At 41.0% G+C, this 144179-nt stretch overlaps 2 protein-coding genes across 2 annotated transcripts; both read left to right on the top strand.

Moving 5' to 3' along the window:
- Positions 1–8461: 8461 nt before the first annotated feature.
- Positions 8462–44129, top strand: TBX20 (T-box transcription factor 20; the record flags this gene model as incomplete). Its single annotated transcript, XM_082014775.1, has 8 exons — positions 8462–9668; positions 11590–11824; positions 13068–13232; positions 18485–18593; positions 24281–24439; positions 27982–28058; positions 39752–39861; positions 43789–44129. The coding sequence occupies exons 1-8, from the start codon at positions 9542–9544 to the stop codon at positions 44127–44129; spliced, it is 1323 nt and encodes a 440-aa protein (XP_081870901.1). The 5' UTR covers positions 8462–9541.
- Positions 44130–72230: 28101 nt separating this feature from the next.
- Positions 72231–127348, top strand: DPY19L1 (dpy-19 like C-mannosyltransferase 1; the record flags this gene model as incomplete). The annotated part of the gene is made up of 23 exons (XM_081996652.1): positions 72231–72779; positions 73774–73842; positions 78716–78740; positions 80032–80119; positions 80756–80893; positions 85836–85956; positions 87635–87728; positions 93483–93540; positions 97068–97159; positions 99225–99324; positions 100546–100623; positions 102563–102649; positions 104167–104223; positions 106752–106832; positions 107591–107692; positions 108427–108498; positions 111162–111211; positions 113434–113458; positions 114592–114711; positions 122128–122302; positions 123025–123124; positions 126045–126170; positions 127192–127348. Exons 1-23 carry the CDS (start codon positions 72485–72487, stop codon positions 127346–127348), a joined length of 2310 nt encoding a protein of 769 aa, XP_081852778.1. The 5' UTR covers positions 72231–72484.
- Positions 127349–144179: the final 16831 nt, after the last annotated feature.

The raw sequence follows: 144179 nt of genomic DNA, 5'->3' as shown, positions 1-144179 counted from the left end.
ATTGGGGGAAAAAAAAATACATGGTAGGTAGTAAGTGGTCTCCCTTTTTTAGTGGAAAGGAGCTTTTTACTTTTTAATTCCCATTGGTTTTATCCTTGAGACATCCAATTTACATGACTTATACGCATTTATAAACTATATCTGCAATTATATTTATTGATTATTTACTCAGCTAGTACAGTGAGATATTCTGTTGATTGGGTTGTTTGCTTCATTTGCGTTTCACAGTAACAGTCACAATTTTGTAAAGTTTTGTAAACCTTTCCTGCATCTCAACAAAAACAGCCCAACTCTGTGTCCTGCAAGAACACTTGAGGCTCACACCTTATTTACTCTCATTTAGCCATATTTTAAATTAACAGATGCAGGTAGTACGAGATTGTAAATGTTCTTCATTAGCAAAAACTAAGCCTTCGTTTGTACGAACCGTCATCATTGCACGTCTGTCGTAGGGAAACGCTGTGTTAGTTTCTATGGCATTATTTCTATCCCTGAGAGGTTTGGTAAGGTTGAACCGAAATATTGGTTCGACTTCTTCTCTGATCCACACGAAATGAACTGTTAACTTTAAAGGGGCCAGATTTTCACCTCTGATCGCCTGAAAGCTGGTGGCAACCTACCTGGCTTGTAGCCACGTTTTATGGTGCAAATTCCAGGTTGATTGGTTTCTTCGCTTTGATATAACTAATGGAAGCAAGCTGGCCGCCGCTGGGAACGCGCGGCGCGGGCAGGGCAGGAAGCGCGCAGCTCGTACGCTTGTCTTCACGCCGCTGAAATGAAAACCCTTTCGGTGCCAGCCTTCCAGCAAAGCGTATGCCGAGCGTTACACGAACTTGAGAATTGCTTTCCCCTAACGTTATTTACGACCACATTGTTTCACATAAGCTTAGTTTCCCTCGGCAACCTTAGCCATTGCCAGATAAATCAGCAGTATGTTATGGGTACTGAAATATGTTTTCCAAGCCCTAATCCTGAATACTTTGGAAATTGCAGGTTTAAAAAGAAACAAAAAAAAAATCCTTTTCGTGCCAGAACCGTCCCCCAGTCCTGTTCCCCATGCTGTTAAAATAAGCAAAAGCGACGCCTTTCGCTGCATCGTGGTGTGGGAATTCTTCTCCCTCTGTCCTTACAGCGTGGAAATAAGCCAGAAATATCTGGCAGCCCCGTATGCGGTGCCTGATGGGTCCGGTAGCGTGGCCCGATCTGTGCGCGCTAGGTTTCTGCGACCGTGGCTGTAAGGCTTCAGAGAGCAGGAGGCTGCTAGAGCACTTTCTTGGTGACAGCAGTGCTTCTCCCAGGCCGCGTAACATGTTTTATTACAAGCTGCTCTGTATGATCTGGGAGAGTTGTACATCACGACGCTGCTTCTCACCTTCCGAGCTCACTAGGCCAGAAATGAAATCTGCTTTGTTCTGCGTTCACCTTATACCTCCTTGTTTTCTAACTTTTTTCTTTTTTCTCTTTTTTTTTTTTTTTAAACTACCGTTTTCTTTTACGTCTAACCAGGACAGACATGGGACACAAAATGTAGAAGCATCACTGAGCAAAAATGGAAAAGCATCCACTAGTGAAGTTTTGGGAAAATGGCTGATAGTCTTTTTTTAATTCTTTCTGCCGCCGGCCCTCAAAGCAAAACTCGTTGTCTTTGGGCGTATTCCTACTGCTGTATGTTCACTGAGGGAAAATATGCAGAGGTCAGCAGTTTCAAAGGCAGTCTCTAATTTTAGGTTCTTAGCTTGGATATTTTGGGACAAAACTTTGGACACAACAAAAGAAGTGTCAAGGAACTATAAATCTAGATGAAGTAAGTAACACCCAAGACCTCTCGAACCGGAGACCCAAAACCAGAGACTCTTCTATTTAAAAAAAAAAAAAAAGTTTTCGTATTTGCCAGAAAATGTTTTTTCTTAGTTCTTTGAGGTTTCTATCCTTCCCCACACTTCCCGCTATTCCTATTTTCATATCGCCATTACAGGCAACTCTGAAATTCTCCTACCAATCCAAGGCCTTCAACAATCGAGAGGGAAAAATTGCCCTTTCTCATCTTAAGATTGAGTGCTGTGTAAAGCGTGATTTATTTTTTTAAACCAAAAAGTGCTCCTTGAGACTTTTTTGTTTAGTGGAATTTGTTCTAAATACTTTTAATTGGCAATGTATTGTTTATTAATATCTTTTAAGTATGCGATTTTCAAAAAATTTTAAATGGCTAACAAAAGATCTATTTAAATTCCAATTGTTCAATAAAACTCAAAATTGCTCATTTAATAAATAATTTTTCTCAAATTTAAATATGAAATATGGAAAAAGTCAAGAAGGCCTCAAAGAAAAATAAATTAAAACAGGTTCACTTAAAAATACATCACAGATAGAAAAACAAAAAGAAATTAATATTGTTTTAGGAATTCTAGTACATTTTCCAAGCAGTCCCACTGCAGAATCACATCACTCAGTAGCCAGAAATTTGCTTTAACCAACAAATAATTGTAGGGACAGCTCTCCCAGAAACTGAGAGCCCAAAATTTCGTAGGGACCGCCGTACCTGATCAAAGGAGAGGGAACCATTGCCATCTTGCAGTCTGCCAGGAACTGCATTTTGACTTCCCTCTTCAAGTTGAAAGTCAAGGACGAGCTTGGTCCTATCTCTAGGACAGACAAATAGACGTACATATGCCTGGCAGGACATGGTAACTTCAGTGAGACTTCAGAAGTCATGAACTAGAAAAGATTTTTCAGATGCTCCAGCAAACAGCTTCCCCATCACTGACATACATTTTTACATCTTTAAAATGAGCGCTGAAATACAGAAGTCTTGTTTTCCACAAAAATTTTGGTCCAAAGCAGTGGTTTCTGCTTACAGTAAATCTTGTGCTGTGGCAGATTGCAGGTTGCTTCTATTGATTCATGGAAGGCAACTAAGAAAAGCACCACTGGTCAAGTTTAAATGTATGGTACTGCAGATGTATGTGTACAGATATATATACCTACACACACATATTTTTCATGTTGAATAATATTCCCATCCACTAAGTAAACAAGTCGAATTTTATGATTCATAAAATTTTGAAGAGTAGTTCTGAAACGCTTTGTGTATAAAAAAATTAAAAATGGCTTTTGTGTAAAGAAACCAGGCAAACAGATCCTTTTGCAAGCTGTTGAAATTCAGTCCCCTCTGACAAAGCAGCTGGACTGTAAATAGAAAATTTTGTATTCTCTGGTTTTTCTGGTTTTTTTTAAGACCTGTGAAAGAGCTTTTCTGGACCTTCCAATGTGCCAACCTTTCTGCTTAGTTCTGCCTGTTAATTCAATGCATATTTCCTCTAACCCTGCAGAACAGGTGGGAGGACTCTTAAGGACCTTGGTTCGAAATTGAGCGTAAAATGAATGTATAAAAACAGAGTGTTAAAGATCATGTGGCTTTTTGTAATACCGCTGAGTGTTGCTTTAAATCCGCAAATCCCAAGCGGGCGCTTGGGCACTGCGGACGTGTGGTGTGTTGCACAGGTCTCGGCTGTTCTGGGTGCTGGTGAGGATGACTTCTTTTGCTTTGTTTTTTCAATTAAATGATGTTAGGAAAGCTGAGCAAGACAAACTTGCATGTTAATTTTTTTTTAAAAGCCAAAGGAAAAAAAAAAAGACTCATGACTTCTGGTACATGTGCTGTGAAAGAGGGCAGAGGTTCCTGACTGCATGGAGGTGGGAAGGCCCTGCTGTTTCTCCCTACCTCATTTCGCCATGGGAAGCCCAACTTTGCCCTGGATCCCCCTCTGGCCCAGGGCAGAGCCCCCCCAACTCACCCATTGGGGTGGGGTGAAATGCTGGCCGGCCACCGTGGAGCATCCCCTTCCCGGCTGGAAAAAAACATCCCGGCCGAACTAAAACGTGCTTCCCTGCCACAGGGAGAAGTTAATTGCCTTGGCTAATGACCTTCAGTCGGCTTGCTAATAAGTTCAGGCCAGAAGAAAAATAACGTTTCGTGCGTTCACTGCAGCTTCCTAGGTGGTTGATGTTAAAACGTAAAGAGATTTCGCGGTGTTTGAATTCGATAATCGCGTCCGGAGTCTTGCACTACTTGGTGGTGCTTCACATTACAGCTACAGAGTGTTAGGAGTACAAACCCTCAGTGAAAATTTCGTCAGCTTTTAGTGACGGTTTTAAACCGGGAAAAAAAAAAAATCTGTGGAGTACTCAAACTCGAATTACTTTTAAATAAAAATGTCATCGCTTCCATTAAGCGTAAACGTTAGGTTTATAGGGAAAACACAGTGTATTTTCTGCGCATGGGAGGGGCGTTGAAGTCTAATCGTACCCAGCTGAGGAGCCGGTGTGTGTAGACGCAGCATCGCCCGTTGCAATAGGTGTCTATACCTCTATGGATGCACTTATACTCGCACGTGTGTGCACGCGCTCGTAAGCTTTGCACCAGAAGCAGGTCTGCTATATGGCTTTGAGTCAGGATGGATGTATTTAATGATCCTCCTGGCCGTGTGTCCGTGTGCGTGTTGAGCTATGCCCGGCCGTTCGCGCTCTCCGTGGACAAAGACGTCTCCCGTTCAGGAGTGCAGCAGCCTGCAAAGTGTGAATAATTTTCAGTGAGGAGTTACACTAAGTGGGAAAGCTTTTAGCACATTATCCACTGGCAATTGGACTATAATCTAATTGCCAGCCCTCGGGTCTTAATAGAGCCTTTCTCTTCCCACCATCGGATTTGCATCTGGGAGATGCCTAATGGGTTTAAAATGCCCCGCATTTTGCTCCAATAAAGCCACCTTCTCGGTGTAGGTGACATTGAGATGTTTTTGTTGTGAAATTAGATCTCGGGTACCTGGGCTTCTGCCTTGCTGGCGCGGCTCTTTGCGCTGAAGGGAAGAAGGTGAAGCGGCGGCCAGGGGGGAGATGCCCCCGCCGCAAAAACAGCGCCGGGAAATGGGGACTGCTCCGAAATCGGGGAGCGGAAAGAGAGGGTGAATCCGGCGGAGAGAGCAATACAATTATGTGCGGCAGGGGAGGGGGGGGAAGAAAAGAAAAGAAAAAAAGGCCTGAAAGCAGAGATGATGGAGGCGTGAGGGTGTGGAGGGGCAGAGCGGGGGGTCCTGTAGCCGTCGCTCTGTAAAGTAGCGATGCGCTCGCAGGGCATGAACGGAAGCTCTTGCCACCCTGCCCGAGCGAATAAACGCGATTCTGTTTACATAGGACAAGCCGTTTTCATCTTCAAGGGGGGGGGGAGGGAAATAAGCAGGAAAATATATTTAACCCCTCCTCTGCCGAGGGGGGATGCGTTGGAGCGGATAGCAGCACGGCTGGTGGCCTGGCAGCGGGCGAAGGCCCGGGCACCAGCTCCGGGCAGCGCCGGGCGAGAAGCGATTGGGATGGGAAGGCGGCGGTGAGGGTCTCGGCAGCGGCACCCCGTACCCGTGGGCTCCCAATTAAACGAGGGGTGCTGGGGGGTCTCGCCCTCCGCACCAGCGACGGCTCCGGAGGGGAAATGGGGAAGTAGCGGAGGAGGGAGGGATGGGGCGCAAATGCCGGGTGCATCCCCAGATCCCCAGGGGCGAGGAGCGGTTGTCAGCTCAGCTCGGTTGCTCGGCGGGGAAATAGAGCAGCCGGGGCCAGTTTGAGGCATAGTCCCACGGGTGTAGCGGCGGGGTTGCGTACAGATTTGTCCCTGCGGCGTGGGGGCTTCTGCGAGAGAAAGAAGGAAAGAAAGAAAGAAACAAGCAAGCAAAAAAGAGCCGTGGTCCCCTCTCATCACCGCGCGAAACAGTTGCTTAAAAACTGAGCGTGGACCCCCGCCCGGTCTGCGCTCCTTTCCGCGCAAAAAGCGCGCAGGGTCGGAGCTCATGTCACCCCAGCGGAAAGCGCACCTGAAATCATCCCTTCCGCTCGTCAGGACGCTAATCTTCCCGGCGGGTGTCTGCAGGTTTCTATCCCTCGTGTCTTGTTCCCGTGGTGATTTTGGCTAGGTGAGCAAAGCGCCGGGAAGAAGCGGCGTCCGTCCTTCCCCCGGGATCAGGTTTTCGCCTTTGCTTTTCAGGGATCAGAGGGACATTTTGGAGGCGGGCTGCAAGCTCCTTCTTTGAAACGCGACAGTGAAACTGACATCTAAACCTGGTTAAAGCTGGTAACTGAACGAGCGCAAAGAGGTATGCAGCGACTACCCTCACGCAAAAAAACCACTCTTTTTTTTTTTTTGCCAAGGCACAAACCAGCAAGGACCTCTTCACGCAAAGGAGAGAGGAGAAGGGTACTTTTGAAAGCAATAACGAAGCGTCATGGAGCGGCTCTGCCATGCCAGGCTGACACTGGTGACAAACACCTGGATGTGCTAGGTAGAAAACAAACTCTTGTGGTGTAGATGGCGTGTTCTTTATATGCGAATAAAGAAATAACGAAAGGTTTAATTGAAACGCGTTCATACAAGGCAACCGCTCTGCTCGGGTGCAGCGGGGACGAGCGCTGAGGAGGGAGCGGGGACACTGACCCGGGAAGAGCGCGCTGGGATTTATTAATTAAATACGCTTAGTTGGGGAAGCAGAGGGGGATCAAGAGCACTGGGGTAGTGGTGTGTGTGTCCCCTTCCTTGTCTGAAAGCCCCCCCCCGCCCCCAGCCCCGGAGAGGGTCATGGGCAGGGGCGGCAGAGCAGACCAGAGGAGCTGGGCTCTCTCGCTTTCCCCACTCGGGTCCCCGAATCCGCGTGTCTCCACGGCTTGTCCCCTGCGGGGGAGGGAGCCGCAGCGAGGATGAGGCGGCTGGAGCCAAGGCCCATTCATTGCCCACGGGGGACGAAGGGGGGGCTCTGGACGTCTAGACAAGGCTCCTTTCCTTATCGGAGGCGGAGCAAGGAAAAAATACTAAGAAAATAAAGATTCTCGTGGGACAGAGCGAAAGCCCGCATGGCTTAATTCAGCCAAGAAAAGCCGTCCCATGTGGATAGACCCCGTTTTAAAATAAAACAAAACGAAGCCCCCGTTTTCTTTCCGCGCTCGGTTTTGATCTCCAAGAGGCGAGCAGGGACGTCCCCGAGGCCGGTCCCTCTCCCCGGGGAGCAACCCCCTACCCGGAGGCGATCGCCAGCCCCGTCGCCTCTCCGCGGCCTCGGTCTCCCCCACGCCCGCCGCGCCGTGCCCCGCTCCCTCTCCCCACGCAGCGCTTCCCCCAGCCGGGGCCGAGTCCTTCCTCCCCGGCCAAAAGCAGTGACGGGTCACTCCGTGGGGATGGAAATCCCACGGCGAGGAAAAGAAGGGGTCTGGGCTTTGCTACTGGGGCTGAGCCGATCCCCGCACCTCAGTGTTTTCCAGGCAGGCGCGGTCAGCACCGAAATATTCACCACCCCCCTTCCCCTCAGCACTGACGGGACAGGCGCACCGGGGGCAACTCCTGCTAGGGACAGGTATGTCGCGACCTGGCTGCTGGGGACGGCGATAAGCAGGGGGAAGGGGAGGACTTTTTTTTTTTTCTGGCAAGATTTGCGCTGTTACTTTGGCGGGAGCTTGGCTTTTTCCTTACCCTTTTTTGCGCGGCGCACAGGGGAGGTAGGAAACCAAAAGGGGAATTGGGCACCTCCACCACCACCGGGGGGTTGAAGTGAATAATTCCCCAGGCTGTTTGTACCCTCCCTCCTCTTTCTTTTCAGGCAGGCCGGACCCCGCTTTTCAGGCAGGGAGAGCAGGGCCGGGACCTCGGGACCCCCGCCCCCCCGCCCGCCCCAGGAGCGGGGATGGCCCGCAGGGACACCGCACTGTTAAAAGGAGGGATGTTCCTCTGAGTAAAGCGGTTTGGGAACTTTTGGTTTGCTTGTTTTCTTGGGATTGATGTCGGGAGAATCGCTCGTCCTGTCTTCTTTGTGGCAAGAGGCGATGCTTGGTGAGCTTGACCTTGCGGCTTGCGGGGGTGGCCGGGGTCTTCCCCTGCGTCCCTCTCCCCCAGCTTATGCCTCAGGCAGGACCGGGCCCCCAGCCCACCGTGGGTCACACTGAAATTCTCAGCCCTCTGCCAAACGCTTCAGGCGCTTCTAAATCCGCGTCCTGTTTCCGGTAGAATATATATATATATTCCATTCTATCTGTGTCTTCTATCTACTCGCAAATTCAGGTAACAAAAGGGCAAAGCGCCGTTGGTTCCCGCTCATTTCCAAGCGATAAGGCACTATTTTGTGTCGCCTGCTTCACTGGCTGTGAAGGCTGACCCGAATAATTGTTTCTCCGAATTAATTAATTAAGTTTAGCGGGAACAGGAGCAGCACAGATCTGTACCTGGCCGGGGTATTCCTTCCAGCAGCACGTCTCTTGGCGCAAGCCTATTAAAAGCTTCTCGGCGTCTGTTCTAGCTTTAGAAGTTGGCACTTTAGTGACAAATTTGCGCGTCCTCTTGAGTCGTTTTAGCGAGGAAATATTTTCACTCCTCTTTTTATTTAAAGGACTTCGGTTAAATGCCCCGCTTTTTTATTTACGGGAGGATGCTCACATGATGTGTTTAAAAGAGCACTGGTGAGCAACTTAAATCACTGTCTTGGGATAATCTGCTCGCTGGCACCATCAGCCCGTCCTGTTTTTTTCTCTGTTTTACGTGCTTGATCAATACCATCTAGCTTGGTGGAGACGATGAGACGGAGTTGAAGAAAAACTGTGCGACCAGTGGCTCAGACACGGGCTTGGCTGGGACGGAAACCCAGCAAGGGGCTCACCTGGAGTCGGTCGGGGCGAGTACATATGATTGGGATGACAATATTTGGGATCCGGTGCAAGGAAAACCAAGTGCAAGATCAGCCTTAAGGAACCTTCTGTACCAGCAGAAGGCACACAACGACGAAAACGGCTGCTTTAAAAGTTGTGGGTTTTTAAAACTTGAATTTAAAATAGAAAATTGACACACGCATGAGGGAAAAAAAAAAAAGAAAAAAAACCGCACAACAATTTCTTTTCCTCCTTTCAACCATCTCTCCACTGATTCTTCCCTCCACAAAGCGAACAGCCTAGAGACCTCGGGAGCACCCCCGGCAGTGTGGCTTGCCCCTCCCCCCCCCGCCCGGGACTCAGAGGGGTGAGGGGCGCACCCCGAACCTGGGCCTCGGCGGGGAGCGGGGCTGGGTTGCCCGAAGCGGGAGCGGCGGCAGCGGGGAGCCCGCCCGAGGGCCGGCCGGCCGCCCCCTGCCCACCCCGCAGGCGGGCAGAGCCCAGCCCTCCTTTGCCCTCCCTTCCCCTCCCCTGCGCTCCTCTCCTCTCCTCTCCTCTCCCCTCCCTCTCCCTCCTCCTCCTCCTCCTCCTCCTCCTCCTCCTCCTCCTCCTCCTCTTCTTCTTCTTCTTCTTCTTCTTCTTCTTCCTCCTCCTCCTCCCCGCCTCCGCGGCCGGGCCGGGGCCCTTGACGTGTCCCGCCGCCGATTGGCCGCCGGCCGATAGGATCTCCGCGGCCCCGCGTTAAGGCGGGGGAGCGCGGAGCGCCGGGCGCAGAGCGCCGTTCTCCCGCCCGGTAACCCCCTGCTCTGCCACCGCCGCTCCCCGGTGCTCCCGTCCGGGCCGCGCCGCGCCGCCTCTCTGCCGGGTGGCCATGGAGTACACGCCGCCCCCCAAGCCTCAGCTCTCCTCCCGGGCCAACGCCTTCTCCATCGCCGCCCTCATGTCGAGCGGCAGCTCCAAGGAGAAGGAATCCCCCGAGAGTACCATCAAGCCGCTGGGTGAGTGGGGAGGCGGGTGGCCGCCGGTGTCCGTGGGGCGCGGAGCTCCCGTCTGTCTGTCCGTCCCCGGCGGAGCCGACTTTCCGCTCCGGCTCACCCTCCACAAAGCTGCGGCAGCGGCGTGTTTCTCCCTGCCCACGGGTTTTCACCGCCAAAGCCAGTGAGGTCTCCTTGTTACCCACCGTCGCTTTCAGGCGGGGCTGCTGGTAGCACAAACCGTTTGCTGAGATTTCTTCCTCCAGCTTAAATCACGCCGTCCGTTTGTCCAGCCTCGCCGTTCGTAGAATAGCCTCACCCCCTAAGGTAGTTAACGTTTCTCTTCGCTTCCTACATATTTATTGCAAATCATCTATGGCTTTGAAGTCCAATAAAAGAATCTCTGCTATCGTGCCTGGGCTTACAAGGGGTAGAAAAATTTGTACGTAGACCTGAAAACCCCTTCGCTCCACAGCTACTCGGTGTAGGCTCGCACAGACTTGTTTTACTCCACATGGACCGGGAGGATTTTTTTACAGTAATTTCTCGCGATTTTCGGGTAAGCGATTTCGCTTCTATTCGGTCGCCTCGATTCAGAGTCCCGAAGGCTTTTAAAAAGCATTAGCATCTTCTCCTCTCCTCTCCCCCGCCTCCCAACTTTTGCGGCTTGTGGTTCTTGCATGTACCGAAAAGTACGCAAAAAAAACTTAAAAAAAAAAAAAGTATTAACGTTTCAGGGCGCCAGTGAACAAGATTACATGCAAACTTGTAAGAATTTAGAAAAGGTAGAGCTGTCGGCGTCTGCTCCATCTAACCAACGGACTTAAAAAATTTCACATAGTCCAGGGATTCATTGTAAACTTTATTTTTTAGTCTAGGCGATAACGTAGGCCGGGAATGTTCGTAGTATTCTCGTTTGACATGTTTACACGTTCTCGTGTTAAACGTAGGTATTTTTCTTCTTCTTTTTTTTTTTTTCGTGAAAACGCTCGTTCAATTAATTTCACTACCCTCCCCCCTTGCCCCCATGCCATTCAATTAGAAATCGGAGGGAAAATGACTACCTGTACCTCGGCCTTTACTAACCGGAGGTGTGGGGTGTAGGGGCAGAGGCCCCGCAGCCCCGCTCCCCCCTTCTCCTCTCCTTCGGCTGAAACCCCCAGAGGAGCTGCTGAAGCCCTCAAAACCTCCCGGCGCGCGCGCACGTGTGTGTGGAGGGAATGCGGCGGCTACCGCACCCGCGCAGGTTGCGCGGCTGCGCCGCGGCTCCTCCGCAGCCTTTTTCTCCAAGGGAGCGTGTTCAACCTCGGCAAACCGGCCAGGAGCCCGGGCAGACCCGGCGTTAGCCTCAGGAGCTCGCTTCCCCGCGGAAGAAGCGCGGAGCCTGCGCGGCCGCGCTCGGGTCTCTTCTGCTTTACGCGCTCTACCAGCGGCGCGATTTAGGAGAAGACACCCCCACCTCTCCGGCTCTCAGCAGCTCCCCCACCCCCCCCGCCCCGGAGCCCGGCGCCCGGCGCTCCCGTTTTAATGAGAATTAGTGACCTTTCCACGGGAACCCAGGGTTAGCAGGGGCTGCCCCTGCCCCTCCGCGCCCCGCGGAGCGGGTAATTGCGGCCGGGAGGCGATGCGGACTCCCGGGCATCTCCCCCCACCCCCTGCGCCTTCGGCTCCGGGCTCTTCCCGCAGCTCATCTCCGAAAATCAGCACCCCTGCCCTCAAGCGAGGAGGGGATGCCTAAGAAACAGCGCGGATGTGGGGGTGCGCTGGACTAGAGCGGGGGCAGCTGAACGATAAATGCCTTTTTTAATTTTATTTTTTTTAAACCGTTTTTCTCGGCGGTCGCCTCATCCTGGCTCAAACCCCCTTCTCTCTTTTTTTTTTTTCTTTTTTTTAATTCCCCTTCTCCCCCTCCCCTCCCCCCCCCCCCCCCCCCCCAATCCTGCAGAACAATTCGTTGAGAAATCCTCGTGTGCCCAGCCTTTGAGTGACTTGTCCAGCCTGGACCCTCACGGGGATTTTAGCACCAGCCCTTCATCCCTGTGCACCGAACCCCTCATCCCCACCACCCCCATCATTCCCAGCGAGGAGATGGCCAAAATCTCCTGCAGCCTGGAGACCAAAGAGCTGTGGGACAAGTTTCACGAACTGGGTACCGAGATGATCATCACCAAATCCGGGAGGTAAGGCTGGGCAGCCCCGGGCTGCCGCTTTCTAAAAGTGTTTTTTCTTTGGGGAGGGGAGCAAAACAACCCCCCTTTAACTTTTATTTGGGGAGAGCAGCACGGGTGGGCTAAGGGGAGGAGGCGGGTGAAGCCGCGGTGCGCGGAGCCACGCGGGGGCAGGGGGAGAGGCGGCAGCGGGGGGGGGGTGCGCCCGAAATCCAAACCCGGGGGGTCCCGGCGGCTGGATTAGAAATGTTGTTTCCCCAATAATTTGGTCTGAGGGTAACTGCTGCTCCGTGGAGCGCAGTGATTTGCGGGGCAGGGTGGGTACGGACACAGGGAAACGCGAGGTCGTGGGGAAGTAACTCGCTCAGGGCTGGGTTTGGTTTGGGTGTTTTTGTTTTTGGGGTTTTTTTCCCTCTCGTTGCAAATAATGTGCAAAAGAATCCCAGGCTTCCTCCTCACCTCAAACCGCGCCGCTTCTTCAGTAAGGGTTTGGGGTTTGGGCCAGTCAAACGCAGTCCGCAGGAGCCAAATGGCTTGTCGCGTTTTGTAATCCTCAGAATCACTTGTTATTAATGTAGGTAGGTCCCTGATGATTTATTTTTCTAACTAGTGAGCTCTACCAGCATGTGGGTTTTTGTTTAAAAAAAAGTACGTATAAAATCGGCAATTTGAAGTTCAATTTTTAAAAACGGTTTCAAGTTATTTAACTTTATTTCTGGTCTACGGCAAAACCTTGCACTTTGAAGTTGCGTTTTGTCAAAATTTAAGTGAAGAAAGGAAAGTTGAATTTTGAAAATTCCTCTCGGAAATACCATGAGCAGGTTTAAAAGAACGTGCATCTAAAATATGAGAGAATATTAACGGAAATAATTTCTGCAATATTTCCCCAACACTAGGAATGATCCTATTAAAAAAAAAAATAAGTCCATCTTCCTTAGGACCTATGTACCTTAGGTACAACTACTTTGTGAAATCGTTGTGTACTTTTAACTAACAGGCAAAAGTACACTTCTTTTTCATTTTAGTCTTTTTTCTTTGCTTCCAAAAAATCGCTCTGACTTCAAGTTGCACTTTCTGTGCATATCAGAGATACACAGCATTTAACTTCTATCATGCTGCAGCAGAATCAACTGAAAAAAAAAAATTGAACCATCTGGTGATTCAAATATAATACTTAATTTTAGCAGCTTTTCAGAAGCTTTCGTATTTCTGTTCTCAATTCATGTATTTATTTTCTGATTTGCCTTTATTTCAGGAGAATGTTTCCTACGATCAGGGTTTCCTTCTCGGGAGTGGATCCTGAAGCCAAGTACATTGTGTTAATGGATATAGTTCCTGTGGACAATAAAAGATACAGATATGCCTACCACAGGTCTTCCTGGTTAGTGGCTGGAAAAGCTGACCCTCCGCTCCCTGCAAGGTTTGTAGATTTTACTGCTGGTCTATCTTTGATTTTCTTTACTTTTTATTTCCTTTTCCTTCAAGAAATACCTGCTATTAATCTTTTCACGCTGTTTGCAAACAGTGCTGTGAGACTTTGTTGAGCATTCGCTCAAAGTTGATTGTAAAACTCTGGTTTTCTGTGGTGCAGAATCGGGCCTCAAATCTCTGCTTGAGGCTTCATTTATATTGTATATTCCAAGGCATGCAGGATTTGGCTAAAGGTTCTTTTATATATATATATAAAAAATTTTTTTTTTTCAAGTGAAGTTTGCCTCAATTCAGATAAGAAAGCTTAAAAAAAAAAAAAGATATTAATTTGTCTCTTGGGTTTGCCCTGCCCCAGTATTTGACCTCGTAATTTAAAGCAGTCCAAGCACCACCCAGCCAAGTCCAAGCAGAAATATTACATTACAGTTCAGTGCTGTTCATGCTTGAAATGATATTATTTGTTGGTAACATATCCAGCATTGTCTAGCTGATAATTTTATGCTTGCTTTTAGTCATCTTTTAGACAGCAGGCAAATTATGGATCAGTTCTACAGCACAGATTGTTGTTGTTGTTAAGAAGTCATGATACCTTTGGAGACGTTAGGAAAAAATCAAGTAAATTTGTCCCCTTTTCTATACCGAAACAAAATGCTGTTTAGAAATTCATTTAGAAATGAATCTCTAAAATAGTTTGGTTAACGTAATTAATGACTGACTCCTTCCAGCATCGGGAAGCCGAGGCTGCAGCACTAGGCTGTACGGTAGGAGGGCACTTCGGCTGAGACCCACACTTCATCGTGTTCAGCCCAGCACTTCAGTGCCTACTTAAGTCCCTGGGTCCGGTAAGGCTGGAGCACATGTCGAACGGCTTTGCTGAGTCAGAGCCGGAGATATGGAAATAACGTGGATGCCTCTCTAGCTTCAAAGAAACTTTTTGTGGAGGGCTCTGCGCAGGCACACAGATCCGCTCCAGGTGGCTTAGCCCGGGGTTAAGAACTTGCTTATTACAGAGAGAGAAATTAGAAGTGAAACGCAAGAAATGGAAGCACTTTTTTTCGTGCGTGTGTGTGTGAATACAGGGACCAAATCCTGCATGCTTTCCTCATATAAATAGTTCGACTGAAATCTTGCTGACTGCTGATCTCTGGAAGGCGGCTCAGGGAAGTAAACAAACAAAAAACGCATGCAGAGAAGCTGTGATTAAAGACAGCAACCCAGGAGTTATGTCGGCTTTGTTTTCATGGCCAAAAACTCCTTCTTGCAATGTGGTTAACGTCTGAGGGCTTCATTTGACGTATTGTAATGGGCACTGATCAAAACCCAAAGAAAAAACACGGATCCTGCTCCAAAAGAGTCAGCATCAAAAGAAGAAATAAGGGAAGGACAGAAATAATTTTAAGGCAGGGTTCTCCCCTTCTTATTTTTCTGTTCAAATGTCTTTGGGATACCTTTAAATAGACGGCTAATTCACACTCTCTGGCGTTAGACTAGGTCCGTGGGGAAACACGAGAGTATAAGACAAGAGACTGATCCTTGGAATAATTAGCAACTGACTGTTTTAGAGCTGGGGTCAAACCTTCCTGGCGTTTAATATTAATTATCATTGTACTGTTGTAGCTCTTTAAGGTCCTTGTCGAGCCAGTGCCTCTATGTGCAAATGTGTACTTGTACTCTTTCGTTTACAGGATGTTTTCAGGGTGGTTTGCCCCCATATGCAAACATGTACCTTTCCTGTTTCGTTTTCAGGATGCTCAGCCAAAAGCCCATTGATCATAGCACAGATTACTACTTCTTTGTACGGACAGTACTTGCATATACATTTATGCGCTTTCTCCCTCTTTTGCTTCCGTTTGGTGAGAAAAAAAGATGTCAAGAGGTTCAGCGTGCCGATGTTTGCGTTACTAGTGCTTTTACTGGAGTGTTAATGCATCTTTTGAGGGGGCAAGCCTCCCTCCGTCTTGCTCGAACAGATTAAAAGTAGTACTCCTCCCATTGCGAAATGGGTTTAGTCCTGCTCTAGTAACAGGAGCCCTTAATGATGTTATCACTCGTGACTTCTTGTCCTCCAAACACACGGTTTTAGCTCTCCTTGCTTGAGGAGCGTCGGCGTGCTTCGCGCCTGGGCGCTAGAACCCAGGTGCTGACTCCCCACGCGCATCGCTGCCCGCATCCCCATAGGCGCAACCGCGTCAGGGGAATTACTCGGCAGTTGCGTTATGCATGGGTGTATGACTTTGCAGGATCAGAACTGTTGGGTGTTTTGCTCTTTCTGTCATAAAAATAAGTTTCAATGCTAAGACAGCTTTTTTTTTTAAAAAAAAAAAAAAAAAAAGGAAGTATTCTGTGATTCTGTTTGAAAGATTAGCCCTTCAGGGAACTTTCTACAAAAAACAGTTTTATCCCTGTCTTCCTGCTGTCAATGTTTAAGACAGGTTTATGTTGCAATGAACACTTAAATAAAGATACTTTTCAGTGAGTCTTTTGTAAATCTTCTGAAGTGCTATCTGGGGATAGAATTCCTATGTGATATCTTATGTTTGTTCTTCCAAATTGCTAAGACTGTAAAACATCAGTTTAATAAGTTTCAGCACGTACCTTTGTTCGCTCTTCTTCATTTTTCACCTCCTTTCTTTCACTCAGAAGTCTGGGACTTTTTAATTTTTTTTTTTACTGTATTTGGCTACAATCATTTGTTTAATGAAGTTACAGTGTTTACACACTTACAGGGAACTCCAGGTAGGAAACCTTTAAAAGGTATTATATTTTGCAAATTATTTGAGACGATAAGGTAATTAAAAGCAGCATGCACGGGGCTTGTAGGACCAGACGAACTGTTAAACTAAATAGAAGGAGAGTAGTGTCGCATTCCAAAATATGCAAGAAGGAAGCAGTACTCAAATCTTGAATATATCATGAAACATTATATACTGTGGAGCAAATTCACATCCAAATATGGCTCTTAAAGCCTTTGTGAATTGAAGCGAGCAGCCCCTCGCATCTGGCTGGCCTTAGGCAGCAGAGCCTGCGGGAACTTCTGCGAGAACCTCATGCGCCGCGCTGGAATGCGTGCGTTCATTTCTGAAACCCGCTTGCCCGCGCACGCTCGCGGTCTCATCGATTTCTTCTACTTCAGAGGGTGATGTGTCTACTTTTCAACCCTCTTTTCCAGGGCGTACAAGCGCAGGCTGTCGAAGGGTGTCGGTAGGTGTAGTTCACCAGGTGGAACCACGTGTTGCAGTGGGATCGACGGCGTGCAGCAGATCAGTAAAGAAAAGCAAGGTCTATTAATACATTTATGCGACCGATACTCAGGTGCCCATCCTTCAGTGACTTCCCGTTAGCGCTCTGCTAACGTCCGGGCACTTGGTAGTTTGAAAGCAGTGCCAAGCATTAACTGCCTACGGTGTAAAGCGGTTGTGCTCAGCTTTTAGACACGTGAAGATCTGTACTCATTCCCCAGCACATATTTGAAATAGTTTGGCTTTTCGGTCCCAGTTAGCCAAACCTTGCTGAGCCTGACACTCTGTGATCACAGTAAACAGTATTAGCTATCCAGACATGCAAAATTAGCAGTCAGGTTCAAAAAAAAAAAAAAAAAAAGACTCACTGAAAAGTAGCAGGACATGTTTGGGACTCTTCTTGTTTTGCCTTCTCTAATTCAGGGCTCTAAAGATTGAAAAATTTTCACAATTTATTTTTTTACAGGAAGGAAAAGTTAATTTTAATGAGAGGTAAAATTCTTTTGACATAACAGTGTTCCAGGTCTTGGGTTTTCAGAGATATCAACATTTTTCATGAGCCTTGCAGCGCAATCAGCGGAGTCGATAGCAGTGAGGGTGTGTGTCTGCTAGGAATATTTTATTGTGACAAGAACCCTGGCTCAGCATCCCTCCCGTGGGCATAGCTATACCAGCCAAGCTGTGCTTTGGATCAATGTAAGGAAAACATCCTGCATACCTGAAGCGAGCTGTGCTGGTAAAACTTCAGTTCGCTGCGTCTTGGGGATTCTGCTGGCAAAAACGGAGAGTACGGGATCAACTCTCCTTCCTCTTTGAGCAACAGAGCCGTGCTCCCCGGCGTCTTTAGTACGTGCGTTCCTTGATTAGGGATCAGCGCAGTCTGTCAGAGAGTTACGCCCCATCGTTTAGTGGTTTTTCCATTCTCCTCTTGCCTAACCAAAATCGTAGCTCACCAACAAACAAAAACTGTTTATCTTTCTAACCCGGCATCTCAGCGCTGCCCCACCCGCCTAATGGAAGAAATCCCTCCGTGTGGCCCAAGGCATCACCCAAAATGAAAGTCAGGCCCTCAGCCAGTGATAACCAACACCGACAGAAGCAGAACAGGTCTGCTTTGCGCTAGCAGAAGGTCTAGTTCAGCTCTTAACCCACCATCACAAAAAAATGTTCAAGTTAAAAAATTTTCAGCAATACATTACTCCTACAAAATCATTGTTTTAAAATAGCCTGGCACTTGTAATTTGTCTAGTCATAATGTATATAACACTGTATCTACATGTCTTCTGTGCTTCCTTTTCTTCTGCTTAATTTCCCGAGTGGTGGATTGTTAATTACAGAGCTGCAATTAATTTTTTCATGTCAGACCACTGTGCTGGACTGCAGCCTTCAACCTCTTATAAACAGACGTCACCACAGCTAACGTGTGATCAAGCGCAGGTTAAAATCATTATCACGGCTTAATGTTACATATAAAGAAAAACGCATTTTTATCTACATTCCCCCATTATCTCTCTAATGACACCATGTTTTTTCTCTCAGAGCTGTAGTCATTGTTATTTTAAGTGCTTGTTAGTACAGCTGTGGGGAAAGACATGATCAATTTTTCATTTGGGAAAAGACACAACAGTGAATGTTAGTTAATGTCTCCATTTTAGATAACTAGATAAAATAATAGTCATGGTTAGAGAGCAATCTAGCACTTGGACATGGGATTCTTCATTACGTTCCAGTGAATTAAATAACTTGTTTGCTTTACTGTCTTTCATTAATGGTCCCATTTCAGGCATTCATTAATTTGGGGGAGATTGTGTGTGTCTCGTTTGAACAGCAGCTCTGTATTACCCTAAGCTCTCAGGAAATCCAATTCCATGAAACCACTGCCTATCCCGAAAGCAAGGAATTACGGGCTTTTAAATTTGTATGGAGGTGGTGCCCATGCACAAGCCAAGAGGCGAGATTCTTTTTTTTTTAATGAACAGATCTTTTTCCCTGTGTTTTTTAGGTTGTATGTGCACCCTGACTCCCCGTTCACAGGAGAGCAGCTGCTGAAGCAGATGGTGTCCTTCGAAAAAGTCAAACTCACCAACAACGAGCTGGACCAGCACGGCCACGTGAGTAGCCCTCCTGGTGGGAAAGGGTAAAGGAACCGCCGTGGGGGAATCGCTCGCCTCTGCCACAGGGCTAAGCTTGCGGGAGAGAGACGTGAACGGGGAAAGGCTGCCGTGGCCCCAGCCTTGCAGCTCTCTTGCCCAGCCCTTCGTACCACGTGAAGCTTAAACATGTAGGATTTTAAGCTCTGGTGTGAAAGAGCAGGTGACTTCACAAATCAGGTCTTCTACCTTTTATTAGGTAGAGCCCAGGTCAGCGCAAGCGTTCAAATTGTGCTTCTATCGCCATCAGAGGCAGAGCATCCGCTGGGGACCAGTTCGGGGTGGAGCTGGGCATCAAAGCAAGGGAGATAAGGGAGGCAGGTGAGCTTTTTGTTGTGCTTCTGCCTGCATTTTGCTGTGACTTGGCAATACGCTCTGCCACGTGCGCTGGCTAGCAAGCTCATATGCTTCTCCATGTGTGCTTGGAAGCTCCCTCTTGTTACAGGCAACCTGTTAGGCTTGGGTCCATCAACAAGAGCTCTTGTTCTTCCAGACTCAACGCAGCACGGGCACAGAGTCAGCAGAAAATACCGATGTGATACCAAAGCAAGGGATATCGAATTGTAAAAATAAGTGTGCCTCAGTTGCCCTTGAAATAACTGTAGGCTACCTGCATGTCAAGGTGCCACAAGGTGGTCCTGGGCCTCTAAAGGAAACCGGTCCCAGTTCTGATTGGTACCAGTTTCTTGTCACAAGCCCTGAGGCTGGAAGCTGGTAAATAGGATGCGAGGCTGCTGGCCATGGGCTCCTGCTATGCCCCATCAGCGGGGGCAACTCCTTTAGCTACTGGACTGTCTAACGGTGGTAAGAAAAAGTGTTGTCCATCCTGTCTCTTCCCCAAAAGTGTCTGTAAAAGTGCAAGAATGGCTTGGTAGGGCCTCCAAATTGCAAAGGAAGAGACAAGTGTTGCCTCTGGGCACTTCCCAGGGGAAGGCTGAAGGAGCGAGGGGGATGGATTTGAAAGGATTGTTGGCCGAGAACGGGGCAGTTAAGAAGAGCAAGCGTAAAGGCAGCATTAGTAAACCAGGTGTCAGGAAGAGAGAAGTGATTTTGAGCTCTGAAGCATGTGTAGGCATAACTAACCTGTAAAGCTGAATAATTGTGGCATATACAGTACCAGAAATCCCTCCCCTTCTGTGGTATTTACTGCCTTTTTGGACTGTGTGAAACAGTGGCTGTTTGTCTGAGCTGTGTTCTGTGCAAATGCTTCTCATTCAAAAGACAATTTTTACTCATTTCAAGACCTCAAAATTGAACCACGGCCATGAGCATCTAAAATATATCCTGGAAACACAACAACAAAAGTAATTTTTTTTTTTTTTTTTTAAAAAAAGCACGATTAGATGCCTCTGTCCTGTTCTTTTGTAAAGATCCATCTGTGGGTATATTTTTCTTGAATCCAGTTCCCACCTTTGCTCCCTTCCTGACTAGCAGAGAATGTCTTTCCCCCCGCCCCTCTTTTTATTTCATAATCTGTAGAAGGGCAAAGCTGAAGATTTGTGGGCTCTATCACCAAGTGATGATAGAGCAGTATACGTGCGCATTTAAAAAGAAGCATTTTTCATCATAACAGGGGCCATGTGTGCCTCTAATAAAGGGCTCGCAGCAGTATATTGCAAACTAGTTAGGAGTGGTGCAGTTCCCAGAAGCCCCGATGCGTATAAAAAAGAAGTAGGTCTGAGAAGCTGTCGGGAACAGAGACATGTGACAGAGCAAGAAGACGTAATCGTCTGAAATACAGGCAGTGGGAGAAAAGGATCTGTAGCGTTTGAGATGCAGCTTCCTGATTAACTTTCCAAGATGCGGCAGAGGTGGATCCCGTTCTTTACATGAAGTCTTTAAGACAGCCGAAGTCGGCAGAAAGTTTTGCGTGTTCGGTTAAGAATAAGCCCCGAAAGCTTGATACCGTGTTGAGGTTTGCGTGAAAGGTGTCAACGCCATCGTGGAGCATTCCTTTTTTAATATTTTGTGGTTTTTTTATGTTCCAAATTAGGGTGTCAGGTTTTATGTGCTGCTTTACTGAAGCTATGTAAATACCATCATTGGATGCTCGGTAGAATTAAGGATGAAATTCATTCTCTGAAGCCTTTAAGGAGGGCTCACTGTGCCATGGCCAGTGGCATTTCTGAGCTCCTGTGTACTAAGAGAAGGGGAGAATTGAAGTGCCTTCTGAAACCTCTCCCTTCAGTTTGAAAGAGCTCTTCTTTACTGACAAGATCTTTTTAATTGACCTGCTAAAATCTTAATTATGTTTGATAAGGCGTGTTCGTTGCTGAGGAAGTTTTAATGACCCGAAAGATGCCTTCGAATACTAGTTATAGGTAGAGAAGTTGCATCCAACCTGATTCCAGTTTGTTCTAGTTACTTGCTTTCTCAATCCTCCAGAAGAGAGTTTTGGTTGTTAAGGTAATTGTGGTGTTTTATACGTAGGGTGGTTCATTTCCCAAAAAGGAATCTGAAGAGAAGAGAGGCATTTGTTTGTTCTGGCATTTGTTTGTTTTCTCTTATTCCGAGACTTTTGGAGTTGGCATGCATCTCTGCTTGTGTATCTTCAGCAGCAAGCATAACCCCATAGCTATGTACATATTCTCCCTAAGCATCAGGCAGAAGTCTTATCTCTGTGTGCATGACATACAGCTTGCTCCATGGAAACACTTTCAGATATCCTTACCAGCGGAAGGAAATAGCTCCTGTCTCCGGACTTTTACAGCCAAGCGAGTAATTCCCATTTTTCTGGTTGTGGAACATTTATGAAGGCAAATTTTTTTTTTTTTCTTTAGAGTTCTGGTGATATTTTTCACAGAGACTGCTTCTTTTAGGACTTTTGACTGCACTTAGTTGGGGTGGCATTGTTTCTGCTTTATGGTGAGGTGAACCATGAGTGTACACGTTATCGTAACTGCTTTTCTGGCATTTATGAAAGCAAAACTCAAACACATGAACATTTGCAAAAGCAAACACAAAGGTGTGAACATGGCCAACAAGGAACTGTGAAAGCAGGGGTTTCAGAATAGCCAGAGTGAGCTATGCCCAGTTTTTTGGGGGTTTTTTTGGGTATTTTTTTTTTTTTTTAAGACAACCTAGCAGAAGTTAGGAACCTCCATGCTTTTGGAAAGCAAATTTTGCCTGGTAACACTCTTCCTTGGTGGAGGTGGAAGCTGCATTCACAGCATAGTTCCTGAATTCAAAGCTACCTCAGGGATTTCGCAGCTGGCATCCAGATTGCCGCTGGCCAGTGGGAGCCAGATGCCTACAAACCTGCCTGACCTTATGGCAAGCAGGACCCTGTCAGGATGAATCCTGGTCATCTCCCCTGCCACAGGCTGTCGGCACGAAGGCAGATGGGATGGCTGGGGACCCGTGACCACGCTGTACCATCGGGAAGCGTGTGTGGGGGGCTGCTGTAAGTATACCTGCACCTGACGTTCCCCTCCGGGCACACCAGCGTGGGTGTGCGGAGCTGGCATCCGGGGTTTTCCGATAGCTACGCCACGCAGGCCGGGGACAAGTGTTCAAAAAACGTGTGGATGTGGCGCTTCAGGACATGGTTTAGGGGACATGGTGGCGCTGGATTAATGGTTGGACTTGACAATCTTGAAGGTCCTTTCCAACCTTAGTGATTCTGTGATTCTGTGACTGCTGGGACTTTGAGGCCACCCTTGGATGCACCCTGCGCATCTAACTCCCTTAAGCTGTTTTGATGGTCCTAACATAAGAAGATGCGTGGATTTTTAAGGGGCATCTTTGTGCAGTACCCTGCTGACTTTCGTATCGGTGAGTGGATGCAGGTGGAGCACAGCCTACACAGACCCTCATGATAAGGGAATAGTGACCTCAGCCTTGACCACGGGTCTTTTGTGACCTCCTGGCTGCATTTGGTGCTTGTTTTGTACCTGAATGGCCCGACTTGCCTCTGGTGGGAACGCACAGGGTAGAGCATAGTGGCGGGGGTTGTTATCCACACATATTTTTGGTTTCGGAAAACTTACATAAGGAATTACGTGGTCTTGTTTGAGAAATGGAATTTCTTTATCACAATTTGCATTCACAGACGAGTGAAAGGAAAGGGCATGTGTGGGAGCTGCTCTGTCACAGCCTTTTCCTCCTTCTGCTCGGCTGCTGCTCAGATGTAAAGCCTTGGCATGGATGATGCATCCATGAAAGGCAACGGGAAGTGCCAAGCTCTGTGAACCAACCCCTCAGTAAGCTCACCACCATCCATGTATCATCCTTTAAAATGTCTTTTCCAGCTGCTTAGAGCAGCCCCAAGTGACTAGGCTGGTACAACAAAATTTTACAAGGAGAGAGAAAAATGCTGAGGATGTTAACGGCAAAGTCAATGGCCGTTGTGTGGGTGCACATATAAAATGCTGAAGTGATTTGAGAAAGGACCCAAGTTGGTAAAAGCAGACACGCAACACTTTCAGGACGATGGCTCCTCATCGCTGTAATGACTTTCTTGTCGCCGTGTGCACCCCCCAAAGTCACAGTGTGAATCATAGCGATACTTGGCCAAGAAGGAGCAGTGGAGAAAACACTGATGGAAATTTTAGCCGTGACAAAGCTGTGCCTGAACTCTCCACTCCAATGCAACGTGCAACCTTTCGCACCGAGTTAGCATGAAACACTGCAGCACTTCTGCTGTGTTTCAGCTGAAGTTAACGCTTCCCAAGGAATGCACATTAGCTATTCCAGATGTACAGAGCTGGCTGTAACATCATTATGGCCCCTGCAAAATAGAACCACCCACACCATTGCCAATTTCGTCTTGTGACTGTGATTATATCCAAAACAAGGACTGGTGCGAGCCGAGCTCTGTATTTAATTCTTATATTGTAATACTGTGGTTAGAGGCAGCCAAACAGGCCTCCAGCCAGTGGTAGCTGAAGCAAGTGGGACTCTTGGTTTGACTCCAGTGAACGCTGAAATTGGTTAGTTGGTACATTAGGTTTAGAATTATTTTGGGAGCTCGTAAACAATTATTAATGGGGTTAAAATGGCAAAACCTGGTCATTTTGGGGTTCTGTACTTGGTTTCCCTTCCTTGCTCTCATTTTTGGCAGTCTGCGGTGAAGAGCATCTACGAAGTAGTTTGCTTTAAAGGTTTACCACAGTAAAAGGATCTGGGGAGCTTTATTTTTGGTCAGCCGGTTTGTGTTGCTGCTGGTGGTGGTTTTTTGGTTGGGTTTTATTTTCTTCCTGTTTTTTTGAGGCGTTGCCAGTTGTTTTCCTTCTGCACCTGCATATTTTTGCAAGTGTAGATTCCTGGTCACGAGCATTCAAGAGTTACATACTTATGCTTCCAGCTGACACCCGAAAACTGGGGCACACGCTAGCAATAACAAACTCTGTATGTAAACCACCTCACCTGTATGAACAGGTAGTTATACTTCAAAAAACGTACGCTCACCAGCGGCGTAGGAGTGAGAGGAAACCAGCTCCTCGGGTGCCTGCTTTTCCACCTTCATTTTCTGGAACTGCCCGCAGGAGCTGGAGACGTTGCTCTGAAAATCAAGCCCTGGCTAGTTAGATTTCAGATGTCCCCCCTGCAGTGTTAATTGGATCTTTTTTCTCCCCTACGGTTTTATGGCCTTTGAGGGTCCTGTTAACCTTCCTCTCGGGACAGTGCCTTCTCGCTCTTTCTTGCAGATCATTTTGAACTCCATGCACAAGTACCAGCCAAGGGTCCACATTATTAAGAAGAAGGATCACACGGCTTCTTTGCTAAATCTGAAATCAGAAGAGTTTAGGACATTTATCTTTCCAGAGACAGTTTTTACAGCTGTTACTGCCTACCAGAACCAATTGGTGAGTACGGTTGCTAATTTCCATGGATTTAACTGAATCCCACCCTGTGAAAAACTCCTTTTTCCTAGTTTAGATTGGGGAAACTTTCTGATATAACCTACCTCTCCATGCCAACGTCTGTAGTGACCTTGCCCAACCTAATTAATACTCAGGAGTAACTCTTACATATACAGGTAGTCCTACTAACTTCAAAGGGCCATAAGGATTATTCATGGGAGTAAAGATGACATGAAAGAGGCTTTCATTTGTCTTCCCTTCTGTCCTTACAAAGCTGTTTGCATATTATCATTTAGTCCTTTCCTAATTATAGCTCATTAAGGAACTGTTCTTATTTGCAGTGATCTTTCACGCCACAAGCTATTAGCTGAGAGATATTCTGGTTTGCACATGATGATTTCATGGGCTTAAAAAGTTGACTAATTAAGCTGTAAGGCTCAAATGTAAGGGAAATCACTCATGCTTTTCAGAGGTTGCCCAGATTACATCCAGATGTTTGAATTTAAATTTGCATGCCAGTGAATAATATATACAAAATGGAGGAGATCATAACAATGGATTGCTAATGAGTAATTTTAGGAAGTATATAAACAATCAGAGAGCAGAGGCTCTGCTTGACAGTGGACAGGGCTTTAATATTTAAGTCAGTGGAAATATGTTGTTGGCTTCAGTGCAATTCAGAGCGTGCTTTAAGGGCTTAATGACTACGGCACTTCAAAAAAATACCTCCTTCCCCTCTCCAATTCCCCCAAGTTAAGAAAGATGTAAGCACTGTCCAAACATGTGGGCAGGCAGCATCACAGAGTCAATGTACCTGCTGGATTATTTAAAAAAGTCTGCATTTCTTAATATGAAGCAAAAGTAATTAATTTCTAAATGCTATGAATAAAATGAAACTACTGCATAGGCGGCCAAAGAAGCTCTGAAGAGAACAGTAGTAGTATTAAGTTGGTCCGTATGACAAGACCCCACATCCCACTTTTAAGGCTTTAATATCAGAATGTATTGATTTTAAACTCAGGTTTGTATCTGAATGCTGCAGAAAATGCATTCAGCACCTGGCAATCTCAAGAATATAATGTTTGGACAGGCAGTTAGATTTTTCCACTTAACTTTCTATAGAAACCAGCAAAACAGTAACAGGCACAAAACCAGCTAAACCTGGAATTTATTTCTGTAGGATGGATTTGTGTTTACCGACAATATTTACATCAGAGATGTTTTTAAACTAACCTTCCCAAAGCACATACATTGAGTCCTGGAAAATTTCTCAATGGAACATCTCCGGAACCCCTAGAGGTTGATGCTGTCATTTTATTTATGACTAATGAAAATGGAGCCTTTTTTCATTTTTGCCATTTCTTTCAGAACTGTTTTAAGGAGGGGTTGATTACATTTCTGGAGGTTATTAGATAAAAGCTAAATACATTACACTTTCAACAAACTATCTCATAATTTAAGATTTAAAGGGCATGCATTTATTTAAACAGTCAAACCACTGCCACAGAGTTGAATTGTAGGTCAGATTTCATTTTAAAATGCTTTCTAGCAGATGTTCTCTGATTGTTTGTGAGACAGTCTCTCAGGAAAAATACGGCCATAAATGATTGTGAGTCTCATCTGGCTTCAGTGGATACAAAAAGTTTCTCTTGTGATGTCATACCAAATCTTTAATATTAGGAAAATGGAAGTTTGATTGGTGAAAATATGCTCAAGAGATGAATAGGTGTCCTTATTATTCTGCAGTGCAGTTGGCTTGGTGTGTTGGTGATGTAAGTCAATGGAACTAGTTAGAGCTTGTCTTTTTTCAAGGTAGTTTTCAAAATGCTGCCATAAAAATGTTCGCTGGACGTGAGGCACTAACCCGCCGCTTTCTACATCACCATGAGTCAAGGGCTTATGGGTATCTTGGGAGTAGGATGAGACTATAACGAACTTGCTGAGCTGTTGCAAGGTCCTGTGAGAAGGCTGGTGTCCGGGGTAGCTTCCACCAGTTGCACCTGTGTGATGAGACACCTCAAACCCTCAGCCAGCACTGAGGTCCCATGCTGTTTGACCAGTCCGTAGGAACAACCGATGAGCCGCAGCACCTCCTGCGTAGTGCCTCAAAGCAAGGACCTTCCCCAGATCTTGCCCCTGTATGGACCCAAAATGCCGGGCAGGGAAGGCAGCAGCCCAGTGCTGTGAGTTTTCCGGGGTGGCAGCCGCAGCAGCAGCCGCTCAGCACATCGTTCATATAATGCACACCAGTAATTAAATACTCAGGTTTTGTCTTTGTAAGCCTGTTCCTCCCTCTCTGTGTTTCCCTCCCAGAAGACCTCTTTCTCAGAATGAAAAGTTGTGTTCAGTTGACCTCTTTTTTTTTTTTTTTTCTTTTTTTTAATTTTATTTTGGAGGAGAAGCCACCCTATTTTGAAATACCTTTGTTTGATGAGAGCATTTGATTGTTTGAGGATTTGGAAAAGATCCCTTTTCTTTCTGAGTCTCGAGGGCCAGCTTTTACAAATGAGGTTGTTGTCTCTGAAATACAGGATTTTTCTGAGGAAAGCCAGGCTGACATAGCCACTCAGTATGAAATGCTGAGAGCTGTTGATTTTCATGGGCTTCAGCTAGAGTTGGTGGCATTCACTGCCTTGCAGGACAGGTCCTGTGTTGTCCTTTGTCAACTCCAACTCCCACTCACAGTTTTATTTTTATTTCTTGGAAGAAGTATGGCTGGAAAATCTGAATATGCTGTCTCAGGTTTTATTCATCAAATCTCATTTGGCTGGACAGCTAGAAAATTTCACGAGGGCAATGGTGTATTTTTTTCCTGCTCCCAAAAAACCACAGTGGAAGCCATGACCTATGCCTGAAAAGTTTCACTGTAAAGTTAAGGGGAGCTCTGACACTTCGGGGCAGAGCGACTCCTAATCAGTGGGTTACCCCGGCTGAACGCAAGGTTGACAGGATGCACTGGGCAGGTTTGTAACTGCATCCCTTTCTCAGCCCCTTTCGATGCAAAAACAGTTAAACTGCCCCATATGATGACTGGTAGGCCTGGCTGAGAACATTTGCATTGCAGTTGCGGGGGGGAACCAAAAAAACAAACAAAACCCCAAAAAACCAAAAAAACCCAAAAAGGTGGGGCTGCACTGAAGCAGGCAGTGGCTCCTAGTTTGGGCTGATGCTAACTGACGTGCAGCTCCACCAGTGAGGCTCAGATGTTAGCAGGGTGCTGTGCATTGCTCATGGAAGAGACAACCTGGATGATGCTGCCGAAGTATTTGGAAAGAGTTGTGGTGTACGGGGGTGGGTTCCTCCCGCTCTGGGTAACGTGAAGGCTGAGCCTACCGTGTCCTTCTTCCTTCCACGGCCACAGATGTAATGCACCCTGGTTTGCCTCCGCCGCTTTGCAGCAGCATCTCGAGAGTAGCGTGCGCAGGCGCACGAGGAGCGTGGATAAAATTAGCAGTGAAGTCGGGAGGGTGGACTGGTTAACACTTTGCACGTTGCAATACCTTAACACTATATTCATGTTGCGTTGCTCTTTTCTGTCTTTCCAGATAACCAAGTTGAAAATTGACAGCAACCCTTTTGCTAAAGGATTTCGGGACTCTTCCAGACTCACTGATATCGAGAGGTAATGGGGACTTTCTGTTTACTTTCCATGCAGATAAGATAAAGAGAAGAGAGAGTTTGTAGGAAAAGCATCCTTTCAACTCCTGAGAAGCTGTGCATTTTAATGTTATCTTGTTGCATATAGTAAGCCTCCTCCACCTCCTTTAAAAATACTTCTCAACTTTATGAAGAAAGAGCTGTTCTGAGTTTTGACATCTGTTCCAGTTGGGGCCAATATATTCATCTTCCTGAGGGGGCTTCTTGAAGAGGGGAGAAGGTCAGTTTTACAACTTCAGAATGAAAAGCTTTTTTCTTATCATGCCATTTAATCCTGTTGAGGGCTGTGAATTGGGTCACTGGGAAACAAGGGCAGTGGTCCTGTGAAAAACATCTTTATAGCTCCCCACTGCTCCACACAGTGGAAAAGAGAGAGGGGAGCTTCCCAAAATACACTTCAGCAGTCCCAGACACTGAAGTCAGCAATTATTGCCATCAGGACAAATCCCATAACTCCCACTCTGACGACAAAGATGCCATTTTTGTTTCACCAAAATTGTACTGGAGGCTGCATCAGGGGGAAGCTTTATCTGGAAACTGTTGAGTTTTGTGTGTGTACAGCTCATTATAAGCAACTGCTGCCATAGGGACAGAAGCATTAACCCACAGTTGAGTAGGAAATAAACTTCAATCTCTTGGTAGCTCTCCAGCTTGTCACATTTTTATGATATCGTGTCAAATAGTTTGGCAAATGAAGCAAATTAAGCTGCCTGTGTCCTTTAGGTTGGAAGAGAACACGACGGAGATGGATATAGCACATCCAAATTCTCCTATGAGCACACAATCACCACAGAAAGTTTGGAGAGGCCAAAACCCTCTAGCCTCCTATGTGGGGATATCCAGATGTATCCGTGAATCATCTTTCACGGGTGTGTGTAGGGGACAAGCTGCTCAACGAAGTCATGCCCATGCAGCTCGGGAAAGTCTTTACAGCATTGCAAAAGTACGTCTGTCTACGTAGGTCCATGGCTGGGAAACAGTGGTGTATTTTATACCTTACTAGTGACCAGATCACTGGGAATCCCTTGAGTAATTGGGTTAAAGAACAGTAATTTGTGGAAGCGAGCTTGTAGACTGCAGTGCACACTTGCAAAGTTGTTAAAGGTTGCTTCCTAAGTGAAAGTCTTAGTTGAAAATGGGGAAAAAAAATCCCAAAACAACCCAAAGCAGATTTCATTAAAATAGCATAGCCAGCAGGATTGACAGAGTACTAAGGTAAACGATACGCAAAGCTAAGGTTTGCATGCAATAAGTAGTCAAGAAAGGACCTGAAGGATGAGAAGAGACTTTGATTTTTCCCATTTCACTTTCCTTGTTTTACAGACAGGCAATATCAATGACAGAGCTTTACAAGAGCTGAGAGTCTGAATAGATAAGCTGTGAGAAAAACTTAGTTACCTCTGTGCAGATGAACCAACTATCGTGGTGCTGGATATGAAGGGAATTTTTCCAGAGGACATCTTTTTATAACAGCGCATGGCATGGAGTCAGAAATGCTGCGCATAAACCGCAGTGCCCTTTTGCTTATTGATAAGTGTAAGAATAGAGACTGAGACAGGCAGCTTAGTCCAGATATGAACGTTGCCATGAAAGATAAGGTAGCCAAATGTGAAACCTACAGTAAATAAAAGAAACAGAATGTGAAAAGTATTGAAATAACATTAAAACTCTGCATTTTGAGAGTCCAGGTTTGGGTAAGGTCTTATTTTGACTTAAATGGGAAAGCTTAGCCCTGCTCAGGGAACAACAGTATTTAAAAAAACCACAAAACCTGCTGCGCAACACATCGGGTAATGAGATAGTAAAAGTGTAACAGACAAGAGGGCTGGTAGGAGACTTTAAGAATTTCCTAAGTTATCTGATATGGTCCAGAAATACCAAGTGGTGTTTTGTTTTTTTTTTTTTTACAGTTCCAGCATCAAAATATTCAGGCAGAGGAGAATGTCATTCTCTGAGTGCCCACTGGTTCTACAGAGTTAATTTTAGCACCAAGAAAATTGCTGAAAGAAATCTGATATAAAGCAAAAGAAATAGCAAAGTGAGATATGACAACAGAAAGAATTTCTTGCTTGATGTCCATCGCGACATGCATTACAAGATGTAGGCGATACGTTGAATAGTACTGCATGATTCTTGCATGGTCTAGGTGGAAACTTAGTTATTCCTATAAGATCACTGTCTCAGAAAAATATTTATTTGCCAGGGAAAAGATTATGCAGCCAAATGCACACTTGCACAGCTCTTGAAAATCAAATATTTATCTAGAAGCTGTGAAAATACCTTCCACGGACTGCTTCCTAAGCAGCCCTGCGTATAGCGTGTGCATAATCCGCAGTGCTGTGTGGTGATCCAAATGGTCTCCTGTAAAGCATCCCGTGATGTTAGGGCCAAGGGAGCACTCATTTACCGCGAGTTCCAGCTTTTCCGAATGACCTAAGTAGTGTGAAAGTGTACAGAGCTTTGTATTTCATTTCCAGGTATTTAAGCCTGCTTTTTCCTAAACAGCCTTTGGGGAGGGAAACAAATCAGATCAATTGATCTTTAGAGACCTAAAGAAATTAAATTAGTCTGGAGTCAGTTACTGCACTAAACCATCCAGTAATTGGATTGCTCCTTGTAACTGATTGAAAACAGCCTCTATCTGTAACAATATAGGGAGCTTTTCTTTATAGTAGATCTGAGAGAAAAACACATCTTTTTATGACATGATGACAGAAATTGCACTTTTTTAACCTAATTGAATATGATTTTATAAATATGTGACTTTAACGATTTCAGGCTTCCCACTCTAGATTTACGATCCAAGTGTAGGAAATTCAAGCTGCAAATGCCTTTAGGATTAAATCTGTTTGCATTATATGTGTTTGAGTTAAAATAATGTATGTAAAGGTAGTGAAATTTGGCAAAATGGTAGAGGAGGTAGGCAAGAGTAAAGCTATTGAAGTGCCTGTATTTTCTTTTGTTCCCGCCTACATGCCTTACACCACCTTCCTTTATAGCTATATATGCAAAGTTTTAACCATTGAAAAAATCTTTGGTGAGTTTGGTATATACCAGACTTTCAGTAGGATGTGAGATTCCTTCCACAACGAACTCTTTCCATACATTACTTGTGGTAATCTATTTATGGTGGTGGGACAGACTTTATCTGGGGCTACTGTGATTTAGATAAGTTGCTGATTCACCTTTTGATCTTTTTATGTGGTATTTACATTCCCCCTATTACAAAAAGGCTCCCACAGCGGTTGTGATTGAAAAACTTGAACATTTAGCAGCAGTTGTCAGAATGTGGAGCTTAAGGTGCTGTGGTGTTGACTATGGGATGTCAAATGCAGTAATGTGGATGAGTGTGATCTTTTTTAATGGTAACCTTTGTGAAAAAGACTAATGCAGGTTTTGTGAGCAATTCACTCTGGAGGTAGGCTTTAAGGGAATATCTTTATGCTTCTGCCTAAGAAAAAATTGGCCAAAGCTATGAAGGATGCAAAATCGGAACCCAACATACTATTTTTTTTATCTTCAGCCTGGATTTATCTTTTGAGTTGCTGTGAAGAACCTGCATTTTAAAAATAAATAGATAAAAAAAACCATCGCAATTAAATATCATGCAAACAATCCAGTGAAAAAGGTGATCATTTCAAGAGTGTGAGTCAACAGAACTACGGAATTGTAAAATAATGATCAAACAAGAATTGACAGATCATAATTATGATCTGAACGTTGCTTGTCTGTTTGATCCAGTATGTGATAGGCAAGTTCAGGGTGTGGACTTGTAACTGTTAAAGAGAGATGAAGGAGTATACCCATCTGCACAAGTCCAGTAATGCTTCTGGGAGGTAGATACGTACTTCCAGAGGCAGTATCTTAGGTAATGGAGAAGTATGTCTGCACACCCAAGTAATTTTTAGGCAGAGAAAGGAAGGATTGGGGGATTGTGGAAGTAGGAAAGAGAGCTGCATCCCAGCACCCCAGCTGGATTTTCATGGTAATCAGATTCTGAATTTTCCCCTGAGGAACTCCATGTCTGAGATGTGGAAATACATTGTACTGGCTTACAAGGCTGTAAGCAAAATGAATGCTAATGCCTGGATATGGGCCCTGCCCTGTTGCAGTAGCAGTCAAAGCCACGTGCTTAATGATGTGGTGGCCACAGCAGTCCTCTCTTCCATCCCTTTGCTGCTCGCCCCACAGAGCTGCCTTCCTCCCCATTCCCACTTCTTATGGCTGGTCTAGAATAACTTCCCTGACTCGTGAAAGCACCCTACCAACAGCCAGGAATACATTCTCTCTACGATCTACCCCCTTGTCCATGGTTAAGTAGGGCTTTGTCATAGTTCTCCTCCAACAAGTCAAACTTGCCACCTGATCTTTTATCCTCAGCTAGTTCTCAGTCTGTGAATGTTGGCAACCAGCCATGGGAGATCACCTTGCAATGTTTAGGCTGGGAGAAGAAGTGAAGTCCTGAGTTCAGGGAGAAACACCAGGGACTCCGGTGCCTATACGCTTGGTATCTGGTGCCATTCCAGATGTGCTCAGGTTACTCCATCCTCCAGCTGCTGGAGGGAGCATGGATTGTCTGTATCTTCTGTATCTTCTCTTCCGTTGCAGATGGCTTGGATGTCTTAAGACATCTAGAAAGCACTACCTGCCTACATTTAGACATCTGAAGCATTCCCTTCAAATCTGGTTCCTCCAATTCTGCTTACTGTTAGCCAGGCAACTGTTCCTTTCCCCAGCAGGAAGCCCTCTGTGTCAGCTAAAATCTCTTGAGTTCCCAAGCTTTTAAGCACCCATACCCTGGCTTATTTTCCATTTAGGTATTCTGTTATCTGTCTTTTTACTTGTGCAAAATGGTATAATTTCGATTTGCCAGTGTTTTCCACTCACCCCATGCAGGTGTAGTGCGTGCATAAAGGGAGGGGTTGATGTCAGATCAGACACCCAGTTTCCATCCAAGGGTAAGTTTTCCAGGGAATTCCCCCAGTCCCAGTTTCACAGCACTGCTCTGTCCTCAGCTCTCATCCTCTGCCTGGCAGTCAGAAAGAAATGGTTGCAGTCACTGGGTGAAGTGGAAGTCTGGGGGGTTGGCTATGTTAGGGTAAAGTGTGTCACTATATTTAGGAACAAGAGGTACAGAGAAAGAGCTTTGACATACATTTGCAAGTGTGTACTTTTTTCCAAGTCAGAGAAGAGAAATGTAATTTTCTCTTCCTTTTTTTTTTTTTTTTTTTTTTAATTCCCCGTATAAAGATACCTGTTTTTCTCATTTTTATTTGCGGTTGAGAGAAGTGGGGTCAGTATATTTAATAGCCTCATGCTCTTTCTTCATAAGTGTCGTTACTTTTCCCATGTCATGCCTTCAGCCAGGCAATGTCACCTCCATGCATATTATAGTTCTTCCAGAATTGTCATTGGCCAGGTGTTTGTTGTGAGGGCACCAGTGAACACCACTTTGGAGACATACCTGTTCTTTCTTTTGCAACAATCGAAACCTAGATTTTTTTCATAATTTAATTCTCATTTCACTTCTTTCTTTAAATTGCACATATTATTGGGGTATTGCATTCATCCAAGATTTTCCCAATAGTTTTGACTTTGTGTGAAAGTGTTTGGTGGCTCTGTATTACCTTTTGGGCCAAATTAAACTTCAGGTCACATGAGCCAATGTAGTTTGATGGGCCCTGGTTCTTCCCCAGTTGGAACTGGTTCAGGGCTAACTCAGGCAGTGGAATGGAGCTACTTTGTTCTGGTCAAGGATTTGGTCTGTATCATGTCAGAGCTGAATTAGGTTCCTAGGTTCAGTCTGTAATATTCATCTACCAGTATAAGAGCAACTATATACAGCAAATAAATATTATGTCTGTATGTTTGTGCATATGTAAAATAGCAACTAAAAGCCACAGGAACATGAAGGCTGAGTGATATCTGAACAGTGATTCTGACAGTGTTTGTTGTTCATTCTTAGCTGCCATTATGGAAATATGTTTGTTCCTCCTGCTGTGTTGTTGGGGTTTTTTTTTTTGGTTTGGGTTTGGTTTTTTTGTTGTTTTGTTTTTTTTTGTTTTTTTACAGACTTGTTTTTAGCACTTGTGTGTTGGACAAATTAGTCATCTTTTCCCTTAAAAAAAAAAGTTCTACTACAGTGCGACTTCTGACAAGTTTATTTTTGTGCCTTCTCAGCCCATTTATTCCATCTGTCTTCACCTCACCTCACTTCTGATGTCTTCTGTTATCTGGGCTTTCTTCCAAACATACTAACTGGCAGCTACAAAAAAAGGAAACCTTTGAAATGCAGAACTAAAGAAGTCATTCAGGCTGCAAACTGATAATTCATAGACTTTATATCCTGTTCTGTATTTTTCTTTGTGTTGAACTGAATGGCCAAGCAAAACACGGTTGTCAGTTTCATTATTTTATTATTTTCCTTTTGTTATTTTTTTATTAGCATTGCCTTTCTCTTGTAAAGAAAAAGACAAAAAACAAAAGGAAAAAACAACACCATGACACCAGGAACAGGGATGGATTCTAAGGATCTCCTTACCTCTTTGCTTACCTAGCACTTGGATAGTAAGGGCAAAAAGGGAAAACACTAACAGGTTGCTCGACTCTGCTCTGAAATTTGTACTTCTTGTATCCATTCCTGAGACAGTAACTTCTGCAGAAGGTATGAGTTCAGAGTGCCTGGCTCTGCCACGTGCTCTGTCTCACCACAGTCTGGCTTTTGCACGTTGTCTTCAAAGGAGGTTGAACCTGGCTCCCAGTGGAATGGGTGGCTGCCTGTTACGTGAACTCCACCCTCTTTGGAGCCATAGTGTAGATCTAAGATGGATACTAACCCAGACCTGGCTCTAGCAAGCTAGTTCTAAACTACCTTCTGCCAAAACCAAATATATTGCCTCAAGACTTCTCATCCCAAAGGGAGAAGGTAGGCTTCGTGTCTCCCTCCCCTGGGTGTGCACTCTGCCAAATTCAGGAAAATCCATAGCTTCAGGTGCATGCAGGCGTGTAGCAGCATCAGTCTTGACAGTGCGTTGTGGCCAGGTGAGCCCTCTTCCATATCAGCAGGACTCGTGGTCATGCGTTTCAGAATCAGGGTCCTGGTGATCACCAGCCTGCTGTGAATGCACAGCTGAAGCAGAGTAGCAGCAAAAGGAGCAGGAAAAAAATGACATGAAGAAGCATCAGAGAGATGCCTGCTTCCACCTACAAGGCAGCACTGTTCTTTCATCTTGATTAAAGATCCTGCTCAGGGTAATCTGGGACTTTACCATCTCCCGAGAGAATTTCTGTAATCTGGGCTGACAGCAAAAGGAAGTGAGCATCCTCACGCAGGGCCTCGCTCCTCAGCTGCTTCCCAAGTCAGCTCTGTTTTCTACCATGTCCCAGTTCATATTCATGGCAAGATCTTGGGTTTAATCTGTAAAGTTAGAGAATCATTTGTCAGCTACTTCAGGATTTTCCTATCTACTTTTGATCCTCTGAGACTACTCCGTACGTACAGGGCACTGTTAACTAAACACAGCCAAAGGCTCAGCTTGTAGCTGCAACACATAAAACACCCCTAGCTGGAAGTTTAGTTTTGGAATCAGTTGCCAGCAGGACAAGAGTGAAATGTTCAGTTAAGAAGTTAAAAACCTGTAGAACGACAATGTGCACCATAAAACCTCGCTAATTGATAAATTCTCCCAATCCTTCACTTCCTTCGATTCCTGGTTCAAAATTTGCCGTTTTATTTCTTGCACGAAGAAGCGCTTCGTCTATCATAAGCAGAGGTTGATTGACAGGGCTGGGCTCAAGGTGTGCTTCGGTCAGAATGGAGATCATTGGGATCAGCCTGAGTTCCTTTTCTGTATTACCTCCCCTCACCTTGTCCTCCCTCAGCATCTTCTCTGTGGGTGTGCTAGCCAATACCAGCTTAGGGGGTTTTTCCTCTCCCTTTGGCACACAGTTCCTTCGTCTTTTTCTTGAACAGCTTCAGCCCCTAACTTGCTCTTCTCCAGCCTGTCATCTGCTACTATTATCCAGTGGTACACATAGCACAGCTTAATCATAGTAATATATTATGCCTATGTGTGTGTTTTTTCCCCCTCCTCTGGGCATTCACAAGATATCTGTGAGTTGAAGAGCAGTCTGGAAGATGAAAGTTGTCTGTAGACCACACAAAGAATTTGACAGAAAGAAGACATCTTTCCTTTATCTAGCTGGCAGCTTGTGATCTCTCAAAACAAAATTTACTCCTAATTTACTGCTAATAGAAGAAACTGGGGAGTTTTGAGATACATTAAAAAGTAAAAATTGTTAGGTCCAAGTATTAGATAACAAATCTCTGATCATAGACTAACAGAAGTATGGAAGTTGAGCATTGTGTAACCGGAAATCACTTTGTTCTTCATCCAATTCAGTGGGGCTGAGCTCTTAAAAAAACATAAAGGAAAGCTTTAAAAAACCCTCCACCATACTCTTCACTTGTTAATTCTTTTTTATTGAGCAGAATCATAAACTGGCAAATATTGATTTATCATTCAGTGCTTTATAAAATTATTCCCATAAATCATTTGAACCATATTGAGATATCTGAAGATGTTGCACACAGAACTATAAAGCCAGAGGTTTAAATGAATGTCTTTCCGTAGTAGTGGTGGTAGTAGTAGTAGTAGTATGTATTTTGGGACTTTAAAATTTTTATTTTATTCTTCCACTCTGCAGAGCACCATATTCTGGATATCCTAAACAGTTCACACTTCTATAAACAGAATTTTCAGGAAGATTTTGGGATTTAAGTCCTTTTGGCCCAGGTTGACAAAAGGGTATAAGCAGGAACTTGTGTTCCAGATTGCCAGTTTTGCTCCTGCGTTTTGAACTACATTTCACAGGCACTTAAATCTTGTTGTTAAAGTTTTGCTTCCTCCCACATATCTACTTTGGAGAAAGTTGAAAAGCACCTCTGTCTTTAAGCGGTGGAGGAGGTTGGCCTCCTCTTTCCAACCTATGTGGGAAACTCCACGTTTTCATAGATTAGATGAGATGCAAGCCCTTTCTTCTCCAAGACTTGATCTCTGGGTGATATTCTCTGAGCATGAAATACTTGAGCATGGTGCAGAAGCCATCACCCTGTTCCTTTGAAACACAAAGGGAAGGAAAGACTCTCCTTTAACTTGGATCACTTCCCCAGGATGGGGGAGACCTGGGTGCATACTTCATCTCTTGTTTTTCTAGGTGGAAGAAACAGTGCTTGGTGGGATAACTCAGAGATATACTTCATGAGTGGAGAAAATACAGCACTTGTTGTTTTTCTTTGTTTCCTTTTGCATGCATTGGTGGTTTCCTGTTCAGCCTTTTGCATTTCGTAGGTCTGTTTGGAGGTTCATATGCAACACGTGTTGTGTATGGAAAGAAGAGTGTCCAACTGAAGGCTGCGGGGCCACGTGCCTAAATTCTGGTATAAAGCTCAACGCTTTGTGCTCATGATGTGAATCGCAGCCTCAACCTCTAAAATGAAAAATTAGTAGGTGTGTTGTGATTATAGCGTAAACCACCAACATGTTTAGGCAAGACAAACATATACAGTTTTGAATATTAAATCCCACCTGCACAAAAGGGACTGCTTTTGTGAAATTAGTTGCTTTCCCTGATCCCAGTTTCCTTGTTAGACCCTTCCCTCTGCCATAAAAACCTTTGTTTCTTGTGCCACTGAATGCGATTAATCTTCTAAAACCTTTAGCATACTACCTGCAACATTACAACATCGTAAATAAATAAATAAACCTACCACACAGTTCCCTGGTTTCAAACTTTGCAGATTCAAGGTTCACTAAGAAGTCATCTCTCTCTCTCTTTAAAAGAAGACAACGATATAGAATAATAGAGTTCTCTGTGTAGCATACAAACCCATCTGGAAAGAATTTAGTCTGCAATAATTGTGGGCATTTGATTTAGCTTTAAATCCCTGTAGGTAATTCAAATGTAAATTTATTGGTGTGAGTTTATCCCCAAACCGCCATTGGATCCAATGTTTTAGAGATTAATTTGCCCCACTGCACTAAAACTAGAGCCTGCATTGTTTTTGTTGCATCAAGATATTATTATTACATGCTGTAATGCCCGTTGTTATAAGCAGACCTTTACTGGAAATAAAGTCAATAGAGTCAATACAGACAATCACCTGAATCTCATTTATTTTTCAGACCTTTAAAGATTAGTAATTCTTTGGTTATGAATATGTTTATAGACTGGTATCTAAATCACTCAGACAACGTTGGTCTAATTTATTATTTTGTTGTTCTGTACTCATCTGAGAGAGTCTTTTTGGTTAAGTAAAATTCTTTGCATTTCACATTCTGCTTCAGGAAAAAAAAGTTTCATGAGGCATTCAGCATATAATGTAAACAATGCCATCTGTCTTTTTCTTTGTAAAATCTTCTTTGAGATAGCCCCAATATGCCTACTGTTTTCAATCACTTAAAAGGCAGTAATTCAATTATATCATCCTCTATGTAGGAACTGCCATTGCTTTCAGTCCACTTCCAATCCTGACACAAGTAAATCACTTTGATAAGATCCCCTTTTTATTTATTTTTTTCTGAGGAGACTAGCATAAGTAATGATGCCAGTGATAGACCAAGGACAAAATGACCATAATGGGCTTTCTGAAGGAAAGGAAAACATGTGCCATTGTGATTTATCATGTTACGTGGAATATGTTTTTCCTTGGAATTTCTGCAACAGCCACAATCTCTGAGTGAAGGGCATTAGCAGGTATGAATGGCCAAATGGTAAATTCAGACAAAACCTTCACCGAGCAGCAGATTTAAACAGCTATCACTACCTAGATTTCTTAAATGGGAACAGAAGGTCAAAGCCATTTTGGAAATGTGCCTAGGTCGTATTCATCTTTGGTATAATGCCACCTACTTACATGGAAATGCGCTGGGAACGTGTAAGGTTGGATCTTCCTTACAAACTGCTGTGGCTTATCATGCAGATATGCCTGCCTTCTATTTAAAAATTGTTTGGGTGACTTCAGTACTTTGTGCCACCAGTGAGGCGGGGGCCTGGCAGACATGTCTAACCTCCCAGAATAGACACGGCACGAGATGGGTAGTATCTGTGGACTTCCTGCTACAAACTGGCCTCTGATGCTGAGAGCGCATGGTTAGAGCTGAGCTGTCTCCGGATGCATCTACCTCTTGCCCCTGATTTCAGAAAAATGGGAGGGTACCAGATGAGGTGGTCGGGTACGATGTGGAGGCTTGTTTGAAAGGAGCTGGACCACAGGGTGTCTCTCTGAACCCAGACTGGTCACTCAGTATGAACAACTCCACAGCTTGCATTTTCAAATTTGTGAAGAGTTCTGGCGTCGTATTCCCTGTCTGAGACCACATCCAGGAAATGCAGTGGGAAGTTCACTCTACTTTGTCTGCTGAAGCAGCAGTACCACACAGGTAAGAGGTGATGAGCAATGTTAAAACACCACAGGCCAAGTTTGGCATTTCCAGTGACATGTTATGAGGTAACCCTTTTGTCAAGTAAGTTTGGAGAGTCTGTGTGAGAAACCTGTGCTCTGGACAGGGAAAAGGCAGCATGTTCGCTGTATTTAACCTAGCAAATCAGAAGGCGGTTTAGGATGTTATTGATATGGTATGTTGTTTCCTTTCACAGAGAAAGTGTGGAGAGCCTTATCCAAAAGCATTCTTATGCCCGATCCCCCATTCGAACCTATGGTGGAGAAGATGATCTTGGAGATGACAGCCAGGCAACACAAAGCAGAGGTAGGGAAATGTGTTCATGAAGTAAACTGTGGTGACCTAGTTATGCTTGAGAAAATGAGGACCACAATCAGTACTGTGTTACTCTGAAGCATTTCCCTGGTGTGCGTCTCTGCCATGAAGTCCTATAATGAATAAGAACACTTGTTACCTTATGGCTCTTCTGGACATCTGGTATGTCCATGGCACTGGTGTGGGTGGCTAGTTCAGGAGGCAGCTCTAGAGACGCCTATATAGCCTTTGCCAGCAGAAGAGAATTGTCTCTGCTTGAAGATGGCTGAAAACCAGACAACTTCATTACTGTGATGCTGAGAACAAGCTAAGACTCCCCATCCTTTGGCAGGACTTACTAGCTGGGCTCAGCACAGTTTGTAAAGTACTGTATAGATGTGCCATTTGCTGCCCCTCCAGCTTTTTGTGAACAGATGACTTTGTTCTGACCACCTTCAACCAGCCTGTGGTTAGCCTGCTTTGCCTCTACGAGAAGAGAAGTCCATAGCTCCTGGGAAAATTGATGTTTAATTGTTATTTCTTGGGGTCTGAAAGGTGCTTTTCCTGCTGATGCAATTCACCTCAAATGCTTCATCAAATGGTTTGTCTACTTTAGCAGTTGCAAAAGTAGCAGTAAGGCAGAGTTGTTCTTTGTGGGGATACTCACTGGACAAATTACATCTGTCATAATTTGCCACTGGAAATAGATCTCAAACCCATCCTGTGGGATCGCTGACTAGCATAAACTTCTGTTGCATTATACTTTGCATTTTGACTTCATGACCCGCCTGATATGCAACAGCCACTTGAGGTAAAGCAGTTCTATCTGCCTTCCAACTGGCAGTGCCCTTGTCTCGTCCTCCAACTTTGTACAGTGTTGCTAAGATAAGAGTATTATTTCTGGTCATAAGCTCTTTCAACTTGTGCAGGGAAAACACACTTATTTTTAACCATGAGTTGCTCTTGAATAAAATGTGATTGGGTGGGCTTGTTCATACACATCTATTCCAAGAGCAGTTCCTTAGACTGCAGAGTTTCTGGAGCAACTTCTCAGCTGGTACAATGCCATTCTTCCACATACTTCTGGGGGATTACCTCACTTCACGTCAGCTTAAATCCTCGGCCAGTTGTTGTTGAGGACAGTGTTAAATTTTCCCTTGCCAGAAGTGCTTAGAGCAAGGCACCTTCTCTCCAAGAATTACATTTCTCCCTGGTGTGATGTCCTCCTTTGGGAGTGACCAAAAGAACGAGGTGAACCTTGGTATGAGGACTGGCCTTTAGAGCCTTTCTCTTCTGAAAAGAATCCTGAGGAATGCGTCAGAAGATGAAGGAATAGTTTATTAAAATTAATTTTATGTGTAATATATACGGGGTAAAATTCTGCATTTGCTTGCAATATGGTAAATGAGTGAAGAAGATGATGAGTTGTGGCAACCAACTTTTTTCTAATCTGGGAGCCATATGCTAATATAGGACATGATTGTTCGGGCAACCAGAGGCATGCACAGCAGGTAAAACATACTGCTCTTGCAGATGAGTACCTCGTACTGCCTTCACTCTCTGTTTAGATCTGGTCTCCTTAAATAAGTAAAAGTCCTCCAAGATATGAGGAGAGAAATAATGATCTCATTGGAACTCCACGGACATTTTTATTTCTTCTGATGCATTTGAAAACTACCTTGCATGCAAAATTGCGGGGTGTTATTCTATAGGTATGCGAGGTAACAGCCGAGCACAAACGCGGTGCTGGGTGGTGTGTGTTATAAGCTCTCTGAGGCTTCAATTGCCTCAAAGTTACTACAGCACATCTCCTTGGTGCTGGAAAATGTGCTATGTGAGACTTTTTGGAGTACTAAGTTGCAACTGGAGACCATTGCAGTTGGAGGAGGAAAAGGCCCTTATGGAAGTTCCTCATGAGAAGGAATCACACACTTTGTTCTGTGTAGGATAAAGAAAGTCTATCACTGCTATTTATTTCTAATTACATCCAGAGCATTGTCATCTCAGCCAATTTCAGCTGTCTAAAGGTGGAAGTGGCTAGCCTTCAGCAGCATATTTATCATAAGAAGTCTGTTTCCAAAGGAATTAACAGATACGAAATATATTAAAACTCTCTAATGCGTAATGCCTGAGTGCCTGTGCTCCAGCATCCACACGCAGGAGTCATGGTAGCCGCCCGGAACAGAGCCAAATGTAAACCTTCTCGTCAAATCCAGCTTCACATCCCACTTTCCCTGTAGTGCAATAACGCTCAGATAACCCCTGATTTAAAGGGTTTTGGTCTGGTCTGTGAGCATGGTGTTGTCCTTATAGTTTGGCTCTGGCTCCTAACTTCCCAGCAGCCAGGATTTCGTTCAGTGGTGGGGTCAGGATTTGGTTCAAGTCTGTTCCTGAACTGACACAACTTCTCTTTCCTGTTACTGAGCCGTTTTACTTGTTTCGTTAAGCAGAGGAGGAATTAATCAGGAGTAGCTCTCTTTCTGATTTGAGGATATATTCCTAAAGAGATTTATGATCTTTTTAAAACAATTATTTGCTTTTTTTTCATTCTATTGTTGTTTGCTCATAGTTTTGTTTTGAGTATGTGCCTAGTATATACATAATTCCAGTAAGTTTACCTTGACAGATAGATATCTTTATATTTTTTCTTTTCACAATTTGGACGAACCTATATTCTAGAATCAGATTTATGAAACTAATAACTGTTGTAAAATCGGTTTTCTCAGAATGTTTTGCAGTACTGGCTTGAAATTATATTTTGCCAAATATTCTTGCCAGTAAATTTATTTCTTAAAGTAAGAAACATTTATCAACGGACAAAGTTGGACAAGAAAGAAAATACAGAAGGGAAATGAGTTGAATTGCTGTTCAAATAGAAATTTTAAGAAAAGTTTATTTATAGGTTTTTATTGTATTCCCAATTTCTACAAATCAGACATTTGATGATGACCAGATGCATAAAAGAACTGCAGAGGTGAAGGGCAACATCATCACCAGATTATTTGAAAATGACCATGTATAATTATCAAACCAAATTATTCATTGTTTTCCCAAAAAATTTACTGTCAAAATAAAATAAGTAATTAGTTCTAATTCAAAGATGCCATTTTTCCTTTTTTTCTACTTTTGCAATCTTCAGAGAAAAAGCGTTTTAAAGTGATGGAAGATTTGTGAAAAGAATTTTTGGAACTTTCAGATTAAAAAAATACCAAGGAAACCACTTGCATTTGATCAAAAGTAGATAATTGCCCTGGGAGCAAGTTTTTAGTATTGTTGTGTATTTCACTTAAATTCCACACCTTTTAGCACAATTTAGCATTAGTGTTATTTCTCAGACCACTGTACACCGTTGGAAAAATAGCAAATGTTTTGGCATTTTAGAATTTTTTGTTCTATATTTTGGAAAAAGTCCAGTGAAAAGATGCAGAGTTGACAATTTTTCCTGGGATATAAAAAAAGGAAAACTTGTAGTGCAAAAGTTTTTCTGCATTTTTGCCAGATTGAAATTTTAGAAAAAAAATAAGCAGTTCCACTGAGGATCTGATGTGAAAAGCTACAAGCATGTCTTCAAAACAGGGATGTAATGCAGAGAGATTCCATGTCAGAGTAGATGCTTCAGTGTTTAGTGGCAGCATTACAAGGTTCTTCTTCAGTGTTTAATACCAAAAATATCTGATGTGCGAAGCTGATTATACCATTCAAGCCACTGCAACCAGCTTCTTAAAATGGAAATTTGTCTAAGATGCAGTGATAAAGGACAGCAACTGGCAAATAATAATATAAAGAAAGATAAAAGGAGAAGTATTTGGGAAGTATTTCCAATGACAAATTGTCATTAAAATTATCCTTGCTGTGAAAGACTTTTTCCTCCTTTTTGCTGTTTTACCAGCTTTGTGTGTTGCAGTGCAAACGTCAGGCATTCTTTCTCTTTGCTTGCAGGGTCGGCTTTTACAACGTCTGATAACCTGTCCCTCAGTTCCTGGGTATCCTCCTCAACCAGTTTTCCTGGATTTCAGCACCCACAGTCTTTGAGTGCCCTGGGTACCAGCACTGCATCCATAGCTACACCCATTCCTCATCCAATCCAAGGATCTCTGCCTCCGTACAGCCGCCTGGGGATGCCTCTTACACCTTCTGCTATAGCCAGCTCCATGCAAGGTAGTGGCCCCACTTTCCCCTCCTTCCACATGCCTAGGTACCACCATTATTTTCAGCAGGGTCCTTATGCAGCTATCCAGGGACTGCGTCACTCCTCTGCAGTGATGACGCCGTTTGTATGACTGATTTAAGACAAGAGAAACATGAGATTTTAAACGTGCAAGCTTGGTATGAAAAATACAAGGGACCTTTGTGAAAGGCCTCTGGCAGGAGTGCTGAACTCATTAACAAACCAGCTAAGAAAACGCATTATGGATGTAGATTCCTCCATTGAGGGATCACAAGAAGCGAGCATGCAGCTTGGAGCTGCTCACAGATCTATACGTAACACAGCTGAAATGGATCCCAAAGTTCCCAGGATTTTTGGTCATGTGCAGCTTGTTCCAAAGGTGCATTATACCCAGTGGAAAGAGATTACGTTAATGCAGCAGTGTACAAATTAATTGTGTATAGGTCTTTTTTCATATGATAGAAGAAGTTTGAAAAAGGCAATACTCTTACTCATCTTCATCTCTTCTTGTGACTGATGAGCAACTAAACAGAAAAAATGTATTGCTATAACTTTAAGCATGTTTTAGGCTATCTCAGCACACATTTGCTGGGAACGGGACAAAGTGGAGAAGGCCACAGTCCCTTTTAAAAGACTGGCTTATATTCACCAAAAGCAGTATTTCTTAGTTGTTACTATAATCCCAAAGAGAAAATTATTAACAAGTCTTTATTTCTTTGTTTGTTTCTTTCACAAAACACATACCAGTTCCAAAAAAGAACTGTGTTACAGGATTGTAGCAGTAATGATGTATTCTGTCCTTCAGTCTAAAAAGAAGTTTGTCCTGTATCCTAGGAGGAGCAATTTAACTGTCTATTAAGCCATGATGAAGGAAAACATTGATTTGTGAGTATCTGTTGCTTAAACTTAGAAACCCAAGATGTCAAATCTTTAAATCAGTGCTTGTTTGCTGCTGCCCTTGCCACTGAAGACCTGTTTCTAGCTGCAAACGTGTACCAAGTTAACCGGATTTCAAGATAGATTAGTCTATAGACTCGCTAGATCAAACGATAATCAATGGACTGGTATAAGATGAGTGGCATTGGAGTATTCTTCTTGTTCTGATTTTCTTGGGTTTCATCATAGCTGTTATTGTCCAGGAAAATAAGGGTTGTACTGTCTTTCTCCATGTCCCAGTAGAATGGTGGTGTTTCCCTGGGAACATAACAGTGCAGAATTTCACATGTAATTTTTTTTTTTTTAATTCATATCTGCCTTTTTTCAGTTAGTAATTAGGTTTCTCATTCAAAGTACTGTCTGCTTTTTCTAGTATGTTATGTCTGATGCAACAGAGGAACTGTAGAGGTGTAAGAAAAAATGACCTCTGCAGAAAGTTAGCATGAATCCCTCTGCACTGCTGAAAAGAGTACCAGTGTGATGCTGGTTTTCTGCACTGCAGGAGCTGGGATTTCACTGTAAATAAGAAGTCAACACAGAGTTTCTGTGTTGTTATAGATGTTATAGATCCAAGTTATAGATGATAACACATCTATTGATAAAAAAGGACTAGCAATCTAATCTCATATAGTGAAGATCTGTGTATAATGGGAACACAGAATGGAATACAGACTTTTTTGGCACTATTCTCTTCTACTTTTGACCAGTGTATGTTGGCGTCACATGGTAGGAAACAGAGTGCAGCACACTGAGTCATCTACCTCCCAACGCTATGAAGTGCAAGGCAAGCCATGCGCCTTTTTTTTGTCCCATTGCCTCGTCTTACATGCCCAATCACACAGAGCAATGACAACCTCCCAGACTTTTCCCAGTTTCTACTGTAGGCTGGTACTTGCATCCCCCAGGTAAGGGCCATCTTTATGTATTTCCCAGTAGCTGAATTTAAAATCTTGTCAAATTCGCCATTTCAATCACCTCAGCTATCTTTAGTATCATCCTAACTTCCCTTTATTCACTGTTGGACCTGCTGATAAAAAAATCACCTGAGGTAATTTGCAACTTCTGTGCTCTGTATGTGAAACAAAATGAACTTTTATTTACCATTTCTGGGTTCAGAGCTACTACAAGGAGTTCCATAAATGAATATAATAGGCCAAGCTCTGCAGTAGTTAAATGGCTTAGCATCAGACACTGAATTTGGCTTGATATATCCATATATTAGATTTTGCTCCAAGCTATCAGATTCACCTGAAAAGTGCATGTTTCAATGTTATGCTTACTCATGATCTGTTTTGATAGAAATCCCCTGTTTTTCAGGAAATTAGATGATACTGGCCCCACAACAACATAACTCTTCAAATACATATATGACTCCACAGAAATGAGAATTTCAGGGGCTATTTGGAAGAAAATTTTAATCCCTCTCCTTCAGTCGCCTGACTTCTGTAAGAGTTGTATAAAGGTCTTATGACGATATGCACTAAAGGCTGTGGGGAAATTCTATTTCTTTTATCTGTTTCCTTCTGCAGCTCCATTAACTTATCTGGAGTTGCAGGGGATATGGTCAGGTTCAGAATTCAAGCCAGTAGCTTTAATGCTTATACTTCCATCAGGAAATGGTCAAGTAAGTATGCAGCTTTCACATGACTCCAGAAATAAGTTTGGAACAGGTAGACTGATTTAGGCACGCTTTACAAGTCACATATGCCTGCTCATACATTGACCTATCCTTCCTTTGTGAAACAAATTCAGAGAAATAAACTGTACAGTCTCTTCAGCCCTGTCCCAGTCCCTGCTCTGAAAACACCAACATTTGGCATGCAGAAATGCCCCTGATACTGTTTCAGAGAAAATTCTCCAGGCTCTTCCTGGAGAATGAAACTGGGTTTTGACAACACCATTTAGAAAAATATTAAATGAAAGACAAGTGTTTTTCACTATGAATAAAATGTGATTCATATCTGAAAAAATATGGCAGTAGACTGTCCCTATATAAAAACACGATAAGGCCAACTCCTCATCCAAATTCTCCATGACGAGTTTCATATTGTAGATGATGCAGAACTATCTGCTAAAAATCCACAGCTTGATTTTTCCAGTCAGGTCAAGTCTCTCTCGGTGTGCTCATCCCTTGCCCCACTGCTCTCTGGCATATGCTGCTCTTCGACGGTTTAATTCCTTTGCATCGGAAACCCACTGGGTTCCCCCACTAATGCAGAATTGTGGGCAGATCCCAACCAAGGGAACAAAGGCAGCTTGTGAGACCCTTCCCCAGGAATAAGGTCAATAGTCATGTCCAGTTCTCACCTCCTCTTCTTTGCTCTCCCAATCCTACTGCCAAAACCCATTGCGTAGAGTTGAGGTGGAAGGGATTAAGCTCATAGACACCACAGGATGTCCAATGAAGAGATCTTGCCACCTCACAAGGTTTCTTCTCCCTGTCCCTCTCACCATCCTGTGGGCAGGGGCCAGCATGGGAACGGTTCCAGGGATAAAATTCCTGCCCCACCGACGTCAGCTGCAAATTTCTTGACTGGAATGGAGATGGGATTTCATTCAACATTCTTACCTAAAAATAAGGTCTAACTATAAGAAAAGTGGCTATAGTGACAGCAACAATATAGAAACTCTACAGAAAAGACTACCAACCAACTACAAATCAGCTTTAGCATTGATTTCACAATTGGAAGAAAATGAACGTAAATTTGTAATTAATTGGTTAAAGAGTGAAATTTCTTTTCTAAAAAAAAAATTATCTGTATTACTTTGACAGTAACTCAGTAATTTATTTAAGGAGTTGCTGTATTGCTGTCAAAATTATATCACTTTCAGGACAGAACATCTGTTACTGGTAGATGGTCTAGGAATGCCAAATATAATCTAGAGTTTATTTTCCAATATAATTCACATTTTATATCCCATGAGAAGCACTCTTCACCTTTATGAGCTCTCTTGGCTGAGCAAACTGGTGCTGGTTTATGTTGTTGTTTTTTTGTTTTTTGGTTTTTTTTTTAAAGTGCAGAGAGAACATGCCTGAATATGCTTCTCAAAGGACTGATAAGATTATCTTCCAAAGTGTTACAAGTACTTTTTGATGTTTTCTGGATTACCCTTTTATCCATAGATAGTCAACAGCCTCAGGTCTTTAATCCAACAAAAGCATCCCAAAGACTAACGAAGCTGACTTCGCTGCATTTGGTTTTCTTCTTCTACTTTTGGAGCCCTGAGAGAAGCTAGACATAAAAAACATTTTAAATTTGGCTGTTTGGTTTGCGGTATTGTTTTATATGGCCTGAGGCACTGTCAAAGATAGAAATTCAATGCCAGTGGGTTTCAGTGGTACTCTTCTGGGTATAAACTGTCAAACAAACATAGACCAAGTGGATAAAGGTACAGAGTTTCTAATGGAAATGCTTCTTCATGTGTTCGAAGATGGTAAGTTGTATGATAGCTAACATACTTAGTAGTACAATCTACAAAATTCTATCCCAGGAAGCTTTACCCATGGAGGCCAGGGCACTGCACGAGCGTGCACACAAGAAGATGTTGCTGCTTCCAACATCCAGCAAACACTAACCAGCATTTGAAAATGAACCTCTTTTAAACTGAAAACATTTGGGCTGGCAACTTGACTATGTGCTACATCCCCTTTATGTGTGTGTGCTACAGGGAAACAAATATAATTTAAAATTATTGCAAAAACTTGGGTAGCTTTCCAAAACTGTAAGTTAATGTAAATGGTGGTAATTTACCCCTGGATAAGGGGTAAAAGCAACAGTGAGATCAGGCTCCTTATCTGGGAGGGAGTTACGGCCACAGCGCTTATACTCATCATCTGCAGAGGGATGACATTCACTCACTGCAAGATTAATTTTGGCTTTAGTGAAATCTTATTCTCACTATTCCTTACAGAGCATTTTCTGCTGCTTCTTTACTAACCACTTATTTGCTGGCTAGAGGATTTATGTATTACTCTGTAATAAACTGTCCTTGCATATAGTCTCTAGTTTATCAAATGACAACTTTTTCTTTATTTTAGCTTTTTGAAAGAAAACTAAGCAGTGATTTAAGTAAACTCTGAAGTAACTTTTAATGATAGTTTAAGGACAAAAAATACAGTTTGCTGTATTTTACCTTTAGCACATTTAAACGATCTTTTTTTTTTTTTTTGTACCTTCAGAAACATGAGGAAAGATTTGATTTAAAAATAAGGAAGGTAAAAACTGGATGTAACCTCTTTAACAGAATGTACCACAGTTCTGCTGTTTGCTGTGTTGACTTTGTTGTTTATAATGCATTGCGTGAGCACATTCACCATGTACTGAAGTGTGTGTTTGTGTGTATGGGGTGGGGGTAGGGGAAAATCTTTTTATGGAAAAAGAAGTTATGAACATAAACTATGAAGCAACATCTAATGAAAAGTTTCTTTTTAAGTGCAATATATTTATTTCTGCTAGAAATATAATATCAACATTATGTAATATTTGAAGCATTAAATGTTATTTGTAAACAGCTTAAAATTATATATATATCACAAAAATTGTACAGAAGTGCAAATGTGTGGATATTCAGTTTCATTAAAATATTGGGTGTTTTGATATATCATTCTTACTTAGCTAAATCTTTCTGCTTCTGTCGTTTTTCCTCTAACCAAGTCGCTGAGTGCAGTGGAAGCAGTGACGGATTTTTCTGAGGGCACAAAATCCAGTAGGGTTGCTCATCTGCAAAAGATGGTTTAAATCTTGGATCCATATGGAGCGATAGTTGTACTGTAGTTAAATACAATTGTAGTTTGCATATAGTTATACAAATGATTTTTTTCAAAGTGCTTTGCAAACATATTGCAGAAAAATAGCTGGTTTTGCCACCAGAACCCAAATAAGTGGCTGAAATATGGGGTTCCCAGGATCCCCAAGATAATAAACAGAGACTTAAGAAACGTAGTCTAAGGAGAAAGTGGAAAGGAATTTGTTCTGTTTAGTCTGGAGAAGTGAAGATTGTGGGAAGATAGGTACAATAAAGTTTTCAAATGTATGGAGGATGTAAAGAAGCAAGGAATAAATTCCTCGCCATATCTGCTGCAGGCTTTTATTTAATAGGATTTTATTTCTATTTTAATAGCATATATTAAAGCAAGGGACAGTTACCTGAGACATCTAAGATATTCAAAGAAGAGGGATAGTGAAGCACAGCTCTGGATTGCCTAGAGAAGATAAGGAGCAATGTCTATCACTGGAAGTCTTTAAGAACAAGTTAAACATGCATTAGTCAAGAATGATGTAATTAGAACTAATCTTGCCTTGGGACAACCAAATGATCTCTTGAGGTGCTTCCAAGCTTTTTATGAGAGCCACCCCTTAAAGCAGCTTCTGACAAAGTCCTCATGTTGCTCCAAAAGTTTTTGTTACACACCTGTAGCTCAGCTTGTCCTCAAACTAAGATCAGCTGCTGGGTCTTTTGCAGCTAGTCCACAAGAGTCACTGGCTTACAGGGAACCTGGATGTGATAGAAGAGCTGCAAGACCCTAATGAACAGCAGTAGTGTTGCCTTAATTTGGGTTCTGCCTGTCAATGGAAGCAAGGAGAGAAAAGCCTCAGGTAATTCAAATCCACTTTTAATTAGGCTGAGTTGCAACCATACATTAATGTATCTGTTTTACATTTGGAGTATATGAAAATGAGGACAGCTCACCGAGTTTGGTAACCGTATATGATGCCTTTTGTCTCTGTATTATATTTTTGTGTTGTCTTGGTAGCAAAAAACATGTATTCTCTCATGGATATTCAGTGCTGTGAAAGTCTTTTGCTTAACCTCAGGCCAGGGGGCTTTCCTCATTACATGTAAAACTAAGTGCGTGCGTCGGCGCTTCCCTGAATCAGAAATATGGGCTGTATGCTGGTTCAAGATGTAGTTATGCCCATGGTCTCGCTGAAATCAGTAGGCTTGCTTGCTTAAAGTTAAAACAGTGCTTAAGTATTTTGATGGCTCTGCAACTGTAAAACTCCTTGTGCTTTGTAGAATCAAGACCTTTGGGGACAAATTGTCCCTGCAACAAACACCTGTATAATTAGAGCCTTTATTTGCTATTGTCCAAAGAGAAACCAGGGGATTAAATAAAGTGAAGATTCTGAACTGCCTCCCGGTAGGGTTACTCTGAAGAGATTGATGAGCAGTCATGATGACTGTAGGCTGCCTTGTGTTTCATATTTACAAAAGAGATTTATATCTGAAGTACCAATCTTGGAGATAACCAGTGCAGAAAACAAATGATTTGGAGGGTGATATTTTCTAAACTTCCTTTGCAGAAGCACAATGAATGCACTGATTTAATGGTATGCTAGAAATACAGAGCAGTAAATGTTATTTTGAATCATGAGTAAAAAGACCATTTCAAATACACATAAAATATTTAGGTTATACACCATCAGTTCAGTATATATAAATTAACAATAATCAGTAATGATAATTCCAAGAATAAAGAATTAAACTGTCAGTGGTCTAATGCCCAAGGTCCTTATTAAAGTTAGTAATTGATATCAGGGTTGGTCAGTGAGCCTCTAGAGACCTTTGTGGGCACTACAGAAGCTGGTCCTTGTTCTCCATACTAATAACCAGAGGGTCTAAGAAAAACCTATGGGGATGCATACCAAAAAAGTTTGCCAGAGAGGTTTCTTTGAAGAGTAGGATGATAACTTTTCCCAATGCAGAGAGTATTAGATAATTTGCTGCTGCAACATTTTTAGCTTAGTTAACATAAAATATAATTTCACAAGCAGACCCAGCAAAATCTGGTATTTTAAAGCCTTTTTAGGTTGAAAATGGGTCTAATACAGGGATTGCATTGGCTAACTGATTTTTTGAATTAAAATCATGGAACTGTGCTGAATCATTTTGGTCTATTAGTTGACTTTGGTTTTATTCTTGTCGTGAAGCTCGACGGGAGTATGTGCAGTAATTTTTGAGTGGCTTCTGGTTTCTGTGTCCTAGAGAATCTCCTGGTTTTGAGTCATGTTTTCACTGACTTCTTGAGTACCTGCTTCACAGTTCTGTGCTCTCCTGTGTTTGAAGAAGAGTGGTTAGCAGAAATGATAATGAGATGAATGATTGTCCTTCAGATATGCAAGGGGCACTCAGCTAGCATGTTAATTCAGCCAACTATTGCAGGGAAAGAGCTCAAACAGTAAGACGAATTAAAGAGGAGCAAATGCTTGCAACTGAATCTCGAAATTATGATATTTAGAACAAATAACTCCCTAAAAGGTGGAGATGATGCAGTTCCTTGAACAGCTGCATCTTTTCTCTGTTTAGATGCTTAACTTCCGGTCAGTTGTTCTGAGATATTCACAGAAGGAATGAAGTACGTAGCAAAAAATATGTGTCTTTTACCTGCATCAGAAGGCTGTTATCTACTCTTTCAGAGGCAAAGCATTCGTATGTCTTTGTCACCTCAAACCAGAATTACTATTATTGTGCTTTTTACCGGGATCTCTGTCTTAAGGCATCTTCAAAATCCTGAAAGCAATAATATGGAATTGGAGAAGTTCATGATGTCTTTAGTTACAGTCTGCACTGTCTTCCAGTCAGCTTCTAGGGACAATACATACCATAATTTTAACTATAAAATACTAAATCATTTGGGTATTCGGTATCCTCAGAATCCACTCTCTCTCTCTTTGAGTTCTCACAGAGCTGGAATAAGTTATGGTTCTTAAACTGGTAGTCTGTGCTTAGTAGGGGCTGCTGGAACTGGATGCCTTCAATCAGGGGTCTTTCTATTGAAAATCACTCCTCCTGTTCTGCAGGAACAAAAAACCTGCATTTTTGTATGCTTTTATGAGACAAAATGTCTATTGGTCTTCACTGGTGTTCTCTGGTGTGAAAGCCGAGTGTGGGAGAGAGCAGTTTTCTTCTGTTTATCTTGCTCCCTGTCTTAAAGTCATGGTTGATACCACAGTCACTTACAACTGTGCGCTCTTGCAAGAGAGCCAAAAGGAGAATTAATTTTTATCTTGATGCAAATCGTTGGCTGTAAAATTTGCATTGATAATATCTGAACATGTACCCAGGGCTTTGGAATGGCAGGCTTCAATTACGTTCCTCTGAATGTCATAGCTTTTAGACTTGAGACACCAGTCACACTACTCATCTTCAATGATATTACAAGTAAGTTAGTAGTACTCAGGAGATTTATCAGCCTGACTTTATTTAATCACTCAATTTTCAGTTAACAGAGTCACTCCAAACAGTGCATTTCCAGAGGATGATTAGATTGTTTCAGATGGTTAAAGACTTTGGCCTTCTTTGCTCCTTCATTTTACAATGCACTAGGAACTTCGTGCATTTTTGTATGAACATATAAAAGTGTAACACTTGTGCCCCCTAATTTCCTTTACAAGGCTTTAAACATTTTTCAGTTGTTCTTAAACGAATTAGTACATACCATAGAGCCTACCTAGCACTTAAGACAACTTGGCGTGCTTTCCAGTAGTTCTGGATGGACAACTGCTTGTGTTTTCAGATACGGAAAAGGTTTTCCTTCCTACATGCCTGATGAGGGAAAAGACTAACAAGGAATATCATAGGCTGAGATTTCAAAGCCATTATGGATGTAGATGCACAGCTCCCACTAATTTTAGCAAGAATCATGCTTCTAAGTCCTGTTTTGAAAGTCTCAGCTATAGTGTTTGCTATTTTCAAAGGTTTATGTTTTTTTCAGAGACCAGCCTAAATGTTTTATCATCCCTTCCTGAAACAGTATTTTAAAGCTTCTTTTGCTCCGTGACATAATATTATGCCTTTGTTCTCCTGTTCTTTCAACCTTGGCCAAACTGTTAGAGAACACATGGCTACTTCCTTTTCATTTGCTACCTCAATAATAAGAGCACTCATCTAAGTTGCAGAGATTAATTTATCTTTTTTTTTGTTTGTGGGGATTGGGACATGTTTGCTTTTGTGGATCCTCTTCTTGGGAGCTTAGTAGTCCTTATGCTTTGCAGAAGAATAGTCTATATGCCTGTCCCAAAGGCAGAGCTGCCACCTTGACAATATAGGCAAAACCGAATTTTACTGTCCAAAATATGAGGGATGGGCTAGAGCTGTCTCGCCGCAGAAGAAACTGTATGAAGTCGGACTGTAAAAATATGTGGAGGAGCATAGGATCAGCAACAACAAAAGCAATAAATTTTGCTCTTCTGGGCTTTGGTATAGGCAGCAAAGCAGGCAGCAGGTTTGGGACTGGTCTGTCCCCACCTTGTCGACAAACATATAAACACACAAACTATTTGATGTTGAGGAAGCGCCTTGTCAGCGTGTGCCTGGAGCTGCTGTGTCTAGAGCCACTCGAGGCTGTGGATTCCTCTGGTGATCTAGGAGCCTGAAAACTAAGATCCGCAATGTTCCAGTCTCTCTCACATATAGAAAAACTTATGACTTACTTCTTAAAATATTTTTAACACTTGTATTATTCCGGAAATGTGAATCCACAATGCAGCTGTGATGAGATGGACACTTTCACCAGAATGAACACACTGTAAAAACTAGAAAGATATAAATAGCAACTGTCCGGATGCTACAGTAGAAATAAATTGGAAGCTGATCATAAGATCCAAGTGGATATTTAGAGTCGGTGTAAATAGAAATACCAAATTAAGCAAATAACATGTAATTTTGAGATGAATTGCTCTATGAGCCAAGCATAAAACTTTGCACTGACTATGCACTGTATGATAACAGGAGACTAGGGGAGACATTTTAAAACCTAAAATCACATGAGAAATTGCAAACCACAAAAAGGAATATTTTACTAAAAATCACACGTGCAATATTATCATAAACAAAACTACAGCATGGTTAAACACAACTCTAGCTTAGGAAGAAGGTTTCCATTATCATGTAACCTGAAGCAAAAAACCAGATCATACATCCAAGTTTCAGCTATACCAGATCCTGATTGAAGAAAATATTAAAAATCATCCATATAAGCATGCCCAAGCACAGGAAAAATGAATGCTTATCCTAATTTCTGTGTTAGAATGCACTGCTAATTCCCTATTTACTGCTTTGGTTCTGGAGTATGTCCACATAAAATAACTCGCATGGTTGGGGCTAAACCAGTTACTCAAACACACAAAGACAACAAATGGGATGACAATAATGGATTTCTGCTTTATCTGTGATTCATGACAAGGACTGAGCATGCATCCAGATGGAGAAATTATTCAGAGAAGACGAAAAGAACCCCAGAAAAGGAAACAGAGAACTGTATATCATGTTCATTTAAATAATGAAAGCCATAAGAATTAATAAGTGCACCAAGCTGTTGGAATAAAATTGAGAAAAGAAACAGAGCTCTGCAAAATTTCCCCCACCAATTGAATATGACATAAATAATCTTAAAACGAACAATGACTTCATTTTTGTTTCGCTCCACACTTCACTGATGTTGAATTAACAAATGCATTAAAATAGATTTCCCCATGTGAAGTTGCTTTGAAAAGTAGCACTTGCATGAAGCATTTTAAGCTAGTGAGGAAATCGCAAGTTTAAAAAAAATGCAAGCGTTTGCAAAAATGTTACGTGATAGTCTGCATGCACTTACACTAGTAAAGCAAACCGTGATTCTTTAACATTATAAAGTTCAGGCATAAACCTGATTCTGTAAGTGTTATGTATCTCTGTGATGGAAAGGACTGTAGCAGGGAGCTTGTTCATGAAACACAAATGTGGTTTCAGCTATTTTTACTGGATTTCCTTATTTATATCTGCAAGACATTATAAACTAGTTGTTTTGCTTTGCTCCACCCAACCTCACATGTATCAGATATACAGATGTAGAGCTGTAAGGTACAAGACTCATTTTAAACTTGAGTATGGGATGGCTGCAACCCCCATAATCTGCTTTTAAGACTAAAACATTTAATTTCAGCATTAGGGCACCCTCCCCTCCCCTTGGACCCCCTGCAAGAGACCCCATGATTTTTATTTTGTTATTTTATTGTGACTTTTGTGATGTTCCACTCTTTTTCTTAAAAGCATGGGCATAAGAAACAAAATTTCATGAGATCCCCAGCTTCCATTTAAAAAAAAAAAAAGGCAGGGGGAGGAATAGTTGAAATAAATTTGATCAAAAATTCAGGATAATAATATCTAAAACACCCTTACAATTCTTCTTAGGTTATGATTTTTTTTTTTAATTTTGGGGACTGGAAATGACAGAATAACTTTTGCTGTTGTTGCTCTGCCAGCAAATACATTTATTTCTAATATAATTCATTCCAGTTACATAACAAAAATAAACAATGATGGCAAAGTGACTTTTCTCCACCGTCACTCTACACAGCTCTACTTGGGAATGTAAAATAACGGGCTTATGGATGTTTTTTGGTTGGCTGAAGAACTGAAAAATTAAGGGAAAGTTAATTCAGAATTAATTGAAAATGCAAAAAAAATCAAGTTTGGAGGAGTATAAAGGGCTAATTTAAAAGAAGTACACGAAGAACCATGCATTTAAGGTAAATGTGCAATGCTGTATTCACTGAAAATGTTTGACCATGTCTTCACGTTATTTACCACTCTTTCTTAACTTATTTATTTACATCAGTTTCAAAATGAAACATTAAACACTTTATCAATGTATCAAAATAATTTTTTTTTACTTGTGATATAGTTTCCTCTTTTTATTTCCACTTGAGAATTATTTGGTCTGAATTAGAAACTCATTCCAGTTTCAAGGAATGAGATATTTCTTTTGACAAATTCCCTCATCACTGAACTTATTTGCCATGTAGAGTCCTAAGTCACACTCCATTATTTTAATATCTAACCTTTACATTATTATACATTGCCGTTCCATCATACTTTTGTATTGTTAGATGCAAAAAAAAAAAAAAAAAAAAAAAGTCCCAACCAAAAAATCACCCTAACATAAAATTGCAGTCCTGACTACTGTCAAGGCTGTGACAATATATAATTTCACACCCCCTTCTGTAGCTTGGGATGCTGTGATAGATTTAGACCCTTTTTTTCACATGCAAGACCAGTGCTTTGAGGGCCACTGCTTCTTCCCCACTACCCCGTACGCTGGACGAGCTTGCCTTGTGGAATGCTGGCTGTGGGAGAATGGAGGTGTCCTACATGGCTGGGCTGCTGCAGCCCTACCTTTTTCCACCATCCTCCTCTCACAGGTAGAGATGTGGTTCCCTCTTGCATGCTCTGCTTGGGGTCGACGCGTGTCACAAGCCTGTTTCGCTGCCACGCTGCAGTGGTTGGAAGCTTTGCATTGTACTGAGCCCACCTGACGTCCACGCCGACGTCCGTGTGTGCAACGCGGACAATTCCCGGCACAGGGGTCCTCTCACCGCACAACCCTGCCGTGAAACTTCAAAGCTCAGGGAAATGCTTCCAGCTCAGGTGCTGCCATCGGGGAACTCTTCCACAAGGAGTAACTCGCCGAGAAGGCCACTGCAGGGGCGAGTGGAGCGTGCTGCGCTAAATGGAGGGCAGTCAACATCAGGATTTCTTGCCAGGCATCAGCGAGTGCCTCTTTTTCCTAATTTGTGCCTCTTCTTTCCTAATCTGCGCCGATGGGCGGGCGCCCTGCGCCCCCAGCCGGCGGCACAGCCCCGCCGCTGGGAAAAGGGAAAAAGTCCGCGAGGAAAGGGAAAAATCAGGAGGAGGGAAAAAAAATTTTCCATGTGCGCCAGACCCTTTTACCGGTGTTCCCCAGGTTGTCTTGTTCACGCTGGCCTCCATCCTCTGCCCTCAAGCTCCTGCAACAACAGGGTTGTTTTCAGTTCTTTCCGCGGGAACCTGCTCTGTCACTGCTGCAAAACTTCAAGGTACTGCTTCACGCGTTTTTCAGGCAGCAAAATGCATTTTCCCCCCCCCCTCCTACACAATATGTAACCTGCCTTGGGTGTATTCTCTCAGATTTTCTACTGGGTCCTCAGGTGCAAAATCTACATGGTGACTGACAGGATGCTGGCCTGCACCAGTTGTCTGTTTATGTTTCTTAAGTTTATTAGGCTTTTCGCTGGTTTGCTTTTCTCTCAGTTGCTTTGTTTGTTTGTTTTCTACTTACTGGTTGGATGGCATCCACAGGCAGTTGTAAACTGTAATGTCTTTTTGGATTATGGATGGTGAGCGTTATTTATTTAATTTTTGCTCTCTTATTTTCAGCAAATATTAGTGTTGTCTGTAATAACAGCTATCTGAACAAGAGAAAATAATTAGCTCATATTCACATGTACTACTTCTAATTTCTTCACAGTAGACAAAACTAGTATACCAGTCCATATCTTAACAAAGAAGTTATCTTTAAACACTTTTGGAACACGTACTCAACACCATACCAGGCAGAAAATACACAGCCTGATTTTCATTTACACAAAAGCCAATTTATAATGCTCAGGAAGCCTTGCAAGGCTTGAAGCAGATGTCTGCACCCACTTAAAGCTTGCTTTCCACACCAGAGTTGTGTAACTGGATAGTTGTTCGGGACTTGCTGCTGCTGAACCGGGTAAGTGTGCCACACCTAACACCTTACTCAGGGCAAAACTATGTAAATTGCATGTTTGCATAAAGATGCATGTAACTTCTTTTGTGGCAATAATTTTCATACCTTTGCAGACCTTCGCTTCAGGTCTCAGAAAGCATGCTGACAGTGAGCTGTAAAGAGACCTTGTGATTTACTCTCTTGCAGTGGTCTCAACATTTTGTCCTCTTTTTCCTTCCACTGTTTGCATAGATCTAAACTGTTATTAATACAGAAGCCATCCGAATAAAAGCACACACCCTACTATTGTAACGCGTGACTATTGAATTAAGTTGAAATTGGCTAAATAGTAAAGGATCATTTGGTATTGTTAGACAATCTCATATATGCATTATACAGAGACTTATTTCTGTAGGTAACTGAGTAAAAATCATGAGCTTAAGGACTGACTGACTTACTTTTGTATTTAACCTTCATGATTTTGGATTCTATATTCAAGTGGATGCAATGAGAGAAATGGATTCATCCCCTGAAAGGGACAAATACAGTCTCTGCCGGAGGATCAGAATGTCACAGCTGGACTCCCTAGTGAAATGGGAATAAATCTCCTTCTAATGGAAATGTTGAAGTCCAGAGCATGTGTCTGCCTTACCCCTGCTATCTCTGAAAAATAAAGACACATGCTTGACTGGTCATGGAGTTTTAATTCCTCCTTGTTTTTCCAAGCCATATTTGGGGAGCTTTTCACAGAATCACAGAATCATTAAGGTTGGAAAACACCTTTAAGATCATCAAGTCCAACCATCAACCCAACACCACCATGTGCACTAAACCATGTCCTGAAGTGCCATGTCTACATGTTTTTTGAACACTTACAGTGATGGTGACTCCACCACCTCCCGGGGAAGCCTGTTCCAATGCCTGACCACTCTCTCAGTAAAGAAATTTTTCCTAATATCTAGTCTAAACCTCCCCTGGCACAACTTGAGGCCATTTCCTCTTGTCCTATCGCCTGTTGTTTGGGAGAAGAGACCCACACCCACCTCACCACAACCCCTTTTCAGGTAGTTGTAGAGAGCGATAAGGTCTCCCCTCAGCCTCCTCTTCTCCAGACTCAACAACCCCAGTTCCCTCAGCCGCTCCTCATAAGACTTGTGCTCCAGACCCCTCACCAGATTCGTTGCCCTTCTTCAGACATTCTCGAGCACCTCAACATCCTTCTTGTAGTGAGGGGCCCAAAACTGAACACAGTATTCGAGGTGCGGCCTCACCAGTGCCGAGTACAGGGGCACGATCACTTCCCTGCTCCTGCTGGCCACACTGTTTCTGATACAGGTCAGGATACTGTTGGCCTTCTTGGCCACCTGGGCACACTGCCGGCTCATGTTCAGCTGGCTGTCAGCCAGGACCCCCAGGTCCTTTTCCGCCGGGCAGCTCTCCAGCCACTCCTCCCCAAGCCTGTAGTGTTGCATGGGGTTGTTTTCAGAAACAGGAGGGCTAAACCCCAGGAAACAAGATTCTAATTCCATTAGTGCTAAAATTACAGGGACTGTAAGACACGGATGAGGCATCTTTGCAAAGTAGAGAAAGGACAGAAACCTGACAGTATTTATTGAGGTAAAGCTTACAACAGGAGAAACTTGAAGATGCAGTTGCAATCTTTCTTCTTGTAAGGTGTCTGTTGGTATGCATTCCTTTGCATTCCTTAGCTTTCCTTCAAGCACAAGGGGTACAGTTCTTCTCCTTTTTCAGATAATAGTGACAATGCGGAAGAAGGACAAGAAGCATGCTCTCCACGACACCTTTGGGATCTATTTTTGGAAGCCTTGAGGAAGAAGAGACCTCCACAGTCAGTTCAAAAGAAGGAGGCAGCAAAGGTCCATCACATGAGAGACACAAACCCAGTCTTGAACGTGGGCAACTGAGTGGATATCAATCCATGAGAAAGCAGTATTTATTGTATCCTGGGCTAGACAATCGTACTTACGTACAAGGATGTCTTCTCAATCTCTTGAATTGCATGGAGAAAATTAATTATGATCGAGCTTTTATGCACTGCTTCAAAAATATGAGATCTCCAGAATTCTGACCTACTATAAGCAGCAGGTCAGGAGATCCAGGTTCTAGGACCAAGTTTCCCTCCAGCATTTAGGTATTTCCTTTCTTTTCATAGCACTCATTTAAAAACATACACTGAAAATAGCAGAATGTCTGTTGGAGTTAGGCCTCTGTTGCACTTGCACATTTAAGGTTATTTTCCTATATGACTTTTCCACCCTCTTCCCTTCTTTGTCTTCTGACTTAATTTTCTTCCTCATTTATTGCCTGTTCCTTTCCAGTCTTATTCCACATACACAGTCCCTATTCTCAACACCACTAATTAATTACTGTCACAGCTTCCTTTCTTGTCATCACCTCATTTTAGATCATCCACTGTACTTACAAAGTAAAGCAGATCTGTGGCAGACCCATTAGTGAAACTTGGGTGTCTCTTAAAGACCCAAGCTAGTTTTCAACTTCAAACTCAAGTGTTTCCTCCTTCTTCTTCTGCTCCCCCACCTCAAAGCAAAAGCCCAATCAAACATTATGAGTTTGGTCCTGTTCTTCTGCTGCTGGGTTTCTTTTTCTTGTGTTTTTTTTCAGATGTTGGCAAAATTTGAAGGTGCTGCCATGTATTTCATTGTAGAAGACTGATAACCTCTGAGTTACATGGAACCTTGATGACAAACAATCATGGAATGACAGCTCAGGATAAAAGTAATGTTCTCACTATATTAGGAGCTGGGTGGTCTCTAGCTCACAGCTGGGTCAGGGGATACTTGGGATGAAATTTTTTCATAAAGACTCATTGAGGGATTAGCTGGTATATAATAATAAAAAGTAGGGCAGGAAGGGATCTTCAGAGATCATCTCCTTGGCTCAAGCCAAGATCAGTTTATAATTAAACCACCTCTGAAAGATGTTTATCTTATTTGCTTTTAAGAGCCTCCAACAATGGAGATTCCACAGGTCCTTTTAATAGTCCAATGCTTAACTATTCTTTCCTTAGAAATTGTCCCTAGTGTCTAACCTGACCGAGACTGTAATTTTAGCCCTTACTCCTTATCCAGTGCTTCTGTCTCTTCTTGTAGCAACCTTTCGCCTATTTGAAAACTGATATTGCTTTGCTGCTGATTACTCTTCTCCAGGCTATTTTTCACATGCTCCTTGTGTAGACTTCAAGGGGGTTTTCTGCTGTGTGTGTGTTTGATAGAGAGGGATATCTACTTTGCAACTGCCACAGCTGATGTAAAATAAGAATGACAGTAAAGGATAAAGGAGATTAGGAAAAATCCCTATCCTTCAGTGGGTCTGCATCTTTCCTGAAGTGCAGTGCTCACTATTGGACACATTCCTTTAACTGAGAGCTCACCAGTACTAACTGGAGTCAATAGATGACTTCATGAGTGAGATATGAAACTCCTTTTTGTATACTCTGGTGTAACATTTTGTTTTTCCACAATGGTGCAACACTGCTGACTGATTTCACTATAATGTAAGAGATTTTTTCTTTTATCAGTTTACAGTAAAGACAGTCATAATTTATTTTGCACTCTTTCCTCTGCAACTTTTCTAACAATGCCGGCAATAAGGCTTATAATGACAGCTGAAGTTGTGGAGGTTCCATGCTGCTTGCAAAATGCACTTCTGCATATACATACAGCATGTAAACATGAAGTTACTTTAAACAAACCTGGTCTAGGTAGTTTGTGAGTTGTTAGTTGCCAATGAGGCTCTTTCTGTTTGAAAGCTGGGTATTTTTCTGGATATTTCCTCAGCAGATGGGAAAAAAGACACCTTTCTAAAGAGAAAAAATCTTTCAAAACTTTATCACCTTTTTCTGATAGTCATTCTACATGTCTCTGCTCCCCTGTGTGATCCCAACAGTGTATTCTTGCACCCTAAAAGAGCACTAAGTATTCACCCCATCCAGCATACTCTTCTGCTCTTTGACATCCTTTCCTCCTTCCATTAAGTGGTAATTTTAAAAGCATCCTTCCTGTGAAGTATTTCTTCAGAGAAACACAGGATTACAAGTGAGCCACAGTTTCCTTGCAGTGCAGCCCTGGGGTTCATTCTGGAGCCTCAGCTCTACTCGGTATCCATGAAATCACCTGTGATTTTATGATGTCGCAGTTGCATGGAAAAAATGGCTAGATAAAGACAAGTACGTCTACTACATTTAAAATATGCTTTTCATGCCCAGCAGTACTGTTTGATTTTTTTAGTATTTTATAGATATGTTTTATATGTACATGCATGCAAACACACACACTTATATATGTATGAGTATGTGTACACTTGAAACTTCATTGTTTAGTGAGCTCTCCTCATTTTGCTATCAGACTAACATGAGAAAATGAATGCTGTACTATATTCAGGCTTCAGTTTATCATCAACACTGATGTATATCAATGTAATTTCTCCAGACGGAAAATCCTCTGAACTCCTACGTACCATGCTATAGGGAAACATGCTACAAGATCCCCTACCAGGAAACAAGTTGTAGCACCTTGAGGATCTGGAGTCGTTGCACCTGCCTTGTGAAACAATAAGCCAGCTGCTGCTCTCTGAGCATAATGAGTTGTTCTGTCAAGCTAAAAAGTTCTTCAGAACATAAAACAAACAGTATATTTCAAAAAGACCTGTGTGTGTGCCCCCATAACCCCATCAGTCCTACCTGCTGCATGCTTCTTAAGAAGAGGGCCAGGCTAAGGATTTTTATTGGCTAATTAGTACCACAGAATAGTTTGGGTTTGAAGGGACTTTTAAGGGTCATCTAGTCCAACCGCCCTGCAGTGAGCAGGGACATCATCAACTAGATCAGGTTGCTCAGAGCCCCATCCAACCTGACCTTCAATGTTGCCAGGGATAGGGCATCTACAACCTGTCTGGGCAACCTGCTCCAGTGTTTTACCACCCTCATTGTGAAAAATTTCTTCCTTACAACTAGTCTAAATCTACCCTCTTTTAGTTTAAAACCATTACCCCTTGTCCTATTGCTACAAGATCTGCTAAGAAGTTTATCCCCATCTTTTCTATAGGCCCCCTTTAAGTACTAGAAGGCTGCAATAAGGTCTCCCCAGAGCCTTCTCTTCTCCAGGCTGAACAACCCCAACTCAACCTCAGCCTGTCCTCATAGGAGAGGTGCTCTAGCCCTCTGATCATTTTTGTGGCCCTCCTCTGGACCTGCTGCAACAGGTCCATGTCTTCCCTGTGCTGAGAGCTCCAGAGCTGGACGGAGTACTCCAGGTGGGTTCTCCTGAGAGTGGAGTAGAGGGGCAGAATCACCTCCCTTGACCTGCTGGCCACACTTCTTTTGATGCAGCCCAGGATAAGGTTGGCCTTCTGGGTTGTGAGCGCACATTGCTCGCTCATGTCCAGCTTTTCCTCCACCAGTACCCCCGGTCCTTCTTGGCAGGGCTGCTCTCAATCCCTTCATCCCCCAGCCTGTACTGATACTGGGGGTTTCCCCAACCCAGGTGCAGGACCCTGCACTTGGCCTTGTTGAACCTCATAAGGTTCACACAGGTCCATTCCTTGAGCTTGTCCAGGTCTCTCTGGATCATCCTGTCCCTCAGGTGTGTCAACTGCACCACTCAGCTTGGTGTTGTCTGCAAACTTGCTAGGGTGCCCTCGATCCCACTGTCTGTGTCATTGATGAAGATATTTAACAGTATTGGTCCCAATACAGATCCCTGAGGGACACCAGCCATCACTGGTTTCCATCTGGACATTGAGCCATTGACCACTACCCTCTAGATGTGACCATCCAAGCAATTCCTCACCCACCCACCAGTCTACCCATCAAATCCCTATCTCTCCAATTTAGAGATGGATGTTGTTGGGGACCAAGTCAAAGGCCTTACAGACATCTGGATAGATGACATAGGTAGCTCTTCCCTTGTCCACTGATGTGATCACTCCATCGTAGAAGGCCACTAGGTTGGTCAGGCAGAATTAGAATATTAGAATCCATTCTAATAGAATAGCATAGAATAGAATATTTCAGTTGGAAGGGACCTACAATGATCATCCAGTCCAACTGCCTGATGAATTCAGTGCTAACCAAAAGATAAAGCATGTTAAGCGCATTGTCCAAATACCTCTTAAACATTGACAGGCTTGGGATGTTGGCTGCCTCCCTAGATAAGCCTGTTCCAGTGTATATATGCCCCAGTGGCTATAGGTGCTTCTTTTTAGTTTAATTCTCTTTCTTTGCTAAAATCATAAGCAAGTAGGAATGGGAAGGGGTAGGGTGAGCAGCGCAGCTCATGTCTTGTGTGAAGGTAAATGGGGCTTTGGGGTGAGAGAGGGAGTGTCACAAGGGGTCTGTGGTTACTTGTGAGAGATGAGCGGGTGGGAGGGCAAGGATGGTCCCAGGCTCACTTGCAGGACAGTGTGTTGGTGCTCCAGGGGACACTCACAGGGGAGTGAAACCACATACAGTACCCCACGTCACTCATGAAGAGAGATGGTGAAGGCAAACACAAACAAGAGAGGAGTTTGAATGTAATCTGCGTATGTAATAGGTGATTTGTATCCGTAGAGTCGAAATGATCACCAGGAGCAATACAAATCTGTGGCAGATGTATTTACAATTTGTGCTTGAAATGCAGGCCTGCATGTTCTTACTTTGCATGTATGTATGTCAGAGCACTTCCTTATGTGGAATTACTTAACATTTACAAGCCAGGTGTGATTCAAGCTCTGCATATATCAGTGGTTTAATTTAAATTAACAGCAACTCTGACAAAGCAGCTTTATAGTCAGCAAGAAATGACTATGCCCTGGCCAACCTGCTTTCTGTCCAATCAGACACCACAGATTGAAGTAGAAATGAATGTGTTAATTCTGGAGAAAGAAAATTGCTTTTTTTAGTGAGTATATAAACACTTGGCATATTTTTTTTAAACGAAGATGACGCAGAGGAGGACGTCTTAGACAGTAGAGGGCACTGTGACCTCAGAAATAAGCTCCAAACGGGACCATCGTTGTACCTATTTGTCAGCACAGCTGATGGGACACAGGGTAACGCGCTACTCCAACTGAAAGGAGCACTAGTTTCACAGTCGTTCAAGAGACTAGAGTGATGATGTGAAAAACTAAGGGGGGGGGGGGCAGGCTGATAGATAGTGTAAAGCCATGATGCCTACAAATTAACTATATTTCCACAGGGAAATTTGAAAGAAAGGGATGAATTCCATGAAGTTTTCTTGACACTGTGGCACATCTTAATGTTTTGGGAACACTGTCTTTAAAGCCTGATTTGCGTGCTATTATTAACAAGGTTTCAGAACATATAATGAAAGCACACAAATAGTCAGGGTCATTATTTGAGACAGATTATGAAAAAGTTAAAAAGGTGAGGAAGAAGATGAGGAAGACATAAACTGCTGCTGTTAACTCACCAACAAGGACTCCATATGGGATTTTCAAAATGTTGTGTTTAAAATTTGTGTTACATTTTTAGTTTTGTGTGGGTATAAATCAAAGGGTTTGTAGCCTCAGCACCAGTTTTTCTCCTCTTGATAAGGTCTCTGGCAAAAAGACCAGATTTACTCTGCAGGCCTCAAAGTGACCATGTTAGTCACTTTAGTTTGTCACAAAGAATTCACTTTTTCTCAGTCATGTACAGGAAGCAAACAACATTCCCAAGTCACTGCTTTGTTTGTCACTTAAGGGGTGTTTGATGTGTTGCATCATCTTGCATTCGGTCTGGTCTGCCATTTTGTTTACTTTGCCAAAAGTACTTTTTATCATTGTCTGTAGGTAATTAATCTGCCTCTTCTCTACCTTCATTAACCAAGTAAAAGATATACTGAAATCCCCATTGAAATGAGTATCAGGACAAGCAACGGGTGAAACAGAAATAAACTTGCTAACATCCGAACAGGCAAACTTAGACCCTGCCACTGTTTGTGATACAGCTGTCTGTATTTCACAGTGGTCCGCAAGCTTCTCTCACTCTCTTGCCAAAGTAGATTTGCCAGTAAATCTCCAGCAGTGTAGGTTTACTGACTTTGATACGGCAACGTATTTTAAGAGCCCTACTGTTTCTCACATCTGGCGGCTCTGCCAGTTGTTAACTGAAAAGCTGTTCTGTGGGCACTTCTAGATCATTGCTTTTCTCACATTCCATTTCTAAGTCCATTGCTGGCCTTCCCATATTTCCACCATAAATGGTGTCCATATTCTCAATCTCACATAGAGGGCACCTGCCATGAAATCCAGTAAATAGCTCAGGCCATGTTCATATGATCCTGTTCTGTTGTCACTTATCTCCTGCTCGTCACTGCAAGCTGTTTCCTTCATCTTCTCTGATGCATTTTTTGGCAGCAGCTACTTAGAGGCACACCAGATAAACACTGACTCTGCAAAAAATGAAGCAAAACCATGGTGGCTAGTAAGGTAAGCTGGATCCATCTCTTCTGCTTGTAATAGTGAGTTCTGTGGTCCTCAGATAACTTGCTCTATAATTTGCTCCTCCAAATGGAAATATAACGAGATGCAGTTGCTGTGGCTGCGAATCATGGCATCTATGCCAAATTAGCATGACTACTCACTGTGGCCAAATGCCACGCAGTGAGAACGTGCAGCGTACAGCAAGAGTTCTTCATTTTGAAAGCTGTAAGGAGATTATATCGTGCAGAGGAGTTAAAAGTCCACAGAACGGTGAAAAATTACAGAAACATTCCAGGCCCCAGTTGGGAGGAGATGATCACACTCCATGTTATTAAGAAGGGGCATTGGCAAGTCTCCCAAATCAGCTGCTCAACAGGGCAAGTGGATGGCTGTGCTGCTTTGATCATTCTGTCTGCAGCAAGGAAGGAAGAGTAACTGGAGATAAGTTAGACCTATGAGGTTCCTAGTGTAGCTATTTTTTTTTCCCTGATACTCAGAGTATTTCTTGTTCCCTTTTCTTCAACTATTTTTTTTTTTTCAGAGCTGCAGGGAAGTGTTTAAGGTAGCATGAAAATGGCAACAGAAACTGAAAGCCAAGAAATTAGAAAAAGTCTGGTGGAGAGTAATTGGGTTTTCTGAGTTGCTAATGTTCTTCAGCATTATTCTGGCAGTAGGCAGTTTAAGACTTACAATCATGGTTACAGAAATGAAGGAGGTAATTTCTGTGTCAAAGAAAGAAGGCTCTTCAGGACCTCTCGTTCTAAAAATGTGATTTTTTGTTGCTGGGCTAGGCAAGCTGGGTAAATTGTTCTTACTTGTTTCTAGTAGAAACAAGCTTTTGCTTGTATGTGTGAGAAGTTAGCCATACAGACATAGATGTTCCAGCTCCATGTAGTTTTATACGTGTTGTTAAAATGCAACTGCAATTGCTCCAGTTATATGTAGTTACATATAGTTAAAATGCACCTGCAATTTTAAAAGTGAGAGAAGGTAGATGTGAACAGGTGTGTGCAAGTACAGATCAGACTGCTGTATTAGGAGCGTATTTTTCCCTCTTCAGGATACAGGCAATGCATGTTTAAAGGACTTAACTCACGGGGGGGATATTCATATGCTGCAGAAAGAGAATTGACCCCACAAAGCTGATAAACAGGACAAGGGATACACTATAACTTGTTTGCCACTACATTCTGCTGTTTTTCCTGGCAGATTGCTCCACATACAAGGGCAATTCTGCTTCTTTATTTCTGCCTTAAGAGGCTTCTTAGCCTTCTGCACTTCTATTCAGCCTGGTCTTCACAAGAAGAGATCCCAACTGTTTCTGTTCTCATGAACTTCTTTCTTGAGGTCAGAATTTGTCTGCTCTGTGATTGAAGCTGAAGTAGGATTAATAATGAGTCATGTCGGGGTATCACCATACGGTACGGAGGTCAAAATGCTCTAACTGACTGGCTAGTTACCTGAGGCTCTGAGCTCCACATTGCTGCAGCTATGTTGCTGTCAGCACTCAAAATGGCTAGTTTAATGCTAGGCTGAGGACATTTAACCAGGCAGCAGCCACACAACTGTTTGCTGAAGAGACATACTTTCCAGATTATGCCTTCATTGCATGCTCACCTTGGATTAAATAAACCAAGGAAAGGGAGCCTGAAGTTCCCTAGCTTGCTACAATGCAGTCCTGCTATTCTTAAGTCTGCTGCTGAATGTGTGAAAGTGTGTGGGATCAACACCAACTTTGCAGAAGCAAAGCCCTGTGGTAGGTGGCAATGGCAGCCTTGCCACAAAATCTGCAGAATACGCTCTGAGGCAGTGCTACTGGAACAAAGCAGAGCAGTACAAGAAACATTATGATAGATATAAAAATGGAGTTCTCTGCAGGCACTGTTATTCAGATCACCTTGGGAGGGAGAAGGGGTTGTTATTGGTAATGAACTGCAAAGTGAAGGTCTCACTTGAGGCAAGAGGAAGACTAAGAGAAATGGTGGCAAGAAGCAGTACAGCAGATGAGAACGAGTGGTGGAAAAGAAGGCAAGCTCTGGACTATTTGGTAGTGAGGAGTGCATGTTCAGTGTCCTGAGGAACGAATATTGCTAAAGAATATGTAGGAACTGCCAAGGCAATGTGTTTTACTTGCAGGGCCTGATACCTGAGGACTGTGAGTTATCTCCATTGACAGTGTGTCACAACCACTGTCCAACTCAGCATCCTGAGGTTGCTGATATCTGGCAGAGTGCTTTGGAAATATGAAGAGACAGTCCAGTGATCATGGAAAATGTGTGGTCAGGCAGATAGGGAAGACTCAGCAGAAACAGGAATGTTGTGGTCCTGGGTGCCCTTTGGTCCTGGGATAGCAGAAAACTGTGGAGCAACATCTTGCGGATTTTGCTGTCCCTGGACAAAAGAAGTTAGGACAAGCTGATTAAGATGACGTCTGTCCCATGGCCTAGCGTATACCTTTCAGCACCCTCAAGAGTTGTGAGAAATTAAATTTACTTTCAGAGTTACCACATTTCATCTCCCTCTTCCCCTTTTTGTTACAAACGGCAAGGTATGTGCTGGCTTACTGGGATCGCTCCTTTTGCTGTCATGTGCAGGATTAGGAACGAGCTACTCTGTATGAAATGATGTTGGAAATAAACATAGCACTTCTGGAAAAATACGCAACTCCTGTGATGATATAAACCCAAGGTTAGTTTCTTACTACTTGTGTCTCTTACAGATTGAAGCAAGTGTCATTTTATTTTTAGAGGTGTACTGCTCTACCGCAGCTCTTTTGATGTAGCATTGACGGTTTTCTTTAGCAATTCATAGTTGCTGAATATAGGCACCTTTACGTTTAAGAATGTGATGTTCTGTCTTTGCATTCTTATAATAACTTTAAAAATCTTTAGAGTTGTTTAGTTTAGTAGTATGTGCCTTTGTAATCAGTTTCTGTGGGTGGTACCTTTTGAAATAAATTGCCTGAAGAGTTTTAATAAAAGAAAACAGCCTGAAGCTAAATGATTTGCTGCAGGCTGGAGCAGGCTCAGTTAATCTCAATGGCTGAGCCATCCCAAGGCAATCATTTGAACCTTAATAATCTCAAACCTTCAAGTTCCTAAGTGTTCCATGACTCTATTGATTTTGGCAAAAATTTAAAATAGATTTCAGGAGTTAAAAACCAGCAGATCATAACATATTACTCTTTTTCTATGCCAGTTACATGCAGAACTCATTAAGTCTCTGGAGCCTGTACATTTCAATCACTCAGCCAGCGACAACAGACTCCTTAAAATTACTAATTTTATGACAAGGCTGCATGATAAAAATCAAATATGAAAAGGAGCAGATTGTGGAACTTTTTCTCTTAGAAAGCAGGTGTGAAAATAGTATGTAGTCTTCAAACATTCAAATGGTGTTCCTTTTACGCTTTCATTTGTATTAAGTATATAATAAGCACAGATAAGTGTTTCTTGAAATATTAACTGCTACAGGTAATTCACGTTGGAAGAAGGGCCTGCGTGCTCAGGCGACTGACTGTTTATTTAACCATATAAGCTGGTCACATGAAAAACACCATTTCTTCCTTGCTCGTTTTTTGAGATGAATGTAACACATGCCTTTTCTAATTATCTCCCCAAAACAGCTGGGGGTAGAACGATGATTTTCCCTCAACAAGTGAAGAAATGCAGAGCCAAGAGTAGCTGTGGACACGCAGGCCCTCTGTCAGTCCTACAGACTTGTTTGTTTTACCCGGCTGCACCAGCTTGTATCTTCATACCCTTATTGTGGTAACAACCTTCCTCCTACCACAAAGACAGCAAAGGCTCTTCTCATACATTTGTTACCTCCGTAGTTGAATCTGAAACAAAATTACCTTCCTGTGCTAACAATATGCTGACTGTATATTTATTAAACATATTTTTTTAAATATTACTTTAGTATGGTATTTGCTGCGCAAAGCTCAAATCTTGCATTTCGCAGGATAGGATTCATAAAAATAATTAGGAGAAGAGGTGAAAATAAAGAAGGGGAGTTGTAAACATTTTAGAAAGAGTCACACGCGTGCTATGTCAGAAGAAAGGGGTGGAAAAGCCAGGAAAAATATGCAAAGAGCTGAGTGGAAAGATGACGCCAAGAAAACTCAAACATGTAGAAAACTTGGGAGCAGAAACCTATATAGAGAAATGAAGAGTGAGCAGGGTCAAGGAAAAGCCTGAAGACAGCCATGAAGAGCACCTAGGAGGCAAGGAATATGTATGGTCAAGAAAGAACTTCCAGGGGGAAAAAAATAACAAGGGGACAGAGAGGAAAGAGTGAAATGGATCCGTTTGGAGAGGTTGCAGTTAATGAGGAAGTTATACTCTGCTATATTTAATCAGCATTATCAAAAAGTGGTAATTAATATATCCCTGCCGAGTCGCTGACTCTTGTGTGCCGAGCAAAAAAGCACACACAGGAGGAGGAAAGACAGTTTTGCTGTAGCCGGAGCTCATTCGACAGTTGTGTAGTATATTCACGACCCTTAGAAGAGCAGCCATTCCAGCTGCTGGGCGGGAGCCACAGTAGTTGCTGCCATGAGGTGGTGAAGACAACGCCTCTAGAAAGCCGTGAAACGACATTTTTGGGTCTTGAGGGTCCGTGTTACACAGGACCTCTGTGTAACGGGGCCTTTTAACTGCTGAACCCAGCGAAATGTTCTGGCTGGAGTTGCGCGTTGCTCTTGGCCTTGCCTCACTGGGAGCCCGGGGCTGCCAGCCACCCTGCCGGGCCCTCCCGCCTGTGGTGGAGGCCGCTCGGGTGTTGCCACATCGCTGGCACTCGTTAACGGTTAAACTGCAAAACAAGGAGGAAGAGTTGTTTTCTGTGGCTGGGAAGTCCCTGGGACACCTTCTGGCAGAGAAAATTTTGGGGATTAGTGGTGGGGTGGGCACTCCAGAGAGATCGCCTGTCTTCCTGGCGTGGGCTTGATTTAACTCTGACGATGCTTTACAAAGCACGGGAAAGGCAACGGGGAGAAAAACACGGGAGGAGGCGACGGCAGCGCAGGGGCGCGGGAGGCCCCGCCCGCCCGGGGGCTGGCGGGAAAGCTGCGGCCGTCCCTCCGGGGGGACTTGAGCGGGGGGAAGCCCGCTCCCGCTCCCGCCTCCTCTGACAGAGGGGCCCTGCGGAAGGGCCGCGCGGGCGGCGGCGGCGGCGGCTCCGCGCGCGGGGCAAGGTAGCACGTGCGGCGCGGTGAGGGAGGGAGCGACAACTCCCCGCCGCCAACCCCGCCGCGCGCGCGTCCGCTGTGCTCCGGGGCGGCGCGTGCGTGAGCGGCGGGGCGGAGCGGGGGAGGGGAGGGCGCTGGGAGCCGTTACCCGCCCCGCCGGGGAGCACCGCCCCCGCCCCCACGTGGCCAACCGGGCGGAGCAGGCGGCGGCGGCGGCAGCGGCAGCGCAGCCCGGCGGAGTGGTGGCCGGCCGCCCCCTCGCCCCGTTACTACGAGCCCGCCGGCTCCGGCTCCGCCCCGTGAGACTCCGGGCCGTGCCCAGGGGTAGGGGGAACCTCCTCGCTGAGGACCGCTCCCCTCTCCTCCGGCGCGGCACCCGGGCCCCGGCGGGGACTATGCGGAGATGGTCGTCCCGACCCGAGGCAGGAACAAAGAGTCGCCGCCGCTCAAGCCCGGGCAACAGCAGCACCAGTCGCCGGGCGCCAGCCCCAGGAGCGGCCGCGGGCGCCCTCCGCACTCGCCCGGCAGGCAGGTCCCCGGCGGGGCCCGCGCCATGCGGAAGGGAGGCGGTGGCCGGCGGGGTGCCAGGAGCGACCCCCAGAGACCCTGCAGGGAGGGGCCCGCGGCCCAGGGGGAGCGGGACGCGCTGGGCCGCGGCCCCCTGAGGCTCCTGCGCGTCTGCAGAGACCGGCTGCGAGGTGAGGTGGGGGCTGAGGGCAGGGAGCCGCCGCCGTCCCCCAACTCCTGCCCCCGTCTCCGCTCCCTCTGCCACCGCGCGGCTAGGGGGCCAGCCCTTCCGCCTGGGGGAAGTGGGATGGGGCTCGGTCTCGCCTGCCTCCCGCCTTTCCGGGTGTCTGTCGGCTTGCCCGGCACGGGCGGTGGCACGGCGGGAAAGCTCCCCTCACTCCGGGAGGCGTTTCACTATCGCGTGGGGAGAGGGAGAGCCGGAGAGGCGCTGCGGGGGCGGCGGGGAGCGGAGCGCAGCGCCTTGGCCGGGTAGCGGGCACCCCTGTGGCCCTCACGGCGTCTGCCGGCGGCAGACTCGTGTGTGGCGCTGCCTGGAGCAGCGGCTGGCGCCGGTTGCTGTCCCGCTCTCCCCCGTGCCCGTCCTCCAGCCTGTCACAACGTTAGGAGATTTAAAAAGAAAAAAAAAACCCAAAAGCTGACAAGACCCGTACTGGTATCGGCGAGAATCGGGGGCAAGGGGGAGGAAAAGGGTGTTTTACCACTTCAGCATCCTTTGGGGGAGGAATGGGACAGCGTGCTGTGTAACTAACTCTTGTTTAAACAGTCCCTCTAATCGTGTTGACTAGCTCTGTTTATAGTGCTGGCGTGACCAGCTTATTTCTTGGTAACACCTCATTGAAAGGATGGAGGGTTGCTTGTTTTTTTAGAAGTCTGACTTTCTATTTGAGCAAGTTTGTCAATAACACGTCTATGAACAAATCGTGTTTTGACAAGTTATTTTGTAAAAGTTATTTCAGGAATTAAAAGCCTGATTTGTGGAGTTGCCTCAGTAGTCTGTGATGTTTAACGCTTTCATGTGTAGTTACTGACTTGCTGTATGAAATTACTTGCAGCAGTTTTGAAGTCAAGATTTTTACAGGAAACTAATGCTGCAGAGTTTGAACAGGTTTCCTTTTACAGAGGCTATTCTTAATTGATGCCTAAAATACTTGTTTTCTTTGACAGTGTTTGTTGATGACAGAAGGGCCTTCATCGTAAAAGCTGATAGCAAGATATGGCTCACTTTCCTTCTGGGTAAGTAGAAGGAATATGTCGGGAGGGAAAATACTGTTCTTTTTACCTTTCTTTCTCTGGAATTGCAAATTATTCAAATATATTTGGAAGCATAACTTGGAAAAACAAAAAAGCATAGCTTATGTTGAAAACAGACAGGAAATAACTTCCTAGCTGGTAATTTTTGTAAAGCTGTTACTGTAGCAGTTAATGTGGTGTCAGAACATTCATAGGAAAATAATTATCCAGATATTTATGGAGCTTTCCTATCCAGTCATTAATTTCGGAGCTGGGGGGGAGGCAACTCTTATTAAGTAATGTAATCAAGACAGCTTGTTTTGGAAGGATTACAGGTGGAAGAACATGCAACTGTAGGGGTATGTAAATTCAGATGTTATCTTTGGGAATATGTTGGAGTAAGTAATAAAATAGCTAATGGCCAAAGTCTTGGAGAAAGCACCCAAAGTATTTGTAAAATTAAATAAGAAATGCATTCCTAAAGCTAACAAATGTTAAATAATAGCATATTTATCAGGTGCGCAATTAGATATACTCTTAAAGGTGTTATATTAAAAGACCGTCAGGGTATTCCAAAGATGCTGGTACTATTAATCACACCACCAATAGTCCTTGTTGCCAAAGGGAGTTTCTTCAGTTTGATGAATTGCACTGCAGAGTAGTAGCAGGGAAACAACCTTTAGCTTACAAACTAATTGATGAATAAACTCTTCCTGAATTGCTTTGCTTACCTCTGTTTATTCAGCATTTCCTAGACTAGCAGTTACTTAAATGACATAGAAATGTTAAACTGACGGTCAAAGTGCAAAAATGCTTGCCTTTGATTGAAATTTGAGAGCAGATTAGGTAGAGAGCTTTATAATTTCTGGAGTTTGAATTTGACTCTGAAACCCAGATAACCAATTAAATACTTCAGGAAGCTATTTGTATTTTTAATAGCAGTAAATCCTTAATAGCAAAGTATCTAATAGCATACAGTATTTGCAGGAGCAAAGAACGTACATATACTACATATGAAATAGTGGGTTTTGGTTAGTTTTAGTGGTATTTAAATTGTTGTTGTTGTTTTCCTTAAGTTTAAGGTCCAGATTTTGGAAACAGAGTCTCCCACAGCTGGAGCTAGTTTTGTTATAGGATGTGGATGGCTTTTTTTGAGAATTATCTCCAATTTACATGCAACAATAGTTGTCAGATTTTCAAAGACATTCTTGTACAACACTTTGCCCTATTACGTGTTTTTTTTTTTAAAAATGACCACTGAATTTAGGCCTTACTCTTGAAGACATCCTTTCTAGATTGCACACAATCTCACAATGAAATGTCTTGACTAAGCTGCAGAAGTACTCAAAGCTTGCACATCCCTCTTTGCTCCCAGTTCTGCTGTATTCCTATCTAGTCACTGTGCAAATTGTTAATCGGGTTCTAGTACGTTTCACGTCCTGTAGCATTACAGTATCTCAGTGTTGGTTGGTCTCTTGGTAAATGAGTTCTATATATTATGGCTTTATGCTTCAGTATTTAAATTCCAGAATTAGAATGCTTTTTATGTGCCATTCACATCGCTTTTCTTAGAACGGAAGAAAGGCAAAAAATAGGAAATCTGAAGAATAAACTATCAGATTTTACATAATAGCCCTAGTCTGCAAAAATCTGATCATATGCTTTGCTTTTAGGGATTCTTAGGTTCGATTAGAAGATGGCATCTGCAAATCCAAGTACATAGTAGTTGTATAAATCTTTGTAGCATTAGGACTCTAGTATTCCTCTCTTGTCCTCTCCTTCATTCCCTCCCCAGTAAAGACATTAATGGGATCAAAGGATGGTAATTTAGGAGACCTGATCTGCATGTTTTCCATCAGAAACTAGCGTAATGTAAGTCTGGATGCAGTCTGTTGAAAAATGTTGATTTGGACTCATAGTGTCAGTCTGTGAGTTAAAGGCATTGTCTCTTGAAACCTGAGTAATTACATGAATTGCTGTGTGACTATAAAAGGTCTTTGGTTTATACTTATAATAAAGTGATATTGTGAAGTTTTATAAAAATGTACATGAAATTCCCCAAAATAACTGTGAATGTATTTACACTTAATGCATCGACTTAAATATTTACTGAAGGGAAGAATCAGATTTAAGTATACTGTTTTTTCTATGAAATAAGTGGTATGTTTAAATCTGAAATGTAATTTCCATATTAACAGATAATTTATTTGAAACAATAAAATACTGTACATTTGGCGTATTTGGAACCACATGGATTTGAGGTCATGAACAGCACTAGTAGCTAATGTGCATTTATTTTGACTTTACTATATATATGTACCTAATATGTAATCTGTCTTAAAATGGATATTTTTTTATAGTTGGGTTGTGTGTATATGTAAATGTATTTCAGCATCTAATCTTACTGTGAATCTTAGAAATGTTACTGAGAAATGAGATAATGCCTTGTGTAAATGTGAGACTCTAATAACTAAGGAAGGTATGGACTGCTCCATTTCTTTCTATACAATTAGTGCAAAATGTGTTTGTTTATGGAATATCGTTTGCTGTGTTGCTGATATAGCTAATGTGCTTACCTGGAATTCCATATCTGCTTTTCTGAAAAAGGAATTTGCAGCTCTCCATAATAACTAACCTAAATATCCCTAATAAAAAAAAAAAAAAATCTGTACCCTAAGACATTAAATTCCACTTAATGTGAACTATACTGAGCCATCCTTGGGTGAATTTTTTTCCTAGAAAATATATATAAAAATGTAAAGTTTGAAATGAAACCTTGTAGTACTCATTTTCTAACTGAAATCCAGGCTTCTCTCTGAGAAAACTTCATTGGCAGAAGTAGAGCTGAAGAACTCTTAAGGAAGTTTGTGTGGTATTGTACAACCTCAACTACTACGTGAAGTTGTTGGTGGTGACAATGATAACAAGTACTGCCAACAGCAGCAGTTCCAGGCTCTGTGTTGGAGGAACATGTGGTTTGGGAATATATACTAGGGCATGAAGTGTACATTCAGTCCATGCCTCTTTCCACATAAATTTAGTGTTTTTGCAGCAGTGTTTTTCTTTCTCTTGCCCCTGCTGCTTTCCAGAAACAAACGACCACATGTGTGTAACATGCAGTCTGAACAAATGTGCGTTCACTAACTCTCTGACTATATTCTGCATCAGCGTGCAGGCATTTGGTGTGCATTTTGCCTATGTGCAAGCAGCTTGCCCCCTTCCAAGCCGTCACAGAGGCAAGGGCTGTGCCCGTAAGCTTGTGGGAGGTTTGTGCAGATCAGCACCCTGGAGAGGGACCTGGTGCTCAGCACCTTTCTGGCTCCAGCTGGGTATAGCAGTGAGGGTGGTTGTCCTCTCCTCTTTCTCTCTGCTCCATATAGCCTATGTGAATAAGAGGGCTCTTCACTAACCATAAAGATTGTCTTCGACTGAAGGCAACCAGTCTACCTGACCTTTCTATGGCAGAGAGCCACTGTGTGCCTAGAGGGCAACCAGAACACCTTCAGTCTAGAAGGAGCACCATGGTCGCTCTAAATGCCTACCCTTTATCCCTCATGCACGCTGGCTTCTCTTCCATGGTGAGCTCTGGATATATTGTGAGTGTTGCACAAGCAAAGTGGAGTGGCTTCTGCTCTCTCTGGATCTTGTCATGCTCAAGAAGTCTGAGACCTAGACTGTTTACCCACCATTTTATCATCATTTGTCTTTTCCCTTTGTCCCTCAAATTACCTCCCTTGTTCTGTACCTACATGACAACAGTGCAGATAGTCTCCGAATGGACAAGTGTAATGTTATTACAGGGAGAGTCTACCTTTTTTAGCAATTATAGTCTCGATTAGATTTGTGTTGGTTGTCATGGTCCATTTGGATCTCTGAAATTTACAAGACAATGTACTCTGTAAATTAAACTTATTTTATGAGCTCATTAGGAAAGAAAACAAACAAATGTGACAAACAAGGGCTCAGTCCACTTTGTACAGACTAGTCTAACATGGGAATTCACTAATTCGTCACTTAAGGCATGAGGTTTCTAACTCACAAGTTCTCTAATTCATAACTCATAAGCTGTAACTCCTAACTTGTGCACCTATGAGCAGAACAATTACCTACCTGATGGTGGGGAGTGCTCATCCTTCCTCTTCCATCATGGTGCAAGTGTCCCCTGTATCACACCAGGAAGTATGAGTCTCAGCAGTCCAGCTGCTGCTGGATCTGCTTTAAAAACTTTCTGGGCAAGCTGATGTGTTTGTACCTTCCATCTTGGAAGCTTGGTCTATAGCATTTCCATGCCTTAGCAGATTCTGAAAGAACTGCGAGACAATTAATATATGAGGATTATGGCTGCAGGAGGCAGCAAGCTGCAGGTGACAATGGCTGCATAATGACCTTTAGCTCTTTCTGGCCACTGAGTCCTGCCTATGTGTTGCCCGTGCTTTGACCTAACAGCACTGCTCCTAGCATACATCAAGCCTTAGTATGAGCTATGTGTTAGTCAAAATCTGAGCAGGAGTTGAGTCAACAGTCACAGTAGAGATCTTAAAATGCTAAAAATATTTATGCTTATTAATAAAATGCTTATAATTCAGTTTTGGTATTGATAGCGGAAATGGGTGCATTAGATTCCAGTGGATCAACTTGAGTGATGCAGGATATAGGTGGGAACATTGCCTATTGCTGAATGCCTTCAGCATAGTTTCAGATTTTCAAAGAGGTGACCATAAAAGTTAATTCAGATATTCCTATTCTTCTGCTCCTCTGGAAGCTGAGTACCTTCTGTGAACCTCTCAAGTAGTACTGTAGTTACTTTAAAGAACATGATTTCTTGTTCAATGATTTAAATATTTGAGTAACTTGACACCTTTTGTTTCCTTTACAGCTGCTTTTGCAGGAGTCCTACATTGGTAAGGTTAAATTTATTGCTTGAGAGTAATACGGTATTTTAGAATAATAAAAATAAAATTTTTACTTATATTTAGACAAGCTATTGGGATAATTTATATTTAGCTCTTTCCTCTCAAAACCAAATTGTTGTCTCTAAGATGAATAATTCTATTCTTTTGAAGCTGATGTGAAAGGTTTCTTAAGCCTGTTCAACAAAGAGTGAAACCTGTTATCCAGGTGGAAAATTGTTTCTTAGCTATACAAATTCAGGTGCATTTCCACTAACATACCCTTTTACCCTGGGTTATGAAAGTCCAGGTAAATCCTTTCAGCTTTCTCATATGTTCTGCTTATTTAGATTCTGCTTTAATTTCTTAGTTTTACATCATGTTTTCTCTAAACTCTTTAGAGATGTCTGGCCAATGATTTCTTTGTGTACAGAAGAATGGCCTTTCAACTACTCTTTGTCAACGTAATCCTTGTGTTTCAGGTTCCATCCAAATTGTCACTCTTCTTTTTTGCAGTATAGACTTGAAATAGAATGGCTTCTATAGTGATTTTAACTAGATGCTTTTGCAGACATAAAAAGTAACAACTTCTGCCACTCTGTTTTTGTTTCCTAGCTCAAAAAGAACTATTGATTTTTAGTAGTTTGTTTCTTGCAAATTCCTATTCAAAAACAGTCATGTGCACTGCTCTGTTTCTTTCTTTTTCAATACTTTCTGGAGATTAAGCTCCTCTTGGAAATTGCAAGTTTTGCCTCCAGAATTATTTGTATTTTTCCTAGCTTGCCCCCCCCCTCCCTGTAGCTGCACCTTTATTTAAAGATACTTTTGATGGTAAGTGCATCTATATATAATGGCAGATAACTGCGTTAAAATACAAGTCAGGGAAGATTTTTGTGGAAAAAACATACGCTATTTGTATATGCACCGTTATTTTTACCAGTTTTGGATCTGTGATTCTTTTCATTTGTCAGATACTTGAATTTTCTTTCTTAATATGTAGACTTGATAGTTTTAATAGAATTAAACTTTTGATTCTTAAGTGTCTGCACTTAAGTTAAAATGCAAAAGAGTATTATAACTAATTTTGTAATACAATTTAAATGCTCTACGGATTCGTATTTTTTCTATTTAAAGTAGTCCTAGAGGAGAATGTTGGTATACTGTATGAGTAAATTAATATAGCAGTTTGTAAGTAAACATTGGGACTTCATTGAATGTTTTGCCAGCTGTTCCTTGGTATATGTGACTTAGTACAGGTTCTAAAACTCTTTATTCAGCTTTAATTATTATTATTTTTTAACAGGTGTCACATAACAACTCTTTTTGAAAATGACCGTCATTTTTCTCACCTGTCTACGCTAGAAAGAGAAATGGCTTTTCGCACGGAAATGGTTAGATTATATTTCAATAAACAGTGATTGGAAATTTTCTGTCTGTAACCTTGTGATTGTGGGCTTTCCAAAATTTCTTAATACCTTCTAGATAAGTAAATATGTTGGTATCTTTCAACTGACATGCATTACTCTTTACCATGCAGAGCATTTGTGTGTCTTGCAGCTGATCACTGTGAATATATCTTTTCACAGTTCCTTTAAAATATAATTTAAAAATAGGATTCCAGAGGATCTAAAATACAAAACCATAAGAACCTTGTAGCATACTTTCAATTATAGTCTTGTTTTGCAGCTTTAATTTTTTTTTTTGTAAAATTAATAAATGTTTGCATATGCATACACCTTTTGGCTGCTTTTATTTTGAGAGTTGTTGAATACTATGCTTATGCATAGTTACTAGCCCAAATGAGAGATTTCCAGGTGGAAAACACTATGCAACAAGGTGGAAGGAAACCCACATTGCTTGTTTCAGTGGCACTAATAGAAGAGATTTGAAAAACAATAGTCATCTTGAATCGGTTTGTCTTATTTGTTACATTATAAAATTTGATTTAAAAATGAAGCTCGTATATGGCAGTTCCTGAAGCAGAAGTTACCCCTTTAATCGTAAATAATGATTCTGCTCTTCTGTAGGGTCTTTATTATTCCTACTTCAAGATCATTATTGAGGCACCATCGTTTTGGAATGGAGTATGGGCAATTATGAATGACAGACTAACTGAATATCCTTTAGTGATTAACACCTTACAAAGGTTCAATCTTTACCCAGAGGTGAGCTATGTTTTAAAAATAATACCTTCTGATAAATCTTTGATTTCTTTAGATTTGACTGCGAATTTGTAAGAAATGTTACTCTGGAAAATGTGGTTGTAAAGATATAGTGACTAATGAAGTGTTGCTTAAATACCTTATTTTAGTTCCAGATTTTAAATGAGAAAGTTACTTCATACTTTGTGATCAATTCTCAGACTTCAAGTATGTCCAATCAAATGCGAATACTCTCTAGATCTTAGTATTTCATGCCCTGTAGTTGCAATCCAATTCTATACTTCTTGTCGTCTTCTGTTATTTTCACTGAAAGCAAGCTTACTTGCTGACATTGTGTACTTCAGGAAATATGACATATGAAGTATCAGTAGTATGTGACAGTAAAGTCTGCAGTGACTTTTGGCTTGCATTTTGTGTGGGACAATGTACTGACAAATCATCACAGTTCACTGTTGCCCTAAAATCTATGAATGGTAATAGTTTACTTACATGTTGCAGAAGAAATTCTGCTGTAGAAGATTGATTGCTGTTGTTTTGTATGTACTTGATGTTAGAATTGTTACCTGGATAGATTACATTCCTACTCTGCTTTTTTTTCCACTAAACAACCCGTATCTTTAAGTACAGGAATGTTTGGTTTTCTCTCTTTATGGTTTGCCAGTGTGTCTCAAACATATTACAAAGGGAATACTCCTTTGGTTAATACTCCTTTCTGTGACTCGTGTCAGCAACAGCTTATTTTTTTGGGGAACCAAGGACTCATAATGGCTGTAACTGTTGGGTACTAGTATTCATACTCGTTCTGCTCTCAGAGCAGAGCTGCTTTCAGGAACTATATGTGTAAGAGTTCTCAGCGTGAATGTATTTATGCAGTTTGTATGTAGTGGTTTAATTTGCTGCTTAATTCCTTGCTCTGGCAGAACTAAATGTTATAGATGAGTGCTTTTTGTTACCCTCTCATTGGTTTTGTTTGAGGGTTTTTTTGGTGGTTTTGTTTTGTTTTTTTAAACTCCAAAGTGATTGCAGTTCAGTTCTAGAAATGCAGCATTAGTAACATGTGCCTTATTTGAATACTATAAAGTTATTTTCTTTAGCTGAGAAAGATTTATTGACTTCAGCTATAGTCTGACTTAAAAAAACCAAAGGTAACTAGTCAAGTGAACTTGCTATTAGAGAATCATCAGTATCACCATAAAAGATGATTTCATCATCCAGTTTACTTAGTCAAAACAGGAGCAATCGGATATAGTGGCTGACACTCTGTAAGAACATTAGGTAGATTACTGTGCAAAATGTGTAGGCTTGTCTGTTCATTCAGAGTTTTCTAGGATCTTACTGGCTTATAGAACTTGGTGATAAGGTATGAATTTATTCACCTTTTCTGTGCCTGTGTGGGCATGCAAAGCAAATAGTCTTCTCTGCTCCTTTCAATCATTTATTGCTTGTTGTCTAGCCTTACTGTAAATAGTTTTTTTAAAAAGTGTATTTCTTGAGTACTCTTTTTTTTCCACATAACTACATCTATAAAACTGTCAATAGGTGCACCTTGACATTTGAAGTATATTCTCCAAATTTATCTAATTTTACTTATGATTATAATGGGGCTGGGTGGTGGGAAGATGCTTGTAGATTTCTTTGTTGGCAGTGAAATTTTTCCTTCTGATATTCAGTATCCAGACATTGTTTCTGAAAGTGTTTCGTTTCCTGTTTCATATTTCAGAATGTTTCCAGCTCTTTCAGCTCAATAGTAGCATTAAAGTTGAATTTTAATAAAATTTTTGTTTGTTTAATGGATTTCAAAAAATAGCCTTGAAATATGGTTACTAAACAGGATATTAAACCATTAAGTAACACAATTCACCTGCATGTACAGCTGGTACTAGCCATGAAAACTTCAAAAGAAGGTTAAAAACAAGTAAAGTGAGTCCGTAGCAATCACTACATCATCTGTGTAAATTATAAATATAAGCAGTGTAAAAAAAAAAAAAAAAAATCCGTGAAAAGCAATAAGTCAGTCTTTGTAGTTGTACATTATTATAGTCCAAATAAAGTCTTGATTTTCCAGGTATTTGCTGCATAGTGAGGTTGTTCCAGGTTCCTGTTCCAGTCAGGTTGTGGTTGTGTTGTTTTTTCATCTCTGCCCTGATGCAAAATGGCAGAGAGATAATGTCTTAATTTCTGTGGCGGAGAGATAATGTGTTAAGTTTACTCTCTGGCTGTTCATCGTTACAGAACAGTTGATATTTCTGTGTGTGGCAGTGATGATGAAAACTTGAGTTGGAGTGATGTGGTGCATAGTTGGCGTTAAAGTGCTTACTTAAAGGCATCTAGTAAAAACTTTTCTACATGTTCGTTTACAGCAAAGGACTGGCCCAGCCTACAGAGATCTCCTGAGTCTGAGTGCCAGTCTTTTGTTTTGCAAGTTTTGGATTTTCGCCCTCATCTGATATGGGAGAGTAGAAATTCAAAAAATGACATTGTGTTCTAATTGACCTAGCAGTTTTGTACTACTGATTTGCTTCTGTTTTTATGCCCATGTTAACTGTTTCATGTAAAGTAGCTTTTGGCAAAAAATGTTTGTTTTTCATGAAGTACCTAACCTGGTACCTTTTTAGAGAGTATTCATGTGTGGTAACATCTGCAGCAGACACAAGCACTTCTGACATAAAAAGGTTAAGTTGATAAATCAATAAAATTTTTTGGTGCAACATTCGTTCAATAAGAGCTGGTAATGTCAACTTCAGGGCTGGTGATAGAGATATGCATATGCTAGACAGGTATTTCCAAGCTGCTGGATGCATTCTGTTGGCAGTGTACAAAGCACATTCAGGTGATAAAAGGAAAGGTTTGGATTTGGTTCTCCAGTCCTGGTTTTGCCTGTCTGGAGATGGGACAAGTGTCTGGTTCATGTATGCACACATGTGCAGTCAGAAGTGCCAGGGCACAGATGTTCGGAAAGCCTCAAGGAATTCAGGATAGTGTACATTGCAGGACAGACTATTGAGGCAGGGAGTCTTGGTCTAGAAAGATGTAGTGTATTTTAAGTATTTAAGTTTACATTGTGAGAGTGTAAAGGCCATAATGAAGTGAGTCATGATGATTGGAGCCCTGGTATTAAAAATTAATGAATTACGGAATTGCAGAACAGTTGAGGTTGGAAGGGATGTCTGAAGATCATCTAGTCTCAACACTCAACTCAAAGCAGGGTGAAGTAGAGCAGATTGCTCACGGCCATCTCTGGTTTTGTTTTGAATATCTCAACCTCTGGGCAACCTGTTCCAGTGTTTGACCACGCTCAAAGTAAAAGTTTTTTCCTATGTCTAAGTGGAATTTCCTGTATTTCAATATGTACTCATCATCTCTTGTCTTATCAACGGAAAAGAGAGTCATATTTACTCTGTCCTTCTTGTCTTGGGCAGCCCAGAACTGGACTCGGCACTGGAGGTATGGTCTTGGCAGTGCTGAGTAGAGGGGAATGATCATGTCTCTTGTCCCAGTGACATACACTCAAGGATACATTTGGCTTTCTTTGCAACAAGGGCTTATTGTTAGCTCAAGTATCACTTGTCCACCAGGACTCATGGGTCCTTTTTTGCAAAACTGCTTTCTAACTGCTCAACTCCAGTCTGTACTGGTGCATGGTGTTGTTCTTCCCTGGTGCAGGACTTTGGATTTCCCTTTCATGAGATTCCTGTTGGCCCATTTCTCTAGCTTGTTGAGGTCCCTTCGAATGGCAATACAAGCATCAACCACTCCTTCCAATTTTGTTTCATGTGCAAACTTGATGATGTGAGGATGTTCTCTTGTGCCATCATCTATTTTTAATGAAGACATAGAACAGAATTGGCACCAGATTAAAAAAAAAATCCACAGCTGTCCCCTCATCTACCAACACAGTCATCTCGGAAGGTTATAAAGTTGGGCAGGTATGATTTCCCCTTTGTAAATCCGTGCTGACTGCTTCCAGTAACTTTTTTGTCCTTAGTATGTTTGGAAGTTGTTTCCAGGAGGATTTACTCCATCACGTTCTCAGAGATCGAGGTGTAATCCCCTGTGTTTCCTTCTTGCCCTTGAAGATAGAAGTGACATGAAGAGTTTTATTAATTGTGTGGGGAAAGAAAAGAGAGAATCATCCTTCTTGTACATGTTTTCTGTGACACAGGGCTGAGACAGCTAATACTGCAGCAGTGAAACGTATTTTCAATTTGGGAACCCCTGGGTTATAAATTTTAAAGCAGCTCAACTGGAATGGCCACACTACTCATTTAGGAACTCTGTAAAGCCATTTATATCCTGACATAATAGCTTGGTAATGTTTAACTGGTGACTTTGCTGTGAGATGAGTTGTCATTTTTCGGTGTGTAAAATACTGATGTTTTTTGTCTCAGGTGTTGAGATTTAGTTTGGTTGTTGTTATAAGATCGTACAAGCTTTCATGGAAAATGGGAATGCTGTCTTACATTGCATCTGGAAGCCCTTTCTAATGCATGCCTAAATTTAACCTACCAAAGTTTATCTGAGTAAAAACCCTAAAGATTTGGTCCATTAATATTCTTGCCAGGTGGAAAAAGAAATCAATTGGTTTTAGTGGATTTAATTTGGCTAACTGTCCTCTGTCAACAAAATTTGGGATTTTAATATCTGTTAAACAAATATAGTTAAATGGTGAACCTTCCAGACAATACTGAAATATATAATTTATTCAAATATTGCATGCATGAAATTATTTCTGTTCCAAAGCAGGCATAACTTCAGTCTATTAATGAACACTTGGTCTGTGTTGGATGCCTTTAGGAAATTATGGTCAAAAATGCTAAGTAGTTGAGATAAATTCTGAATTTAAAAAAAATCCTGCATGAGGGCCAGTTGTCATGAGAGGTTACCTTGGGCACTGAGCTAATCTGAAGTTCCTTTTCAGAAACTTAAAATCCTGTTTTCCACCTAGGTGGTCCTTGCCAGCTGGTACCGCATGTATACTGCTGTTACGGATTTCTTTGGTGTACCAACAAAGACATGCTGGACTGTAAACAGAGGAAAAGGGCTTAGTCCTGTTGAAAGCTGCGAGGGTGAGTTGTGTTTTATTCTAGTTTCTTCCTGGAAGCATGTAATTGTGGCTGTATGTATTTCAGCAGTAATAAGTATTCTTGTGTCTTTATCATTGACATGCTTTCTTTTGGCTAAGCCTGTGTTTTTGGCAGGTTCACAACATAAGTGAGAAGCATGAAAAAAGATGCTTTTAAGAACACCACGGGTGAGAAGGTGGGCTTTGCTTCTTAGATAGCTCCTCCTACCTAGGTCGGATTCCTATACTGCATGCACTTCACAGTTGTAGTCTAAGCCTTCATGATGTTGGACTGTTATAAAAAATAAGAGTCCTAAATGTAATTGGAGGCCCCTGTACATCTATTAAATTTTTGTAGCTTCTGTAGAATCCCCAATACATTCCAAGTTCTTACATTTCAAAAGGCCTCTATATTTCCTCCCCTAACTGCAACTTGAGGAATGGGGAGGAAGAGGAAAAAGGTAACCACAAGGCTCCCTTCTGGAGGAATCTTGTGTAGTAATTCTGCTGGGAAGAATCCTCTTCCTCTTGTGACCTACTATTCAATGTAAGAATTTCAGTCTTATACTTCAATTTTGATACCAAAGCTTGGACGCTGCCACTTCTTGTTTTTTTTTCTCCACATTTAAAAAATTGGCTTGTCAAGTAAGTATTACACCATAAAAGTACCTTGCCGAGAAATGTTTTTGGTATGTTCTGTAGTCGGTTAAGGCCGAATGATAGTTGGTAACTTTGAAGTTGTTTCATTTTATCATTTAAAATGTCTTTGTGTGGTTACAACTTAGTATTTTTCCTTTGTACAAAGGCTGTGAGAACTTTCTTCACAGCTTGAATGATTCACTTTCTCAAATTTTGTCAGACGCAATAAACAGTGAATAAATGTATAACTTTTCCTGTTTTCTGTAAAAACAAAACCAAACCAACAAAAACACCAACTATTGAGACTACCATGTTTGGTGAGCATATCTCTTTAGAGAATTGCCTTGCTGTATTTTCAGCAATGATGAATAATAATTTCTGCATATGAAACGATGAAGTTTTGCTACCTTTTCTATAATCAATAAAGCTTTTTATGCTGTACTGCTGAAATTATTAGAGCAAGGAGGGTTTAAAGAAATAGTGGGAAAGAGAATAACAACAGAAATGTGAACACAGAGGTGTGTTTGAATGAATAAATTGAAAGACTTGTGTTATTGGAAAATCTCTTGGCTCCTAATGAAACAAAGCAAGCAAAGAGCATTGTGTGTGATATGTTTAAAAATGGATTTATTCCCGAAAGAGGTGGGAAGTGAGAGTATAGGAAGTACAAACCTGTTCTAAAAAGCGCTATGGAGTCTAAACATAGTCTGTAGAGAATATTCTTAGTGATGCTTATGCCTTCTATACATTGCAGGTTTTTTCTTCACAGTTAATACTTCTCTCTTGGCTTGTTCTGTTGCTGACTGTCCCAATGCTGTGTCCACCCATCCTCTTTTTTTTTTTTTTCCTTCTTACAGAAGTGTAGTCTTCAGACTGAATCTCAGCAATAATCTTGGTGACGTTAACTTTTTTTTGTTCTTGCTCTCTGTAGATATAGTAAGGTAGTATGCTGTGTGCTGTATTATACTGATTGTATGGTGGTTTATAAGCAATATGATCTTTCTTCTATATTTGACAACATATGTTAACTGTTTGTTTGTTAGGGTTGGGAGACCCTGCTTCATTTTATGTTGCTGTGATTTTTCTTTTGAATGGATTAATGATGTCACTGTTCTTCATATACGGTACATACCTCAGGTAAGGCAGTTGAGACTGGACTTTTTAGTTGGTACTAGCTGTCAGTTTTTATACTACATTTGAAAAAGTGAATACTAAAATACCTTTGTGGGATATTGCTTATTTGTTTGTACAGTAGTAGTGCTTTTTATTACATATACATTGCCACTAAAAAATTACTGGGACAGAGAAGCTTGTAGCTTTAAATAAATGGTGATGCCAGAAAAAGCTGTGGAATATTTCAGTGAAGTGGTATCTCATTGATACCACTGGGTTGTGGATAAAACTAAATATTATGCAGGTTTTAAACAGCTTTTGACACGTGTGTGCTCTTAAAATTATTAGTGTAACTTGTCATTCAAACTTTGTTTAAAAATAATATACTTTTAACCAAGATCAGAGTTGCACAATGCTTGCCACAAGTCATCTTGCATTTCTTTCAATTTTAATTTAACTGAGAAAGCAAAGTATTTTTTTAAGATAATGCATTCTTTGAGAGACATGTACACACTTCCCTTTTTCTATGAATTTCTGTTTTCAGTATCTGTCCTTAAATTTCAGGAACTATAATACATTTTCATACAAAACCAGACTCCACATTCAGCAGAAAACCAGAAATATTTATCTGCTTACCTCTATTTTCATTCGTTGGTTTTGCAAAAAGGCAGAAGGCTGCTACATTTCCCTCTGAGAGATGTGATTGTTTTTCCCCCTCCTTCCCTGGCTTCACTGTCTTTTGTTCTCTTCCTGCTTTCTCTGAAGTGTGTGCTGATAGCTCAAACAAAGAATAGTGCGGGGCAGAAGCTGACAGTGAAAAAGAGGAAGTTGCCTAATGCAACTATTAAGTGTTTGGGCGTAAAGCATATACATTTGTATTCCTTAACATAGGAAATTAGTGTCTCATGTTTTGAGGAAGTAGATAAACTTTGAATATTTGTATCATTAACTTGTCATTTTTCTCTTAAGGGAGGCATATGGAAACACAAATTTTACATATTAACTTCATTGAAACATCAGTAAGGTCTTAATTTCTCAGTACTTTCCTTAGACCTGGGATGTCTTGAATGTAAATAACTATCAAGTATTGATAGTAATTCAGTTTTTAATATAAATGATCTGCAATGTAGGTAGTCAAGATGACTCGAATATAAAATGCAGTTCTTTCAAAGCATAAGCCACTAGCTGTCTGGGTTGTGAAAAGTAACAAGTCACTATGAAGATTCCTGCAGGTAGGATTTTGATGTTATTTATTCATTCTGAGGAATATTCATAGTTGGATATCAGATCTAGATGACTGCTTAGTCATTATGGTTGTTCAAAGTTCCCTCTTAGTGAGAGCAAGCCAGAATAATGAGGATTTTCCATGAGGTGTGAAAAATAAAAGAACTGAATCTGGAGCAATGCATTTCTACTACACTGAAATAGATAATCTTAAAGAGAAGCAACTAAGCTGGTGAGGGGTCTGCAGAACAAGTCTTATGAGGAGTGGCTGAGGGAACTGGGGTTGTTTAGTCTGTAGGTAGTCAAGATGACTAGAATATAAAATGGAGTTCAAGGCGTAAGCCACTAGCTATCTGGGGTTATGAAATTCCCCTCTGGAGGGGGCATGGGAGCCCTCCCGTGCCCTTTTGACATCCAAAATGCAGCAGATAAAGCTGCCTGTGGCCCACAGCTTATCGGGGAGGTTTTGCTTGCAGGCAGTGGGGCGGCACGTGCTCCTGTTCATTTGGTTTTGCTTTTCTCCTTTCCTTTTTCTCCTTCTTTATGTTGAGGTGGGTGTTGGTCTCTTCTTCCAAGTAACATAGCGATAAAACAAGAGGAAATGGCCTCAAGTTGCGCCAGGGAGGTTTAGATTGGATGTTAGGAAAAATTTCTTTACTGAGAGAGTGGTTGAACATTGGAACAGGCTGCCCAGGGAGGTAGTGGAGTCACCATCGCTGGAGATACTAAAAAAATGCATAGACATGGTGCTTGGGGACATGGTTTGGTGAGCATGGTGGTGTTGGGACTTGATGATCTTAAAGGTCTTTTCCAACCTTAATGATTCTGTGATTATGAATTGGTGTAAGTATCCTTCATAAAAGTGATTTTTTTAAATTTTTTTTTTCCTGCTGTGCCTTTTGAAAGGCTTTTTCATAGCCTGACTCATTTGATGGTGGACCATCCTCTAATATTCTGTAACTTTTCATTCCTGAATTTGTTAGCAGTAACCATCTTAAGGTTACATAATTGTTTTTTCTGTTTTTTTTGTCTCTATGTTCATAGAATGCGTAATCTTTTTATTTCAGCCTCTATTTGTTTTTAGTCTCTTTGCAACTTTGACTAGCAATGAAAGTTGATAGGACTCTTAGCATTATTTTTCAAGCTAGCATGTGTTCTCACATCTGTGCTCACTGCTTGTTCAGAGAGTTAAGCGAGCAGAAAGCTAGTTGCTTTTGCAGAATTAGGTTTTTTTGTTGTAGGACTAGTTTTTACTGTTTAGCTTCCTTAACCAATTTCCCCACAAGTTTAGATTACCAAACATAGTATGTCCCTGCTGTAGCACTCTGTGTATGGCCTCTGGTTATGCAAAGGCACTTGGGAATCTTCTTGTACGATGCAAGTTAGTCTCAAGTTCTAGAGCATTCTCTGTTAACTGAAGAAATATGGTGAGAACTCATGCCATTTTTTAATTTTTTTTTTTAATGGACAAAGGAATGTCATTTGGATGATAAGTACTTTATGCAATTGTAAGGTTCTGCCTCCCCCCAACCTTCTTTGTCTCTCTACTCTTGTCGTTAAGGGACAGAATACTTGAGCTGGTTGTCAAATAATTTGTTTTGAAGAACTACCAGTAAATTTCCAATATCTCCTGACAGTACTTTTTCAGTATTTTGTTTCTTGCATGTTAATCAACAATGAATTATTGCATCTCCCAAGATTACTTTCTTTAAGCTTCAGCTTTTTGTACACAGAGAGTCAAAAGAGTAGTTCTTCCGTTATTCCAGAGATGACTTTACCAGGCAAAGTCTAACTGTTCAGGTCATCTGCAGTTCTTTAAAAATTACTAATTCTTTATTAGATTTAGATTATTCTATATTAGACATGAAGGAAGTAGGTTCCAACTTAAGGGCTTTTAAAAAAAACTGGTTTGTGCCTGTACTTCACCAGTTGTATCATGGTATGGCAGTTTCAGTGGAAAGAGTTATCCTTTATCTATTGGTATAGAAAGGCTTAACTACTGTATCTCCTACATGATAGCATTGCACTGTGAGAATATAACCAATCTAACTCAATACTGTACATAACCCTCTGTGAAACACGCTCTGTTCCCTTTGTTTTCTGGAAAAGGTACTGACAAGGTACATTTCACTATTCTGTTCCACAGAGTGATCTTTTCTCATGTGGTAAAATAGCCATGCCTTTTAGAGGCTGATAGCTCTAAACAATTCATAATGCAATTAAGACCTCGTATTGGGTTTGTGTGGCAAGGTTTTGGTAGTGGGGGGCCGCAGTGGTGGCTTCTGTGAGAAGCTGCTAGGTGCTTGCCCTGTGTCTGACAGAGCCAATGCCAGCCGGCTCCAAGATGGTCCCACTGCTGGCCAAAGCTGAGCCCATCAGCGACGGTGGTAGCGCCTCTGGGATAACATATTTAAGAAAGGTGGGGGGGAAAGGGGCACAGCAATTGCAGCTGGAGAGAGGAGTGAGAACATGTGAGAGAAAGAACTCTGCAGACACCGAAGTCAGTGAAGAAGGAGGGGCAAGAGGTGCTCCAGGTGCCGGAGCAGAGATCCCCCTGCAGCCTGTGATAAAGACCATGGTGAGGCAGCCTGCCCCCCTGCAGCACGTGGAAGACCTCACACTGGAGCAGGTGGATGCCCACAAGAGGCTGTGGCCCTGTGGGAAACTCACGCTGGAACAGGCTTCTGGCAGGACATGCAGAGAGAGGAGCCCAGGCTGGAGCATGTTTGCTGGCAGAACTTGTGATCCTGTGGGGGACCCAGGCTGGAGCAGTCTGTTCCTGAAGGATGGCACCCCATGGAAGGGACCCAGGCTGGAGCAGTTTGTCAAGAACTGCAGCCTGTGGGAAGGACCCATGTTGGAGAAGTTAATGGAGGACTGTCTCCCATGGGAGGGACCCCACAGTGGTGCAGGGGAAGAGTGTGAGGAGTCCCTCCCCTGAGGAGGAAGTGGCAGCAGAGAGAACATGTAGATGAACTGACCGCAACCCCCATTCCCCGTCCCCCTGTGCTGCTTGCGGGGAGGAGGTAGAGAAATCAGGATTGAAGTTGAGCCTGGAAGAAGGGAGGGGTAGGGGAAAGGCTTTAGTTCTCATTATCCTACTCTGATTTGATTGGTAGTAAATTAATTTTTCTCCAAGTCGAGTCTGTTTTGCCCATGATGGTAATTGCTGACTGATCTCTCCCTGTCCTTATCTCAACCCACAAGCTTTTCGCTTTACTTTCTCTCCCCTGCCCAGCTGAGGAGGGGGAGTGATAGAGCATCTTTGGTGGGCACTTGGCATCCAGCCAGGGTCAGCCCACCGCAACCTTGTATTCTACACTTTAAGGTTTTATCATGTTAACCATTAGCATAGATCTTGAATTTTTTTCTGGTTTTGAGTGGTTTTTTTGCAAATTTTTACTTTGCTTTGTTTTTCAGACTAACATTTTTTTAATATTAAGCACGTTCTTTTAGTCATTTTGGGTTTCAGTGTTGATGTTTCTAGAATCTGTGGAATGAAAGGTTGAGTTTTATGTGCATGAATGCACAATTCCTGGAGATTATTTTAGCACTCATTTGGTATCTTTAATCCTCAGATGTTGTGCCCAGAACTCACTGATACTGTTCACCTTGTATATTAGTAATGGGTGAAGGGTCTGAGGTTTGTGGTTTTTTTTAAAAAGAATTTTAACAGCTGGCTGATACTTTTTGTTTGGTAGCAAAAATGGTATATTCTGTCATTCAGTAGTAGTAGTGCACCTGTGTGCACAAAAACATTCTTTATATCACAGGACATGAGTAATTACCAATATAATCAAACAAATAGGAACCTTATCTATTGCTGTTTTGAGATGGGAAAAATCTAAGTAATATCTTTAGTTTTAGTGTTGACTCCATGGTGCTAATTATTCAACAGGTGAATCTGGTTTGGAAATGTATAAAAATCATGAAGTCAAGGGCTTAAACTTTCTCATGTTAACATCACAGTATTTCACATAAGAATTAAATTGTATCTTGCATTGACCACGTCATGAACTCATTTCTAAATATGTTTTTTGAATGTACTTGATTACCCGAACATAATCTTAGATTCAGAATAAAATTCGCCAGGATCCCTTTTGGGTGATTCAGTGTGCAAGTTCTAAAGTTTTCTGCTCAACATCTTAGGAAAGAAATACTCCATTTATATTGCCTGCTGTTTAAAAAAAAAAAAAAAAAAAAAAGGCACTTTTCAAGACCAAGCTCTGGGTACAGCAGATGAAGTATCAGATGTAATGATCTAAACCAAAGTTTGTGAGGAGTGGCATAACAGTTTTGCAAGTTATTTACATTAAAATTGGTGTTCTGCAGAAAAGAGCTGATATATGAAGAGTAGTTTGCTCTGAAATAAACATTAGCTGACTAACTAGTGTTTTAATATTGGATATTTTGGTTGCTTTCCCTTGATGCTTGAAGGCATTCCCCACCCCTCGTCAATAAACTTAGCAGTACATAAGTGCTGCTTCGTAATTTTTAAGCAGCATTGACCATTATGATATTCTGTTGTACCTGTTTTTCATGTTCTTTTCACAGTGGGAGCCGTCTAGGAGGCCTCATTACCGTGATGTGTTTCTTTTTCAATCATGGAGAGGTAGGTCTCCCTCTAAGCTAATTCTCATTTCATGAAAGATAGTGATGTTGCCTATCTATTAGGGGATGAATTTAAAAGGAATAAGACATTATTGAAAGCAAAACAGGCTATGACTCAAAAATGTATAGCACAGTCCAATGTGTCGCCTTAGATGTTTAAAAAAAAAATTTAGAAAGGAAATATGTTGTAAAGTGGCCCTGAGGTTAAAATCTTAGTAGCACAATGACTTCAACTTTTAAAACATCCAAATATTCTATTTTTGTGCCCATTCCAGGCATAACTGGGCTAGGTGTACCATACAAACAAGCTTCAGAAATGGAGGGGGGTTTCTTTAAATTGCTATGTATTTTACTGGAAATTCATGAATGCATACACAAAAAGCAAAGAAACCTATGTGGTATTGATATACTAAAGTCAGGATACACAGAATTTAGAAACTGTGTATGTATATAGAGAATTCCAGTGCTAACATCTTCAGTAAGCTGTGTTAAAGAAAAAAAAAAGAAGAAAGAAACTGTCACTTAAAACATCTCCCTGTGTCCCCAGCTAATGCTGTTTGTGTCAGTGTGCCATATTTTGGAAGAAAACTCATGGCTTTTATTCTGATACCCTGGGGCAATGTTTCTGTTTTTTTTTTTAATGTTTATTTTATGATTTATATATAAATTTATGTAAATATTTTCTTTTACTTAAAATGCGTCTGTACTGTAAAGATTTTCTGGATCAAAACTAGCTACCTTATGATTTTGTTAAGGGCTAAAGTTATGTTTTGTTTTCTTATTTTACTGAGCTGAACTTGATAGAAGACTCCGAGTAGTACGAATATGTAGTTGCACATAATAGAATCAAAGATGTTTTACTCATAGTAAGCTTTGTCAATTTTCTTATAAAACAAAAGCCTGTGAGATGAAATAGCTATTTTAGTTTTAAGTTTCATTTGAAATGTTTTTCTCTAAATATGCTCCATGAAGAATTTTCACCCATGGATGCTAACTGCCTGGTCCAGACCAGGCAAATGTTAGAGAGTTTCTGAACTTCTTTTGGTGCTTTAAGAGGGTAAATACAAAGTTTTTTATGTTTTGTTTTTGTTTTTTTGCCATTCTTCTTAACGGCATTCTGAAGTGAAGTGAATATTTTATCCTTTGCTAGGAAATGCTGATAGACTGTATTGTTTTGCCAAGTCTGTGAAGGTGATAGTGTAATTCAGAATGGAACAAGTTTAAAACTTCAAAGATAGTGGTAGCAATAATGAAAGGAAGCATTTATTTCGCTATGGCACAGGCAGTCCTATCCATAGGAGACTCTGCAGGAGAGCTCATCTCATCTCTATGGATGACTTGACTTGGGGGAAAACCACAGATAAGTGTGTATTTTGGAGTGTGGCGTGAAATTAGGTCTGCATAGCTCTACACAGCCGTAGTCTGGGTTTAGGTAGAGCTTAAGTAGGGTGACCCTGATTCAGACTCAGCTGTATGGATTTCTGGAGATCAACAGGGCTTACTTACAGAGGTGCAGTGTTAGATCTGAGCTGACTCTTTGCATTTGTACCTAATGAAATAACTCAGTTTGATATGTGTATATGGAGTTTTGGTTATATATGTAAGTTATATATATAGTGACATGTATGTAGGTGATCTAGCTTCACTGTGCGTACTGTTGAATCACATGCAAGGGCTGTGTATGCATGCATGTGTGTATAAAAAAACTATCTTATTTAACCCTTCGATATGCCTTTGATTCTGTCTACATCATCTTGCATGTGGTTCAACAGTACGTACTGTGGAGCTAAACCAGTTGCTAAAAATTTGCTTTCCTTTTGTGGAAGGATAGGACTGAGCTACATGAGTAAGCCTGATCTGCAAGTCTTGGTAGCTCAGATCTAATGCTGTGTAAAAGTGGTTAGCCTTCTGGCATTGAGCTGATAATCCTAAGGCAGTATGTTTTCATGTGTGCTGTGCTTGTGCTATTGTGTTTTAATGATTCCAAGCTTAGACAGAACTGATGTATTTATACCTGCAGCAAAGTTAGTTTACAGCCTTGATAAATCATCCACAGGTGATTGAGTTTAGTATTACATTCCAAATATAGAAAAATAGCATGGACTACATTAGTCAATCCACTTTTAAGGTAAAGCATCCTTTTTATGGTTGTATATGCTCATCATCTCTTTCCTGTCCTTATCTCCTCCAATATCAAAAGATTTCGTAAATCAAATGTTGCTGTAGTCTTGAAAAAGAATCAAAAAAGACTACACTGTTTTAAAATAATCATGATTATATTTATGGCTAATAAAAATAATTAACTTATCATATCTGTGCAGTCAGCTGAAGACAACACATTTGCATATATATTTATGAAAGATTTATTTTAATGGTAATCAGAGTGCTTTTAGACAGCAAGGACTGTGATTAATGTGATGGGCTTCTGTACTTCGCATTTATTTTACACTATTTCTACACATTTATTTTACACTATTAATTTAACATATTTGTGAAAGAGCAAGAGAATAAGCAAGGAATAGTATAATGTTGATTCAGGTGACTTCTTTGGTAAAACAGTATTTTTTTAAAATGGTTTTAAGGTTACAGGAAGTGAAGGAGAAGGAACATCCTGGCATCAACATCCTATAAGCTTTCATAGGTTCATTATGGTCCATATTAAGATGAACTACATTTTTGTCCTGTAGTTGTAAAGAACCTACTTCTAATTTTTAGTGCAAATCTATTGATAGCCATTTTGAGCCCATTTACTTGTATGTCAAAGTTGTCCTGTAAAGTTGGAATTATTTTTTTGATGGTCAGTGCCATCTGCAAGCACCTTATGAATATAAACATTGGAGATGACAGTTATAGCTGAGCCATTTGCCATGAACCCCAAGAAATTAATGACAAAGCTATTTAATTGACTTCATTGTATTATGCTTTGCTCTATTTGGGTTAAAGAGTGAAGTATATAAGTTAGTATAAGCTCTGTAAGAGCTTAAGTTCATGTGTTCAATTTTACTGGCCTGTTTTGGAGGGCAGCTTCAGATTTTATACTTTCTGTGCTGTTGCTAGTAGAAATGTGAAAAGTTTATAACCTAGAGAACTCTAGCATAATGAAGAGTATGTTGGTTTATCCTTCAGATCCTCTCCCCACATACTTTCTCTAAGTGTGGCAAGTCACTGCCTGAATTTGAGAATGGTTTTAATTACATGCAATGAGTTGTTAATTTCAGCAAAAGCAGGGACAAGCAGCTGCTGTCCTGGCTTTTTTCTTGGATGTTCTCTAGCTGCCACATTTAATTTTGGAAAAGCAGTGATCTATTTTAATTAAACAGTGCATCATAGACCTCAAGTCTGGAAGCCGCTTCCTTTTTCCTTCTCTTTTCTGCTTCCTGGCTTTTTTTTTTTTTTTACTTTCTGAGTAAAATATCATGTAGTTTGGTTTATTGAAGTATCTGTGGTCATTCATTTTGAAATACAAATGCATTGTTTTATGGAAATGTAGCAGCAAATGTTATCAGCTAACCCAGTTCTTATTTTTAGTGCACTCGCGTCATGTGGACTCCACCTCTTCGTGAAAGTTTCTCATATCCATTCCTTGTGCTTCAGATGTTGCTTTTGACCTATATTCTCAGGTATCTCTCAGTTTATACTTGGCTCTTTACAATGATTTAAAAAATTGAATGTCACAGGACATTTATTTAAATGCATTTATTTAAATACTTATTTAATTGCCTCTCTGTGCTGTAGCAATTATATTATTAACATAGAAACTTTCCTGTGGCTGTTACGTTGCAGATGCTGCACCAGTAGAACTGCAGTCATATTATTCGCTTATTAAAAGGAAAAACTTTGCAACTTGAAGACAAGATTAAAATAAAAATCAGAATTACTGTGTTGGCAAATATATATCTAAACTAAAAATCAGAATTTTTGCTTGATGTCCCTTCCTTCCCATGAGAAACAAGCTGATACTTCATCAATTGGTTTTGTCCCTCTTGGAGAGTGGTATGTTGGTTGCACTTAGAATAAGCTTATGCTATGCAACAGAGGATGCTATAGGCACCCAGAAGCTAGTACGTTCTTGCAGTTTTCTATGACTAATTAACTACTTCAGTGATTTAGAGCAATCTAATTACATTAATGCAGGGATGCTCTAGAATTCATTAGCTCTGCTTTTCAGTGGTTGACTGGCTTGCAACATGATTATGTTACTGTCTTGCCTCTGTTGTGAAAAATAAGCATGATCATTAATACTTGAGGGCTTTTCCACCAACTTCATTGCATCAATTTTGCAGTGTATTTATGATTTAGCTGAATTTTGTACTTGTAACCCCATATTTTCCTTTATTACGTCATATTGATTTGTAGTTACTGATGATTAAGCAAAAAAATATTTTGTGCTCATCTATCACTAACTTGTGGATTTTAGGTAAGGAGAAGATACATGCTGTCTAGAAAAATATGAAGAATAATTTGTAGAGTAATTGCTAGATTTCGTATTAGAAAGACACATGGTCATTTAATGCTAAATTGTGAGGTCAAACAAAAAATGAAGAAATTACACTTCAAGTTAGGGTGAACAAAACACATATATTCTGTAGCCATAATTATGACACTTCTTGATTAGATAGATTCACTCCTGTTCTTCGAATCTTGGTACATAAAATAGTACCTGGGCTTGCCTACTGATGAGAAGTTGCTATTTGATCTAAGCATTTCAGAGCAAGGTTCCAAAACCGAGATAAAACATTTTAACTTTCTTTTTCTCAGTTATAATTCCTGCTTCAAGAGCAACTCTCTTATGTATAGCAGTATTCCAGTGAAATATAGGAACTATCTTTGAAACAGAGACTAGAACTTAAATTCTCCATTATTTGTATCACTTATATCAGTTTTGTATCACAATGTATTACTTAATACATTAGACTCCTGCTCATCATGATTTCAAATCGAAGTTAATCATGAGGCTTCATAAAAGAAGCTGAAGAAAATTTTACAGAATTTGGTGAGACTGCTGTAATCTGTTGGGTTTGGGTTTTACAGAAGAATATTTATGGTATCTTCATCTGGTGGAGGCCACTTAGTGAAATTTGAAACGTGACATATTTCTGAAGTGAACTCAGAGCTAACACAGGATTAAATAAATAAGACTTACAGCAGGATGTGGAGAATGGGCTGTTTTCAGTTAAAGATGAGTTTCATGTATTTGTCATTGTCTCCTGCCCTGAAACCTCACTCAGGATTGCTGGCAGAAAGTGGCAGAAAGTAAATATGGAAGAAATGTCAAACAGAAGAGTGAAATCACTTTCAAATGCAGACTGTTCTGAGAACAGTTGTGATCCCAGCTGAAATGGAAATGATTGTGGCCTGACTGTAGAGTTGTTACAAGAAGGCGGACCACTGCAAGTGACATAGGTTGGCCTGCTATATTACATGCTGCCAGGAGAAGACTTGTTTGGTAATGAGTGACTCATCAAATAGTTAAGAATCATTAAGCATCAGAACTATTGTTTTTGGAAACTGACGGAAAATGGATATTAAATTTACTTGAGCAGTGTTATTTGTAGTTGATCAATATTGCTAGCTAACTTCCAAGGTAACTTTGTTTTTATTGCATTCTCTATTGTACTTTTCAATAATATGCAAATACCTGTGTAATTTTACTTACTGATGCCTCTTCTGTCTCTTTTTCCCAAGGATTCCGAATATTAATACAGGAAGCTTGATTGCACTGTGTGTTTCTAATATCTTTTTCATGCTTCCCTGGCAGTTTGCTCAGTTTGTTCTTCTAACACAGGTAAGATCCCTCTTTGTCTTACCTAGGCAAATTGACTGCTTTGTAGAGACAGCCATTGAATTCACAACTATACCAGTACTTTCCTTTTAGCCAGCTTTCACTCTTGCTCTCAGGAAAGATTGAGATCAGTATTTTTCTAGTCTTAAAAGTTGACCATTTACGCCACCCAGTCTTCTGTTTCAAGGACTAAAAAAAGATTTACTTTTCTCTTAAAAGCAGCCTCCATCCTAAGATCAGTCCATTAGAACAAGTGCAGAACAAGAAAAAAACTGTGTATATTGAAGTACAAAAATAAAAAAGGCATTCATCTTGCATCGCTTTAGGCTATTCTAAATTTTTAAATGGAGCAATGTTTGCATGGCATGTAATATCTGGCATGATTTTGCATGATTTCCTATTTAATATTGATGAGCCTATGAGTAGTGGCATAATCTTACTGTCTGAGGATTTGTACAGTTGAGGTAACTTCAGTGTTGAAATACAGTAAATGCTAATGTAAGCATTAGGATATTGTCATACAACACACTTTCTTGGTGTTTAAATTTATTGAAATGTAGCCTGTTGATTGAAATCCATCTATGTCTCCATACCTTTTCACTTGACTGTCCTACTCGAAGCAAATGGTGCTTGTTTGAGTTGATAGTTTTGAACAATCAATATATTCTGTGGCATGCAAATTTTCTAACTACAAGCCATTAAATTCTGCAAAATATTGTGAGAAAATATTGTGAGAAACTCATCGCTATAACCTATGTAAGGTGCTGGGCCTGGAATTTGAAATTACAGGTTACATTCATAATTTCATTAATTTCCCATGTGACTTTTAGCAAGCTGCCTTACCAATGAATCTCATTTTCCTCAGGAGCAAATTATGGATGTTCCCATACTTTGCTGAAAAGTTAAGGTCAAATAATGCTAATGATTTTTTTTTTTTTTTAATCTAAGGGTGAAAGATGATGTGTTAGTGCTTGTGTTTTTGTAAAGCTGAATACTGATTTCTTAAACATTTGAATATGTTTGATAATTGTTATTCAGAGCACCACAATAGATTTTTTGAAAGAAACCATAACAAAATGCCTAAGTATTTACTTAGCAAAAAAGTAGCAATAAAAGTTAGTTTGGTGGTTTGAATAATCACTTTTTTGTATGAACATGTATTCTGCTAGAAAGAGTAGACCACTGCAAATTTTTTTAACTTTAATATTTCACTTTTGATTCTAGATAGCTTCCTTATTTGCTGTGTGTATTATGGGTTATATTGACTCCTGCAAGTTACAGAAGATACTCTCTGCTCATATGGTAATACTTTTTTAAAAAAACTTAAATCCCCTCAAACAGGTCAGAGCATCGAAAGAGGCCACTTGTCTGAAGTGTTTTCCTTAGTTGCAAGGTGGTTGAAAAGGTGCAATGATAAGGGATAGAGGGGCCTGGTTTTGAATATTTGATTTTATGTGTATTTATATCACAGTGTCAGTAACTAGGATCCCTCTGGCGCACAGGGATTTTTGAACTCCAGAAAAATTATCAACCTAAAAGATTTGTAGAAATATTTGCCTCTCCTTTCTGTCTCTACTCATTCGATGGACTTGAAGATACAGTCTCAAACAACAGAGCAATAAAAAGTTGAAAAGGCAGCATTCATCTCGTGTGATAGGTTAGCAGAAATGAGAAAAATGAGATGCAAGTCAAAACTTGCTAACAGTAAGTCTTTATCATTGAAGGAGAAGAACCCCAACTAAAATTGGGTTTTGAAGACTACTGTAGTCTTGACCATGAAAAGATGCTATGGTTGAACTATCTGGGGACATATTTAGAAAAGAGGACAAAGAAAATTTTCCTCAAATTATTAATTTGAGAAAAAGCTATTTTTTTCAAAAATGGATGAGAAAGTCAACAAAGAAAGAAGATGATAAATAAAAGGCATGTAAGTTTCTGCTTTTAAAATTAAGATAACGATCAAGTTTTGCTGCCAGGAGTTTTACTCTTGGAAACAAGATTACAGTTTTAAATATACAAGAAGATGTAAACAACTTTTGAGGAAATATGGTTGTCTTTAAAAATACAGTTTTGCTAAAATTGTGCTATGCAAACTCAGTGGACAAAAAGAGATTGTTTACTACAGGAAAGAAGCTTTGAGCTAAATTCTATTTCCTGTGTTTTCAAACTGTAAATGATAAAGTAAAGGCAGTAAGTTCTATGCAACTCATTTCTGATATAAACCCGGTATACCAAATGCTTCTTCCCAGTCAGATTTACCAGGAAAATTTGCAAATAAGCATTTTGGTTTAGTAATTTTTTTGACAGAAACAAGATGAAATACTTAAGCCTTTTGGCTTATGTCAATAGCTATATCATAATTTTGCTGTCAAAGTGTCATAAAAAGCCTATTTTCAGATAGATAAACCACAATGTTGTATTACAGAGAAAGCTTAATGAGGCTGGGTAAACTGCTAGTCTTTGTTTTGTGGTGTTTTCAGTTCTTGCCACCCCACCCCCCCGTAGAAAATTAAACCCTAACTATGTGATGGGGGTAGTACAAAAGTCTGCATGTTTTACAAATAACTACATTATTTTTCCTTATTCCTGTGTATAGAAGATGGCAGAGACTGATAATTAGTTTTGCTCTTTAAGTTAGAAAATGTAATTCAGCTTTCTTTCTATTAAAAAGAAAACATAGTAGGAGATCAGGATGGCAGATAAATGTTGTATTTCAGCCTTAACTTGCAACCTGATATAATTAAGTGCATATGATCAAACAGTCAGAGTTCAGCTTCCTTGACTTTGGTGATGATTATATTTTAAATATATGCTTCTCAGTTGGAAAAAAGAAGACAACACACATTTTATTCAACATTTTAATGTTTGTCCAGGATTTTGAAAGATAAACAGGATGGAGAAAGAATACAATAATTTGAAAAAAGTGAGTATGTTAGGAATAACTTCAAAAATGTAGCTAGTATGTCACATAAGATGAGTTAGTCCTATGATGAAATCCTGTTGTCTGTAAGTACTTTAAAAATATAAATTAACGTAATAATCTACACTTGGCTACCTGTTGCCATTAAGTCCTTATATTGTAAGTCTTTTCAGACAATTCTGTAAGCTGAGTATCAAGCTTGCACTTGCTGAGAAGTAGATGTCTTGAAATTTACGGGTGTTGATACAAGGTAATTTCTATTCTTGGGCAATTCTTACCTTTTCTATTTTAAATTTAATTGTTTTTATTTTCTTCTTTCAGGTATCTCTTGTAGTGTGTTTTGTTCTGATGTTTGGTAATTCAATGTTATTGACATCATATTATGCTGCATCTTTAGTAGTTATCTGGGTAAGTTGTTTAAGAAAAAAATCATATGATGTGCTAAGGCTGTAATGCTGTACTGTTATGTACGTATTAATCTAGAATGTGAAACTGCTGCATTACCAGATAGTTGAGAAATCTTTCACATGACAAACAGAATTAGACCTTAAAGTTACTTGGAAAATGGGTAAATACTAATTTAAAAAATCATGTTTTTACACAAAGTCCTTTTCATAAGAGAAGTTCAGTTAAAACTCAGTTGTCTTGTTTTTATAGCTCTCTTTTTTTTTTTATAAAAATATAAAATTTACCATGTATGTATTTTTGATCAGCATAATTGTAAAACAAGAACATGAGCAAGGAGGAGTTTAAGTACTTCTTTATTGATTGTGAAACTGTGAATGCAGAACAAATGACTAAAACATAAATAACAATGGTTTCAGGCTATTTGAAACTGCTGAGTCATACTGCCATGTTAGTGAAATTATTCACTGAAGACTCATCATCTCGTCATCCACTATCTTAATTTTTCCTTAAATAGGAAAAACAACCTTCAACTTCTTTTACTTTCATATAGTTTCTCTTAAGGGAATTAAGAGTACATAGGAAATAGGCGATCAGACTGTATGAACAGATCTAGTTTAGCATACTACAAATCATCTCATTTCTGGTTCTTTTTGCCTCTCCCAGAAGCTTAGGGTGAGATCAGTGATTTTTTTTTTCTTTTTTTTCTTTTGTTTATATTTTGTTCATCAGCAAAACAGTGGTAATTTCTCATACTAAGAATAAGCTGCCTTGGCTACTGATATTTGCTGTAGTATAGTTTGCTTGTTATAAACTCTAGTTTCTTGGAGTGACTTTTGTAATTATATAGTAAGTACAGGTACACTGAGTGTGTTGCCTGTTTTCTGCTTTGGAAAAATATTTATTGTTTGTCTGTTATTTGGGTGCTTATAGTGGCTTCGGTCTCAGTGTCACATACATGACTGAGTTTCTGAAAGCTTTTAAGTTCATTCTCAGTTTTTCTTAATTACATTGTTCATCAAATTAGCTTAAAGTGAGTCTTTCTTGTGTCATAAAATGAGGAACATAATGTGAAACAGAAAAACACCAGTAACTTCTATCACCCCGCATATTCTGTTGCATTGTTTGACAATTGTTTGTATTATGCTGCCAGTTATTTATTTATTGCTTCTTGTCATTCGTGGAAGCAGCCATAATTCATTTTCCCATTGGCTTCAATTTAAAAAAAGTGTATAATGCAGAATCTTACTTGTTAAGGAGAAGAGTAGTCTTCTATTAATTGTATATGAACTGCAGTAAAAGGTTTTATGTTGGCATGTTTTGCCAGTGCAAGGTGAAATCACAAGATGATATAGTCATTCATATTTCAGGTTGTATTCATTACGGAGGATTTTTTTAATAAATAGCTGTGTGGTACAATAGGTGCCTACCAAAACAAAAAAAAAAACCTCATCCAGAGTACTGGAATATCTTGTTGTTACAATATGTTACCTGAAAATGTACATTCATTTTATTATTAGGGAATTCTTGAATTGAGTCCAAAAGTCTGGAAAAGCAGAAGAGAAGTCTATCTATGGGTAAGGAATTTCATATATTTTGAATTTCAGAAAAGAACTGTGACTTTGTTTTAATGAAATACAGAAATAACTTCTTCTGGTTTAGTTTCTAATAGTTGAATCAAGAAATATAGCTGAACTACTCTCTTTAAGTAAATTGTCCATATTTCCAGAAATTTATCTTCAATTACTGAAGGAAGAAAGGGGGCATAAGCATAAATTTATATCAGAAAATTGAAATAGCCTTCAAATGGCAAAACATTTAATTTTAAATTAGCAACTTAAACATGTTTACAAAACCTAAGATCAGTATGAAAAATCCCTTTAAAATAAAAGACAATTTAGAAAAGGCAAGTAAAAGGCTAACAGTGGTTGCAGAATGGAGCGTAAGATACTGCATTAGATGTTCACTAAAATGTGTCCTTTTTTAAAGATTTTTTTTTTATAACAGCAAGCAACTTACAATTACATAACTAAGTAAAGGAAGGAAATTGGAGTAAAGCACTGTAGGGTGTGTGGGTGGGGTTTGAGGGCAGTGGAAGTCATGTCCAAACACAGAAGACACCCCCAAAACTATGACAAATAAAATATAACGCTGTAAGAAACATGAGACGCAACTTGCTGCTTAAGATGTAACATTAACTTGTAAAAACACCTGAACTGGGAGCCTATTGAGACTATGCCTGGCTTAAGACAAGCATTCTTATTAAATGAAGGATCACCTGTTAGCAAAACTGGATGGAATTCATACAGTTATTATAAATGAATTAGAATATAATGGAATTTTAAAAATATTTATAACAAACTGCAGTGCATATATAACCTGCCAATGTAGTTAGCTGTGGTACCAGGGTAAATGGGAGTGCAGGCAAATCTCATGTCAGTTTGTTTAAAAAGGAGATCTAAGGCATTTGTAGAACTGCAGACCAATAAGTCTAACTTTTGTAAAAGAATAAAAACTTGAACACTGATGAAGTTGTTATGGCTATATGTACATTAGATAGGTCCAGTACAGCCTCTGTGAAAGGAAGTCATACCTTACAAATGTAATTGACTTCAAGGATGTAGATAAGGGTGTGTGGGTGAATGTAATGCACTTGAATTTCAGAAACCTTTTGGGGAAGATATCTAACTGGAACTATAAAAGAAAATAAGCTCCATGGGATAAGGTGTGAATGTTAGAAGGTAAGAAACAAAGAGTGGAATTAAATAGTAAGCTGTCAAAAGAAGACTACCACCACCCTAAGTATGTCTATAAAATAATTGATCCTAAATAAGTCCTTGTCACGAAACAGAGAAATCTTTGTTATTCTTATGAAAAGTTCTCTGAACACATCAATTTATTACTGAGCAGGCATCAAAAAGGAAAATAGATGGTGGAAGTCATGGAGAAGGAACTGCAGAGAAAACAGAAAATATTTTCTTATTTTGTAAACTCATGCTTAGCATCCTAAATATCACATGCAGTCTCAGTCAATGTGTCTTAAAAAAATAACAGTAAGAAATACAGTGCCTTTCCCCAAAATGTACTACCATCAACTTTAAGTGGAGTATTAAGATAATTATTAATGTAGAACCGCTAAATAGCTGAGATTTTAAAATAGGTTAGAATTCTACATCTTGTAAAATAAAGGTAAATATGACAAAGCCAGTGAACAGAAGTAGAATATAATTATAGTTTATTTAGTGCCCCTTATGATTGTAGCAACAATCTTATAAAAGAAAAGAAAGATACTGTAAAAGCAAAAAAAAAAAAAGGAATTCAGAAAAGGTTTAGGTACCTCCTAGGAATTTAGGTTCCTTTGTAGCCATTAAATAGCATGATGGAATGCAACCTGTTGTCACATAAAAACCCTGGTTAAATTAGGGTAAAGATCAGTTTGTATTTTGTTGTTATATTCTCTCTGAAAGCATCTGCTGCTGGTGCCAGATGCAAGATACTGAGTCAGGTTGTCCTATTCAGTTGATCCAGTTTTATAACGAATTAGATAGTTTAAGCTAGATAACCAGGAATTTAATGTTTCTGGTACAGGGATGAACATGATATGTAACTAAAAGTGGTAATTGTACATACTTTCTTTATATTTCCTTCAGTTTCTAATTTGAGATTATCTTGGGAAGGTTCTATAAATCAGCAAATCCCTCCAAAGATTTGAATTAGCAGAGTAGTACAACCTGAGGCTGTGGGTGGGAAGTAATCAGTACACACTGGTGATGAATGCAAAACAGATGGAATTGACAGGCTGCTCCTGTTTAAAGTTAACTTTGGTACCTCCTCTGCTACAATGTCGTGTGCAGCAGTACAGCTGTAATATAAATTAGTTGGACAAAATTATTTTAGCTGTAATAGAAAATACAAAAAAAACCTTAAAACACCCCATGTACTCAAATTTGGGAAGTGTAATTGGTTAGAAATTACTGTACGTATTGGTGATAACATAGGAGAGTTTGTAACTAGTAGCTAAATTTAATAAGACTTTTAAAAAAGAAAAGGTTTCTTTAAAAGTTTGTTGAGACATGTTAATTTCATTCTGAATATATCTTTTAAGGTCATTGAAGGATGTGCCTGGTTATTTGGGACAGTCACCTTGAAATACCTAACTTCTTTAGTGTTTGGAATAGCTGATGATGTAAGTTCTCTTATCTGAGTATCTGGTTGGTGTCTTTCAAAAAATTTTAAATTCATAATATTTTGATTTTGGCACCTTACTGATATATTTTTCCTGAAATTCCAAGGTCTGTTTTAGAGAAATTGGAGAGGGATTACATATTTGTTTTCTCATTCATTATGTATTATCACTTTGAGGTATTATTACCAAAGTTTGTGAAAAGACAAATGTCTGTACTATTGTGTTAGTAAATGCTTTGTGTGTTTGTTTTTAAATGTGGATTTATAGAGCTTTGTTTATTTTGGGTAACTTCTACCTACATTTTTTCAAGTCAGCTTCTTAGTTCACTTTCCTCTGAGGCTAATTTTTAAGACAGTTTTGAAATGCTTGTTGTAACTAGGACTCCTCGCTTCAGCCCCTTTATTGTCAGACTCTACTGCTAAAGAATGTGCAGATGTGCATCAAGGGGCAAAAGATGAGAAGCTCATACTGTGATATATGAGTATGCAAAACTATACTCTTGTTGAACCCAGTTGCAATGGTAACACCCTTTTTCTTTTGCTTTCTGCTTTTTATTTAACACAGTCCAATCTTTGTTACACTCAAAGATGTCATTTACTATACCAGAAGTAGATCTTTGGTGCTCTTATAAAAATATTTAAATGGTATAAACTTCTATTCTAATTAGGAATATTTCTCATATATATTTACACTACTTTGTTGTGGAAAATAGGACAGGTTTTGCTTACTACAGCTTTTTGTTCTGTATATCCTACCAGGCTCATATAGGAAATATATTAAAATCTAAATTTATTGGTTACAAGGATTTTGATACATTAATGTACACCTGTGCTGCAGAGTTTGACTTCATGGAAAAAGAGGTAATTTGATCAAAGATGATTACAGAAGAGGGAACTTTTTGTTTTATCTTAATTTATAACTTAAAACATTTGAGAGCCATAACCTCCTACTGCCATCGTAAGTTCAAGTGCTTACTCATGAGGTTAGAGACATTAATGAACTTAAGCTAAATTTAGGTGGTTTTATTGCTTTTAAATGAACTAAAAAAACCCCAGTGTTTTGATTTTTGGGTCTAACAAATGTGCTTGCTTGAATGAAAGATAAATGAAAGGTTACAATTCTTCAAAGATAAGATTTTATGTGTTTTTCAGTAGCTGTTTGTGAGTAGATGTAAAATGTACTGAGCTGCAAAGATCTGATGTGGTAGACAGACTACAGAATAGTAATCGAAGCTTCTTAGTGCGGCGTTAGTAGACTGTTTTAGTTCATCAGTATCTAGATGTGCATTTAGAATGTTTATAGATTCCTCAACCCATAGTACTCAAACTCGGATGAGGCACAATCTACTTTTAGTCTTTGGGTGGCTTGCCAAAGAACTGGGAATAACTTACTAATAACCCTGGTATTATGACCTCTAGTATGACTGCTGGGTGGAGTTTAAATTTTAGTTTCTTTAAGCTTGCTTTATTTTTATTGAATGTTTAAATTTACATTTTACTTGAGGAAGAACTCTTTACGTTATTTTGTTTAAAATCAGCACTGAAGTAATTATAAATTAATAGAAAGCAATTCATGCAGTTTATTTCCATTATAGACTCCAGTAAGATACATAAAGACTCTACTATTACCAGTTGTTCTGGTGGTTTTTGGGGTAATCATCAAAAGGGTAAGTGATTTATTTAGTGGGTCACTTTTACCTTGAATTTACTTCTTAGTTTTTTTTTTAAGGGATCGCTATTTATTTTGAAATAGGAAGAAGTTAGTGTGGTGGATTGACCTTGGCTAGCTGCCAGGTGCATGCCCAGCTGTGTTCTCATTCCCTGTCTTCAGCAGGACAGGGGATAAAAAGTATTGCAAAACCTCATGGGTCAAGATAAGGACAGGGAGATTGCTCACCGATTTACTGTCATGAGAAAAACAGACTTGAATTGGGGAGGATTAATTTAATTTATTGTCAATTAAAATACAGTAGGATTGTGAGAAACAACAACAAAACTAAAAGCACCTTCCCCTCAACCCCACCCCCTTCTTACCAGGCTCAATGGGTCCCTCCCACAGGCTGCAGTTCTTTAAGAACTGCTCCAGCCTGGGTCCTTTGTACAGGGTAGAGTCCTTCAGGAACAGACTGCTCCAGTGTGGATCCCCGACAGGTTGCAGCTCCTGCCAGAAAGCCTAATCCAGTGTGGGCTCTCCATGGATTGCAGCTTCCTTCAGGGCATTTCCACCTGCTCTGGCATTGGGTTCTTCACAGGCTGCAGGGTGGATATCAACTCCACTGTGGTCCTCCATGGGCTGTAGCGGGAAAACCTACCTCACCATGGTCTTCTCCACAAGCTGCAGGGAAATCTCTGCTCTGGTGCCTAGAGCGCCTCCTACCTCTCCTTCACCGATGTTGATGTCTGCAGGATTGTTTCTCTCCCATTTTCCTCACTGCTCTCTCTTAAAGCTGTTGCACAGTGTTTTTAACCTTTTCTTAAACGTGTTATCAACAGAGGCATCACCAGCATTACTGATGGGCTCAGCTTTGGCCAGTGGTAGGTCTACTTCGGAGCTGGCTGGAGCAGGCACTGTCTGACATGGGGGCAAGCCCCTGGTCTCTTCTTACAGAAGCCACCCCTGCATCCCCCCCGCTATCAAAACCTTGCCACATAAACCCAATACAGTTAGACAAAGGACAGGTTTTCAAAAATATTTACTTAAAATTCTGTGTTCTCTTTACGTAGATTTTTGCAAAGGTCCAGTCACAGAATCTTTGGGTTGGAAGGGATCTTTAAAGGTCATCTAGTCCAAACCCCCTGCAGGGAGCAGGGACATCATGAAGCAGATAAGGTTGCTCGGAGCCCCATACAACCTGACCTGGAATGTTGCCAGGGATGGGGCATCTACCACCTCCCTGGGCAAGCAGTGTTTCACCACCCTCATTGTGAAAAATTTTTCCGTATACTTAGTCCAAATCTACCCTCTTTTAGTTCAAAACCGTTACCCTTTCTCCTATCACTACAGGCCCTGCTAAAAATTCTGTCCCCACCTTTCTTAGAAGAGCCCTTGAAGTACTGGGGGGCTGCAGTAAGGTCTTCCTGGAGCCTTCTCTCCTCCAGGCTGAACAACACCAACTCTTCTAGCCTTTCTTCATAGGAGAGGTGCTCTAGCCCTCTGATCATTTTTGTGGCCCTCCTCTGGATCCTCTCCAACAGGTCCATGTCTTCCCTGTGCTGAGGGCTCCAGAGCTGGATGCAGTACTCAGGTGGGGTCTCCCCAACATGGAGTAGAGAGGCAGAATCACCTCCCTCGACCTGCTGGCCACACTTCTTTTGATGCAACCCAGGATATGGTTGGCCTTCTGGGCTGCGAGCGCACATTGCTGGCTCATGTCTGGCTTTTCCTCCACCAGTACCCCCAGTCCTCCTCAGCAGGGTTGCTCTCAACTCCTTCATCCCCCAGCCTGTACTGATACTGGGGGTTGCCCCAACCGAAGTGCAGGACCCTGCATTTGGCCTTGTTGAACCTCATGAGGTTCACACAGGCCATGCCTCAAGCTTGTCCAGGTCCCTCTGGGTGGCATCCTGTCCCTCAGGCGTGTCAACTGCATCACTCAGCTTGGTGTCGTCTGCAAACTTGCTGAAGGTGCACTATATCCCACTGTATGTGTCATTGATGAAGATATTTAATAGTACTGGTCCCAGTAAAGACCCCTGAGGGACATCAGTCATCACTGATCTCCATCTGGACATTGAGCTGTTGACCACTACCCTCTGAGTGCAACCATCCAACCAATTCCGCATCCACCAAACAGCCCACCCATCAAATCCCTGTCTCCCCAATTTAGAGAGAAGGATATTGTGTAGGACTGTGTCAAAGGCCTTACGGAAGTCCAGGTAGATGACATCGGTAGCTCTTCCTTTGTCCACTGATGTGATCACTCCATCATAGAAGGTCACTAGGTTGGTTAGGCAGGACTTGCCCTTGCTGAATCCATGCTGGCTGTAGTCCCGAGTCAATGGTAAAACTTGCTTTGATATTAAGCACCAAAAAAATTTCTGTCACTTAGCTGATGAGTACTATAACTGAAGTTTATAACTATTTTTGTAAATTTGATTGTGTGTAAAAACAAGTTACAGTTTACACAGGAACAGATGGGATAACTGCTAACTGCCTGGCTAATTAAACATCCTCAAAAAGAATTTTTAGCTAAAACATTGCATGTCTTTATTTTAGCATTAACTCAAAATGAGATTACCCAGGTGTAATTTGATTGAGCAAATGTTGAAAATGCTTTAGAATGCTTTTGAAAGTTTATTCATACTTTTTGTTGGCTCTTCTTTTCTTAAGGCAATTAAATACCTTAGGTGGGCCTTATCTCAGGCGGGCCAATATGAAAGGTAAATATTGTTGTCTTTTTTAATGTAAAACTGAATTTTCTGCTGGAAGTTTAGTTGATTTGCTATATGCTAAATAATTCAGAATTTTACATTATGTTGGTCCTTTTTGAAGGGCAAATTTTTTATAGTTCAGTAACTGAATGGATTGGATGTAGTAGATGTGGTATTTTTATAGGATGTCTAGAACTAAGTTTTAGACATCTTAACCCTCTTACCCCCAAACTTTGTATTTAATCATTTATTTTTCTGCTCTGCTCCTAAACCAATATTTATTTATGAGCCTATTCACTTTTCTCCTATAATTAGTGAATGCAAATTCTTTCTTCTCTGTCTTCCCTGTTATTTTTTTTTTCCCCAGGTTATAAAGATACCTGAGTTTCATCCTTACGAAGGGAACCCAAATGCATTTTATTTTCTAAATATCTGTAATATATGCTGTACCTGTCACAGCCATTTGGCATTACTTGTTGATGCTGTGCTCAAGAGCAGTCAATTTGGGCAATTGAATGTTGTCATTTCTCTGACATATCTTTTGTCCTTTTTTTTTTTTAAATTTATCACTAATCACAGAATCACAGAATGGTAGGGGTTGGAAGGGACCTCTGAAGATCATCTGGTCCAACTCCCCTGCCAAAGCAGAATCATCTAGCACAGGTTGCATAGGAACACTTCCAGTTGGGTTTTGAAGGTCTCCAGAGGAGGAGACTCCACAACCTCTCTGGGCAGCCTGTTCAGTGCTCTGTCACCCTCACAGTAAAGAAGTTTTTCCTCATGTTGAGGTGGAACTTCCTGTGCTGCAGTTTATGCCCATTGCCCCTCATCCTGTCACTGGGCACTACTGAAAAGAGACTGGCTCCATCCTTCTGACAGCCACCTTTCAGATATTTATAGACATTGATAAGGTCACCTCTCAGCCTTCTCTTCTCCAGACTAAACCGCCCCAGGTCTCTCAGCCTTTCCTCATACGAGAGGTGTTCCAGTCCCTTAATCATCCTCATAGCCCTCCATTGGACTCTCTCCAAAAGTTCCCTGTCTTTCTTGAACTGGGGAGCCCAGAACTGGACACAATACTCCAGATGAGGCCTCACCAGCGCAAGAGTAGAGGGGGAGGGTAACCTCTCTCAACCTGCTGGTCACACTCTTCTTAATGCACCCCAGGATACCATTGGCACTCTTGGCCACCAGGGCACATTGCTGTCCCATGGATAACTTATTGTCTACCGGGACTCCAAGGTCCTTCTCCATGGAGTTGCTTACCAGCAGGTCAACCCCTAACCTGTACTGGTGCATGGGGTTGTTCCCCCCCAGGTGCAGAACTCTACACTTGTCCTTGTTAAATTTCATGAGGTTCCCCTCTGTCCAACTCTCCAGTCTGTCCAGATCCCGTGTTGGTGGCAGCAGAGTCTTCTGGTGTATCAGCCATTCCTCCCAGTTTTGCATCATCGGCGAACTTGCTGAGGGTACATTCCAGCCCTTCATCTAGGTCATTGATGAAGATGTTGAACAAAACTGGACCCAGTACTGATCCCTGGGGACACCACTAGCTACAGGCTTCTAACTGGACTCTGCGCTGGTGACCACAACCCTTTGAGCTCTGCTTAGCCAGCTCTCGATCTATCTCTCAGTCCACTCATCCAACCCATACTTCCTGAGCTTCATTATGAGGATGTTATGGGAGACAGTGTCAAAATAATGTCAGTGATCTCTGCTTCCCATAGTCTATTGGCCATTATCAAGATTTCAACAGATGTGGGCATGATTTGGCATCCTGTCTTCACAGATGTTTTTGGAGAACAACAAATATACATGATTTTGACTCTTCACATTTGTATTTCCTTCTGAGAATCCAAAACCAATCTATGTTGTATCTGAGTAAACGACTGACTCTTCTTTTGGTACAAGTGCTCTGCCTCTTTTATGTTACTGAGGTTTCATTTTCTAAATAAGCTGTTCTATGTATGAAATAATTCATGGAAGTAATTAAAAAACTGCTGAAATTTATTTTCTGATTTCCAAATAGGTACAGGGATTGAGGAAGATAGTTACTGATTTGCAATATATCTCAAGGCTTGTCAGAGGTGAAAAAAAATCTGTGCAGGTTCTGACTCAGGCTGTGTTAGGAGTTAGGTTAGTTCAGTTGTCTAGAGCCACTATAGATTACTTTAAAACCAGTGCTTCTTTAGTACAAAAACAAATAATGTGATTTTCTGTTTTTTATTCAGAGAGGAACGTTTTAACCATGGTGAGGTAAGGTTCTTTTTCTGCACAATTTTTTTTTTGTATGTTAATGTGAATACGCAATATTGAAATACAGATTGCAATCGTCTGATGCCGATACATGGTTTATTTGAAGGTATTTGCATCTTTTTTTTCCCCATCTTAAATTGGGTCCAGTATGCCACCAGAATAACTCTGGAATGTTGATCAAAAAATATACTAGCTAATGGTGGGGTGGCAGTGCGAGAGAGGAATCGTTTGAGCTTTTGTTGTAGCAGTACAGAAAGACACTGAAATCATGCTGGACCTTCTGTTTTCCCCATATAGACTGAGAAGGAGATTGGTGCCTTTACTGGAGATTCATGTGACAGATAATGTTAAAATTCTGTTTTGAAATATGCCATAATGAAAACAATTCTACATATGGTTCTTTTGATAAAATTATGCAAAAAATGTAATTGAATGGCTGCTTTCCTATGTGGTTTATTTATTTGCAATTAACTCAGCAAGGATAGTGCAAAACTTTCTTAACGACCTTTTTTGTGGTTTGTGCTATGAGAGAAATCTCATGCCATTCAAAATATGATAATCAATGAGATAAAAGCACTGATTGCAAAAATGCCTCTATGATTCACCTCAACATTTCCACAAGTAACATAGATTCAATGTTAGGAGTGGTGAGTGACATCTCTGATGCTTTTTAACCTTTTCTGAGAGTACTAAAGCAAGCTGCCTGTGCTTGTGTGAGTACCAAGGATGAATTTATTTGCCTCTTTCATTTCATACTTAAGTATTTTAGATATTAAATAGCAAAGTCATTTCACTTCTATAAAGAGGTTATACAAAAAATTTTGCATATATTATTGTGTGTTTATGTTTCAGGATCTTTTGCATAACTAGACATTTCTCCCGCTCCTTTTGGTTTTAATGCTAATGTTTATCCTTCTTGTTGTTCCATAGCTTAGCATACTGCATACACTTTAGAAAAAAGGCAACAAAGTCCTTAGCACTATCTGAAATGTGAAAATCTTTACTTTGACTTGGATTCTTTTTTCAGACAAGCTTGTCACTTAAACTGTACTGATAATGTTGTATATTTAAGACGCAAATGAAAAGTATGCAAATATTATGATTCTGTGTGTTTGTTTTTGGTTTTTTTGCAGCTGGTATACCATGCGCTGCAGCTGTTGGCATACAGTGTCCTAGCAATTTTAATCATGAGACTAAAACTGTTTTTGACACCACATCTGTGTGTTATGGCTTCCTTGGTGTGTTCAAAACAGGTAAGGTCTTTTTTTAATCCTGTAGCTATCTCAGTACTTACAGTATTACGCAGATATTTGTCCTAAAGTAAATTTCTGTGTGTAATTGCTGAATCTGAGTGTACCAGTTAAAAATAAACCTGTCAAAATATATGGTTACACAAGTTCCATTCTCCCCTCTACCCAAATAAAGCAAATGTCTTGTTTTATGCAACTTGTCCAATTGCATGACTATGAGTTAATATGCTGTATATTAAGCTTGAGCACAGGGAGACGTACACTGGATTTTAATGTATGTAGACATTTCTATGCCATTGCAAGTTTGTTACTGACTATTAATTTTATCTAAACAGTGTTTGACTTTGTTTACACTGTATTTTCACAACTCATTAGAGCTTACTGCCTTGCATCTTTTTTTGTGTATTCTTTCCAGAAGTACAGTTTTGAAGTCTTGCATGTTGAAAACATTTCAGCCTTAAAAATCAAGTCATATGCCTAACTCAGATTTAATTTTCTTAGCTTGAAATCATGCATAACATAAAACATTACTAGATTTTCTCCAGATACAAAAGGTGTTAGAATTGGCTTTCCATGTTTCAGCATCTGTGTTTTTGAGATGTGAACTTGATTGAGTCTGTATCTAAATAGCTGTTTCAGAAGCTTACAGTTGCAGCAAAAGTAGGGTAAGCATTCTGTTGTCTGGCAAGCAGACAGGGAGGTGGATTGGAAACTGGCTGAACGACTGGGCCTAGAGAAGGTTAATCAGTGGTACTGATTGAAGGCCAGCAAATAGCAGTGTACTCCAGGGGTCAATACTGGGTCCAATCCTGTTCAGCGTCTTTGTTAATGGTCTGTATGATGCGACAGAGTACATCTTCAGCAAGTTTGCTAAAGGTACAAAGCTGGGAGGAGTGGCTCTGGTGGTACACCAAATGGATGTGCTGCCATTTAGAGGGTCCTCAACAGGCCGGAGAAATGGGCTGGCAGGAACCTCATGCAGTTCAACAAAGGGGAGCTCCAAAGTTCTGCACTTGGGGAGGAACAACCCCAGGCACCAGTACATGCTTGGGGCCTGACCAGCTGGAAAGCTGCTTTGCAGAAAAGGACCTGGGGTTCTGGTGGACACCAAGTTGAACATGAGCCAGCAATATACCCTTGCTACAAAGAAGGCCAACAGCATCCTGGGCTGTGTTAGGAGGAGTGTTGTCAGCAAGTTGGGAGAGGTGCTCTATTCAGCAGTGGTGAGGCCACAGCTGGAGTGCTGTGTCCAGTTCTGGGCTCCCCAGTAAAAGAGAGACAAGGACATACCAGTACAAGAGAGACATGGACATACTAGAGACAGTCCAGCAAAGGGCCACGAAGGCCCTATGAGGAAAGGCTGAGAGAGCTGGGACTGTTGAGTCTGGAGAAGAGGAGCCTCAGGGCAATCCTATCAGCATTCTCCTGGAGAAACTGGCGGCTCGGGGCTTAGACAGGTGTACTCTTCGCTGGGTAAAGAACTGGCTGGGCGGCCGAGCCCAGAGAGTTGTGGTGAATGGTGTTAAATCCAGCTAGTGGCCGGTCACAAGCAGTGTTCCCCAGGGCTCGGTTCTAGGGCCGGTCTTGTTCAATATCTTTATTGATGATGTGGATGAGAGGATCGAGTAAGTTTCCTCAGTAAGTTTGCAGATGACACCAAGTTGGGTGGGAGTGTTGATCTGCTGGAGGGTAGGAGGGCTCTGCAGAGGGATCTGGACAGGCTGGATCGATGGGCCGAGGTCAACTGTATGAGGTTTAATAAGGTCAAGTGCCAGGTCCTGCACTTTGGCCACAACAACCCCATGCTTAGCCCTCCTGTTTCTGAAAACAACCCCATGCAACACTACAGGCTTGGGGAGGAGTGGCTGGAGAGCTGCCCGGCGGAAAAGGACCTGGGGGTGCTGGCTGATAGCCAGCTGAACATGAGCCAGTAGTGTGCCCAGGTGGCCAAGAAGGCCAACAGTATCCTGACCTGTATCAGAAACAGTGTGGCCAGCAGGAGTATGGAAGTGATTGTGCCCCTGTACTTGGCACTGGTGAGGCCGCACCTTGAATACTGTGTTCAGTTTTGGGCCCCTCACTACAAGAAGGATGTTGAGGTGCTTGAGCGTGTCTGAAGAAGGGCAACAAAGCTGGTCAGGGATCTGGAAAACAAGTCTTACAAGGAGTGGCTGAGGGAACTGGGGTTGTTTAGTGTGGAGAAGAGGAGGCTGAGGGGAGACCTTATCGCTCTCTACAACTACCTGAAAGGGGGTTGTGGCGAGGTGGGTGTGGGTCTCTTCTCCCAAGTAACTAGAGATAGGACAAGAGGAAATGGCCTCAAGTTATGCCAGGGGAGGTTTAGATTGGATATTAGGAAAAATTTCTTCACCAAGAGAGTGGTCAAGCATTGGAACAGGCTGCCCAGGGAGGCGGTAGAGTCACCATCTCTGGAAGTATTCAAAAAACGTGTGGATGTGGTGCTTTGGGACATGGTTTAATGGGCATGGTGGTGTTGAGTTAATGGTTGGACTTGATGATCTTGAAGGTCCTTTCCAACCTTAATGATTGTGTGATTCTGTAACATATACAAATACCTGAAGGGAGGGTGTAAAGAGAACAGAGGCAGGCTCTTTTCAGTGATGCCAGTGACAAGACCAGAGGTGATGCGCATTGAAACACAGGAGGTTCCCTCTGAACACCAGGAGACACTTTTCCACTATGAAGGTGACCAAGCGCTGGCACAGGTTGCCCAGGGAGACTGTGGAGTCTCCATCCTTGGAGATACTCAAAAGCTGGGCACAGTCCCAGGCAACTGGCTCTAGGTGGCCCTCATTGAGCATGGGGGCTGGACCGGATGACCTTCAGAAGTCCCTTCCAACCTCAGCCATGCTGTGATTTTGTAGAAAGTGTTATTTACATCACACAAAATAAGTATCCCACACTGAGAATGTGAAAGATTATGATTAATAGTGAGCTGGGCTTACTAACTAGAAAACAAATTGGAAAGATGAGATGGGGAACTCGTGAAAAAGTCTGTATGGAGAACATCACCATGAGGGTGAGTGGGAGAAAGAATCCAGTGCTAAGAACCATTGTGGACATAATACAGAAGAAGGAAAAGAGAAAAATATTTGATAGGCTGAGGAAACTAGCAATGGCTGGGGAAGAAAATTAATATTTTAATGAGAAACCTGAGTTGTTAGGTTTGCTGTTCTTGAAAATGGAAGAAATACAAGAATAACATTACAAAGCTCAGTACTCAAAATCCGGAGTGGCAGAACCAATGGTGTATGTACAGCCTTTTTCAGGCTGCCTTGTGCATATGCAATATGATACAGACTATAATGCCCGATACATGTTGTTTTTCCCACAATATCTGTGGTTGGAGCCTGTCCTAAAGGTGAGTTAGGGTTGTATGGTGGAGACAGTTATTGGTTGTGGAACATCTGACACCTGTGTCCTACAACCGAAGGTGAGTGAATGAGACAGAATTATGCAAAGAGGAGAAAGTTGTCCCATGTTAAGGCAGTTGAACATGTGACTGTTTCCCAGAAAACTGGATTGATTCCCTGGATGTTCTTTCAGGGAAGGACACTTCTTGATAGTGCTGGACAGGCTACGCAGTATCAGTGTGCTTCAGTGTTGTGCTCATCACTTTCTTGTTGCCTGTTCTGTTACTTGGCATAGGTAAAAGTGCTGTTTGCCAACATCAAATGAATCTGTACAGTGAACATATAAAATGCTAAAATCCTCTTTAAAAAGTAACTTTATTTACTTTTCCTCTATGCTCTTGCGATTCACTAAGATTCCAAGGTGTTCTGTTTCCCAGCTTAGTACTCCTTAGTAGTTCTTGGAGTATTAGTGCCCTTTTAGGTGGTCTGGTTGTTTAAGTAACAGCAGTTACACCATGGTTAAATTCTTCTGAATGAACTTCCACAAGAAGTTTCTGAGTAATTTGAAATGAAGCTGCTTTTCAAAAGTCAGAAAAGCAAAAAGTCTATTTTCTTCTAATGTACTATTTTTAGATAACAATTACAATAAATTAATTCTGTCCAAAGTTAATTTGTTTTTAAATCTTCTTGTTTTAACTCTGTGTTCCCCCTCCCCCAAAAAATTGATGGGCTTTTCTGCCCTGTCATTGAAAAATTTTTGTAGAATTTTCTAGTGAAGTTTAAAACTAAAAGTATTTCTATGTTTTGTGCCACAGGGAAAGGCCTCTCAGCCCTCTGAGAATTGAAAAACAATAGAATCTGAACTTTTTTTTTTCTGTATGGAGAGCAATGATCTCTGGAAGATAGGAGAAAGTACCTTGCAACTGGTAATGACTAAAAGATGAGCTGCTAAGAATGATGTCTATTAATATGTAGCCTCGTTTTGCCTTTTTCCATATAGTAAGTTAGTTGCTATATAGCAAATTAGTAAAATTTTCAGATGGTGATATCTTTACTTCTCTTTTGTTAAAGCACCTGAGTAATGGCACTACAGTGATTCATCATGGATCATTGTGGTTTTCGTTTTAGTACTGCAGCTAAGGTCGTCAGGTCAGTTAATAAAAACTGGTGCTTTTGGTAATCGTTGCATTTTGGATCTTGGAGGATGCCACATCGTAACACTGTGTAAATACTGGAAAAAGGACAGGTTCACAGGATTTTATCAATATTTTCTTTTCTTCTGCTTCTGAGTGCATTTTAGCCCTTGGGTTGTTCTCCTGTTTTCTGTGGTTGTAGAGTGACAGTAAACTTCTCAGGAAGCTACGGATTCAGATGTATAACCTATTCTGCGAGCTGCCCCTGTTGGACCAGATGGCTCAGGTCCAGTGAGTTTTTTTTTGTGCTCCTTTGCAGCATCATGGAGGCACAGTTGTCTTGAAAGGAATAGGTCTTGAATGCTAGGGAAGGTAAGGCTTTAGATTACTGCCGTTTGGACAGTTCTTCGGTGCAGAAGATGGTGTATCACCAGCTGCCCCATATAATAAGGCCTGTGATTATCCTGGCCCTGGCTTGGGCATTAGAAGTACATACCTGTGTTCAAGAGTACCCAACAATGAAAGTAAAAATAGAATAAATTCCCTTGTGTTGTTACCAGTGAAGGTTCCTTAGCCTTTTCGGTGTGTTCCCTAGGTTGGTGCTGATACCTGTAAAAGACAAGCCGGATTTTTTCTGGTCTGACTGATGTATGCCTTTAGTAGGGAGCGGCTGGCAATTTTCCAGGTAATACATGACTGGCTTCAGCATGAGAGGGGAACACTGGCCCGTCAGGCTGTTGAGCCACTATTGGTCAGATCACTTCTGCTCTGACTTAAGCAAGCAAAGGGATAAGAAAACTTTTTTTTTTTTGGGGGGTAGGGTCAGGAAACTATCAAGTGGTTTTTAGTGAGCTTTTTCTGTCCTACTGGCTGAAGCAGAAGTAGTATTTTGAAGTTGAAAAATCTGACCATATGTGCAATATAGATTCAGAAGAATTGCTGTGATGGAGGGAGATGAAAAGGGGAAGATGGGACTTGTGAGCAAGCAATTAACACTTTGTACATTTATCATCATGTAAAGTTTTAGATGTTTGCCTAAAGGATAAGTTAATAAGCAACAGTTTGTTTTTACAGCTGTAAGAAAAATTTAAGCAAGTTTAACATATGTAATTATCTCATTGTAATTAAGGTCAACACTATCCCTTCCTCTATCAGACCATGAAAGTTTACCTGCAGTGTTATGTTAGTATAACTAATTTATTTTGAGGCTATAGATCAATAACTCATTAATCGGCTGCCTTTCAAAATACATCCTTTTATTAGTGAACAGTCAGCCTGAGGTGGACATTTCAAACGCAACCCAAAAACGAACAAACAGGCAAAAGCCATACTAGAATTATTCTGCACATGGAAAAGGAATTTTTTATGTTGTGTTCTTTCAGCCCATTGCACGAATCTGTGTACTTTCCATTACCTCAATGTTGCAGTTTGTGGTACCTGATGGACAATAAAAGTTATAACTCTCTACATCCGCACATTTCCCCTTTCTGTTAGGAGCAATTATACTATCCTGAGTGGAAATTTTGAAAGAAAAGAAAAATAGCTGGAGAAAGACTTAACATAGTCGTTTGACAGAAATAAAACCACTTGGATCGATAGAAAAAACACATAAGGAACAGCATCCTGTAAAAGAAATGCTTCTTTTGCATTGCATATACGTTCGACCATTCTAGGCTCTTTATGTAAACAAAATAGTAGTAAATTTAGATACTCTGAACATTAATGAGGTTTTATAAAAGCATGATAGGAATGTGATTTTTCTTTGATTTGAAAAACCATGGAACTTAATAAAGAATTCCAAAGTTTTAACATGTTCTTGAAGTGACATTTTTGTGACTTGGTAAAAAGGTTTGCTCATGTGGAGCAGCGTACAAATGAATTTATTTCCCTTCACCCTTCCAGACCTACACAGTCGTCAGGCATATTTAGTATATTAAGTTTCCCTGGATAGTACTGCTGTTCTTGCTCGAATGTTTAGCAAGTCTTTGAGGATAAGAGTAGAGTGCACTGCATTTTTGGAGAGGTGGCTTGGGAGTTTCAATAATCTTAAGTAGTTTACAGTTAGTTTATAGCAAAGATAGCATACATTGATATCTAATTGGTGTAGTCAGCATAGTGGGCCGTTTTACTGTGAAACTCTGTTTTGTCATTTCATGTTTTAATTAAAAAAATGGGTAAAGGTACTCTGAAATATATTATTTAGTGCAGGTTTGTTATTTTTGAAACGTGGAGCCTTACTTCTAATTAACAATAACTTGAGAAAAAAAAGTAATTCATACTTTGTCTTATTTAAGGTTTAGGTCAGATATGGATGAGATAAAGTGTTCTTCCTCAAACTAAGCTTGGAAATAGCAAATTTGGTACTTCTTTCCTACCCTTTTCACATATTTATGAGTATTTGCTTAGAGCCTCTGGCAAACAATCTTTAGTAAAAAATGAAAGGGCCATTTTTTTCAGTTCAAGAAAGGGGAGTAGAATATAAAGCAACATTAACCTTATGTCCCCAAAGTCTGCACTTCTGATTTCTGTTTTCGGAAGTTTGCAGTACAATCTCTAATCCATATACTACAGCTAGAAACTGTTGATGTAAACAGCAGATAAAATACTGTAAAAGTGCAGTTAGTATTACTGAATCATCTTTACTTGCAGAATTGACATTTGAATGAAACTTTAAAAGCTACATTAGTGTCAATTTTCTTTTTTGTTTTGTAGAATTACAAATATAGTACCCTACATTCGGTAAACATGAATACTTTTTATGAGGTCTCATGGAAGTTTAATGGAGAAGCAATAGCAGAGATGTTTCATATAGTAATGTATGTTAGATTCCTTATAGAGAAATAAAAATGAGTTATGCTGCATCCAACATTACGGAATTGTTGTCTAGAAATTAACTGATTCTTGCATTTCAGTTATTTGGATGGCTCTTCTGTAAAATCCAGCCCAAAACATTGGTCTTTGCTATTTTAGCATTGATGGCAATAGAGGGATCAGCAAACCTTCAAACTCAGTGGAATATCATGGGAGAATTTAGCAATTTGCCACAAGAGGAACTTTTAGAGTGGATAAAAGTCAATACCAGACAAGGTAACCTATTTAATAATGTATGATGTTCCCCATTTACTGTGAGATGTAACTATAGAACTTGGTATGAATGGCTGCAGAGGTGTTGCTGCTATCTGTGACCTTGCCTTGGGACTATCCTAAAGCCATGGTTTAGTCACATATACAGGTCCCTATAGAAGCTATCTCAAATGAAAAAAACATCAAAAGCTTGCTTTGTTAGACTCCAGGCTAACAGTCTGGAAATTGTAGCCACTAGTGGTGTATTTCTACAACAAAAGTAGAAGAGAATTCAAAGTGTGTGTGCTGTGGTTGCATGCATCCTTTGACTAAAATGAGTAAAAGGGTCAGAAAACTAGCTGGAAACAAAGTAATTAACTTTCTAGCAGGAAAATACTTTCAAGTTGAAGTGAACAAAGATTTTTTTTATTGCTCATTTAACAATGGTGTAAGAAGTGACAAACAAAAACATGTTGTCATAATGACTATGTTATTCTACCCATTCAAGAAGAATAGGATGTATTAAATTTCTGTTCTTAGATGTTTAGTTATCTAATGACTTGTATTGAGTTTGAGGTTTAAAAAAAAAAAAAAAAGATTTTGTCCATCTCCTGTTAGCGCCATGTAAGGCCTTTTCAAAAAGAGTACCCTACCTACAGGATCACTGTTGAGATATTTGAAGATTGGTTCTCTGCTTTTACTGCTTGATTCTTCATTTTAAAAATGTCTTTAATGCTGTATTTCAGATGCAGTTTTCGCAGGAGCGATGCCTACGATGGCAAGTGTTAAATTGTCCACGCTTCGTCCTATTGTAAATCATCCTCACTATGAAGATGCAGGATTAAGGTAAATTTAAAAGTTGAGGATTTGCTTTTATTTGCTATTAATTCTCTTAATGTTCATGGTATACAGTAGGAAAGTAAGGAAAATTTGTTAAAACCCCATAGAACTCAATTTGTTATTTTAGTCAGATTGAAAACACATGCAGTATTTCTTCAGGATTTGTGTTTATCAGAAAGTATATACTGCAGGATAGATATAGCTTCAAACTTATATTCAGAAAAAAGCAGAATATAATTATGGAATTGGAATTAACGTATACTACTATATCCTTTCTTCATTCTCGTTACTCCTGACATTGTAGACAGACGTGAATTTTTTCCTCAAGATAGCCAGTTTAGCTTTCTGTGACTGGTTGTAATTTTTTTCATTATAATATATCTAATTATTGAAATATTAAGACAAGTTGAAACTGAAATTTTGTAATGGATTTACTGAGTTTTGTACTTTGTTATTTTCAAAATCAGGATATTTTTATAAATTGAAGTTGATTTATCTGAAGAGGTCATTAACTTCTTATTTTAATTTTAATATCATGGCATCATTTTTTGTTAATTTGGTAAAACAGGTTAAAAAAAACACAAGACAAGGAGGTGATTGATTTTACATGCCTTAGTTCTATGTCTGTTATTAACTGGCTTTAACTTTAGGTCAGCCCTAAACTGGTCAGGCAGTTGGACTAGATGATCATTTCCAACTGAAATATTCTATTTTATTCTATTCTAACTACAAAAATACAGGACAGGGCATGTTTGGGGAAAATAAGCTATCATACAGTAGGTGATAAAAGAAGCGTGATACAGCATTGGAAAATGATCAGGAGTTAACGTCATGGTTTCCACAACCAAAAGGGGGATATTACTGGGTAATATAAACAGGATCATGGTTTACAAGTGATGATTTTGCTTGATTCAGCTTAGGCAGACATCAGATCTTGCGCTCTGCATTTAAAAAAAAACTGAAAAAGGGCAATGAGTATGGCCTTTTCCAGAGAGACTGGGCAGATGACTTCTTCTGATCACCTCCAGACCAATCAGGGTCCACCTGAGAACCCTGAACATGTACAAGTCTATGGGACCTGATGAGATGCATCCCAGAGTCCTGAGGGAATTGGCTGATGCAGTTGCCAAACCACTCTCCATGATACTTGAAAAGTCATGGCAGTCAGGTGAAGTCCCTGTAGATTGGAAAAAGGGAAACATTGCACCCATTTTTAAAAAAGGTAGCAAGGAGGACCTCGGGAACTACTGACGTGTCAGCCTCACCTCTGTGCCGGGGAAGGTCATAGAATAGATCCTCCTAGAAGCTATGCAAAGGCACATGGAGGTCAGGAAGGTGATTTGAGACAGCCAGTGTGGCTTCACCAATGGCAAGTCCTGCCTGACCAACCTAGTGTCCACTGATGTGGTCACTCCATTATAGAAGGCCAAGGGAAGAGCTACCAGTGTCCTCTGTCTGGACTTCTGTAAGGCCTTTGACACAGTCCTGCACAACATCCCTCTGTCTAAAATGGAGAGGTATGGATTTGATGTGTGGACTGTTTGGTGGATGCGGAATTGGTTGGATGGTTGCACCCAGAGGGTGGTAGTGAACAGCTCAATGTCCAGATGGAGATAGTGATGACTGATGTCCCTCAGGGGTCCTTACTGGGACCAGTACTATTAAATATCTTCATCAATGACACATGCAGTGGGATATAGTGCACCCTCAGCAAATTTGCAGACGACGCCAAACTGAGTGATGTGGTTGACACGCCTGAGGGACGGCATGCCATCCAGAGGGACCTGGACAAGCTCGTGGCATGGCCTGTGTGAACCTCATGAGGTTCAACAAGGCCAAGTGCGGGGACCTGCACCTGGGTTGGGGAAACCTCAGGTATCAGTACAGGTTGGGGGATGAAGGGGTTGAGAGCAGCCCTGCTGAGAAGGGCTTGGGAGTACTGGTGGAGGAAAAAGCTGGACATGAGCTAGCAATGTGCGCTCGCAGCCCAGAAGGCCAACCATATCCTGAGTTGCATCAAAAGAAGCATGGTGAGCAGGTCGAGGGAGGTGATTCTGCCTCTCTCTGCTCCATGTTGGGGAGACCTCACCTGAGTACTGCATCCAGCTCTGGAGCCCTCAGCACAGGAAAGACATGGACCTGTTGGAGAGGATCCAGAGGAGGACCACAAAAATGATCGAGGGGATGGAACACCTCTCCTATGAGGACAGGCTGAGAGAGCTGGGGTTGTTCAGCCTGGAGAAGAGAAGACTCTGGGGAGACCTTATTGCAGCCTTCCAGTACTTAAAGGGTGTTTAAGAAAGACGAGGACAGACTTTTTAGCAGAGCCTGTAGTGATAGGACAAGGGGTAATGGTTTTAATTGAAAGATGATAGATTTAGACTAGATATAAGGAAGAAAAAATCCACAATGAGGGTGGTGAAACACTGGTTGCCCAGAGAGGTGGTAGATGCCCCAACTCTGGCAACATTGAAGGTCAGGTTGGATGGGGCTCTGAACAACCTGATCTAGGTGAAGGTGTCCCTGCTCATTGCAGGGGAGTTGGACTAGGTGACCTTTTAAAGGTCCCTTCCAATCCAAACTATTCTGTGATTCTATGAAGGTTGTTTCTAGCCTTGAATATTATATGGTGAATGCATTGCTTTGACATCGTTACATTTTCTTTTCACAGTAACTAGAGATTGTGTTACAAAGTTGTGTACTGGCACAGAAAAATCAAAGGGCTGTTGGAACAATTATACCATTGTTCTTGGTATAATTATATTTGCGAAGAGGCAATCACATTAAAGCAAGTAGCACTATTAATTTAAACTTTGTTTTAGCCTCGTTATCTTGTGAAATAAAAAGCCTTTCTGTCCAGTCTAAAGTTAATGCTTACATTTTCATGCTGTGTTGCCAGCTAACTTTTGTATTTTCCTTTTTGAAGGGCCAGAACTAAAGTAGTGTATTCCATGTACAGTCGAAAACCTGCAAAAGAGGTAAAAAGAGAATTGGTAAAACTGGGAGTGAATTACTACATTCTGGAAGAGTCATTGTGTGTAAGCAGAAAAAAGTGAGTAATCTGTCTTTCTCAAAAGAATGACATGCCACTCAAATATGTAGTCTAAGATTCGTATCCAGTAGTAGTTTTGAAATGTTGATCTGTGCTTTATTAAGTGTCGAAAATACATTTTTGCCCAGCATCTCCAGATATATTAGTAAGTATAATTAACTTTACCCACATTAGTAACCTTGTCGTCTTTGTGTGTACCTGAGAAGCTGTGTTGTATGTATTTTCAAACTTCACTGTAACAGACAGAAGAGATTCATAAGTGAGACAGGTCATTCTTTGATGGCAAGAACAGATGTGTGTTCATACTGGGTTTTCAGTATATATAAAAGGTGTAGAGTAAAAGACAGTTTGAGCACCAAAATTTTATCATATTTAAGCTGTCCTTAAGAAAAAGCGATGCTGCTTTTTTTTCCCCCCAAGTTCTCTTTTTGACCTTTAGAACACAATTAGTTTGGATTTTTTTATGTTATTTTATTTGCATTTAGAATAAAATTAAATTAATCTGTTCTATTTCTTTGCTATTATCTTTGACAAAATTAGGAAATTCTCAGTAGTTCTACCTTCAAAAGATAAATGCACAGGGAATTGATGTTGGTTATGTGCCTTAATAAAAAAGCAAGGAGTTACTACATTTTAATAGGTGTTTTTTTTCCTGAGTTTTCTTTAGAAATGTTAGGAGTGTGAACATCACCATCTGATTTACAGGAAGTTGTAAAGGTGTCTGATAATTTATATTGTATAATTTGTGTTGTTTTATTTGCTTCCTCCTCCAAATTAATTCTTACTAATCATGTAACCACAAAAGCAGGCAAATTTTACATATTCTCAATACTATTTTTTGAATTACTACTATATTTATTGATTTTTGTACTCTGCTAAGAATTTCTAGTACAAAGACAACCTTAAAGTGTAGAAGGCACAATCAAGTTTTCATGGGTGGTGTATAAAACTGAGTTCAGCAAGCTGTATGCTTTTTGATGGCATTTCTTCATTTCTCTTTTCATATTCCTATGTTTTCTAGGCCTGGTTGCAGTATGCCTGAAATTTGGGATGTTGAAGATCCTGCTAATAGTGGAAAAATCCCTTTATGTACCCTTATGAGCAAGGATTCCAGGCCATATTTCATCACAGTATTTGAAAATAGCAATTACAGAGTCTTGAAGATTCCAAAGGAATAACATTTCAATGCAAAGAACCATCAATATTTCAACTTTTTAAACTAGTAACTATAAGAATGCTAAATCAGAAATACCTTTTCTACTAGACTTAAAATGGAAAAATGTGTATTTTATTATTTACCATTTTAAGTGAATTCTGATTATAGAAATATCTTAAACCTAACAGTTTGGATTTCTATTTCAGGGTCAGTCCCTTGAGATTTGCTATGCAAATGATTATATGTTTGCACATTTTATTTAACACTGATCCAAAAAGAGTTAAAAGTAGCTATGGGAAGTAACTCCATTCTCAAAACCAATGATGTTGTGAAATGGGACTGTCAGAATGTCTTAGCAAAGCAAGTTTGTTTAATGCTGTGGTGCTAGCAGTGAGGAACAAAGGAATGGTGCTATAGCATCTGGCATCACATTTCTCATGTCACTTTCATTACTCATCTCCCTTCTGGAAAAGGTGATACTAGAAATTCTCTGAAGTCACGTAGTTTTACCAGTCATGTCAGAGAGAAATAAATTTTTTCCTTGAGAGGATTAAGAACAATTGTCATTTTGGATCACTTAACACATGCTTTTAAGCTTGCTTTTGAAATGGAAAAGTTTGTAGGCAGACTTGAAACTTCATTATTTAGGTGCATGTTCTTGGAATCTTCCTGATATTAAAAAAGAAGACTAATAAGGGTAATATTTGCAGTGAGCAATAGTTTAGCTTCTCGGTGTCCAAGGATTTTTAGCATTCTTATGCATTCAGAATAAGCTGGCATGATAAACGTGAAATGTTTAAGGAAAAATTCTTTATTCAGGAAAAATATGTCATAGCCTTAGAAAGATACTAAAATAAATCCTTCACTGCCTTAACTAGACCTTCAGCGCCTAACTTGGTAAGAAATTACTTTCAAAATTTATGCCCTGTTTTCTTTCCCCATTTATTAAATCCTGCTGGGATTTTATCAGCATTAAAGAAAAGTTAAATTTAACCCAATTGTGATATGGGTGTAGTCAGTTGTATCGGTATAATTGCTGCAAAAATATTAGACTCGTTCTGCGGTTTTTCTGTTGTCTCGGTGTCACACCAACATTATAGGTTGTAAAGAATTTAGAGAATTCACTTTCCAAGATACCCAGTGCAAGGACACCCTGTAGTCGTTTAACTGACTTGACAGAATTATTATATGTTTGTTGACATTGGGAAGTATCACAGTAATTGTGATTCTGCAGTCGAAGACTTCTGAAGTCTAATGTTTCTCTGTATATCATTCAAGTTTTGGCTTTGTTTTGGCTTGGGTTTTTTTGTTCAGACATCAGTCTATTGATATGACGGGTCTTTTTAGCCCTAATAGCATCTAGCAATCTTAGATGCTATAGGAATAGCATCTGTCACGCCTATAGCAGTATCAATTAAATGGGAACCTATGATAAAGTAGTAGTGTAACAACTGATCAGTATTCTAAGACTTCTTATTTTTTAAAAATCTGTTTTATTGAGAGGGTGAGGGAGAATGGCTGAAAATGTATTAGCTTTTTAACTTTTACAGAGTAGATTTTGGAAAAATTTCTATAAGGAAACTATCACAAAAAGGGCTTTTGGGAAGTCAGTTTTTAAAATGTTAACTGAATTCAAGGAAGCAGGAAAAAATCTTTATATAAACATTGTGACTAGTGTTACAGCACAAAAAGGTACTGTATTTTTATGAAGTTTAATGCCAACTGTTGACATGTAGTTAATGTGGTTAAATAAAAAAGAAAAAGATGGAAATTGTCCTCATGTTTCTGACGGATGTTGCATTTCTGCTCTTATGTCTATTGAACTGAAGTTTAATACAGTTGCCACAGCAGATATGACTGAAGCTGAACCCTCAACTAAACGCACGGAAGGGCTTCAGATAGTTAAACCAAACCCACACACCTCTTTCCAGCCTCCATTCTATTTGGAATGTCAGTCCAGGAATATGTGAAAAGGCAGTGAGAACACATCCGATACCAATTTTGGGAAAGCAGTTCAAAATGATTCTCTTTTTGTTCTAAGTTTCTAAATGCGAGTAATCAAGAGTGAAGCCCAAATACTGGTAGACTAAAGAAACGTTTGAAAGTTAATGCTTCCCATTTGATGAGGAGGCTGCTGTTGCTGAGTACATGGCCAGACCCTGTTTGTAAATTTTCATCGTTATGTTGAGGGTATGATACTATTCCTCTCTTTGAACTGGTCTTAAACCCAAATAAATATTGTCATCTAATGTTGAGATGATAAAATCTAGTAATGGAAAAATATGAAGTAAAAAATGCAATATATATGGTTGTTGGGAAGAAACGTGGGAATTCATTAATTGGGTGTTACCATGTTACGGATTTCTTGTCATCTCAGTAATTTGCTCACAATTCCGAAGGAAATAATTTGTGTTTAAATGATACAACATTTTACACGTAGGAGCACCGTGTTAATATTATGCTTCTCACTGTAAACTGAACCAGAAAATGGGAGTTTGAGATTTCTTAGCTCTCACTGAAGTTGTTTTTCCCTTTGCAAGATCCTAATCAATAAATCTGTAACTCAATTAAGTTAATTTTTAAATATGCGCGCTGGCCTTGATGTAATTTAGGTGCAGGACTGGAATACTTCAGTACCTGAAAACAGTTTCTGTTACATTCTAGTAATATTGGATCATATAGATTTATCTGTTGGAATCTGAAATATTGCTAGTTTTGAATGCAGTAAATTTCTTCATTACAATGGGGTACAATTACAATTCCATATCAAACTTTTGATAAATATGCCGACCGTAATATTTAGTATGGAGACTATATGAGGCACCTTTGTGAAACAAAGTTGCTAAGTCCTATTCATTGCTGCCTTGCACTTTGTCATTATAATTTTAAAAAATGGCTTTGCTTTTGCCTTTTTCTGCCATTCAACTTAAACAGTGAAACTAAATTGGTCAGTATCTCTTGGATTTTTATGATTAAGATGTTGAGTTCCACAACACAGGAGTCACTCCAAGATAAGTAAACTCCTCTGGCAAAAGCAAACATGTAAGGAAGAGTATAAACACAGGATTGTCAGAATTCAGTATTGTTCCAAGCAGTTACAAAATGCTAATTATGGCTTGGGAGCTGTGTTTTCAGACTGCATAGTTGCATATTTCCTATAAATGCTGTTATTTCACCTAAGCTACAAAATGGGAGGGACTGCGGTAAAATGACATGATATTTTTAAAGCCAAAAGAATAAAGGTGCTCCTGAGTTGTTTCAGCAGCTGGAGAAAGGAATCCAAATCCTAACTGATAGTAGTTGGATTATATAAGCTTGTCTGTGTAATAAGCTTTATCATTGTAATACTACTGCGAGGAAAGAGTAGGATGGCAGATGTGGTGTGAAAGGAAGACTTTACTGTTTGAATATTAATAGAGTTTTTATGTTAAGGAATTCTTTGAGTGAAATTAAGACAAGGGGTAAAACGGCTTGCAGATCTCATTAGCTGTGCAGGAATTGCTTGGGCAGCAAAATCTCTCAGTGCTATGATAAACAAATTCTCAGCTGTAGCTATACAAGGTAAGTACTTCTATTTCAGCACAAAGTCAAATGTTATGGTAAACTGTCTGTAGCAGAGCTTTAAGCTGACCTGTTGGGTTGGAGCAGAGGAGCAGAAGGATTTACAGGGTTGGGCAGAATCCCCTACCTTCTCAGCAAATTGGCTTGTTTCTGATCTTGAGCTGTAATTCTCCATTATTGATGAAATTCATAGAATGTATGAAACTGTCATTTGTTTGAGTAGATTCATCAGGTAGTAGTTCAACAACTTTATTACTTCCTATTACAGCATGTATAGGACATTTATTGCCAATAGATCATGAGAGATGGATAGAACACACAGAGTGAATGAATAATAGTGGTTTCCTATCTGGCTAAGGACTCAGGCAGGATCCCTGTGGCCAGTCTCCCACCCTGTCAAGATGATCAATGTATAAATTGATTCTCGAGTGCAAGCAGCACCTGTTTTGCTTGTTTGGCAGGAAGGATGAGATCTAGCTTTTAGCCTGAAGAATATGAAAACGCTTGCTGGATCTTGTTTAAAGGTAATATTGAGCCTGAAACAGGACAAGTTCTAAAGAAAAGGCCTCTGTCCTTTTCATGTTCATCTGAAAGGAAACAAGTCGCTTGGGTTCATTCTTCAGGCTTGACCGAGCTTATTTTCAAACCCAGTGCACTAAATTCTTGCTTTGATTACTAATTATCACTGTGTTTAGACACCTGATCAGTATCGTCTTCATGTTACTGAGCAACTGGATGCTCAGCTTCTCTGACCGCAAGTCCCTAGAGTGTCTTGGGATGCAGTTAGCAAACATCATTTGCAAGCAGTTAGTGTTTTGCTGTATATACCTCTGCCTGTGTTCTGGAAAAATTCCTAACCTCTTCTGACGTATTGGCTTTTATAGTCTAACTACTTTTAAAAATCCAACTTTTTTTTTTTTCTTAGCTAAAGATGGGTAGCGAAGGCTGAAAATACCCCAGAGTAGGATGCCTCCTATTTTTTCCTGAACTAGCTTTATGATAGCACTTCCATTACTCCCTTGCTTTTCTTTGATTTTGATTATGAAAATATAATGCATCTATATTTGGAGAAGTTTAGCTTATTTTTAAAAGCAGTGGAAAAGAAACTTAGAATCAAGTTTAGTAGCTGGGTAGAGTAGAAATTTTTGTATTCCTGAAGCATTTCAAAAGCCATTCAACTCAAAACACAAGTGGTAGAAAAGCACTTGGAGTAGATGTTTTCCTTAACCTTTGTATCCTTTGTTCTAGATCCTTGCTGGGTTTAGCTGCAGTTATCAGGCTACAGGCCACTGCATACAGGATCTTTGGTTTGATACTCCTTGGCCATTTTTGTGTTACTACATAATTTAAAAGAATTAAATAGTTTGAGAAGGGAGAAATGGTAACAAGATGTTCAAAAGTAAGTTGTGTTCTATGACTTGTTTATTCAGCACTTTAATCTTAGAGTTTACTACCCTCGATGCTTAAAATCAATCAAACGTTACCCAGCAAGTGGTGCTGTCAGAATCTGTAACTAATTTTTAAACTACTGAGGTCTTGGCCATTTACTTGAATAGTTGGAGGTTTGTTTTATCCATTAGGTTTTTGCCTGAAATAAAAAGGAATTGTAAAGATGCCTTTGAATTAGGGGCCTGTGACATGTCTTGCCTTCCTTTGAACCCTTGATGTGCAACTGAATTAATAATTAAATTTAGAAAGAAACCTGTCAGCACTAATTTTTTTTTTTTGTAAGATTGTCCTTACACATGAGGAAGTAGCAAAGCAATAAAGTCCCGACTGAAATAAATTGAACAGCATAAATATTTGCAATGTCAAGGTGCAGCAGGATTGCCAAAAGGAAACATGGTTTCAATAAAGTCAGACTGTACTTGGTATGTGTTTTTGTGGGTTTTTTTCTGTGTTCTATTTCATCTTATTCTGTTTCACTTTGATGCTGGGAAATGGGATAAAACTGAACAGAATAGAATTGAGCAAAATTGAACAGCTGAAACTGAGAAGATGTTTGTGTCTTCCAAATGTGACCTGTTTTCTCTACACCTTGTCAAAATGCTTGGCTTCTGCCAATGGACCGGGTGACAGAAGCTGCCCATGTTAGCTGGTATTCCTGTACCAGGGTGCTCTGTCATCATTCTCCATTGCTCTCATGGTCATTTATTCAGGAGTTAAAAAAGAACCTGGACTTATTACAAGGTTAAACCAGGAGTACACATGGTCATCAGAACCTCACAGAACGGGTAACAAGCACAGTTGGAGGAAAAAAAGCCACACACATGTCACTTGTGTTTGTTTATATGGTCTGAAAATAACTTTCTCAGCTACAAATTTCTTATGTAGCAGATCTCAACTCATTTCTGTGACACAGGTGCTCACCGCGGTGACCTATCAAGAGCGTGCTATGCTGCACCATAATGGTGGGGACCGAAGTGGATGTGTCGCGGCTGTGATCAGACTGTGTTGTCTTCTGCCTGGTCTTGAACTACTCACCTAGCAGGAGTTGGATTTCTTTTCAGCTGGGATTAAGCTCGTTGCTACTAACATAATCAGCAAGTCCAGAAGTGTGTTTTACTGAAGAATGAATTCAAGCTACTATGAATCAGAATGACATCTGTGTTACGGCAGAGTGATGGTTTGATCAAGTTTCCCACACTTTGACAATTTAAGAGCCCTTCGGACAAATGTCACAGACTGTATCATGGCGTAATCCTTCGAAAGGAGTGTAATCTGATCTGTCTAATGTATGTAACCAAGTAGCAGAGCACAGAGGTGGCACACTGGAGATCAAAGAACCTCCTGCCATAGCTGCTGCACTCAAAATACTCTTATTTATTACCAATTTTATAGGAGACTAGACTACGTAGAATTAGGATGCTTCTCCAGGTTGCAGTGGAAAAATGAGGGATTATTGGGGTTGCTAATCTCTAGGAACATAATGAACACACTTCAGCATATAAGGGGTGAGGGACTGGCTTTTCAAGTGTCATGAATGATTTTGTGTGCCTTCATTCTAGGGTGCACAGTCATGGCCAAACTTCCAGAAAGAAATACTGGTCTGGTCAATCACTTAGAATTGGCTACTTAAAGCAAAACATCAATGCCCAAATCTTTTTTAAAAGAAAGGGAGAGAAACTGGTATCTTACTAGTATCTTACTCAGTTCTGTATAACAGTAGTTACAGTAAATCTTGGAAGTGTTTCAGGATACAAATTTTTAGTTATAAAAAAAATTTAAAAATCTGATCTTCAGCCCTTTTTCAAGCTGCTCTTCTGCTTTGAGTGCAAGACTAGAGCCTGCTAATTGGTTTTTATGCTGCCTCATGAAGAATTACACAATCCGTGTGCTCTAAGGCTCCTTTTTTTTTTTTTTTCGTTTCTAAGACTGATGTTAAAGCACATTGAGACAAGTCACTGGAGGAGGAGGATGTTGTTCTGCTATGCTAAGTAGTTCAGCTGGAAAGCTCTCCTGAAGAGCTGTGCTTAATGAACACGCAACCTGTGCAATCACCCCTTCTGGGCTGAGACTGAAACGAGATGACCTGTCTGGGGTGTTTAATACCACAAAATGTGAGTTATTTGTGGTTGGCGATGTTATTTCATGGCATTTACCAGCTTAACTGTTTTGTTTATCTTTATCTTTGTACTGGTGTGCTTTCTGAATTGTTTCAAATCATAGACCCTCCTAGGCAGCACATGGCTGCTGTCATCTTTGCTGTCAGTCTGGTGAGGTATAGGACCTCGGTGTTCCCTGTGCCTCTCACACTGTGTTTCACCCCTTTTTTTTCATTACCTTATTACCATCATGCTTCATCAAATGCCTTTGTGTTATAGGTAACACTCTCCTCTGTGCAATTGAAGAGATTTAAATGCCATCTGTGCAGAGCAAGCAACGCTGATGGGAAGTTATCTGCTGTGTGCTCCCCTATTTGCGTTTCGCAAATAGATGAGAGTGATGTACTCCTTGTTATTGCTGCTACGCTGTACATGTCTGTATTTCCTTCTGGAACTTGCTTCTGCAAATCTGTGACGAGCAAATACAGAAAAGATACACGCAAGTTTTCCTGAAAGCTTCATAAATCAAGGCAATTTCCTCTGATAAAGTGACCGAAAAGTCAAAAGATGTTTTCTGACAATGTTACAGAATCACGCTGATCTGTATTTGTGTGGGTCAGATTACACTCGGTAAGAACCAAGGATGAGGGAAACACCTAACTGGGAAATGCAACGGAGGGTGAGCCGTACAGACGCTCTTCATCACCAGGTTTCTGGTCTCCTGGTACCTATTCACATTGCCTTCCTTACTGCACAGCGTGACTGCAGGCTGCCCTTCGCTGTTGCCATCTGAGCTGATAGCAAAGAATAAGTAAGCAGAGAGACCATTTTAAGGCAAAAAACAAAGGAGCCAAACTCTCTCACTGGCTCAGCTTATTGAGTTCTCTGCATCTATTATTTCTGCACAGTCAGTAGCAGAGGTCCGTTGCAGCAAATCTTTATGGATGTTACTTGTATTCTTGGAAGTAGACGCTGTGAATGGTCTTCACTGATTCCTGTGTGACTACCTGGTTCACAACTGTGAGGAAAAGACGGGTGGCAGTGAGCAACCAGTAAGGTCCATCCAAAAGACAGACTCAAAGCTGGGAAGGTGGGGTGCTCTGCTGTGGGCCGTTAGCAGAGAGCATGCTGACCCACATAGCTGAGATGCCAACATTCAGTCAGATTTCATCTATAGCAGGTATCACTGCCAGGTAAGATGCCATTCCAGTTCCACTCTGGTGACTTTGGGGAGGTTGCTCTTGATCTTAGTCTACTCTTCCAGCACCCAGGAGCCCATTTTCCTCAGGCTTTGTTTTTAGCGTGGTTGGATTCAGTCTCATCACTGGGTGAAACTTTGTTGTCCATTTACTATCATGTTTGATTTTGAAAGAATTTAGAGGATCATAAACTAAACTTTCCCTCAGGTAGAGATTTTCTGCTTCCTGAGGATTACTGAAGCCTAAACCCCACAATTTGTACAAGCTGTATTACCACCTCCTAGAACTATTCTCTGGCTGAGAAAGATTGAAAGACTGAGGGGAAACACAGCGATCACATTCACTTAGAGAAAAACAGGAATAAATTATTCTTTTTCACCGAGTGTATAAAAAAAATAAAAAATAAAATGAATGGTGAACTTCTGAAGAAAAAAGTTAATTTTACTCCAAAAGAATGGCTAATGCAAAATACAGGTATGAGAATGTTAAATACAATATTCTTCTAAAGGTTCTCCCAGCTCAGTGATTTTAAAATGGTGGAAGGATTTAGACTGGCTAAAGCTGTAGTTCCACATACGTGGCAGACCAGCACAGAGTGCCACTGAAGAAGTCGTTCTCCCCCAGGGAGCTTGCTTGCTAGCGTGAACTTTCATGTGCTCAGTGTAGTAAACCGGTTCAAGAACTGGTCCAGATGAGACTCGCCTGACAAAAGAAACTGTTTTTTACGTCAGCTGAGTATGTAATCTCATTCATCGCACAGCTACAGGAAACCTTGGAACAACGAAGAAGAAAAAGTGTCGTGGAGGAAGACACAGACAGTCAACATCAGCTTATTTCAGTGGCTGGGTCACCCTAGACTGGTTGAAAGTGTCTGTGATGCTGGACCTTCAGGAGGACCCCCCTCTGCAGTCTCTACCAAAAAACTTTTGAGCTCCTGCCTAAGTTCAATGAAGTTTGTTGGGGAGGCAGAGCTCTCAAAAATAATTTTTTAGGGGCTTTGGTGAAACTGATAGACAGGAGGAGGAAGGCAAGAGAGATCAGCATTACCCTCCAACACTGCAAAACCAGGGTCACCTAGCTGCCCGAGTACCTCTGCCCCAACCGCAACGCCTGTGCAGATGTAGTGAGGACATAGGGAAAAGGGGGCTACTGGAAAGGAAAGGGGAGGGGAAGCTAAGGTGAACGGGCTTCACTGTTCATAGAGCTAACAGTTTTTTCCTTTAGCAAGTGCTTGTATTTCACTTTTTCCCACAGTGCTGCACATACGAGGAAGAATAAAGAGCGCTGAGCACTTGCAGCTGCCCATGAAGCCATTAGGAGGTTTGGTTTGCAAATCTAAATTTAGACCAGATGATGTGAAACTCTTCTTTTGTGTCTGTAGGCCTGGAAGGATGAGCTTCCTCACAAGGGTGGCAGGAGATAATATGTCATTGATGAGTCTAATGCGAACTCATGGTGCAATGGCGGGTATGAAATAAAAATCTAAGGGAGCACATCTGAAAAGCTTGGAGTAAAGAAGGTGTGTGGCCATATACTGAACACGTGGGATAAGGTCAACTAATGAAAAAGAATGAGGGCAGGCTATTCTGTATATTATATAAAACAAATATACTTTGTGGTAGTAATTCTGTTCCATATTGTGTTATGTTCACATGCAGGAAGACTAAATTAACTGTCACACAGAACCTTAATTTTGGCTTGTACTAGTTTTGGAGGGATTAACTTCGACACATTTTTGGGTTTTCCGGTGTCTGGACATGCATACAACTGCATTCGTGTGCTGTGCGGTCAGAGGGCACGTGTGTATCCGAATAGCGAGCCACTGCCAGATGTAATGCTGGCTCGAGCTTTTCATCCACGGTACCCTCACATGCTTTGTCCTCAGAGTACATTTTACCAGGCAATTATGGAAATTTGGAAGGCTTTGACAATTTGAAAGGCTGCCTGCTTTCTGGGTACACAGCCAACATCAGGAATCCACAAGCAGCTCCGCAATCTGCTGTTGCTGCCAGGAAGCATGGTCCGCTGTCTCTCCCCCTCCACCACCCTCTCCTTTGGTTAGCCGAGGTGTTGGTGCAGCCACATGGGGAACTGGATATAGGATCTGGTCGAGATAATACTTTACTGTTCTGAAATTGAAGCTAACTTAAAGTGCTTGTGCAACAATGCAGCAAAGCTGCATTTTTTTTTTTTAATTTAAAAGATTATGAACATTTAATGACAACTGTTCAAGCTTATATTAAGATTTTTTTGGTTAAGAGGGGAAGGGGAAGTTCATAATAAACGTGATAAATAAGGTACCTGATAAATGTAGGTCATCACCTGAGCAGTCATCAGCTTTGCACGTGCATGCACAGGGGGAGGGAGGTGTAGGACATGAGCTTGTATTCTAGGGTGAAGCTACATCCATGTCTGAGAGACCCTGTGTAAGGTAAAGGTTTTGTTACTTTTGCTTAGCCTCCCCCCACACTCTTCCTCAGATATGAAGAGAAGAAAGCAATTCTGTGATACGTAAAGGAAAACCTCAGAACTGCAGAAATGGCTCAAAAGAGAGAGAGAGCAAATTTATCCCGGCGCATGTGTTGCCAATAGTTAATGCTGACATAGCTCTGAAAATCCAGGAAGAAAAGCAAAGTGGTTGAACTGTGCCAAATACAAGAGGAACAAAGTTCTCATCTTGAGCTTGCTCACCTTCAGCTCAAACAGCCAGAGATTTGGAGAGAGTTCAGGATAAAATTGCTAGGCAGTATGAGAATGTGGATGTCTTTTGATTCTGGTATTTGGTTGTAATGAACAATCAAAGCAAGCAGGCTTTGCACTGCTGTAGGTAGGTGCTGTCTATATCACTCAGAAGGACAGGTACTGCATACAGACTGTCCTCCCCGGCACTGGTCAGCTCTGTCTGTCCTCCGACAAAAGCGTTTGAGAATCACAGAACCATTTATGTTTGAAAAGACCCTTTAGATCATCGAGTCCAACCACAAATCTAACACTGCCACGTCCACCACTAAACCATGTCCCTAAGCCTCTGTCATCTACACGTCTTTTAGATACCTCCAGGGATGGTGACTCCACCACTTCCCTGGGCAGCCTGTTCCAATGCTTGGTACTCCTTTTAGTGAAGAAATTTTTCCTAATATCCAATTTAAGCCTCCCCTGGCACAGAGCTGTAGGCTTTGAGCAGTTGTTGTCCCAGTAACCGAGTGCTGAAAAAATAATGACCGATGCGTTGAACATGACTCAGCACCCAGTAGCAGCCCATAGTGAATGGGCCAGATCCAGTACCCTCCTGTTTCGCTGGAGGGGCACACAGGGGCCTGAAGGAGTTGCCGGAGTCTCGCACATTCAGGACACTTGGCACCTGGAAATCCTGAATTACAGTGGTCTGGCTGAAAGAGAGTGTAGATGCCGACTGAGATCGGTTTACTGTCTGGCAGCACCGCGTAGTATCTGCTAATTGATTGGGAGTGAGGCTCAGTGCAATGAGGAATTTGGGAATACTGAATTGACTGAATGCACATTGTCAGCTTCAATCAAAGGGTAGTCAGTCATGGTCCAAGATGGCTGGTGTTTGCTTTCAGTTTAATGTTTCATGTGCTGTTATCTCTATAAATTGTGCATGCTGGAGCTCTAGAAAATTGCGCTCAACTTTTCTTGCCTTTTCATATTCTCTATATGTTTTTTCCTCAGGTAACTACAGAAACTTCGCTCATTTCAGTGTAAAAGTTCCTATGTCAAAATACTGTTCTTAGTATGCTGTATAACTAGACAAGATGCTAATGTATAACCCAGAAAAAAATTCTCACTTTAAGCGGAAATGCAAAGATAATGGAATTTTACCATTCTCGAAATAGTCTACTTTGTTTTTCTTTGGATTTAGGCTGATTGTAAACCCCCTCTTTTCTCAAGCACTGGCTTACAGCTAGGGGACAAGGGGGTGTTTCAGGGGTGAGCCTGAAACCTGCAGCACTGTGATGGTCCTTGGCAGGATGTTGCTGCCTGTGTACAAATGAGGATGGGGCAGTTAAAGGCTTGAGAGTGTATCGACTCTGCAGTCAGGGATTTAAAGATTGTAGCTGGCGTAAAAGGACAGGCGCAAAGCTTTTATCTCAATAGCTCAGACGACAAAAGCAAAATAGCTGCAGCAGCACTGGTCCTGAATGTTTAGGCAGATATGCCTCTGAGTTGGGGTGGCCTTGGGATCCTGCTCAGTCAGAGGAGAAGCCACTTTGTGTGCATCTGCACAGCCAAATTTCCATCCGTAATATTGCACCGTCAGTGCTCTGGAGAGCAGAGAGACGCCCAGGCGTGGCTAAGCTGTGCTGTGACCTCCTGCAGCCTGGAGAATGGCTGGGGACCATTGCAGGACCGTGGGGCTCTTCTTTGGATGGTCAGGGGGAAGCACAGCCCTGACTCCTACCTCCGGACAAACGTATTTCAAAGAGGGTAAAGAAACAGTCTCGGAGCCCCACAGCAGGCTCAGTGTGGTGGGAAGTCTCAAAGCAATGCAATTAAAGAGGAATTCAAAGTGTGTTGTCAAAGGTTATGCACTTTGCTTTCAGTACTACAGTAAAATAGAATTGAGAAGAGGCATATAAATAAAAAATATGTGTGTCTGGATGAATATAACAGCATTTTGAAAAGGACAAAGGTTTTATCTGAATAATATTTAAAATTTAGTATGCAAATTGCTTGATTGACTAAAAATGACATTTTTAGAAGGTCAGAAATTGCTTCAGAAAAGTATCTAATATTTAAAGTTGAGCAAATGAATCCACTTCTTACAGCCATGCTTCTGCTCATGTTGCCTGGGACTCGCTTCCAGCTGAGGTTGCGGTGGTGGAACTGACTCTCTTGCTCTGTGAGTTAAGGTGCACCAACCTGGATGATGTCCCTTTCTGTACACTTCTCATTAATGCAGGTGACTGTGTGAGCTACTTGGTGCTGACTTTACAAAAAAATTGATTTTTCTATCACCAAAGGGGAGCAGGCATCATATGCACACTTGTCCTTGGGTGGAGAGTCCCCAGGGAACACAGGCGGATGGCGCAAGCTACGGTGATATGTGTGGTTAGCACTAGACCAAGGGACTGAGCGAACAGGAAGGCTTTGCCCGAGCTCATCAGCAAATTAGATAAACTAGTCTTTGCAGGCTGATTGAAACGCTAGTTGTCACAGTGTCAATGAACCCTCATTCGTGAGCTGATTGGAAAATTGCAGTTTTCCTTCAGGTAACTTTGAACGCCTTCCCTCCCTTCCTCCCACCTCCTGCTATTGTTTCACTCCGGTATTTCAGAGCTCACTCATTGTGGCTGGTATTTCCAAATAAAACAAAATCACGTTCAGCAGCAAAAGGAATATTGTTTGGAAATTTGCTGTGGGAAGAGTCGTCAGAATCAACTTTTTCTGGCAAATGTGTAAATAACTGTAACTTGGAGTTTGACCGTCTGCCCTCATCTGTTTCAGGCAAGCTGACTTGGGTACACCTTTGGATGGATGCTGACAACAGCTTCAGTAGCTGTGAGAAAATCCGTTGGCTTCAAACCCCATGCAGATTTGCTATCCAAAGGCAGCTGTCAGCCTAAAAGCTATGTGACAGGATGCCCACCCCTTCTTTCTCAGCATCCTTGCCTGATAAGTGCATGGAGGTGTAGGTGGAATTGGCTGCCCTGTTGCCATCTTCTGTGGAAATAATGAAACTGAAGAAACCAAAGAAACCTGAGGAAGTAGGATTTATTCTAGCACAACCAAGAGCTCAGTTCATGCTTTCTGATGCCTTTGGTTTGTAGAGATTATGGCACAAAGAATTGTTAAGTGAGTACATTGCTAACAGTTTGTTGTGATGGAGGATGAAAAAGAAATTAGATAAACTTTATCATTCAGAGTTTGGGTGACATTTGAGAAATGGTAAATTAACCTTCAAAATGTCTCCAAGTGTCTTCTTTAGGAAAAAAAAAAAAAAAAAGAAGGGAAGTCAAAGACATTCAGTCTGGTTAACACTGACAATGAATGAGTGCATGTAAGCAAATTCCCTCAAGCATTCATGAATGTATTTCCTCAGCCGCCAGTATTTCGGCAGGTAATGAATAATTTCCACATCTGACTTATTAAACAAAAAATACCATCGTCTGAGCTTGAAGGTGAAGAGGAAGCAATATATTTAAACTAAACCTGGTTGCAGTTGAACACAAAGACATTATTAAAAAAACCCCTGAATGCTCACAATATTACCTTCCTGTTCCAATTAGAAGAAACGAAAATGGCCTTAATACTGTATTTTTGTTGATAGTACAACTTTGCCATTAGTTTGTGGGATTCCAATTTCAGGCCTTAAAAACCTGAAATTAAAATTGAATTAAAAATTAGTATAACTGTTGTGAAGACCCTTGCCAGCCTGCCTTGTGTTTGTAGGTCCCGTGCTTGCACTCCCATGCACGAGATGCTGATACACGTTATTTGTCCTTTCAAAGACAGGCTGTCTCTTGAGGATGACTCAAGCACGTTGAAGCCCCAGCGTCACTGGTAGAGCCGTGGAGAGAACAGATTTTTCCCTGTTGCCCTGGCTGCCTGGGTCCCACGTGCCGAGGTTCTCCCAAGGAGCAGCCTGGCCCATTGCTGCTTGCCTACCGGTGTCCTGGCACTTAGACAAGAAGCAGAACATCTCAATAGTCACAGTGGACCATGTTCCCCATGGGAATCTGATGAGTATACTGCCGTCAGGAAGGATTAATGCCCACTAATCCTCCATTCAGGAGAAAAAGACTCAGTGCTTGCCAAGAACCAGCAAGCTAGTTCATTCCATTCCCCCCCACTTCTCTTTTTTTTAAGAAATCCTTCTCCGAATTACAAAAGCAGATCCAAACAATTACAGTGACTCAGCTGTAGAGCTATAAGCAGTCCACATTACAGATTAAATTTGCAATTGGTAATATCATTGTATTGCACTCTGAAAATGAAAAATTACTCTTTTCCTACTTGCTACACTCAAAGTACCACAAGCAAAGATTTGCATCAAGCCAGAACAGTTGCTAAAGAGGAAAGGGAGGAACTGGCATCCTCAAATGGGCCAGAGACCACCTCCCCCAACGTCCTGCTTTACCAGTAGAGTGATCTTGGCTCAGTTTATCAGCAGAGGAAGAAGATGACAGACCCAAAAGCAATATATGACAAGGTGTTCATTCACAGCTGTATGTTTCAGGGAATGGAATTTCTTTCTGATCCCACCTGTGATTTTTTTTTTACCTGCAAATATAGCAATCATGGTATTTCTATTCTGAAAACCACCCAGAGCCACAGTAACTGCAGGTGCTGCTCATTTCAGTCAAGCATTGGAGAGTTTACAAAGTTTTAAGCTGATAAGTGTTAGCATGAAGTAATGAATTCCAAATACTGATATGCTAATTATAATATTGCATTACAGTTATTGCTTACAAGTGTGATTGCCTTTCTAATTGAATCCAATGATCTTTCTTCTTGGGTTATGGGACAAAATAGATAGGAGTGTCCAGTCTATTCTGTATCTCTGTTTTTTATATCTTATTTCTGTCCTCATAAGGCAACTGTCTCAGCTGTGCATAAATGATCACAACATTGTCCAAACTCTGACTTTTTCCCAGACAAACTAAGCAATGTTTGTGTGTTCATTTTGAACTCAGAGGTGGAATTTCCATTGACAGCAGTAGGACCATGAGATCTCCTTCATAGTCCTGCAAGTTTCTTCCTGCTACCCAGCTGTGGTCTTGTTCACTCCTTTTAACATGCTCTGTTTTCTCTACGTCCTGCTGGGATGAGGTTAAGAGTCTGCTTTACCCAGACTGAACATCCCATCTGCTGGTTTCCCTGTGCCACTTCAAAGTGTCCTAGAAGATACCTGGGCATTTTATTCCTTTTGATTTGATATAAACAACCAATGTTTTGAGTTTGTTTCTGTCCAAAACCAAGGATACAAAAATCAGATTGGAAGCTGGCCAACCATTTTACCTTTGGTTCTTACTTATCCATACAGCTAACTATTGCTAGAAGAGATGATGCAAAGCCATGTAGAATATAACTTTGCTTTTCAAAGATTTTAAACAAGACCATTGAATTGTGTTTATAAAATAGAAACTCCTCACTTTTATTAGAAGACATGAAAGAAGAAGAAGCCAGTATTTTTCACAGTAACTCCCTCCACTTGTTAAAAATTCTCAGTGTTAAAATGTGTTCCTAATGTCTGACTTGATTTGTAGGCTTCAGCTTCACACTACTGATGTGTAATGCCTTGCTCCACTAAACTTAATTTTTTGGCACTGTGCTTTTTCTTCCTGTGAAAGTTCTTGGGTGCTGTTATTGGTAATCTTGTTCTAAGCAAAAGAAATTGATCCTGACATCTCTTAATGTAGGAGATTTCCTTTGGATAAACCACAACACATCCTCAGATTTGTTTATGGGTCTTTTCTGGCAGCCTAGCCAAGTTTTGTACAAGCTTTTTGAAAAGATGTGATTTCCACATCTGTTCTTCCCATCGTGTGTAGAAGAGTATTGAACAACCCCATGTGTCTTTTCCCTG

Source organism: Phaethon aethereus (genome assembly GCF_964289735.1).
Source record: "Phaethon aethereus genome assembly, chromosome: 2".
NCBI classification, from domain to species: Eukaryota; Metazoa; Chordata; class Aves; order Phaethontiformes; family Phaethontidae; genus Phaethon; species Phaethon aethereus.
This window is presented reverse-complemented; position numbering and strand designations above follow the sequence as displayed.